The sequence below is a fragment of the Rhinolophus sinicus genome, linkage group LG05 (assembly GCF_036562045.2).
Source record: "Rhinolophus sinicus isolate RSC01 linkage group LG05, ASM3656204v1, whole genome shotgun sequence".
In the NCBI taxonomy this organism is placed as follows: Eukaryota; Metazoa; Chordata; class Mammalia; order Chiroptera; family Rhinolophidae; genus Rhinolophus; species Rhinolophus sinicus.
Window position 1 is genome coordinate 77987804 of NC_133755.1, and position 121111 is coordinate 78108914.

At 44.7% G+C, this 121111-nt stretch overlaps 6 protein-coding genes and 1 non-coding gene across 26 annotated transcripts; 5 read left to right on the plus strand and 2 right to left on the minus strand.

The window, feature by feature from the left end:
• Positions 1-7724: 7724 nt before the first annotated feature.
• MOG (myelin oligodendrocyte glycoprotein) lies at positions 7725-19297 on the plus strand. Of its 4 annotated transcripts, XM_019719435.2 has the most exons (8): positions 7732-8007; positions 9228-9575; positions 13237-13350; positions 15090-15110; positions 15459-15479; positions 16082-16198; positions 16488-16508; positions 16928-19297. In XM_019719435.2, the coding sequence occupies exons 1-8, from the start codon at positions 7920-7922 to the stop codon at positions 16939-16941; spliced, it is 744 nt and encodes a 247-aa protein (XP_019574994.1). In that variant the 5' UTR covers positions 7732-7919; the 3' UTR covers positions 16942-19297. The 4 variants fall into 4 exon arrangements, with proteins under 4 accessions (XP_019574996.1, XP_019574995.1, XP_074188696.1 ...); XM_019719437.2 differs by lacking the exon at positions 13237-13350 and having other exon boundaries at positions 7725-8007; XM_019719436.2 differs by lacking the exon at positions 15459-15479 and having other exon boundaries at positions 7727-8007.
• On the minus strand, positions 17835-44689 carry ZFP57 (ZFP57 zinc finger protein). Of its 15 annotated transcripts, XM_074332592.1 has the most exons (7): positions 44551-44689; positions 44183-44366; positions 38485-40578; positions 20933-21433; positions 20347-20473; positions 19841-19945; positions 17835-19070 (listed from the first exon to the last, which is right to left on the minus strand). In XM_074332592.1, exons 4-7 carry the CDS (start codon positions 21056-21058, stop codon positions 17875-17877), a joined length of 1554 nt encoding a protein of 517 aa, XP_074188693.1. In that variant the 5' UTR covers positions 21059-21433; positions 38485-40578; positions 44183-44366; positions 44551-44689; the 3' UTR covers positions 17835-17874. The 15 variants fall into 15 exon arrangements, 5 of the variants coding, with proteins under 5 accessions (XP_074188693.1, XP_074188695.1, XP_074188694.1 ...); XM_074332594.1 differs by having other exon boundaries at positions 19841-19921; positions 20347-21433; XM_074332593.1 differs by lacking the exons at positions 38485-40578; positions 44183-44366; positions 44551-44689 and adding an exon at positions 23463-24204 and having other exon boundaries at positions 19841-19921.
• A 51-nt stretch (positions 44690-44740) lies between these two features.
• On the plus strand, positions 44741-49438 carry POLR1H (RNA polymerase I subunit H). Of its 2 annotated transcripts, none has more exons than XM_019719443.2 (5): positions 44741-44931; positions 45028-45181; positions 45417-45517; positions 45725-45834; positions 49210-49438. In XM_019719443.2, the coding sequence occupies exons 2-5, from the start codon at positions 45046-45048 to the stop codon at positions 49232-49234; spliced, it is 372 nt and encodes a 123-aa protein (XP_019575002.1). In that variant the 5' UTR covers positions 44741-44931; positions 45028-45045; the 3' UTR covers positions 49235-49438. The 2 variants fall into 2 exon arrangements, with proteins under 2 accessions (XP_019575002.1, XP_019575000.1); XM_019719441.2 differs by having other exon boundaries at positions 44742-44941.
• A 2204-nt stretch (positions 49439-51642) lies between these two features.
• On the plus strand, positions 51643-54709 carry PPP1R11 (protein phosphatase 1 regulatory inhibitor subunit 11). The gene is made up of 3 exons (XM_019719438.2): positions 51643-51900; positions 52970-53078; positions 53515-54709. Exons 1-3 carry the CDS (start codon positions 51832-51834, stop codon positions 53715-53717), a joined length of 381 nt encoding a protein of 126 aa, XP_019574997.1. The 5' UTR covers positions 51643-51831; the 3' UTR covers positions 53718-54709.
• On the minus strand, positions 54649-60323 carry RNF39 (ring finger protein 39). The gene is made up of 4 exons (XM_019719434.2): positions 59510-60323; positions 57841-57863; positions 57544-57635; positions 54649-56122 (listed from the first exon to the last, which is right to left on the minus strand). The coding sequence occupies exons 1-4, from the start codon at positions 59870-59872 to the stop codon at positions 55542-55544; spliced, it is 1059 nt and encodes a 352-aa protein (XP_019574993.1). The 5' UTR covers positions 59873-60323; the 3' UTR covers positions 54649-55541.
• A 31189-nt stretch (positions 60324-91512) lies between these two features.
• On the plus strand, positions 91513-91619 carry LOC141572032 (U6 spliceosomal RNA). Its single transcript, XR_012497043.1, has one exon. It is a non-coding gene; the product is annotated as a U6 spliceosomal RNA (small nuclear RNA).
• Positions 91620-95141: 3522 nt separating this feature from the next.
• LOC109439186 (L-lactate dehydrogenase A chain) lies at positions 95142-96835 on the plus strand. Of its 2 annotated transcripts, XM_074332597.1 has the most exons (2): positions 95142-95950; positions 96220-96525. In XM_074332597.1, exons 1-2 carry the CDS (start codon positions 95264-95266, stop codon positions 96493-96495), a joined length of 963 nt encoding a protein of 320 aa, XP_074188698.1. In that variant the 5' UTR covers positions 95142-95263; the 3' UTR covers positions 96496-96525. The 2 variants fall into 2 exon arrangements, with proteins under 2 accessions (XP_074188698.1, XP_074188697.1); XM_074332596.1 differs by having other exon boundaries at positions 95143-96835.
• Positions 96836-121111: the final 24276 nt, after the last annotated feature.

The following is a 121111-nucleotide window of genomic DNA, read 5'->3' on the forward strand; positions in this document are numbered from 1 at the left end:
AGCTGTTCTCTGCTCACCCGACTGCCACGGGCGGCAAGCAACTTCTTAAGTCCTCTAACATACAGGTCCTTGCTGCTCGCGTGACCCATTTTTTCCCCTTTCCGGCCCTTCAATCAACAAAGAAAACAATCAGATGCCCGTCTGGCCGTGCCCCTCGCGGGACTAAATCTGTCTTGGCTAATGCGCTTCGGTATAAATCCCCGAACTGGTGGATTGAAATCCAGTTGCCGTTATGCCGTATGACAGAAACGGAACCGCAGATTAGGGCCCAATCAAGCTCCGTGACAAAAAGTCGTGGAACTATCACTCATTCACACATCCATTCGACCGAGGGGTAATATTAAAGTGTCTCACTCACTGCGCATCCACTGAAATAAGCTCCTCTACGAGCCGGGCCCTTGCCACGCGGTGTTCCTCACTGTTACCCCCGTATTCAGGTCCACGTCGGGCGCCAAGTGTGACGGGCCAGCCGCCACAAGTCGATCGGTTCCCGAATGGGGGAGTGGGAATGAATAAAAGACACTCACACAAATGATGATGGCGATCGCGGACTCCAGTGATGCTGAAGCCGTCCAGTTTATTTTACTGCACCCATATAAGCAGTTTGAGTACGTGCAACTTAGCAACGAAAATATGCATTACCTTAACAAATGTAAATTCTTTAACTTTCACATAGAGGATACAAAATTCACTGAAACTCTCAAAAGTAATTATCCTATCAATTGCCCTGATAGGCATCAGCCTTCTGTGTCCGGGAACTGGCCGCTCCCACCACATTCCTCAGCAGCTTAGGTTAAGCATAAACTGAGCCATTCTGTAAAGCTTAGAGTCACCTGTAACCATGGCTCCCCACAAAAAGGAAATCCCCTGTTTCTGGTAAGCCTGGAGGCAGTTTACTAGCCGTGATTTGAATACAAAAGTGTGTAACCCTGATTAACCTTAGATAGGCACAAAGCTGTGCTGGGATAGTTGAAATCACTATAATGTCTCCAGGCCGCGCTGGATATATAATCATACCAACAACAAGCCACTGGGTCCCTGCTACCCCACCCCACCCCTAGACAGACACATCTCCACGGTCAACTCCACTCTCACCAATTTTACCGCCACGGTCCCCTTTAGAGCTTACTGGCTCCTTACAAAGTCCTTGTCCTTCTCTGGGGGAAGAGCATTAACAGGCTAATTGAGCTGGTTGAGCTTTAGTGGTGTAAGTCAGTAACTGAATCAACAGTTTCAGAAAACATATTAAAAATCTTACAGTCAAATATATTCACATAATAGTTTTTCTCCATTCACAACATTTTTTCTGGGTTAAAACAGTAACTACATATGCTTCCTTTATCTGGTGACTTGGCTACACCAACCATTCCGAATGCTGCTGAGAACCAAGGGCAAATGGGAACGAAACACTCTGGTTGGTTAACATGGCTGTAATAAAGTTCACTCAACAAGAAAGACCAAGTTTGATTCAACTTGACTGGGCACAAGTTTTAAAATCTGGACCTCAGTTTCTTCATCTGGCGCTTGGAGGATCTTTGAGCCCTGGGGCTGGATGCTATAGGTCCAAAAGCACCAATGTTCTCTGGTACATACACAGAGACTGATTGCCAATAGTGGGAAAAACTTCCCTGCAGCAAGAGGGAAGAAGACACGACACAAAGAGAAGTACTTGGGTCCTGTGCTTGTGACAGTCTTGGAAGCTGTGAAAGTGGCCGTGGTGAACAACTAAGAGAAGTGAAAGGTGAGGGGAAAGGGAGAGAAGACACTGGCTCCAGGTACCTTTGTACCTGCCCTTTGGAAAGCAATCAATGCCAATCAAAGCCATTTTATCATGGGTCATCCCTGCCCCTCAAGATAGCTCCCTCCAGGCCACCAGACACCTGAAGTTTCTCATCAGGACACAAAGCCCTTAACACAGAATTTCAGATCGAAAGTAAAAAATTCTAACCTCGGAGTTAACAACTTGGTGTGATCAAGTGAAAGTGTAAATGTTAACCTAAAGGGATTAGAACGCAAGTAAATGTCTGAGGGGGGACCCCAGGGCCTGAAAGGGAGGAAAATGCAAAGGCTGGAGGTGGAAAGGTGGGGGTCCTACTTTGTCTCTCATTCTTTTAACGGAGTTATTCTATTATGTATCCCTCACTCTTCCACACTGAGGAGGATACTGGGAAAATAAGATAAATTCCTGTCCTTACTGCCTAATTTCCTATGCACAGACCCTGTACAGTAGGTGTTATTCCGGTTCTTGAGAGCCAGACACAGGCCTAAGCACTTTATGTACCTGTTTCATTTAGTCCTCATGCTAACCCCGTGAGGTGGGTGGTATAATTCCCATTTTACAGTTGAAGAAACTGAAGTTTCCTTAAGCTGTTTGTCCAAGGTCATAGGTCTCCCCACAGGACAGTAAACCTGAGTCTGACTCCTGCATCAATCAGCCAGAGGGGCCGGAATTTGTCTCTGAGCTTTCCAAGCTTCTATATATCCCATTATATGTGAAAGCGCAGGGTCTTCCATATTTTGGAATAGGGATATTAGGAGTCCTGAAAGAGCCTGAGGAATTCCGCATTACATAATTATCCCTCCATTTGGTTTTATCTGTTAGAAAAGGAGAAGGAGGAGGAGGACGGGATAGGGGTAGAAGGCGAGGAAGGGGAAGGGGAAGGAGAAGGAGAAGGAGAGGAAAATACTGTATTTGCCAGACTCCTAGATGATGGCCAAAATCGCAGCTGCCCGGTTCCAAAATGGCCACGCCGCGTTTTCCTACCGTTGGAGCAATTACGTAGTGACAGAAAGGCCATCACCAGGTGGGTGCTCCCAGGGACTGGGTCAGGTGCCACAGTCGCCACCTGGGTCTTCCTTCTGAGCTATGGTCCAAGCTGGACTAAAGCAGAGAAAGGAGGCGGACAGCGGAGGAAAGCAGGTAACCAAGGGCAGTGAGTCTGAAGCGGGAAGGGCTAGGAAGGATTCGTCCGTGGAGCCGGCCGTCACCGCCCCTATCTCAGGCTCCTCGCTTTTGCCTATCTGAAGTCACCGCCTTATTCTCCGCCCCCAAAGTCTCTTCGCAACCAATTCTCGGTGGGGAGGCCGTGGACGTCATCCGTTGCGGGGTAGATTGGGATCGCCTCCTGGGCCTTTAGCCGCAACATCCTGCGGGGATGTTGGCGAAAAGTGAAGGTGCCAGGGAAATGGAAAGCAGGCTAGGAAGAACGGGGAAAAGATGGGAAAGGAAAACTTATACTCTTGTACCGTCCTACAACTAGGAAAAATCCTTAGGGTTAGCTCGCCTGACGTCCGTTCCATGTTGGCTGGGATGTCCAAGACAGAGGAACTCGCTGCTGCAGGCCGGGTGGACCGATCTGATGGAGGGAAGGGTCTTCTTTGTATTGCACTGAAATCGGCCTTCGAGGACTCCCAGCTAACTGCTCTACCCTACGAGGACCTACAGAATAGCTCGATGCCTCTCCCACAGGGCAGCCCCTAACCTTTTGGCCAGAATCAGCACAAATGCATTCCCATTTCTGGAAGAAGGAAAAAAACCTAAGTGCCTGACTCACTCGATTCATAGAGAATGATTTTCTTTATGAAAGATAAAAAATATTGGTAAATTTTAGGATAAAATGGGGGGAAAATTACAGAAAATAATTTAAACCCTTGGCAGACCATCGCTGGCTTTATGCTCTCCATTTTTTTTTCTAGTTTTCTGTATTGTGTGTCACTTACATAAATACACCAGCGAGAAGGGGCAGCCTCTGGCTTTACTACATCACACCTGATCACTGCTGTAAGCCCTCACTGGCTGGGGCGCTGCATCAGACTGATTCAGAACCGTGTCCCGTTTCTCCTGCCAATCTATGAAACATCTGACTAAATAGGTGTAAATCAGAACATTTTTTCCTTCTATCAATCATCGAATCTCCATGGAATATCCAGACAAATTTAAACACATAAATACTATGGAAATAGGGCCACAGAAGTAGAAAAGAAAATGTCCAATTCCTCTTGACACTCATGTCATTAAAGGAAGTTCCAGAAGAAAAATCACTGCATGGCTAACGGCAGCATTTCCTGAGTGGTCACTGTGTACCATTCACACTCCACACAGACTCATTCATGTAATTCTCACCCAGGCCTCATGAGAGGCATGTTATTCCCCCACGTGCAGAGGAGAAAGTTGAGGTACAGTGTACTGAGGTGAGTAGTGTAGTCATTACAAGTGCCAACTCTGAGGCTAGAAAGCCTGGCTTCCAATCCTAGCTCTGTCACTGCCTAGTGGTGTGACCTTGAGCAAGTGACTTTGTACAAAGTGTACAACTTTGTACAGGGCAGTTCATCAATATTTATTGACGGCAGAGCGAACTTCATGGGCGTGTGGCCCCATTCTTACTTAGAAGGGGGCACTGTGTTTGAGTTTTGAATGCTCTTTGTCACCATCTTGAAATTCTTAATAATTTTATCTTTCAATTTTTGTTCTGTAAGTGAAATGCAATGGTATGATAGACCATGTGCTGGGGCTTGGGGCCTGGGCTCAAGCTCGGTCTTGCCTCTTACAGCGCTCAGCCTCCCCAGGGCTGGTTTTTGGCTGCCCTCCCCCCAGGAATCATTACCACTCTCTGTGCTGCCCCCTCCCAGGAGGGACCTGGATACAGGGAAGGGGACAGGATGGGTCAGGCATGCACACCTGTCTTGCCACGTTGAAGGGCAGGACCCCAGGCACTTGTGAAAGGGCTGCATTTTCTCCCAAAGTGTCACTGTGCTTGAAAAGTGCAACATTAAAAGCAAAACCAAAAAAGTCACCATTACATTTAGAAAGTGAAACTGCAAAGGAAAAGAAAGGAAGAAAAAAGAAAGAAAGAAAAAGATAGTGAAACTGCAGAAGACAGGAAAAGGCTTTTCTTCTGCATTTTGCACAAGGACTCCTATATTTTCATTTTGTCCTGGGCCCCTCAAATTATGTAGCTGGCCCTAGTAGACTGATATTCATTGCCAAATTCTCTGTAAGAGCAAAAAGGTTGAAAATGATGGCCTGACACTCATTGACTTGTGCCCTCAGGTAATACATAACTAGAACATAGCTGCAATAGAACTGGAAGATAACTTTCATGAAGGCAAGAACTTTGTTTCTGTCTCGCTGAAAGTTTTGTAATCGAGGTCTAAAATAGAGCTTGATACATGACATTTGCTGTTAAATATTTATTAATATAAATTAATTGAATACATTTTTATTTCAACCTAGTAAAATAGATATTTTAAAAATTAAAGCAACCTAAATATCCTGGGAAACTAAGTAAGTATGATACATTCATGCAATAAAATATTGTGTAGCTGTATAAAATTACAAGTATGTTCTTTGGGCGCTGATATGGAAAGATGTCCAACATGAATTGCTACTGTTTTTTTAAACAAAAAGTGACTTTTAAACAAAAAAGATCTGAGACTTGGGGGCATGGGGGTGAGTGAGGTGAGGTCTTCAAACTGAGTAGTGTAGTCATTACAAGTGCCGGTTCTGAGACTAGAAAGCCTGGCTTCAGATCCCAGTTCCGCCACTCCCGGTGGTGTGCCCTTCAGCAAGTGACTTAGCTTCTTTTGTGCCTCAATTTCCTCATCTGTATAATAAGAGTGATAGTAGTTCAACATTCGTTTTACTGTTGTGAGTGCTAAGTGAATTAATACATGTAAAATGCTTAGAACAGTGGCACATAGAAGCATTCTGTCAGGAGTTTTGGTGTTTGTTTGTTTGTTTGTTTGTTTTCAGAGATGCTGTGATTTCCCCAAAGTGGCTTTGATTATCTATCTCCTGACTCTCTTTCCCCCAACCCTTCACCCCACCCCACCCCACTCTCATCCAGCATTTGACAATCGGATGGTGCTGGACAATTCAAGCACCTATGACCCCAAACACTGCCCAGGAAAGCATCTTGTGCATAACCCTCCTACCCGAAACTGAACACGCACCATGGAGGAAGAGCATTGCAGGACATTGTAGGTTCTGGAAGGAGAGAATCCCCACTTCAGAGGAAGTCAGGAATGCACAGAGGCTCCTCTTCCCACCTGATTCATGCCTCCTGACCTTGATTTTCACCCTCACAGCTCCAGAGTATCTGCCCTGCTTGTGCCCAAATTCCAGATGCTTTGCAGGGAGGAAAAATAAGCAACTCCCAGACAGCTGATCAGAGTGTGTCCTTCTAGCCCCTGGTCCTCATCTCAGACAAAAACAGGAAATGTATGTCCCAGTCATGTTCCTAGCCCTGGAATGGTGCTGCCCAATGCAATTTTTTTTTTTTTTCGATGATGGAAATGATCTATATTTGTGCTGCATGATCTGGCAGCCACATGGTGCTGCTGAGCATCTGAAACACGGCTAGTGCAATCAAGGGTCTGAATTTCTATTTCATTTCATTTAATTCTAATGGCCACTGTGGCTAGTGGTTACTGTATTAGATAACATGGTTTAAATCGTCTGTCTGACCCTTTTATTATCATTTAATGAAACACCTTTGCTTTTGGATTGGGACATGTATTTGTGCTGATGCTGGTCTCACCCTTCAGCGATCAGCTGATCTTGGGAGGTAAGGAAAAAGATCGTATTTCCATTCTAGATCTCACTTCCAACCATGACACCGAGGCGATCAGAGCACGAGGCCATGGCTGCAGAGATGTGTTCTGGTCACTGGCTTTGTCTTCATTGGCTGTGTTGACTGACAGCTGCTGACTTTGCTAATTGTCCTTCCTCCAGGCTTGCCTCTCTGAGCACAGGTGTCCATCAACTCCCAATGTCTAACTTGTGTGTTGGGGGCGTCAACACAAGTCACCCCAAGATGTGTCTCTCTGTGGTATGTAGATTGTCTTGAGCTAAAGGCAACAAGACCCTGTGGGCTCAAGAGGAACTTCTGTCCACCTTAACTACCTAGAACTTGAATTAGGGGCCCTGTCCATAACAACAGATTATCAGAGATAACCTTTTTTACTTATCAATAGGGAAGCGAAAACTAATTACTAAACACCTGCTCTTCTCCTCATCCTGCAATGACCCTCTGAAGCCCCAAGGCACCTTACCTCATCCTTAGCACAGAATGCCATATATATCTCATTTTAACTTTTGGTCCCTGAACTTGTCCTGTATGTGGGGTCTCTCATGTATACAGGATTCCCATACAAATGTATGTAATTAAATTGGTCATTTTCTCATGTTAATCTGTTTCATACCTATTTGATTATTAGAACAACCAAAAGAACCTTGAGGGTAGAAGAAAGTTTCTTCCTCCCTCACAAACTCATGACTTTCCTAAATGTATTCTTTGGGAGCAAGATGCTAACTAATCCCAAATGACCTATCACACATCTGCACATAAGAAAGGGAGTTTGGATGTGCAGTAGGAGCGTAGGAAATTAGACATCAAGAAGAATGGCTTGGTAATGACAGTTATGAGATAGTAGAAATAGGAAGCCAAGTCTGAATGGTTTTTTCTTTTTTAAAAAGCCAACAATGATCCCTCTCCTTTGGCTAATACTGGGAAGACAGAAGTTGAAAGAACCTTACAGATTATATGGACAAGCCTCTTCCTGAGGTCCAATGAGTGAGAAGTCCTGGCCCTAACTTGTCAGATCCTAGAAGGCTGGGTCACTAGAAAGGAGTGGGGGAGGAAGGCCCAGTACCAGGCAGCCTCTGCTCCGTAGCTCTGAGGGGGTGGGGAAGGCAAACCCTGGCCATCCCTGGGTCTGTAGTCCTTTTGTGTAAGTGCCTGGCAAGGGTGACGTGGGCTGTTCCCCTGAGCACAGCTGCAGCGTGGCCGGGAGGAGGTAGGCCTATGAGCACTGCCCTCCAAGATCCCTCCTCAGGCTTTTTCAGTGGAGGGGACATGCACCCTGAGGGCCTCCACTTGGCCTGACCCTGCTGCAGGGGCTCTCTGTCCTCAGGGAGAATGGAGATGGCGGGTTTCTTTCGTTCCTCTCTGCCCAGCTGCCTCCCCAGCCTCCTCTTCCTCCTCCAGTTGTCTTCCAGCTATGCAGGTAAGGTTGATCTTTATTCCTGCCTTGGGGAGACCCTGAGAACAGAAAGGCTAGTTTCCCTGGGCTCACATCCTTCAATTCATCCTCCAGTTGCTATGTAAATTATCTTTGTGAAATGTAGATGTGCCAACATTGTCCTCTTCTCAGAAAACCTCAGCGGCTCCCTGCAGACTTCAGGATAGAGCCCTAACTCCATAATATGACCTTAACTCCAGGCTCTCCTTGAACTTATTCTTACCTTTCTGAGGTTTGGGTTTCTCACCTATCACATGGAGGTATAATAGTAACAGCCTCTTGGAGTTGCTGTCGGGGTTCAGTGAGATTAGGTCCAGAGCATGCTAGTGGTGCCTGCCCCACGGTGAGTCTCCCTCAGTGTCTGTTGGATTGTAGTGTCTTGTCATGCCTGAGTTCTGTTCCACATGATCAGGCACTGTAAAGTTTTGCAGAGGTGTCCTGTGCTCATGTGCTGGGGAGAAATGAAATAAATAGAAGACAGGATCCCACCTTCAAGGAGCCACCTACCGGAAGGCCCAGTCCTGCCCTCCCTCAGGAAACTGTGGCAGGTGTGATGGAGAAGCCAGCCTTATCTTCCAGTAGCTCCTAGTCTAACTGAGGAGACACATTCCACATCGGAAAGAGATGGGGAGTTTGTACAGGCAGGGTCCAGGAGGCACAGGAGACAGCAACCTCCAGGGTGCAAGGTCTCAGAAGAGTTTGGGAAGAGTATGGGAACAGGACAGAGGGCTGAGGAATGGTGGCGAGGCAGCAGTGGAGGAATAACAAAAGCAACACCCCTAAGGGGAGAGTAGGGACCAATTCAGCCAAGTCCAAACAGGAAGGTCCATGGGAGAACTGAGCTGATATATGCTAGAAGGTCCACATTCCAAGGTGGAGCCTTCAGGCGGGGCTGTAGGATCAGGGACGGACAGAAACAATGGCAGAAAGGTGATCAGCAACTGTCAAAATGACCACATGATAGAATATTCTGTCCAGAGCACTCACAATATCTCTATAACCAGAGACCTTTTATTGGTACAAATATTCAAGAAAAACTGAGCTCTTTCCTGGCTCTAGAATGCCATCTAAAACGTTTATTCAAAATTCCATTTAAAAAATTGAGTATCTTCTTCCTTTCCTGTTTTGAAGCAGCTGTTCCCATGGCTGGCTTGTTTGTCAAGGTTCCCTCTGATGCTGTTTCTTTTCTCTGGTGTCTTGGACAGGACAGTTCAGAGTAATAGGACCAGGGCACCCTATCCGGGCCCTGGTGGGGGATGAAGTGGAACTGCCATGTCGAATCTCTCCTGGAAGGAATGCTACAGGCATGGAGGTGGGATGGTACAGGCCACCCTTCTCTCGGGTGGTTCATCTCTACCGAAATGGCAAGGACCAGGATGGAGAGCAGGCGCCTGAGTATCGGGGCAGGACGGAGCTGCTGAAAGGGGCCATCGATGAGGGGAAGGTGACCCTCAGGATCAGGAATGTGAGGTTCTCAGATGAAGGAGGTTTCACCTGCTTCTTCCGCGATCATTCTTACCAAGAGGAGGCAGCAATGGAACTGAAAGTGGAAGGTGAGTCGTGCCATGTAATACTGGGTATCGTCCGTCGGGTGGCCAAGGCCTCCCTTTGAGACTTTAACCGTTCTCTTACTTAAATGAGATCCTCCAACCCAAACATCTCACTCCTGGGAATCCATTCCATAGAAGTACACACATCAGGACAGACGCATTTATGTATGCACCCACATGTGTGTGCTGCATCATTATTCAGAGTGGGAGAGGACTAGAATCAAGGCAATGCCCGTGAGGAGGGACATGACTGAATACATATTGTGTTCCCTGCCAGGAAAGTTATACAGCCATTAAAAAGGTTGTTTTAGGGTTATAGTGATGGCTTGGAGGCATTCCACAACGTATTGCTGAGTGATAAAAACAAGCTATACAATGTAGGGAGGGAAAAAAAAACCTATGTTTGTGAATATATATATATATATATATATATATATATATATATAAAATCTCAGAGAAAAGTATGAAAAGAGATCCATAAGAAAGTCAATATGGTTCTCTTTGGGGGAAGAGGGGAAAGGAAAGAGGATGGGGTATGATCCAATCAAAGAAGATAAAAGGTCTAATTATCCTTAGGATTTTGTTTATCCACTCATATAAGAGTATGTATAACATGTACGTGTGTGGGTACAGATAGAGAAAATTTAAAGAAAAATTTTTAAGAAATAAAATAGGAAAAATGATAAGTGGAGACAACAAAATCCAAAATAATCAGTTTCTGATAAGTTTGTGCTACTAGAGGGAATATGAATAACCTGCAAGTTAATCAAAGTATCTGCATGGGCTTTTTTCCAAGAGTCAAGCTGATCAAATCTGATACGTTTGTTTTATTAGATGAGACACATTATTGAGAAATATATTGCTGGTACACATGGCCCAAGTGAATAAATAAGTAAAACAAATGTCTGAATATAATCACAGAAATAAAGAGATGTCACCTGTAGATTTTACTTCCACCACTTCCTTTCTCCAGAATTTTGTTTTCAGTTTGTTTTGTGGGTGGTTGACTTTGGAATTTTTTTTGTTTTACCCCAGAATAGTTAAGATGTGGACAAGCTGAACTAGACAGAGGGGAGCTTAGAAAGTTAATTGCTGTTTAATTGAAGAACAAAACTGTTCTGAGGGCTTAAGCCTCAGGTCCTTTCCCTTTGCCACCTTCCCTTTCCCCATCTGCAGCAACACAGCAGACAATCCCTCAGACAGTCCATCACTTTTGTATCTCCAGGGAGACTGTTGTGGGCTGGGACCATAAGGTGGCATTGTATGCAGGATAACAAAGCACTGTTTCTAGACAGATTGCAGGGATGTGAAAATAGCTTTCTGTGTCACAGAATGTTCTTCATACAGCTGTTTTTATTGAGAGATGTTTACCTGCAAAGAAATCTGACAGTGAGGACCTTTCCAGTTTGCAGAGTTTCCTCTTTCCTGTTCCATAACTTCCTAGCTCAATAACTGCCTTCCCAGTACACAACACACACACACACACACACACACACACACACACACAGAAAAAAAGAAAAGAAAGAAAAAGTAACCTAAAAATTTTGCCTCACGGAAGAACGTATTTCTCTGGGTTGGTTCCCACATTCCAGCCCTTTCCCTCACGTCTCCAAGCCAGCATGCCTAAGAGTCTATACAAAGAGTGTTTTACAACTAAACAAGCGACTGCCTGGCCTGGAGAGCCAGGAAGCTGAGGCAAATTTAGGACTGAAATGCTATGACTGTATTATTGCAAGTTTCAGACGTCATTACCTCCCCTCATTCTCTAAAGAGTTTTGTTGTCGCCCAACTTTTTTTCTTGTCATTTTTGTGATTTTATTAGTAGTTAGTTGTCTCTAATCCTTTCTTTAAACTCTTCATTATGGAACTTTAAAACATATACAGAAGTAGAGAGAATAACAATGCCCATCACAACCTACAACAATTATCAACCAAAAGATAACCTGTTTCACCCGACCCCACTCATTACCACCCTCCCCAACTGAATTACTGAGGCCTAGGCAGCATTACCATGCCATCGCTAAATCCTCAAGAATGAACCACTCAAATATAAGACGCTTAAAAAAAATTATATCCACAATATTACTATCATAGCTTTAAAAGTTAGCAAAAGTTCCTTAATGTCAGCAATATCCAGTCTGTGTTTATATTTTCCTGGTTGTTTCATAGGTACATTTTTACAATTGGTTTGTTTGAATCGGATTCAAACAAGAGGCACACATCGGTGTTTGCCCTGTGCGTTTCCCACAGTCCAGATTTTGAGGATTTCATCCCCTGTATCTCTTGTAAACTGATCGAGTATAGATACACATTCAGATGCAGGTTTGATTTATTTTGCTAAGCATACTTCTCAGATAATGCTACACCCTTATTGCTTTACATCAGAAAACTCATAATGTCTCCTGCTTTCTTTTTGTGATTCTAATCCTTTGTTAAAGTACAAAAGTGAAAAGAAAAAAAAAACACCAAAAAACTGAAGTGTGTACTTGCTAAATCATGTTGCTACAGGTAACTTCCAGTAAGAACTTGAAAGTAGAGTTTGCTGCATTTTTCTGTGACTGTATTTAAACCTAAGAAACCCTCCTGGACCATTTAATGCCGCTTGCTGTGCCTTAATCCCTACCTTTGATGGCGTTGTGTTTATCTCCCCCCTAAAACAGAGAATGAGATGAAAAGGGCTTGACACGGGAACGGCACATTGAGATCAGACAGATCGAGTTTGGGAAGAACAGACCCCAAAATGGGAAATGGGTGGGCACCGGGAAGCTGAGTCCCGCCCTCATTACCCACCCCTCTCCACATGCACTGTTACCAAATTCTGGGGTCGTCCTTTCTCAAAAACTCCAGGAAAGGTGTTCTTAACCCTTTTGGGTGTCATGCACCCCTTTCGTGGACTGTTGAAGCTGAAAAACCCTTCTTAGAAAGATGTTTGAAATGCATAAAACACATTTGTGTTGAAATAGTTACCAAAATATTAAAATAACAAAATATGGGATGGCCCCAATAATTAGTGTAATTTCAAAATATTGATGAACATTAAGTGATATTTTGAGATTTCTGCAACAACTCAATGTGATATGAAAATATTTGTGGTTTTATTGACGACAAAGTCACAGGTTCTGTTCATATTGTTGTGGTGTGTTGCCTACAAACACAGTTGAAAGAAACACTAAATTTCAGTTTAAAGGTTATTGAAAATAAATATGTACCATTTCCTATTTAAGTTCACAGACTTCTTGACTTCTGCACCTCCACCATTGTCCTACTTCAAGCTCCTGTGGCTTTTTCCTTTCACTATCACCAAGGCCTCTTAACTGACTTCCCTCGGGGTCTCCTCTAGTCCTGCAGCCGGTAAATCAGATCTTCACTCCTCAGCTCGGAAACTGGCCGTGGACCCGTGGTCTTGGGGGTCAGGTCTAAGTCCCCGGGCTGGTTCTCAAAATTCTCCAAGATTACCCCAATATCCAACCTCGAATCCTGTTGTTCTAAACCTGTAGCCCTCTTAGAAACCCACTGTTCCCTCCAGGCTGAGCTCAGGGGTCAATTCTGTGTTACGTTCCTTGAATCTCGGTGATAGCCGCGCCTTTATTCAGCCTGAGGTACCGAGGCCCGGCGCCGCGCTCGTGGTGGACACAAGGGGGCAGCGGCCGGTTCTGCCTTTCAGATCCCTTCTACTGGGTCACCCCCGGGGTGCTGGCTGTCATCGCGGTCCTGCCTGTGCTGCTCCTGCAGGTGTCCTTGGGCCTCGTCTTCCTCTGCCTGCAGCACCGACTGAGAGGTACAGACTGAGGGGACAGCTGGGGGTCCTGCCCAAAATGAGCTGGCCTCTTAGGGAGTGGTCAGCGAACATTCATTTTTTTTTTTTTTTGAGTGACTTCTGGGCTCAGAATTCCACAATACCAACTTTTACATGGTACCAAATACTTTTTTCCCCCATGTTTATATGGTCATTTAATCTATGACAAAGGAAACAAGAATATATATTGGGGTAAAGATACATGGAATCTAATACAACAACAACAACAAAACTGAGCTCAGAGATACAGAGAACAGATTGGTTGTTTCCAGAGGGGGTGGGAGGTGGCAGTGGGTGAAATAGGTAAAGGTAATATCTTTGTACTATCTATGGTGCTAGGTGGGTGTCGTGCGGGGCAGCCTGCGGGGTCTCTGCTCCCACTCCCCACACAAGAACGCAGGACACGGGTGAGGCCAAAAAGGAACACCCACGGAGCCATAGCTAGGGGAGTCGTACCACTATATTCTCGCTGGCGGCGTGGCGAGACACACACAGTAGTATCCACAGGATCCGCAGTCCACCATTCACTTCTCTGCCTGCCAAATACTTTCATATGGATAATAGGACTTTGCAGCTCCCTATGAGGGAGGGTGGCATGTAACAGCCCCGTTTTACAGAGGGGGCAACTACCACCTGGAGTGGTTCTGTGATCTTAGCCTGACAACTCGTAAGTGGCAGGCTCAGGCCTAACCCGCCTCTTCCTGCCTCAGGACCCCGCCCAGCAGTGTCATGTAACTTTGTGAGAGCGGACTTCAGAGTCAGACAGGCCTAGGCTGTCAAGTTTAAATAAAAATACCGTAAGTAAAAGTCCCTACCACGTAACAGGTCTTGAAAAACTGTTTCCTCCTTCTTTCCATTCAACAGTAGGGACTCGGGTTCAGCTGTGGAGGAAGCTCCTCTTTTGTGCCCAGAGCGTTCATTCTGAGCCTTCTCCCCCAACCAGGTGTTCTCAAGGCCAAAAGCACTCAGGACCTTTCATTCTTCTCTTCCTCCTCACGCTCCTAAGAGGATAAAGCAGCAAGGAGGGCTTGGAGTACGTGAGGGGGGTATTGCTGGGATCAACAATGGGGTCTTTTTTCTCCCCTTGAATTCATCCCAGAAACAGTTATCTACTCCTCCCACAAGGAAAAGGCCTTCAGTCCACATGGCTGAGCAGAAAGAACCTGATCAGTGAGTTGGGCAGCCTAGGTTTGAATCCCAGCTCAGGCACTGACTGGAACTCTCCAAGCCTCAGTTGCCTCGCCTGTCAGGTAGACATGACATCCTCCCTCCTAAATTGTAAAGGATTAAATGGGGGAATGTTATGCAAAGTGCCAGGTACAGAGCTGGTCACAAAGTAGCTGCTCAACTAAACGTTTAGTTCCTCCCTTCCTCATTCAGATGGGAAGTGGCTTTACATTTGCAAAGTGACAACCAGCAGGGTGGAGTGGCAATGTGAACTGAGAATTACCCAAGAAAAGAAGCAAAGAGCAGTGGGAAGGTAATAAAATCTTGTGTTGGTTTGAGGCATTGCTGTCTACCCTGTTCTCCACATTCTTTATCTCCAGTATTTATCCCAGGCAATAGCCAGGGAAAGAGCCCCAACTCCTGGCTCCAAATCCAGTGCTCCTCCCACCCAGAGGAAGCTCCCAGGCCAGGCAGACACTTACACAAAGGCCCAGGGTGTGAAAAGGCCCATCTAATGCCAGAGCAGGAACTAAAACTTGCTTTTTCTATTTTAGGAAAACTTCGAGCAGAGATAGGTGAGTTCCAGGCACCTTCCCTCCTCAATCCCTCCCTTCTGGTCTTGGCAGAACTGAAGTGGTCATTTTCCCAGACCATGTTGGCGTCTGTCCCAATTCCCTATGCTCTCTTCGGGTGGGAAAATCACATATAAAACCCCCAAAGCAGCCAAGAACTGCAGAAAATCTCATTTCTCCTCCCTGCTATCTGCCACAGTAGACACAAAATCCTACAGCTTCCCTCCCTACATCACGTGTCACTGTGTCAGGGCTAGAAACAATTTTAAGTGATTACATGAGAAAGGCGCGGAGAAGGAAGTATGGCCTTGGGGTGCCTGCTAAGCCCCTGTCCATTTGTTCCTCTTGCAGAGAACCTCCACAGGACTTTCGGTAAGTGCTGAGCACAGGTCCTCTGAGTCATCTTGCTGCTGCTCTGGGGAGATAAAGGCCCCTGGCTCCTGCTGGCTTTTCTCCCTTCTTTTTCTTTCTTTGAATAAGTCACCTGCATCTAGAATTGGTAAGAGAATAGCAAATACATACACTACACTTTTGTGTCAGGCACTAAACTAACAGCTTTACCCTGTTAACTCATCACAATCACTGTAGGCACTTTATTTCTTTTCAGAAAATACAAAGGGAAGGTAAACAGACCCTTTGCACAAATACTTGATGTCTAGCTGGGGAGGTGATACATACATATGGATTAATTGGAGAACAAAGTACATATATATCAACTGAACTCACCTGGTGGCGTTTTCATGAGTAACTATACATGACTAATCAGGGAAGGCTTCTTGGAGGAAGAGTGAAGACACACCAAGCCCCACTAGAATGTCGTTCAGGTCTAACAACTTGTCATTTCAAAATACAGATAAACATAGGCAATATTTTCAGATTTCTGCAACACGTTAGGAAACACTATATGGAGAGGGCTGTGTGGGGCGTAAGGGGGAGCACCATTAATCTTGTTTGTTCTGTGCTGAACGGTTCAGATCCCCACTTTCTGAGGGTGCCCTGCTGGAAGATAACCCTGTTTGTAATTGTGCCTGTTCTCGGACCCCTGATTGCCTTGATCATCTGCTACAACTGGCTCCATCGAAGACTAGCAGGTACAGTGGCGAGGCAGCAAACAGGACCAGTAAGCAGTGGAGGCTGAGTCAGTCCTGAGTGGGAGACAGAAGGATGGCCCAGGCTTCCCAATTCGGGGAGCAGGGGGTTCCTTCCTCCTGTCCCTTTGGCCAACCCCAGGCTTCTCAGAGCCATGAAAAGAACCATTTACTGAGATCTGCGGGGTCCCTTAGCGAAAAGGGAAGGGTGACTCCTTGGAATCTGCCCAGGGAGGCAGTGGGGAGGGAGGCAGTCAACTTCCACCAATCACCTATTTCTCTTTGTTTTCAGGGCAATTTCTTGAAGAGCTAAGTAAGTTTTCTCCTCCTTCTTATAAGCTGAGAACAGAAAAACAGGGAAGCAGCAAGAGAAAGAGGGGGGCTATTGAGGGATGGAAGCCAGAGGAAAGGAGGGGGCTGGCCGCATGGGTGGAGGGAAAAATCCTGTGAGGCAGGAGCCCACGCACCTGATTTCCAGGTGGCAGGGAAGGGGAGGCACTCCCACCTGCTGCCTGATTTGTTCCACCTTCAGTGCCTGCACGGCAAAACCCCACCCAGGTGGACCTCCTCTCCCATTCCCTAAGGCAGCTTCCCATGCCTCACCTTCAAGACCATCCTGAGGCAGGCATGTAGACAGGAAGACCCTAGAGGGCTTTTCCGCTCTCTGGTTTAATGGTTTCATGACAGAAATTACTGACAGCTTTTTCAAGTTATTTTCTCCTCCTTTCCTAGGAAACCCCTTCTGAGTGATGCTACATCTTGGCAGAAGTAGAGAGCCTGGTTGGTCCAAGGACTGGTCCTTGGGGATGTTGCATTCATCAAGTTGCACACTCACTGGCCTCTGTGCTGTGGGGACGGTCCCATTTGCACTTCCAGGACCACTCGCTCTAAATTCCAAATAGGATGGATTTCTCTCCTTCTGTCATCTACCTTTCCCCAGCTCTTTCAGTTTTTGTTACCTACATCTTTCCAATTCCTCTGTCCGGAAACCCTCCCCCTTCTGCTCTTCACCAGGACCCCTGTGCTGGACAGTAATGCACAGGAGGGTCTGCCATGAGCTGAAGACCAGGAACCACCTCAGAGCAACCTGCAGCATGCCAACTTTGCAAATGGTTGTTTTTTCCAAGACCTCAGGCCCGATGGGCAGGGCTGAGGTGTGGAGGGTAGAAGGGAAAGAACAAGATGAGTCCAAGACATCAAAGACAGCGAGGTGAGCTGCAGAGTGAGGACCTGGGAGAAGCCCATAGGTTGCTGGCCAGACCTCCATCTTGCCCCGGCAGCCGACAGAGGAGCTAGGGAAGTAAAGGACGCAAACTCGGCCACACACCCGCTTTGGAACCTTCCCATTTACTTCTGTGACTTGTACAGCTGGGTCCCTCAAACTCCTTCCCTCGCCTTATCCTTTTCCTCCTGTTTTCATACCTATCACAATATCCACTGATTCATTCAGCAATTATACATGATGGTTTATGAGACACAAGCTAGGTGCTAATTAATAATACAAGTTTCCACGTGCCACTTCTTGTTCCTTTTCCTTTCTGTATTTCTTTCATTATCCCCTCATCTCTCTTCCTCTACCCCAGTCTCCTTACCCTGGAGGTCAGTCCTCAGGAAAACCAAACGCAAAGGAAGGCCTCAGTCAGAAAGACCATTTATTAATGTTCCAAGACCCTCATGCCTCATTTACTTTTTTCCCCCTGCATGCCTTCTCCCTTTCTCCCTCTCCTGGGCTTGGATCCTAGGAGATCCATCTCCTTTCCTGCCATAGAGGCGGCATCGTGAAAGAGGCCAAGCCACTGGCCCAGGATCGCCCAGCATTTCTGAGGACTGTCCCAGCACAGCCCCCTGCCTTTGTAGGCCCCCCAGTGACCCACAAGATCCTCCTTCTCCCCGAAGCAGAGGTCACAGACAGGACAACGGTAGGCCTTCTGCTTCCAATGAGCCTGCTGGTGCCTGACCAGCCCGGAGAATGAGCTAAAGGACTTGCCACAGCAGAAGCAGCTATTTGACTGCTCTGTGAGGTGGGCCTTCTGGTGCCGGGAGAGATGGGCCTTCTTACTAAAAGTCAAGGGACAATAAGGGCAAGAGAAGACCTTGAGTCTTGAAGGCTTTGGTAGGTAAGACTTGGGCCTGGAATCCAGGCAGCAGGCTCCAGGGTTGGCTGCCTGGGTCCTGGTCACAGGTCCTTGTGCCTGGTTCCTATCTGTCGATGGCTGTGTGGGAGCTCGAGGACCCTTGGTTCTAAATATGGGTTCTTGGGCCCTGGCCATCAGTGCGTGGCTCCCAGCTGCAAACCCCTGGCTCCTGACAGCAGGTTCCTGGGTTCCAGCAGTGGTGCCTGGAATCCTCACGATATGCTTCTGGTTTCCAGCCACTGGCTCCTGGTTTTGGTGTGTCTTCTGGTGGCGTTTGAGCTCAGACTGGTCCCGGAAGCTCTTCCCACAGAAGGGGCATGAATGGGGCCGGTAACCTAGATGGACACGGCGGTGACGACTCAGTCCAGAAGCATCACAGTAGGTCTTGTCACAGAGTGAGCAACAGAAGGGCCTCTCCCCCAGATGCATGCGTCTATGGTAGCTGAGGGCCTTGGGGTTCCGAAATGACTTCCCACACTGGCTGCAATTGTCAGTTCGCTTAGGATTATGAAGAAACTGGTGGCTATGAAGGTTGGAGCGCTTGCTGAAACACCTGCCACAGGTGTGGCAGGAAAAGAGGGGTCCAGCCCAAGATGCTGGGAACACTGGGGTCCTGCCCATGGACCCAGCTGGAGCAGAGGACAGGCCTGACCCTCTACAAGCAAGGAAGACCTTGTCATCGCTAGTCCCCTCATATCTCAAACTCTGACAGTGCCCTTGAAGTTCCTCCTTCTTGCCTCCTACAATGAATGAGGAAGAATAACACAAGATTCACCACGAGAACCCCAACCCTCCCTTCAGTCCAAGCTTCCCTCTTTCTGCCCTCATTCTCCCAGCCAACACATTCATCCTCACTCTTGGACCTCATAGACTGGAGTTAAGAATAAACTTTTGGGTTTTTCAAATTAAAAGCAAATAAAAATCTAACTGGAATCCTTCAACAATTAAAATTTTAACTTATAACCACCTTGTTTGAAATCCATTTCCTCTCATTTTCAGTATTGCTCACACTCCCTCCGATAGTCCACTGACACCCACAGGTGACCTCATAATAAATCATGCAAATTGGGACACTTGAGTGAAAGTGCTATTCACAATCAAGCTAGGCTGCGAAGCGTAAACCAGGACTGTCCTGGCCATCCAAGACGTGTGGTCAGCCTGGCCTTCCATTTCTCTCAAGTCCTTATTCTACTCTCAGCAACAAGTGTCCCCTACTCCATTCAGCATCAAGTTCATCCCCTTCTTTTCCTTTTTTCTCGGAAAAGACTTTTTCATCAAAGGAGGGCCACTGACATAAGCAATCTACAATGCTTAGAAACTGGAGATATTCCCTTGTCCTGAACAGCTTACATATTCGTCCTTTTAAGCCAAGGGCCTCAAGCAGATAGCTCAAGGTCTCTTCCAGCTCCAAGTCTGACCAGGTTGGGAGGGTATGTACTAGGAGACCATCTACAGAGCCCTGATTCCCTTAGGCAGTTTCTATCCTTCCTCTCTCCTTTGTAATTCTTACCTGAAGGGAGGCCTTCTCTGTCGGGGTGAAGGAGATCTGCTCTCCACTGTTTCTCTTCTTGTTTAAGCTTGGTGATCAGATCTGGATTAGACAGAAAGAGTCTAGCTGGAGAGTGGGAAGAAGAGAAGGAATTGAGGTCCCAGGCTTGGACCTTTCATAACAGATGGGGACAAACTTCTTTTGTATCCTTGGTTTAAGAACCATAACCTGGGATACATAGATGCAGGGAAGGGACATTCAAAAGGCCAGCTCCTAACTAAGTGCCTGATACATAATAAGAGAGACTCAGCAAATACTGATTGGGTGAGTAGGCAAATCTGCATATTTTGAGAACAGGCAGGCTTTCATTTCTTTTCCTTTTACCCTGAGCTTAGTGACCCAGATCTTTCACACCTGAAAACCAAGGGTCAGTGGAGCTACTTGTGAGCTGATCTACCTGCCCGGGGAAACCAGAGGTCCTAATGCCCTGGAACAAGGGGCTTGCTGAAGGAACCCCGGCCTCTTACCCACAGACACCAGATTTTTGAAGGTTTCTGACATAACATCCTGGTAGAAGACCCTCTGATTGGCATCTAGACATTCCCACTCTTCCTGGGTGAAATTCACTGCCACATCCTCAAAGGTGACTGGCTTCTGGAAGAGCAGGAGAGACTCAGGGAATCTGTACACATACAGAGACAGACATCCAGGCTCAAGGTTCAGAACACTAAGAGAAAAATCAAACCATGGAAGTCGGGGAGGAACATGAAAAGACAGGCACCAAGCCAACAACTGTGATGTATAGAAAGGTAAGGAAGGATGGAGAGGAGGGAAGAAAAATACAGGAGAAAAGGGAGAGGGATACACTGAATTTATATAGGAGGGGAAGCAAAAGAAACAAGGCTGCCAGTCTGATGAATTTCAGGAAGCAGTCCATGAAGGAGACAGGGTGGTGCAGGAGACTGAGGAAGGAAGGCCCTGCGGCCCCCCTTCCTGGGGGTCGTTTAGCTGGAAACAGTCTGAGATTCCATCTGACCTGCAGACAGGGGAACGGATGAAAGAGCTCCTGGAGCCGAGGACCTGGTCCCCCGCTCCCTAGCTTGGTCTCCTCACCTTCACCCAGGCCTTCCACCAGCACTCTTTGCTCGCAGCTTCCTGCCAGGCCTCCTGGTCCACACGAGGGAGCAGCTTCCGTACAGGCTCGATGGGCTTCAGCTGGCCAAACGCCTTCTCTTCCATGGCGTCTCTTTCTAGCTTTACCTGCTCCTGGCCTGGCCCCCAGGACTGACTGGATGCCTTCCTGGGGCGCTCCACCTCCCAGTAAATGAGCAGATGGGGAGGCTTTCCAAAGTCCCCAGGATTTGATGTGGCTTCCTGTGACAAATATATCTGCTCCAAGGAGCTATCTTCCTTTTTTGTTCCGCTGTCCAAATTCTCCTCTTTCACAACTGAGAACACCTTCGGTTCCCTAAAAGCCTAGGCTACAGAGTTCAGGGACCTGGTCGCCCCAGGCTCAGCTGCCATTGTCCAAGAATGCCAGGTTGGAGCTGTGAAGGCACCTGCCTTCAGTTTCACTCTGCGTGTAACCACTGACTGCTGCTCACCTCTAGGAACCTGAAGTCAAAGAGAAAAACACACACACACAGACACACAGACACACACACACACACACACACACACTCATCAGCAAGAGGTGGAGTGAGGAACAACAGCTTCCCTATTTGGTCAAGGAACTCCAATAGTTACTGACCTCCTGCTCTGTGTCATGTGATCCTCTCAGCACTGTCCTGCCAGGGAGCAGTTATGAGCTTTTTAACTAACCTAAAGTGCAGAGATGCTAAGTTTCTCAAGGATACTCTTGGTCCACAGCAGAACCAGTGTTCAAAGCCCAGACTGTACCACTGGGGACATGATTTCCACTGTCCCAAAGTACTTTCTAGAGCAGCAGTGCAGTATTCTGTAAAGAAAGCATGTGCCCGAGGTAACCAGCCCAAGAGCTGTCACAAACCACTTTACACAATTCTCTTCATTCTGATCTGGTTTTGTCGGAAAATGAGATTAAAGGAGACACTCTCTAAGATCCCATCTAGGAGTAACGCATATACAATTCTGTGGGTTTTTAATATATACAGATCCTTGTAAAATAAAAATAGTGATAACAACCCCACAGCAAACACTTATTCAGGCCTCACATGAGTCCAGCAGTGGGGTTGCCTGCCCACTGGAAAATGTCCTGCTGTGAAGCAAACGTGGCTGAACTCCTGCTCTTCCTGCTGACAGCCACTCACTCCACTGCTCCCTTTTGATATGGAATCAGAATAAAGACACAAAAGCCTCTTGACTTTTTTTCTTTCACTTTTTTGGACAGGTGATGAAATTGAAAATACCAGCAAGGAAAAGGGCATGACAAAGGAGTTAACGGGATAGCTAAAAAGAAAGTTGACACGAAAGGTGCATTCCTGGGATCTGAGGTTGAGTCCTTCCTTCCCTCTCTCCCTCCCTCCCTTTCCTTCCAGACGATTCACCATCATTCTGTGAGGTGTGCAGGTCTGGCTTATTCTCCTACTTTCCAGAACACATTAAAGGTAACATTTCCAAACAGCATCAATAATAGTATCCTCAAGACGCTGGCTTTCCTGCTCTCGGGCACGAAAGATCCACTTCTGTCGCTAGTCCACAAAACAACATTTCCCGGAGTTGGTAGCAAGACTCCCCTTGTCCAGACTCTAAACTAGCTCTGGTTTGGGGAGGGAGCATGACTGGGGGCACTTCTACCTCCCACAGTACTTTCTACATCCGCAAGTCCCCGAACTCTACCCGGCTGGCGGCAGGTGTCCCGAGGCTGGGTGTAAGTCCAGACGCCTTTGGCGCAGGGGGTCTTACCTGGTCGGGGGCCTGTCCCCGCCCTCCCAGAAAGTAAATCCCCCGAGGGAATGTGTGGCCCGCCATCTTCCACTCCTCTGAGTCCAACCCAATCTCTCTCTAACCCAAAACTGGTCAATGGTTTCCCGCAGCAATTCTGAGAACGAATGGGACCCGCCCTGGCCTCGCCCACCCGGGAGCTCCATCACTAGTTTTCTGCCCTTCAGCCAAGCAAAACAGCCCTCGTACTGTCGCCCCTCTCTGCTCAATCCCTCCGGGACCGCTTCCAGCAGCTGCCCGGCCCCGCCGCCCGACCTCGGCCCGGATGGGTGCTGCCGCGCGCCCGGCTCCGCACCCCGCCCTGGAGGCCTCCGCCCGCAGGAACCGTGACGGTTTCGCTCACCTTCGCGCAGTACGGCAGGCGCTCATAAACCCCCCACTGGATGGGGCGTCTGTGCTCAAAAAGGCCCCACTGACGGGGATGGTAATGCCCGATGCGGGTCTGCTCAGCGAAATCTCCTTTCTGAGATCCCGCCTCTCTCAACACGTGCCGGGGGCCCCTCCTCGGAGCCGAAAGCCCAACGTGGCCGGAGCGGTGGGAGCACCGGGCCACACCCCTGCCTAGCCAGGCAGCCCCGAGGGCCCCAAAGGTTGGGCGCTCCTCCAGGATCAGAAGCGCATCGCTCTCCTCACCCGCGAAGACCTAGGGCGGAGCAGTGCGGGACAGACACGCTCCATCAGCTCAGGTCACGCAAGCTCTACTCCCTTCCGTCCGACTCACCCGCAGCTAAGACTTCGGGGCGCAGGGCTTCCCGGGGGCCTGCGGCGAGCCCGCTCCACCCCAGGGCACTCGTTCCCGGGCCGCAAGCGAGGGGCTCCCACGATGCCGCCGGCCCCGCTCCCGCTTAGCTCTTCAGCCCCCCGCGTCCGCGGCCCGGTGACTCAGCTGAGACTGTGTCGGCCCGCGTCCAGTGTTGACAATCTAAGAAGCTTCAAGGGAAGAAACCCGCCCGCCGCCCAGCCCACGCCTCCTGCCAATTGTAATCGCTGGTGCCACCTAGCGCTAGGATCTTTCTTTATTCTCATTCTTCATTTACTCTTGGAAAAAGGATTAAATTTTATTGTTATTATTTTTTTAATTTTAATTGGGGAATACTGGGGAACAGTGTGTTTCTCCAGGGCCCATCAGCTCCAAGTCATTGTCCTTCAATCTAGTTGTAGGGGCGCAGCTCACCATCCCATACGGGAATCCAACCAGCAACCCTGTTGCTGAGAGCTCTGAGCTCTACCCAACTGAGCCATCGGGCCTTCCCAAAAAGGATTAAATTTTAAATTAAAACCTCCAACCACCTAGAGCCCAAAGGACAAAAATGAGACCCTCACAGAAAGCGACATGGAAGCACACAGACAGCATCTTAGAAAAGCAAGGGCAAAAGGGGGCTTACACGCAAGGGATGGTGGGCTCCGCCTCTGCAACTAAGATTGAACAGGGCACCTTGAGCTGAGCTGCCGCTGAGCTCCCGGATGGCTCAGTTGGTTGGAATACGTCCTCTCAACCACAAGGTTGCCAGTTCGACTCCTGCAAGGGATGGTGGGCTGTGCCCCCTGCAACTAGCAACGGCAACTGGAGCTGGAGCTGAGCTGCGCCCTCCACAACTAAGACTGAAAAGACAACAACTTGAAGCTGAACCGCACCCTCCACAATTAACATTGAAAGGACAACAACTTGACTTGGAAAAGAAGACCTGGAAGTGCACACTGTTCCCCCAATAAAGTCCTGTTCCCCTTCCCCAATAAAATCTAAAAAAAAAAAAAAAAAAGAGAAAATTTACTTTAAATAAAGGGGGGGCGTACACAACTGTGATTTAACTGGTGTGTGTGTGGGGGGGAGCAGACAGGTAGGGGAGCAGAGAGGACCGTGCCCAGGTAAAGTTCTACTTATCCTGGCCCTTTACCAGAACCCAATTCATCCTTTCATCGGCTTTTTATTTTTTTAATGAGCCCAACGGAAATATTTAACATCGCATGGGGTTTTACAATTTACAAAATACTTTTGTAAATAGAGCCTCATTAAATCCTCACAAACACCATGGGAGGTAGGAATTGTTATTCCATCTTCACAGTTAAGGAAACAGGCCCAGAGACTTTGAGCCTGGCCAAAGCCCACATCCTGCTGCATGGGGACCTGAACTAGACCCTCTGCTTTCAAGTCACCACATTGGTGTCTGGGATCCATGGTTGGTAGTGGAGGGCTGGCAGGTGCAGCTTTTCAACCTCTCAGTGTTCCTAAAGTACCTGACACAGTGCTCTGCCTTATGGACAATTCATATATAGGGACTAAGGAGTCTCCAGATAGTGGGCTAGTCGGGAAGGCAGCAGGAAAAGCATGAGGCTGAAGCAGTCATGTGCGTTACCACCATCTTCAGACCAACATGAAAATGGGCTGGGGGAGGGGTGGCAAATATGCTTCCCATTAACCATGAAGAAACTAAACCAGCCCTTCAGAAAAAGACAGGATCTGACCCTGCACTGGCATGAACCTGCCTCACTTGCTTGCCCTAATCCCAGCCCTGGTTCCCAACTACTTTATTTACAAAACCAGGCAACTGGCCCAGGGGCCGCAGTTTGCTGATTTGATTTGAACCTCAAATCTTGAGGATCAGCAACGAGCTATGGGATGATTAGAGCATTCATTTATTCATTCAATAAGAATCATTTTAGACCGTAGGTTTGGCAAGAAAGGGGTTGGGGTGGACCCAGTTTTATTCATCTCTGCATGTCTCAGCAGCACTCACCACAAGGCTTGCTTTGCAGTAGACACCCAGCTGGGTTATAACTCGGGTTTCTCATTGAGACAGGAGAGCAGTACCAAACCCACCATGCTGCAGTTTAAGTCTAAAACAGAGAAGCAACCAGGGAAGAGAAACGGATCCAACCCTGATGACAGAGGTTGAGGCGCATCCTGAAGTGTGAGGTGGGATGGTGACAAGGGGCTATGCTAAGGTGGAGCAAGATATGAGACAGATATTGAGGTTTGAGTGTGAAGACAATGAGCTGGAGGAAGAGAGCTGGAGAACTGGGTATTGTGGGAACTTCTATATATGGAGCCTGGGTTTGATAGAAGTGAGGGCTGACAAGAAGGTGAAAAGGGAGGAGCCTTCCTGCTTCTGATTGACATGGTTCCAAAAACTGACACAAACCCTTGCGCTAACCACCAGGTTAGTGACAAAGACCCTGATCTGAAGTTTAGCAACAGCCAGGGCACCATGTGGGCAGCTGTCTTTGAATCAACTTCCTGATTCTCGATCTATAATCATTGCCCCAATCCTTTCTCATTAATAGGATATAAATGGAAGACCTCCACCTCACTGTCACCATCTAATAAGCTGTGACAAGTTCTCTACCACTGAAGCTCCACACACCTTGTGAGCTACTGTGGGAAGAGATCATTGAGAGGACCCATCAGGGACCCGGGCAATGAGAGGCTGTTCACCCCCTCCTGTTTTCTTTTTTTTTAGATTTTATTGGGGAAGGGGAACGGGACTTTATTGGGGAACAGTGTGTACTTCCAGGGCTTTTTTCCAAGTCAAGTCGTTGTCCTTGCAATCTTAGTTGTGGAGGGTGCCCTTCAGCTTCAAGTTGTTGTCCTTTCAGTCTTAGTTGTGGAGGGCGCAGCTCAGCTCCAGGTCCAGTTGCCGTTGCTAGTTGCAGGGGGCGCTGCCCACCATCCCTTGCGGGAGTCGAACCGGCAACCTTGTGATTGAGAGGATGCGCTCCAACCGAGCCATCTGGGAGCTCAGGGGCAGCTCAGCTCAAGGTGCCGTGTTCAATCTTAGTTGCAGGGGGCAGAGCCCACCATCCCTTGCAGGACTCGAGGAATTGAACTGGCAACCTTGTGGTTGAGAGCCCACTGGCCCATGTGGGAATCGAACCGGCAGCCTTTCAAGTTAGGAGCATGGAGCTCCAACTGCCTGAACCACCCGGCCGGCCCCCCTCCTCTGTTTTTGGAATGTATGTTCCACCCACCATTCCCACACTAGGAGCTGTTTCAAGGACATAGCCTTGAGTTAGTTAAGATGTTAAGACCATCTGGACTGAATACGTGACTGAACCCAGTTAAGGCCTCTACATAAACTTTTAAGATTCTTGTGGATGTGTGCAGAGATCTACTTGTCTCACAGCCAGCCACAACAAAAGGGAATGTAAGTTCCCTTGCTTGTTGAACCTGCCACCTACCAATCTGGAGTGGCCTGCCTCTCTATCTCAGTGCCAGTTATGCACAACTGAAAATGAATGATGTCACTCTACTTGGTGGGCAGAACTCAAGGCCATTTTCATGGCTCTCATCAATACTCCCTCTGATCAGCCTTCCTATAATTTTACTGACTTTTGGGCTATTGCCAATGGCCCAGCTGTTTGGTCTGACACTTGAAAAACTAGACTCATTAGACATCTCTTTTTGGAGCTTCAAACTGAAAATAAACCATTAACTGTTGCTGTAACCATCTGGGTCACTCAGGTGAGTACACATAGGAAGAGCCTGTTCTCTGATGGAAGAACTGACTGGAATCCAGCTGCCGATGGAGCCTGTTTTGTGCAGATTGTCCTCAGTGCTGCCTGGACCCGTCAGCATACTGGTATGCGAGTCTCGGTTCTTCTTGCTGACCCAGTGAAGAATCCAAGGTCCGCAAGCTGATTACTAATGCAAGCAGGGTTTGTTAGTGACATGTTCTCATCCCTGATACGTTCTCAGGGAAGACAACAGGCCTAGCCAAGGTGAGAGAGAGGGACAGGATCCGGTATTAGTGGTACATTATCAGGGAAGAGAATGGGCCTAGCTGAGGTGAGGGGGAGGGGGAGAGGGGAAAGGGAGAGAGGGGAAAGGTGGAGAAGGAGAGAAATAGAGAAAGGGGAAGAGAGCAAGGGCCAAAGAGCTCGAGGGAGGAAGAGAGAGAGAGAGAGAGAGAGAGAGAGAGAGAGCCCTTGTCCCGGGTTTGCTGGGTGGGGTGAGGGAGTTACATATTGATTTGGTGGGAAAAGGTGGTGCATGCTCTTCCACGAGAGGGCGTGACCTCCTAAGATGCGTGGAGGTCTGATTCAGACCCTTGCTCCAGACCAACTCTTGTCATCTGTTGTTGTAAAAATAGATATGTGGCTGGAGGCAGTTAATCAAAGCTAGTTAAGACCTTTTTCTGTAGGTACTGTGGACCCCCTCCCACCCCTCCTCCTCCTCCATTTTCTAACGTCTACCTAACAATACCAGACATGGCAAGAAATTAACTATCATAGACAGCACAAAGTAAAGGATTCATTTTGATTTAGACCTGTGACTACTGCCAAAAATCGACCTGTGTGTCTTACAGTGAGGGAGCCCACAGAGCAAGGGGCATTGTCCACACTCCTGGAAGAGAAACTTCAGTGGATCTTTGACCCTCTCCACTGTTGACACTTTTTTAGGGCAGTGTTATTATTCTAGTCCAATCAGCTTACTCCAGCCATACCATTGTGGCCTTTGAAACTAATCTGTCATGTTTTCAGTTTTCCAGACTATTCTGAGTCTGACAATGGTGTGCCTTTATCATAAAGCCTCTGACGATGGACTGATAGTCATGCTTACCTTCATTCACAGGCTCAAACAGCCTTCTTAAAAGTTGACTAGAGAGTGGCCCAGTTGGTTGGAGTGCTGTGCTCCTAGTGTAAAGGTCACTGGTTTGATTCCCACATGGGCCAGTGAGCTGTGCCCTCTACAGCTAAGATTGCAGGCAGTGGCTCTCCCTGGAGCTGGGCTGCTGTGAGCAGTCGGAGGTTGGCGTGAGCTGCTGTGGGCTGCGCTGAGTGGCCGATGGCCAGGGTGAGTGGCTGGCAACCATGTGCTGCCATGAGCGGCTGGCAGCTGGCGAGAGCTGCAGGGAGTGGCTGACCGACGACCGACTGCCTCAGCAGAGGGAGCACAAGACTCATGGTGTCAGCATGGGCCAGGGAGCTGTGTCCTACACAACTAGCCTGAGAAACAACGGCTTGAACCGGAGTGGGGCGGGAGGCAAAAAAAAAGGGTTGACTAGAAAGGATCCTTCACTTTCTCTCTTACCTGTCCCAACTTCGTCACTGAATGCTGCTGTCCCCCAAAAGGATCAAAGGATCATCTCTTCATGGCCACTTTCTAAGTAATTACCAGATGAAAGGGATGGAGGTTATACAGACCTACAGGAAACTCCTGGACATGAGGCTCGTTTTCCCTAAAAGCCTAACAGCAACCCCAGACTGGCCAGGCTGGGAAATCCTTTGGGTGGCAGCCCACCCAAAAGGGGGTCCTAAGAGATTCAAACTTAATTCTGGCCCAGCTAATTGGATTCTCTTGTTGGATTTACTTGGTCCTAGATTATAAGGCTAATGACCACTTGATTGAGTACATTGCTCATGAAGTCCCAAATCCTACACAGACCAAAGTGGAGGGCACAATGGATCTCTGTATGGTTTATAAAAATGTTCTTGGTCCCTTCTGTTGAGATAAGGAAGGATTCTGATTGGTGCCACTTAGGTCACATGCCAGTCCTTATAGCCAACCACTGGCTACACTAATGTCAATCACCATTGTAGCCAAAAAAATAGGGTACAATGACTGGCTGGGAGTTGAGGGGGAAGCAGTTCTTTAAGAGGAGGAGAGTGGGATTTTGTTTACCAGAGAAAGGGACATAGGACAAGCAAAAACAGAAAAAAACCCACACTTAGAGAACACAACTTTATGTATATAAAATATAAAATACCTGGGTATGTCACATTCACATCCCACAAAATTTGAGAAACATACTGGCTACATTTCTTAATCCTTTCAATAGAATTTTCTGCCAATACGAGAGACTTTAGACAGTTTGTTCTCAACTAAGTCAGGATATATTAATTTCCCTGGAATCAAGATGTGATGATTAAATGAAAAAAATATACGATGTTGTGACACATGACAGACACTTAGTAAGTGTTCTGTCTCTATACCACTACCCTTTCTTCCTTCTGGGTTATCAATAAAAATACGAGTCATGATAGATGAGGTACAGTTTATTCACTATTTAAATTGACAGAAGAGAACAGGTGAATTTTAGAAAGCCTAGGCCATCATGGCATTGCTGACCTGCTACCATCCCTTCAGAGATAAATGAAATTTGTGATGCTAATCCCATATTATAATTAGATCTATTTAAAACAAAACATCGGTCTTGTCCACCTTACATCTTGAGGTTCAATTTTCAAGCACTTCAACTTCTATGTTTAGAGACAGTATCAGAAAGTGCTTTCATCAGTTCAGTCTTACCTCATGTACCTGATTTAGTATGAGGGTTATAGTAAGCTATCTCCTTTGTCGCCTGCCCTTGTAACCTGAGGTTTTGATTTTGGGCTTTCTTAACCCTCAACTGTTGGTTCAGCTCAGCCTAAGACTGAGACTTGTCCTATCCCTAGTGGAACCCAATTCAATAGTTCTACGGCCCTGTTTTGTCAGCTTTTCCACTCCTATTCTGTCTTTTATCCTGAGTCCTGTAACTGCTTGCTTATCTCGTTCCTTTGGCACCTCACTCCAGTTCCTTAAGTGGGTTCCATTTGTTCCCTACCTGATCTCCAGCTCCTCAGGACTACATTTCCTTGCCGTCTTTTCTCAGGACTGGATTCCTACCCTTGAACTGTTGATCCCTCTCCCATGCTGCCTTTGCTGCCAAATGCCTGTCAGGTCTTCTGCCTGTCCTCCTTTTTCCATGCCACCCTGTCCTTTGGATTTAGCTGCATGGAGCTCTTTGATGACTGAGTAAAGGGGGATTTAGTGGATTGGGGGGCACTGAAGCCAGAATGCAGCCATCTGAGACTTGGAATTGAAGGAATGCAAAGAAATAACATGGTAGCCTATTTCAATGGGAAAAGCTTCAGCATATTTATAGGTCAATAGAAATGATCCAGTTGAGAAGGAGCAGTTAAATATATATATATGTGCTGCCGAAGCGAGCACAGATATATACATAGAGAGAGAATAGCCAATAGCATGAGGTTATGAGAAAGCGAAGAGGCCCCCATCTTCTGCTATGAGAACAAAGAGACCGAGAAAACCAGTGAGCAGAAAAAGAGAATGAGCAGATGGAAGATGCAGAAACAAGAATTGGTAGGAATACTTACTGCCTGGGTTCCAGTCTTCTGTGAGTCCCAATAATGTGAAATATATTAAGATACTGTCTATTGATTTTTCCCTTTTCTTTATACTAGCCCAAGTAAATTTCTAAAGCTTGCAAACAAGAAATTTTGACCATGATGTTACTGTATTTCAATTCATCAAACTTTTCAATGTTACTTTTAAAAGGCAGGCTATTATAAGAAATTCCAGAGTCCTTAGTACATTTGGAAATGACTACTCAAGACTTGCTTTTCCTCTGTCTCTAAACAGATGATCTCACTTTCTGCTTCACGGACAAAATAAGAAGTCACATGAAGAAAACTCCTTCCCTCAAGAATATATATATATCTCCAAGATATATACCGTATCTCCTAGGAATTTTTGCTATATTCACATGGAAAAGATTTCTGAGAGAAATGATATTAGCTGGGTGTGCTCCTCAAATAACAAGTTTCCTGGTTTTCTTAATCTTTTTTTAATTTTGAAAAATTTTTCAATTACCATTGACATACTGTGGGGACAGAGCCCCAAAGAGCAGTTTCCAGACTCTCGGCCTCACATAGAAAGGTGCTGGCTCAGGTAGTAAATGGCCATCAACTGTGATTGCACAGCCATCAGCTATGGCTAGTTGGCCATCAGCTGTAACCAGTGAGCCATTGGCCACTAATATAACTGCCATGGCTACACTAGCAGAAAATGGGGGCTAGCAAGAAGATGGAGGCTGAGCTGGCAAGCGCGAATTGCAGTTAGCACGGCGGAGTGCGGGTTGCAGATTGCAGAGAAACGGACAGCAGGTTGCAGACAGTGTGGTTCCTGCCCAGCCGCCAGCGAGACTAGAGTGGTATGATTGCCCTGTCTATGGCTCCATGGGTGTTCCTTTTTGGCCTCGCCATGTCCTGCGTTCTTATGTGGGGAGCGGGAGCAGAGACCCCGCATGCCGCCCTGCACGACACATACAATATATTAGTTTCAAGCGTACAAATCAACATACTGATTAGACATTTATATACCTCACAAAGTAATAACTGGTAAGTCTGTTACCCATCTTACACTGTCCAGAGTTGTTACAATATTATTGCCTATATTTCCTGTGCTGTACTTTATATCCGTGCCTTTTTTTTCAATTATAGTTGACATTCAGTATTATTTTATATTAGTTTCACTTAATCTTTTTTTTTAAATTGGGGAATACTGGGGAACAGTACGTTTTTCCAGGACCCATCAGCTCCATGTCAAGTCGTTGTTTTTTTTCCATCTGGTTGTGGGGGGCACAGCTCAGCTCCAAGTCAAGTACTTGTTTTCAATCTAGTTGTGGAAGGCGTAGCTCACTGGCTCAGGTGGGACTAGAACCGGCGACCTTGGTGTTATGAGCACTGCGCTCTAACCAATGAGTCAACTGGCACCCCAGTTTCAGTTAATCTTTTTAATATATAACTTAACAATTCATTTGATAGTTTGTCAGGCATCTTTCATTTTGGATAGAACTTATCATGTAAAAACATATTCAAATGGAAAATCCCAATGGTTTGCAATTAAATTGTTTTTGTACACGACCACCAAATTTGCTGCTTGGGCTAAGGTTACTAAAATACCTGAAAATGCCAATACTCACAAATTAGTTAGGAGCTCTCCCTGCAATTGCTTATAAAATCAGAAACCATTTAAGCACATCTATCAAAGGCTGCCTCCTCAATATTTAAGTCTACCAGTCTTCCTTGTTCCCAGAACATAATATTTAATTGAAATCAAGTTCAAATGAACAGTAAAGTTATCTCTAAGAGAACACTTCAATGATAGCAGGGTGGGGCATATGTGGAAGGGACTGGGTCGGCTTCTAATCAGCTGCACTTTAGATCCAGGTGGGGCTGGTTATCCTGAGAGATGTTTTGGTATACGAGTTTATCCCTGTAGACTTTTGTGGGGGCCATTTTCATCTTTTAAAACCTCACTTTTGGGGCGGCCACATGGCTCAGTTGGTTAGAGCATGAGCTCTTAACAATAAGGTTGCCAGTTCGTATTCCACATGGGCCAGTGAGCTGCACTCTCCACAACTAGATTGAAAACAACCACTTGACTTGGAGCTGATGGGTCCTGGAAAAACACACTATTCCCCAATAAAAACAAAACAAAAAAACCTCAACATTTTAGAATTCAATTTCCAAACCTATTTTAATAAAGGGTTGATGCTAATGGTATGACTACCAACACTGAATTTTCACCCAAATGGAAGTTTCTTAATGCTGTTTTATTAATTCAGTAATTTTCATTTCCTTTTACCCACCGATCTTGTTCTGTCACCCTCAATTGTCTGAGTCAAACTGCTGCCACACAAGACCCTAAAGGCTCTGACCTGACAATTCTCCACAGCCCCACTGCTGCCATGCCCCAGCCCTCATGCTCACCAGTCACTTGCAGGTCCCTTGCACCTGCTGTTCCCTGAGCCCAGATTTCCTTTCTTTCTCACTTGCTTATCCATCCTTCAGTTAAAAAAGTATCCACCTCTTCTCCAAAAGGCTCTTTAGCTCTGTTCCAAAGGCCCCAGCAGTCTTTCTCCATTGTTTCTGTAGCATTTAGAATGTTTCTGTTAGCTTCCTCCTTCCCGTAATACAGTGATGCCTCGGTTTTCAAACGTAATCCGTTCCAGAAGACCGTTCGAGTTCTGAAACATTCGAAAACAGCCGACAGCTAGGCCTCAGGATCTTGCACTCAACCGAAGCTGCATGGCATGTTCAATTTCCGAGGCTTGTTGGAAAACTGAAGCATTTACTTCTGGTTTACGGCGTTCATAAACCAAAATGTTCATCAACAGAGATGTTCGAAAACCGAGGTACTACTGTATATGTATCCATCTCTATCTTTACTACCAGATTTTGCTCTTACAGTGCAGGGAACGCTGCCTTACCCATCCTTATATGCCTGGCAATCAGCAGAGTGCCTCACTAACAGGATTCTATACCTATGGAATGAATGCACACACGGGCTTTAGGTCTAAATAAAACGTCTTTGCCTCCTGGGTAATGGTCCCCGTTATGCCTACTCACCCCACATTACGCCTACTATGGTATCCTGTGCCCAGGTATTTCAAACAAGCTTACATAATAAACACTCAGCAAAACTTGCTTCATTATCAGCCTAAAGTTTCCACTCTGCTGTTTTTTCTTGTTTACTGACAGGCCTCTTTTCATTCATATCTTCCTTCTTATTATTTTATATTTATTGGGGTGACATTGGTTAATAAGATTATATGAGTTTCAAGTATATAACTTTGTGATACGTCATCTACATATTGCATTGTGACCTCCCAAAGTCAAGTCTCCTTCTGTCACCATATGTTTGACCTGAAACAACAAAACACATAGAAAAAAACATAGGTACTAAACTTATGGACCTTGATCTTAGAGAGGATTTTATAAATTTGACCCCAAAGGCAAGGGAAGGAAAGCCAAAAATAAATGAATGGGACTGTATCAAACTAAAAAGCCTCTGCACAGCAAAAGAAACAACCAATAAAACAAAAAGACAACCAACTGAATGGGAGAAGGTACTTGCAAACAAAACCTCCGATGAGAGGCTAATATCCAAAATACATAAAGAACTCATACAACTCAACAAAACAAACATTCATATCTTTCTTTAGCATTTTAAGCCTGAACTATGGAGTTTCCATGCTTCTGTTTGGGTATAACTTTATAGTACAGCATGCAAGTTGGGGAAGAAAACCAAAAGTAGGACAATAATTCATATTATGTGGCATTTTATGTTTACAAAGCACTTTATTTCTTATTTTATTGAAACAATTGTGTGAAGGTTTTATTACCCTGATAGTGGTTCCTGAGGGTAAGAATTTACTCATGTCAGAGTTGGGACCCAAAACAAATCTCCCAATTCCAACCTTAGTTCTCTATTGGGGCTAAGTAACAGAATGCTTGAGGGCATTTTGTTGAGGGCATGAGGGCATCCAAGAAACTTGGACTTTTCTCCAGCAGACAACAGGGAACTGTTAGAGTCCTTGACTGTCCAGGGACTTTAGTACCAGTCCCCTGGTATTAAAAGGGAGTCCATGCTTGGCCATTAAAAGGGAGTCTCTGGGAATGCTCTTGTTCGGACTTTAATGAAATTTTATTTTATGGTGCTGACAGGTGTCTTAAGAGGACATGTGGGTAACCTTGTCTAGAAGGCAGTGAAGAAAAAGTTCTGGGAAAGGGGACAAAGGGAGAAACAAATCCTGAATTTTAACGGAAGGGTATTAAAAAACAAATTAAGTATATAAACATACTTTACTACCTCAGCTGAAATATAAGAACACAAAAAGGTTGACTATGATTGTGCACGGACAGGATGTAAGAAGGTATAGTGGTATATTATCAGCTGTATTTTGGGCCTGGCTCTCTCAGACACAGCTGTTTCTAGCCGCTAACAAATGTCCTTTTTTCTTCAACAAACATTTATTTACTAAGTGTAGTATGTGCCAGACTCTACAGAACAGACCTATGGGTATAAAACCACAATGCAATAGAAATTTAACAAGCTCCAGGACTAAGCTTGTAATAATGGATGTACCACAACTTACATACCTTGGAGAAAATCTTGCAGATGTGTACCAGAAACATGTTAAAGGAATGTTTACAGAAGTATCACTTGTAACAGAAAACAAAAGCTGGAAACAACCCAAATGACATCAATAGAATAGGTAATTAAGTTGTGGCATAGAAATGAACTACACTAGAAATATACATTTGGATTGTTGGTGTATCAATGTACAGATAATGTTAAAACCATGAGACTCTGAGATTAATGAGAGAACAAATGTAGATAAGAGGTCTAAAGACCCAGCTCTGGAGAACTCCATCATTTAGAGACTGGGAAGAGGAGGATAAAACAAAAAAGAAAATGAACGACAGTGCCACACAGCAACATAAACAAATTCAAAAATATTAATGAGCAAAGGAAATCATATACAGTATATTTCCACTTATGTAAAGGCCATAGACAGGCAACTATGAACAATTATGTCACTTAGGAATACAGCTGACCCTTGAACAACATGGGTTTGAACTACGTGGGTCGATCGACTTATAATGCAGATTTTTTTCAATAAATAGAGTACTGTAAATGTATTTTCCTTATGATTTTCTTAATAACATCATTTCTCCAGCTTACTTTATTGTAAGAACACAGTACATAAGACATATCTAGAAAATGTGTGTTAACTATGTTATTGGTAAGGCTTCTTCCAGTCAACAGTAGACTATTTGTAGTTAAGTTTTGGGGAGTCAAGTTATATGCAGATTTTCGACAGTTTGGGGGGGTGTCAGTGCCCCTAACCCCAGTATTTTTCAAGGGTAGACTGTACATACAGTATTATAAAAACTATAAAAAGGTGACAATTACTACACAATTCAGCATAGCAACTACCTCTAGGGATGAGGGAGGGAGATGTGAACAGGGAGAGTACAGAGACTCCTGGCTGTGGTGATGTCCCATTTCTCTGCCTGAGCTGTGGATACCTGGACATCTTTTACTGTTCTTCCCAAGGTACATATACATTTTCATTTGTATATTACATTTCACATTGAAAAGAAAACAGAATATAGGACACACATAAAAAAGCATTAAGTGTGACTTACTATCATGGTATCATTCACACATAATACAAGGGAATGTGAAGTGGGGATAATGGGTTCAAATTTGGCCAAACTGAGCCCTTTAACCAGACTTCTACTCTGAGTCATGACATGTAAAATTGCCCTGAGATTACCAGTTGCTTTTATGCTAGTTTTGGAGGAAGAGAGGGCAGCTGAACTCATCAATTTATGTGTCCAGCACTGAAAATCCTCACGGTAAACAATTACTAACATAATGCATTAGGATACTTTTCACTCCCACTCAACTCAGCTTATTACCCTATGGCTGTAGATTTCTAAGTCTTCTGCCTCTTGCATTCTGATGATCCATATCTTTGAAAGGTATAGTAGAATCTAAAGCTGGAACATGGTGATGGAAGACCAAAGAACAGACCGGGCAAGAGTCTGTACAAGGCAAATCGGGGAGTGGGGAATGAGATTCTGGTTTGTGTCCTGGTGAAATTCCAGGATGAGCAAAGAGAGGGCCAGTTCCTGAACCCAATTTAAGCAACTTCAGCCATCTCATTTTCAAACAGAAATCATCTACAGTGCTTTCTGAATCTTTTCTTTTTTTTTAAGATTTTATTGGGAAAGGGGAACAGGACTTTATTGGGGAACAGTGTGTACTTCCGGGACTTTTCCAAGTCAAGTGTTGTCCCCTCAATCCTAGCCGTGGAGGGCGCAGCTCAGCTCCAGGTCCAGTTGCGGTTGTTAGTTGCAGGGGGCACAGCCCACCCTGTCTTGCGGGAGTTGAGGAGCCAAACCGACAAACTTGTGGTTGAGAGCCAGCGCTCCAACCAACTGAGCCATCTGGCCACCCGGGAGCTGAGCGGCAACTCATTGACTTTATTCTAGTTGCGGAGGGCGCAGCTCGCTGGCCCAAGTTGGAATCAAACCAGCAGCCCCGTTGCCCAGAGCTTGCACTCTAACCAACTGAGCCACCCATCCGCCCACTTTCTGAATCTCTTCAACGTATCAGGAAGCCTCTCAAATTAGGGAAACTAAACTGATACTAATGTAAGACGAGCAGTGATCTATCATACCTGCAAATATGGTCAAAGACAGAAAGTTGATTGTGGGATTGAAGTCTAGAACACAAGAATTGCATTTATCTAGTGCCACGCTCTACAGTATGGCAGTCACCTGCCACATGTGGCAATTTCAAATTAATCCAAATAAAATAAAATAAAAATTTCAGTTCTCAGTTGCACTAGCCACATTTCAAATGCTCAACAGCCACACATGGGGAGTAGCTACCATACTGAAAAACAAAAATGTAACTTATATCACACAGAAAGTTCTGCTGGACAGTGCTGATCTAGCAATATCTTGGGTAAAGGGTGTCCTGCCAGTAGAGAAGGGTGGGCATCAGGAATAGCACAGGTTAAGTATAAATATTCCTTAGGGCATCCAGTTTCCATTTCTCTGATTCTCTACACACCAACTCTGAACCTCTCCTTTCCCAGCTTTCTGGTATTTTGAAAAGAAATGAACTAAATGGAAAACAATAAATTTCATTCTGTGTGGCCATTAAAATTCTCACTAAATTCATAAATTTGCTTTCTGGTTTATCAATGAGTGTTGAGGACATCTGAGAGAGTGAGTTTGGTTACCCTCTGAGTAGATTCAAGCACTGGAAAGCTCTTGCTTAAGTGGGTGACAGAAAGTGACAAAATGTGGAGCTGGAAGAAACATAAGATTACACTCCCTTCTCTGACTTTCTTCCTCCTCACCTTGCTCACGGAGGCCACGTTAGGTGACCCTCTTCTGCACACACCTCTACAAACCTTGACCATAACCCTTACCACATTTTATTATCTGTTAGAGAGTGATCTGTGCCATTGGTTGTAACCTACTCAAAGGCAGGGACTTCTCTTACTCCCAGTAACTAACCATGCCTGGCACATAAGAGGTCCTCATAATTACATTTCTCATACAAATAAATTACATGGTGCAAGTTAGACTTTTAGGGTATGGTTAATAATTCCCTGATAAAGGTATAGATGGGAAATGAAAGACCTTAGACTTACCTATAGCAATCTCACCAACATAACCCTCCAGGGTTGGGAGCAAGGGAAATGGTAGAAGCAGATGAGAACAATTCCTTATTCGCCATCGTTGCCCAATCCAGGTCTTTCCAAGGAGGGAACTAACATTTATGAAACATCTAACATACGCTAACGCTTCACAGAAATCATTATCATCCCATAAATGCTATGTAACATATTATTATTAATCCCACTTTACAGACGAGGAAAGTGAACATCAGAGAGAATAAGCAACTTTAACAAACACAAGGCAACTAAAAACAGCTAAGCTAGTTGTCAAGTCCAGAACTAGGGTATCCGGGCGGGAATTCCTGCCCGTTCTCGTGAATTTTTTCGCTTTCCCATTCCCGAATCCCGAGAAAAGTTGGTCAGGAAATTGGGAAAATCAGCTCCTTGAACCCAGTAATACCCACAATGGGAAATACACGTACTACTCACAATATATGTCTTAGACATTTTTCCGATTTATCGCTAGGGTCTCCGTCCCACCCATTCTTGGGAATTTTTTTCGCTTTTCCATTCCTGATTCCCAAGAAAAGTTGTTCGGGAAATCGGGAAAATTGGCGCCTTGAACCCAGGTGGTTGGTAGTATTGGCCGTCACTTTGTGGAAACGATTCATCGATTCATCGTGGAGAACAGAAAACAGTTTATATCTCAGGATTTGGGAAGGGGAAAGCGAAAAAAATTCCTGAGATCAGGCAGGAATTCCCACCCGGAAACCCTATCCAGAACTATCTGATATTTCTGTATGATACAAATGGGACTATTCACTGAACTCTGCGGAGAGGTGAGAACTAGCATTAAAAAACAAAAGGTTCATTTAAGGGACATGATTTTATCATGAAAGCATTGAAACTTTACCAATCTTTTTCTTTTCCTATGACTTCTCAAACAGGGTGGCATAGTTAAGAATTTTCTTTGATATGGTTTTATAATTGTATTCTCTTCTCTATTCTGAGACTTTTCCATAAGGATGTTCACTTTAATCTGACTTCTACTGCAAGGCTGGAAACGTGGATATGCAATAATGCGTTCAAACTCTTCCATCTCTTTCTTTATCCTCTCATGCTTCTCCTGTGCAGATGGCTGCCTCTAGCTTTTTCTCAAGATTCTTTCCTTGAGTCTTTGCTCTGAGTTCCCTCCCTCCAGTCACACGTTCCTGGTGATCTTTAATTTGCATCTGTTCCCTCTTATTTACCTGTTTTCTTCTCTGTGCTTTCTGGACACCATGCTCTTCTGGCACAATTTTTGGGAATGTTGTTTCACTATGGGTCATAGTAATTGTCTAAATGTTTTCTTCTTAAATTCTCTCATCTGTCCTGCTCGATGTGCTTCTCTATGAGTTTAATTTCTCTCTCAGGTACCAAATAGCACCATTTTTGTCTCTATGCTTTGGGTTGTTTTCCCCTCCAATTTCTTCTTGATTTCATTGCCTGTCTATTGTTTTTTCATTATTTCCACTAATCTTTTATTATAGTAAGACTACACTTTGTCAAGCCCACAGTCAAGAGCAAGACGTTGCTCTTGCAAGAGCAAGAGCAAATACTCTTCTTGTATTTTCGAGTTATCTCTTGTCTTACTGCTTTTGTATGCACACCACCTAGATTCTGTCAGTGAGGTACAGAACTGTATAATGTGACCATCTTTTTACTTTGAACACATTTAAACAGGAGGTCATCCTGACTATTGGTATCAAGAAAACATGCGTTGTCTTTTATTTACTTTGATGTAAGAACTGTGATTTCATTCCCATCATTCCTAGGTGAGCCTGTGAGCTCTGAAAGTTGAAGTACCCACCACCAAAATCAATAACTAGTTTTTTAAAAATATAATGTTGGGAGTTTCAAAACAATACTTTGTTTTCCAAGTATGGATATAGCTAGAAAACATTTGCCAGTGTAGACACACTACTGGAGAGTCTCATTTTGGCAGAAGGACTTTAAACCTCAGGTTCCTTCTCTTAGTTCCAAACTGTATGATATGAAGATATTTTTTTTACCAGTATTTCTTCCTCCAGTAGGGACTGCTGAGCTGAAGCAATCCTAGGGTCTTCAGATGCTTTAGCCCAGGCCAGTCTGAAAGGTAAGAAAGCAAAGATAGATTAGAATGTGGGAAGTGTCAGAACATGTCTCATACACTGGCTACAATCAAAAATCCAATTGTCTTGGCCAAGGCCAAGGATATTTCTGCTTAGAAAATATCTGCCTAATAGGTAAAACTACAGCAGGACCATATCCCCCATGGGAAATCACTGCATTCCTCTGGTGGAGAATAATGAATGCTCTTTTAATAACAGCGTACCATCCTTTCATATAAATTAAAAGCATACTTCTCTTGTGGACTCAGTGCAAACCACTGTGAGTCTGGTATCAGGGACTGGGAAGAGATAGGTTTGTTGGTCAAGTGTTGCTCAAGCACATCTGTCAGATTGCTCAGTTCCCGGCCTCCTTTGAGTTCTGAGATAATTCTAGACTGCCGTGTTATCAGTTCTTCCTCTTTCTGCAGTTTCTTGATCTGTGCCCTCTGTGCCCCTATCAGCACACCTAGCGTCTCTGTCCTCTAATCTTGTTCTGAAATTCTATTCCTCCTTATATTGCCTATTCATCCTTCACCTTAAATCCATTATGAGACCATTCCCTGTTGAACCCTTTATGACCCACTTGTGCTTACTCTGGGTTTATTTACAGGACAGGCTGATTGCAACACAAGTGAAGATTACCAACTTTTTATGTCATCCTTGGTCTAATCTGAGTTTACTGTGGAGTCATATTTAAGTCACTAAAGATGCCTGGCATTTCATCTCTATGCCTTAAAAAAAAAAAAAAAAAAAACTATTTATGGTTAAAACCATGGGCTTTGAAGCCTGACAGGGCTATGTTTGAATCCTAATTCCACCACTTCCTAGGTGTGTGACTCAGGGCAAGCAACTTAATCTCCCTCTACATCAGTTTCCTCCTCTATAAAATGGATATGACAAAAATCTACTTCTCAGGGTAAATAAAAACAAATGTGAATTAGATTAAAGAGCTTGACACAATGCTTGATATATGGTAAGTTCTCAATAAATGCCAGTTGTCTATCCTCCATAGGTCAAGCCCCTAATTCTCTATAAAGTCTTTTTGGTTTACTCTATGTAATGGTGATTTTGCCTTCTTCTGAACACAACGTTTTTCACTTCTACAACTCATTTGAAAATCAGTCATGGTTTACACCGTGATATCTACATTCATATATCATTTAAAAATTTTAATGCTGAAATTTAGAATCTTAAAGGGTGGGGATTATAATTTATGTCTACAAATACAACAATGTATCTATATAATCAGAAAGGATCTGATAGTAAGTATTGGGTCTCACTGATCTCTTAGACACATTTTTATTTGCCTGATTATGTATAGCTATTTTGAGACTTAGAAAATTACCATCTTACTTTTCTTTCTCAGTACATAGCATCTAACACAGTATTTAACATTAGATTTTGTGATCCCAAGTTCTCATAATGATTTATTGATTGGTGATTATCCTTAGCACATAAAATCTGAGCATCTTTCTCTCTTATATTCCCTGTAACATTATATTTATTTTTATTAAAACTATTACAAGTCTTAAAATCCTCATTCCTGCCACACCCAGAGGGAGGTGCAGTTCCAACCTGTAGTTTTATTCCAACTTGTAGAATTCTCCCTGTATCATATGCCTTTAAATGGAATGAACTTTTAAAATTATATAGTAAAGACAAATATAAACTTTTTAAAACTGTGAAAAAATAGCAATGAAATTATTTTTTAAAAAAAGAGAATACATTCTGATGTGCAGAATATTATTTTTCATTTCCTTTTAGATTGTGAGTGTCTCGTACCCAGTTTCATGGGCACCTCTTGTCCCAAGCACACCCCACCTGCCTACCACCACGGCCCAGGTGTATTGTACTCACTCCCAGATGGAGAAGGAGTTAGGGAGAGCAGAGGCTGAGAGGATGGACCACCCAAGTGCTGTGGGCCATAGGCTCTGCGCCCTCCAGGGAGATGGGAGGCCTGGTCCAGACAATCTTAATGGGAAGCAAAAGCTAGACTTCGGCTTGTTTTTTGGGGGGAGTTGTTGTTTTCCTTTAAGTTTCTTTTGGAATTTTGTTAGTTGGTGAATTCTTTGTGATCTTTTTCATAAAAAGAAAAAGCTATAATTAGAAAAGTAAAAAGCAAAACAAAAGCATTTGCCAGTCTTCCCTGAAATATACAGGCATATTTGTTTTATATGCCTGTCCTGGGTTCTCACATTTTGTCCCACTAATGTACTTTCATTGTATTCTAATTATTCATTTGTGCTTTTTAAGGTCAGAGAACACAGTTTTCAACTTTGCAGCCCCAGCCTCAGCTCAAAGACTGGCAATAGGTGCTTAATAAATACTAACTGAACAGACTGTGAGCTTTTGTTGGAAAAGCACCATGCCTTCTAAAGCTGGTGGTGTTCCTTTACTGCATTAGAACAGTATTCAACTCATGGTGGGTCTTCAATGAAAAGGGAAAGTTGCTGAAAATTTCCATTTTCAAAGGAGACACACATATAGAAAAGTGAAAATAAAAATTGTCTATCATCATGGGCTCAGCAACTGACCTCCCTGTGTAAGACAGGGAACAAGACACCCAAGTAAGTAAAATTATGGGGCTTGTCACTCGCTGGTAGCTTGCTTAGAGTTCTAAACCTTCAACTATTGTTTCTTTCCATTATTGCAGAGAAAGGAAGACCACAGCCTTTCTCAAGGAGAGACCACAGCTTGTCTCTTTCAGAGGAGAAAATAGTGATGGCTCCAGAACTTGTATATGTAAGGAGCTTAGCACAGTTATCTGAGTGGGTGGGGATGGAAGGGCCGGGAAGTAACGAGGAAACTCAACCAGAAGCTGTCCCTTTAGGACAAGTTTCTACTTTAGATTGTATTTACAGATGATTGAAAATAGCAAGATTTTCTAAAGATATTTGTCCTCATGTTTTCCAAAAGGTTTGGGAAATGTCAACTGTCCACATAATGGAGGATGATGATGATTGAGAGTTCGTTGGCCAGGAGGTGAGGGACGAGGTGGAGGTCGGTCTGCAACTGAAAGCCAAACTCGACCTAAGTCTTAATGAAATCCTATCCAAGGCTGCTCCTTTGACTAATGGTAGTGTCTAAGGAGGGGTGGTCCCAACAACCTCTTCTGTTTTGCCACCTCCAATGTCCAGAGCCCCTTCTCAAGTGTCCCCTTTCATTGCGGCTTCCTGTCCTTCCCAGGGACTAACCATTTCTCCTCCACTTCCACCCTCACCACTTCCTGCCCCTTAAGAAGCCAACTGCGGCCTGCGGGGCAGTTCAGATGGTTGCAGTGCAGTGCTCCTAATTCTGAGGTCCCCGGTTCCACTCCCACATGGGCCACTGAGCTGCGCCCTCTTCAGCTAAGATTATAAACAAGGGCTCTCCTTGGAGCTGGGCTGCTGTGTGCTGCCATGGGCTACCATGAGCTGCTGTGAGTGGCCAACCAACGATCAGCGACCAACTGCCTCAGCCATGGGGAAGCGCAAGGCTCACAACACCAGCATGGGCCAGAGAGCTGTGTCCTACACAACTAGACTGAGAAACAGTGGCTTAAACCAGAGTGGTGGGGGGGAGGCGGAAGAAGGGGGATAAAAGGGAAAAAAGAGCTGACTTACCCCTTCCAAAGGCCCGGAAGAACACCCAAATCACGGGAGCCAGGTTGTGTTCTGCCTAAGACCCTCGTGTGGCCCGCGAGGTGCAAGGAACACTAGAACTTCCGAAATGCTCAGCTTTGTTTTTAGCCACTGCGCAGCCGCAAAAGGGAAATAAAGGCCCAAGAACGTCGGGAATTGTAGTTCTCTATTCCAAATTAATATTTGGTAAGGTTAGTACGATTTTTTTGGGGGGAATGCCTGCCCTCCCACCCCCATCCCCACCGCACTGGGTCCCTATAAGATGCGAGACCAAGAAAATAAACATCCCAGGTTTGGGTCCTGAGGGGAAAAGTAGAGGGAGGTGCAGCATCGATCAGCCGTTTTCTTACCCAAAGTCGCAGAACCAAGCTGAAGGTAGCCCTGCAACCTTCCTTCAGAGAGGCTCCTCTCCCTCTATTAAGATTCTCAGGCGAACGTTTGCGATTAATTATGACGTCACAGCCAAGTGGCCGGAACGCGTCGACGCTCTAGCCCGCCCGGCGCTCGCTGCCCCGCGGCCTGCGCAGAGTAGGCGCTCTAGCCCGCCCGGCGCTCGCTGCCCCGCGGCCTGCGCAGAGTAGGCGCTCTACCCGCGGAGTTAGCTGCCTCTTCTCGCCAGCCCGGGGGAAGACCCCCGGTTCGGTGGTACCAGACGCGGGCTGGGAATTCCGGATGCTCGGTTCCCTTGGTCACAGAGACACGAGACGTGCGTGGGAGGAGGGCTCGCGTTTGTATGCTTAGGTCCAGGAACCGAATAGGAATGACCCCTGAGTGGGGAGGAGGCTACTTTCTGTCTGTTGTTAATAACCTTCTCATCCCCTTCCCAGCCCTCGACCCCGTCTGTCATGGACGTCGCCGGCACCTGCTCCAGCTTTCAGTCGGACCTGGATTTCTGTCCTGATTGCGGCTCCGTCCTGCCTCTGCCAGGAACTCAGGATACAGTCACTTGTACTCGCTGTGGCTTCTCCGTCAACGTGCGAGGTGCGAGGCTTCTACGCAGGGGCCCGGGCTGAGGGCCCAGAATGGAGGGGTCGGAGGCTCGGAGACCTCCAGGTCGGTTGGATTGGAGGGGGACTCTAAAGCAGGAGATCAAGTACTTACACTTTTCGTCTGGGGACGAAACCTGAAGGGCACGATGTAGAGTAGGGCCACCTGGGAGTTGTGGGCGTCGGCTGCTTCAGCGTGTTTGTACAACTAGTTTTTACTGCCTGCGCAGACTTCGAAGGGAAGGTTGTGAAGACCTCAGTTGTGTTCCACAAACTGGGGACGGTCATGCCTATGTCGGTGGAGGAAGGACCTGAATACCAGGGGCCCGTGGTAAGTTAAGGACCTCAAGGACGGGCTCCATAGGGAGGGTGGGGGTGAAACGGAGGGCTGATCGCTGAGATCGGGAGAGCTTTGTATCCAACTCCAAGTGGGAAGAGGAGCGTTTAGAGCAGCAGTGTCCGAGGAGCGTTATAGCCTGCTTCCTTTGAGAAGGAGGGGGGATGACTAGGCCTCCTTAACCCACCAGTTGCTTCCCAGGTTGACAGGCGCTGCTCTCGATGTGGTCACGAGGGAATGGCATACCACACCAGACAAATGCGCTCAGCCGATGAAGGGCAGACTGTCTTCTACACCTGTACCAACTGCAAGTGGGTAACTTTACCTTGCTTCTCCACTTTCTAAGTCCGTTTGCTAACTAAACAAATCCAGGGGTTTATTTTTTGCACTGAATAAACAATTGTTTCTTTTGGTCCCAAGCATTTCTATACAGTTCAGGAAATAATAGGGAGATTTGTGGTCGTTTTTATTGTTCAAAATTACATGTATCCTTTTACTAGCCAGTGAACTAAACCTTTTAAGATACTTAAAAGGGAATGAAAAATACAGAAAGCCAGTATTGCTTAGGGGTCAGCATGTCATGTGGGAATCTTCCACTGCACTCAAGGAAGTTGTACTTGGGAATTAGTGGAGTATGATTTAAAGAACATGGGCTCTGATGATTTTAGGCACTCCTCTTTGCCTTTGGTGTTCTGCAGTTTCATTACAATTTATCAAGATGCGGTTTTCTTTTATTCATCCTGTTTGGGATTTGTTGAACTTTTTGAAACTGAGGATTGATTTTTCTTTTTTCCCCATCAACCTGGGAAAGTTATCAGCCATTATGTCATTGAATATTGCTTTTCCCCCATGACCTCAATTCTCACATTCTGGCATTCTAATTAAAGACCTGTTTATTAGACCATCTATCCTCCATTCCTCTGTCTTTCATATTTTCCATCTCTTTTTATGCTGCTTCTGGGTAATTTCTTCAGGTCTCTCTTCCAGGTCACTAATTCTGTCTTGAGTTTATTTCAATTATTATGTTAATTTGTTTTTAGTTCTACTTGATAGTTTTTCAAATCTCAGTCATCTTAAAGAATTCCTGATTCCTTCATCATCTTTTTTTTTTAATTTTAAAAAAAAATTTTTAATTCTTTATTGGGGAATGTTGGGCAACAGTGTGTTTTTCTAGGGCCCATCAGCTTCAAGTCAATTCATTGTCCTTCAATATAGTTGTGGAGGATGCATGCAGTTCACTGGCTCATGTGGGAATCGAACCGGCAGCTCTGTTGGTAAGACCTTGTGCTCTAACCAACTGAGCCATCTGGCCGCCCCTTAATCATCTTTTAATTGTACTTTTTATTCTTAAAATATTTATTACATGTAAATATATTAAGCATGGCTATTTATAGTCTGTCTCTGATAATTCCAGTACCCAGTGTTTTTTCTGGGTCTGATGCTGCTGTCTGTTATTTCTGCTGACTCTCATAGTGCTTTGTTTTGTGATTTTTGACTGTTCGGATTTTTTTTAGAATTTGAACTATGGGAATTCTTTGAGGCCTGGGTTGAATGCCATTGTCTCAGCATTTGTGTTTCCTGTTAAGGTGCCTTGAGGCACTACCAAGACAGAATCACTTTTAAATAAATTCTTGGCTTCAGGATTTTTTGGACTACATAGCTAGTATGAATCTGAGCTGCAAATCCATGTAAGGACCAGCTTATGGTTAGAAAATCTCAGAGGAGACTTTTTTCTTTCTCTGCCTAGTGAGACAAATTCCTTTTGTAGAGTTAAATTTGTTTTTTTCGTATTCACTTTTACAGAGGGGTAGCTCCTTGGAGGTCCCAAATTTATGCAGAATATCTATCAGACATTGTATTATAGGTTTTTCTTTTGTTCCTTCATATTGCTGTCAAAACAGCAAGGGCGCCATCGTAGCAGGGGCTTCAATTTTACCTGTTTAGGTTCCTGATTTTACATCATTTTACCAATGTGAAGATTGCCTTTACTTTCTTGCCATCTCATCAATGGATTAAAAAATATTTATTGTTAGATAAATCTTTTAAGAATATTTTCCCCAGTCTTACCTATTTATTTTCTTCTTTTTTTAAATGAGCAGAAGTTTTTGATTTTTATCAGGTTCAGTTTATCCTTTTTCCTTTATGGCTACTGCTTTTTGTGTCCCAAGAAATCTTTGCATACAAGGTCTGACAATTAAGTTCGTGAACTTGTCACCATGTGCTTACACTGACAGCACTGTACAAACAGCTCAGGAAGGTTTCATAACCTTGGTACATTAGTGTCTCACAGCAGTGTTTGTGTCGACACGTGGCAGTATCTTGCTGAGTGGCGTTCATTATTGTTGCATGTTTTTGTGTGCCATCGCGAAAATGTCTGAGCTTGAATTAGAGCAACGAACAAACATTAAATTTCTTGTTAAACTTGGCAAGAATGGAAGTGAAATCAGGGACATGTTAGTCCAAGTTTACGGGGATAATGCCATGAAGAAAACAGCAGTGTACAAATGGATTAAACATTTTTCTGAGGGCGAGAACACATCACTGATGGAGAGAGGTCAGGGCGGCCAGTAATGAGCAGAACTGAAGAAAACATTGCAAAAATTTGTCGAATTCTGCGTCTAAATCGTCGGCTGACTGTGAGAAGTATAGCAGACCTAGTAAACATCAATAAACAGGAAACTCTTAACTGAAAATCTTGGCCTGAGAAAGGTGTGTGCAAAAATGGTCCAGAAGCAGCTCACTGATGAACAAAAGCAAAGGAGAGTCGAAGTTTGCCAAGACCTTTTGAAGAGGCAAGACGATGTTTTGGGCCTTGTTATAACTGGTGATGAAACATGGGTGTACCAGTACGAACCTGAAACAAAGCGTCAAAGTGCACGATGGAAGTCAGCCAATTCTCCACCACCAAAAAAATTCCATCAGTCCAAATCAAGAGTCAAACCGGGCCGCAAAAAAAAAAAAAAAAAGTCAAAACGATGTTGCTAACCTTTTTTGATATCAGAGGGATTATTCATTATGAATTTGTACCATCTGGACAGACAGTTAACCAAGTCTACTACTTGGAAGTGCTGAAAAGGCTGTGTGAAAAAGTTAGATGAAAATGATATGAACTTTTCACCAACAGTTCATTGCTCTTGCGTCACGACACTGCACCACCTCACACAGCACTGTCTGTAAGGGAGTTTTTAGCCCAGTGAACAAATAACTATTGGAACACCCTCCCTACTCACCTGATATGGGCCCCAATGACCTCTTTCTTTACCCAAAGATAAAGGAAATATTGAAAGGAAGACATTTTGATGACATTCAGGACATCATGGGTAATACTACGACAGCTCTAATGGCCATTCCGGAAAGAGTTCCAAACCTGGCATTGGTGCATAGCTTCCCAAGGGGAGTACTTCGAAGGTGACCGTAGTGATATTCAGCAATGAGGTATGTAGCACTTTTTCTAGGATGAGTTCACGAACTTAACTGTCAGACCTCGTACTTCAAGGTCATAATTTGTTAGATATATTTTTAGTACCAGCAGTTTTAGTTGGCTTAAAGTTGAATTGTTTGGGGGAGCTAGACTTCCACAGTGTCATAAATAAAAGTCCTTCCTTGATTATTTGAGTGTATTTCATCTTACACTGCTAGAGCCTCTTTGGTCAAATACAACAAAGAAATCCTTTCTTTCTCCATAGGTTCCAGGAGAAAGAAGACTCTTGATTTTTATTTTGTTTTTCTGGGCGACTCAACAACGCTTCCCTCTTCCTTGGAAGGTGAAGCATATTGGATTCTTAGACCCCTTGTCCATCCCCTGGTTGTAATATTTGGCTCCCAGAAGAGAAGCAGATCATCATATGAGGACTACCATTGTGCTTATTCCTATTCCTAGTTGAATTTTCCTATTAAAGTTATATTTTTCTATAAGATTGAGACATATGTATGTTATTTATAATCTGTCTTGTTCCAAAATGAATTTAAATGAGCTTATAGATAAATTTTTCTTTCAACAAATATTAACTACAAAAACAAGTATAAATTAGTACATGACAAAAAAAAAAGGACAAAAAAAGGAGCCAGGAATGAGGCTAATATGAAAAGCGATTATAACTATTTCCTCACTATCTAAATCTATTAGTTCCTCAGTTTAGGGAAACAAAAATTGGGAGATTGGATAGTGAGATTCAACAGAAAATTTAACTAGATGTGTAAATTTGTTTTTTTACCAGACAAAATAGGCTATTTATTTATTGCTTTTTATAGTTGACATTCAATATTATTTTATATTAGTTTCAGGTGTATAGTGCAGTGGTTAGGCATATGTATAATTTATGGTGATCCCCGATTAGTGCTCACCTAGCACTATATTTGATGTGTAAGTTTGAACAACAAAAATCTGATACTAAGGGATACCAGTGTGTACTTACTACAGGTGGACATTTTGGAAATTTTTTTTATTGCTCTTGAGATAAGTAATATATATTTACTGTAATAGATTCATATAGAGAAAGAACAAAGTAAAAATTACAAAGAATCCCACTCTGCAGAGATATTTGTTGTTGTTGTTGTTTTTAATTTATTTTTTAAATTTATTGGGGTGACAATTGTTAGTAAAATTACATAGATTTCAGGTGTACAATTCTGTATTACATCATCTATAAATCCCATTGTGTGTTCACCACCCAGAGTCAGTTCTCCTTCCATCACCATATATTTGATCCCCCTTACCCTCATCTCCCACCCCCCACCCCCCGATATTTGTTTTTTTTATGAGCTGAGTTCTATATATGCTGAGTTCTAGCTTGCTTTTTTCCCTTTGAACCAAAACTTAAAAGAGAAACAAATATATAATCCAGGCACAATAAACATAATTCAAATTTTAGTCTGGGAATCAGTATTCCTGCATTCCTTGGCTTAAATGGTGATCAAAGGATGATATTAATAATAATTATCTTGTAACCGTGTGGCCCTTTATGTATTCAGCGCTCTCAAGCACACACACTCTTGTTTAATGCCTCAGCAACTTGGAGGGATGAGTAGGACAGTCTTCTGTATTGTACATTTGAACTGTTCTGGCAGTTGACTTCCTTGCCTCACTCCTGAAATCTGAAACAAATCTGTTCATGTTTCTACACTATAAGCCTTTTCTTGGCCCACAACACTGGCTGGATAAAGTCCAAGTTTCTCAGCAAAGCATACAGGGCTTCCCATATAACCACACCTACCTGTTAAGCCTCATCAGGCACTCCACTTGTATCCCAGTAGTACAAAACTTAAATTTCCTTCAGTCCATACACCTATGACTTTGTAAGTTCCTTTTACTTAAAAAACCCATTGGTCTGTCAAACTTTGGGTTCCCTTTTTACCCACTTTTTCTCCCTGAGAAACATACATTTTTATCATAGCAAAATTGTCCTATAATTTATGGCCACGTCTTTGCTTAATCTTACTCATCTCTACCCCAGAGTGTAGGCAGTATGCAACTAAATTGCATTTCACGGGTGAGATTTACATCTATGTTAATATCCCAATGTCTTATTTTTTTGTTAGTCCTAAGCATGCCAATCTTTCCCACTAGACTGGGAGCTAACAGGAAGGTTTCATGCGTGGCCATCTTAAAGGCCTAGTACAATGACAGGAAAAAATTCGAGTTGAACGTGCATTAAGTGCCCCACTCGAACACTTACAGGCACAGGACGAGTACTAGAACCCAGGTTCTTAATCCGGTGTATTTCCAACTGCACCTCGGTCCCCTTTCTGTAATTCCTATATGAAACAATAAGGAGACAACAATGGACCATTATAAGGTCATTATTATTGCTCCTCATTATTATTGCTCCCGCCATCACACCCTCCCAGGGGGTGGGGGGCATGGGCTCAGCTACAGGATTCCGCACAGTCTGCAACGCCTAACCTGGCTCTAGCCTTCGGGACCGCGCCCTCCTGCTCGCCTCGCGTGCGCGAGCTGCCCTTGATCGCCCTCCACCAAGGCAGTCACTCCGCCAACTCCTTGCGGCGCCTGCGCACTGTTACATTACGACGGCACCAATCTGGTGACGCCTGCGCTTTGACGCAGTGCAGGAGACAAGAAGAGGACTACAGACTGCGTCACACCCGGAAGCGGAGAGCCGGAAGTGGGGTTGGACAGGTTATCTCCCGGGGTAGAGAAGCGGAGGCCTAGGAGGAGGGGGAGAAAAGAAGGTGGAGGATCCTGGCTACTACTCTGAATTCGATACCGCTTCTCTTAGACCCCAGAGACACAGAACGAAGGAAGGGTGTCTCATCCCTTCCTCCCCTCCTCCCTTTCCTCAGCCTTAGCCATGGCCGAGGCAGGGGCCGGGCTGAGTGAGACCGTCACTGAGACAACGGTTACCGTGACAACCGAGCCCGTGAGAAAGGCGGGGGGCGGTGCTGTTTAGGATCTGGGAGATACCGGGAGGGAGGGGTTAGGGCTTCGTGGAGTTGCTGGAGGGGCTGGGCTTGGTGATACGCGAGGAGTGGGGTTGAATGTCGGGTTGAGAGAATCGCAACGTCTTGGGGATATTTGGAGTGGCAGAGGTGGTGCAAGGCTCGTCAAGCGATAAGTAATAGAGTTAGGATGTAGGTGGTGCTGCTTGGGGTGGTGTGTGTATAACTAATGAAAGAATGGGAACCTGGGGTTTAAGGAACTGAGGAGGTGCTGAAGGAGGATGAAAGCTGTGTAAGAAGGCATGGTTGGAGGCCAGCTGTAGAGGAATTTGACGGGAAGGATGCTTATTAAATATTTGTCGAAGGGATGAATGTGAAAGGAAGCAGAATGAGGGAACCAAAAAAAAAGAGATGAAGATAGTATTTTGAAAAATCAGAGATGTAAATAAAAGGTACCATATTTGCAAAAACTAGGCTGTTTTCAAAGGGAGGTTAAATTGGGCTTAATAACACCGGATTAAGGGAGTTTAGAATAATAGTTACCAGAGATTTCTAGGATGCTAGGGAATAGGTGCATAAGAGGTAAGAAGGGCTGGGCTTGAGGATGAGAGAGGTGAGAATGGAGTTCTATTTTTAATGGGTAAAAGAATAGGGAGTCTGGAAAAAATAAAGGGAAATCACAGATTAGGCATTGGGACTGAGAAAATAATTTTTGTGTATTAATACCACTAAGGATAATTTGGGGAGGAAGATGGAGAAACAGCAAGGTTATATTTTCCTTTGAAGATTTACTGGGACCTTCCCTAGGTTAGGGATTGTGTTTTCTCTGTATACTAGTAGTTATCAAGAACAGGAAATACTACTTTATGATTCCTCAAGGAGGTCAAAGACTTGTTCTAGTTCATCTTCTCCCAGCACTCAGCTCTTCTGGTGCTATGTCTATGACACTGATTGAGCTGAGACACGGCAGAGAGTAGGCCCCCAGGAGAGAGTGGGGATGGTCAGTATGAGGAAATTACATAGGTGTGCCCAACCCTGTTAACCTTCCAGGAGAACCGGAGCCTAACCATCAAACTCCGGAAACGGAAGCCAGAGAAAAAGGTGGAATGGACGAGTGACACTGTGGACAACGAACATATGGGGCGCCGCTCATCCAAATGTGAGTAATTGTTGCCCACAGTAACCCTGGAGTTCTGGCTCCCGTCTGCATACCTTCTACCTTTTCACCTCCACTTGTCCTCCTGAAGCCCCCAGATGCTCACAATCCTGTCGCTACCTGGGTGGTTCTGTGGCATCAGGGAGAGGAGGTTAAAGTTAGAGGGAAAAGACATAGGCAGGAGCTCAAATTGGGATGTGCCAAGGCTTGAAGGCAAGAAGTGTCAGAGGTGGAGAAGTGGAGCTTTGGATCCCTGGCTATCTGAAAGGACAGGGGGTGGGTGGCTGAGGCCCAGGGTGGACCTGGGGAAGCTGGATCCTGGAAGATAGAAGGAGACAATGGTGGAAGTAGCCATTTTTACTGAGATCCAATAGCAATGGAACTGAGTGTACATCTTACCCTTTCTCCTTTTTAACTGGGCTCCTCCTCCCAAATCCAGGCTGCTGTATTTATGAGAAACCTCGGGCCTTTGGCGAGAGCTCCACGGAGAGTGATGAGGAGGAAGAGGAGGGCTGTGGTCATACACACTGTGTACGGGGCCACCGCAAAGGACGGAGTCGTGCAATCCCCGGACCCAGCCCCACCACCCCTCCCCAGCCTCCTGACCCCTCCCAGCCCCCTCCAGGGCCAATGCAGCACTAAATTCCTCTCTCCCCATCATTCCTGTGTCTGTCTGGCCCTGAATGTTTTCATGTGGCTACTTGGGAACTCAACCCATGGTTCAATCCCTTCTCCCCCCCCCCGCCCCGGGTTGATAGAGGGAAGAAGAGGAGGGTGGACAGAGATCCTGGAATTCTGACTTGCTGCTATTCTAGAACCCAAGCTCCTGGGTTCCCCCAGCCCTCATTTTTCTTTCCATCCTCCTCTCTCCAGGGATCCAGGCATCTTGGTCCCAGTCTCTTCCCTTTGTTCTCACTGCCAAACTGCCTGTCCTGGGATCCAGTTGTCTTGGCCCCCTGCGCTCTCTACTTGAGTCCCAAACACTTAATTTGGGTTTCCAACAGCCCCAGCTTTCACTGCCAGGGTCCCAGTCAGATTCCAGGCAATGTTGCCCCAGCTATGCTTGTTAAGCCTGGCTTAGAGCTCATCCACTTATGTATTTATATAGTCCTAACTCTTAGTACTTGCCTGTGGTATGTGAGGTATTATGGGAGGGCTCCCAGCCCTTCCCCTCCCCTCCTTCCCACACCCCTCACCTTCAAGAGGAGTTAGGAGAGAGAGAGTTCTTTGTCATTCTCACCTTTAATGGAAAATGAAAAAAATAGTCGTGTCCTCTCTCTTAACCTTTCTTATGTAATCTAGGATTTCTGACAAAGCTGGCTTCAAGAGTAGTCTTCCAGCTTTGGAGACAGATCCAACCTAGTCCCAGGGGCCTGGGTTCCTGAAAGAGGAAGGAAAAGGGAGCAAAGAGATGGAGCTGTCTCCCCATCTCTTACCCCTTTCTTCTTAGGCTTTCGTGTTTTTGCCAGTCCAGATGTCTGACTCTCTTGGCCCTCCCCTTCTTACTGGGATCTGAATATCATTTCCCAGGCCTCTTGCCGTGCACAAGTGTAGAGATTGGTCAAATCCATACCACCGTAGAGATCTCATTTATTGCCAGAGATGCACAAAATAAATAACCCAACATCACAAAACGTGTTAAATACGGACCCATTTATACACATGGGGAACAATGTGAGGGTTATATACAAGGATGAATTGGGGTGTCTGGGCCACTCCCAGGTTGAGGAGAGGAGAGGTAGCACCATTGGTTCCTTACTGTGGGTATGTGCAGGGGGAGTTTAAAGACGGTTCTTAATGGGAATAAACTAGGAACATGGAAAGAAGTCATGGTGGGGTATGACCCCTTGCCCCCCAAAAAAACCCCCACAATTATTAACCTTCCTAGAGAGCCCTAAGTCCCAGACAGAGTCAAGCCTCTTGTTTTTTAGAAGGAGGGTCTCATTTCTCTTGAGAACCTGCGAGTGGACAGGGCAGGAAAGCCCAATCCTTAAAACTAGGGAAGGCGCTGGGCCCTTTGAGACTAGGAGAGGCACGAGTGGGAGGTAAAGATTTGACTAGGAAGGACTCTCTGTAGTAAACATGGGCCCTTTACCAGTTCTGATGAAGCAGGTGTGTTCCCTAACTCGGGCCCGGAACAGTGTAAGATAGCAGGGGAGTGACCACGTGGGGCGTACTGGTAGCTGTTGGGGAGAAGCATTCCAAGAGGTATCACAAGACGTGGGCGGGAGGGGCCGGGAAGGGCGAGAATGGATCCGGCTTTGGGAGTGGATGTGAAAACTGGAGGCCAGTTGAGGTCTTAGTATTTGGGAGAAGAGAGACGTTGTGGGTGGGTGGGGGTGTTTATCAACACTTGGGCGGCTGCGGGCGTGTGGACACGATCCCTGGAATGAGTAGGGATTTCCGAGCACAAAAGGAAGCAGCCTCGCTGTGGGCCAAACTAGAAGGAGGTTGTAGGCGAGTTTCTCAGCCTTCTGCTGGCACGATGCGCAGTGGGGTGCGGGGGTCTCGGGTGCAGAGCAGCGGGAAGACACGCTCCCCTAGGGGGCCAGGTGCCTGGAAGGCAAAGAGCAGGTCGAGCGAGCGGCCATCATAGAAGGCCACGCGGCCCCGCTCCCAGTCCAAGTCCACCCGAATCCGCCGGGGTGCGGGCCCAGCGCCGCCCAGCGGGGTGGGCTCCGGTGCCGTGAGTGCCCACAGGCGGCCGCCCCGGCCCTCCACGGCCCACACGGCGCCCGCGGGGCACAGCCCAACACGGCCCTTGCGTCGCACCGACTCTCCTGCCGCGCCCAAGGCATAGCGACTCTCCCCATCGTCCTCATCCTCCCCGGAAGAGCCTCCGCAGGAGGCAGCGTCCACGGTCTCCACCTCCCAGCAGTGGCGGCCAGCCTCGAAGCCCTGCGCGCCCAGCACCGCTGGGAGCTGATCGAAGCGCGCTGGGCTGTCAGGGGGCGCAGGTGTTCCTGGTGGGGCCAGTCTGACACTGCGGCAGTCCGCAGAGATGAACAGGCGGCGGTGTGCGGTGCCAGGATCCAAGGTCAGGTCGGCTGGGGAGCGCAAGACGGAAAGGACCAAGTGAGGGGGGTTTCGGAGTCAAAAGTAGGATAGGACAGAATACGTGGCAGAGGGCACTTCGGAGGCCCCGCAACAGCTGGAAACGTGCCTGTGGCACGAGACAGGGTAAAGGGACATGAAGGATAGGCCCAGGCAAGACCCAACTGATGCATGGATGGCCCACTTATGTAGAATTGGGCTTGGAGAAGGACCCATCTGGCCCACGGCAGGGGGCACAGCTCAAAAAGCAAAGGAAACATTGCCTGTTTTGTGGGGGTGGGGAAAGAGTGGGGCTGATCTGACATAGAGAGAGGAATGTCGGCTGATAACCTCAATCTGCAGTATCTGGGGTGCGGCCTGTGAGCTGGATCAGCAGGATGGGGAAGGTGGATCTAAAAAGATACAAACCCCAAGTGTCAGAGGGAGGGGCACAAGGAGAGATCCTGGGTATCCTGAGAAGCCAGACCACTTACCCACAGGGATAGGTGGGAGTTGACAGGCCTATTTCTAAAGGGAGAGTGGGGCAGAGTTGGAGAGAGAAGGTGGGGATAGGGACCAGAAAAAAACATCATTGGCTTTGTGTGGATGGGATGCCTTGAGAAAAGATTTCTGGATTAGGCGTGCTAGAAGCCGTCTGGGTTGGGTGGGATGGGGGGTGACCAAAAGAGTGAAGCATCTTCTCTAAGGTGGAGGACAGCCTTGGGAGTGATTGAGGAAGGAACTCCCCAGAAGCTGCAGAGAAGTTCCAGAGTCCCACGGACAAGGAGATGCAGGAGCCCTGGAATCCTGGAGAGGAGTGATGAGCTGTGGTGGGAGCAGAGGTTCCTGAGAGGCAACTGACCTCGGGTCTGTTGTGTGAGCATGTGAAAGGCAGGAGGGGAGTGGCTGGAATGTGTGTAGTTGAGGATGGACACAGTTATGTGCTGATTTGCTTCCTCCCAAAAGGACGAGTTAAATTCCCTCGGACCTCAGAATGTGATCTTATTTAGAAATAGTATTTATAGAGGTAATGAAGTTAAAATGAGGTCATTAGGGTGGGCCCTAGTCAAATATGACTGGTGTCCTTATAAAAAAGGGGAATTTGGATCTAGAGACAAATGCGTACAGAGGAATACAATGTAACAACACAGGGAGAATACCATCCACAAGCCAAGGAACATCGGAGGCTTCCAAAAACAAGAGAGTCAGGGACCAGATTCTCACAGCCCTCAGAAGGAACCAAACGGCCAATACTTTGACTCTACCTCCAGAACTGTGAGACAATACATTTCTGTTGTTTAAGCCATTCAGTGTGTGATGCTTTGTACAAAGCCTAGGAAACTAGGTAATACAGACATCAAGAAGGACTTGATTATTTTTGAGAGAGCAAGCCTAAAACAGACTCGCTCCATGCCCTCCCTTCTGCCCTTCTTACCAGTCAGTCTGTGAAGCATGTTTTTGACCACTGGGTAGTCTTCAGGGAGCTCGTCCTCTGAGTTAGGTGACTTGGGTGTTGGGGCATCAACTCTGGACAGATGAAGGAGAAGGGTCAGGAGATCAGTAGATATCCTCTGTGCTCTGATGCCCCCTCTCTTACCTCACTCACATCTCTGGAGCAGGAAGGGGTAAGGCCACACCCAGAAAACTGTGAGTGGGTGCTAAGATGTGGGCCCAGTGAGAAGGGATGTACATGGCAGTGGTAGTGCAAAGGAACAGTAAAAATGGAACTCACCTTGTCCACATCTTCCTCATATCCTGGGGTGGGCAGAAGAAAACGGATGTGAGCTCTGAGCTTCATACTGTGGGGAGCCCTCTCCCTCCTCCCCGCTGGAGTGACCTGGATTGGTGAGTGCCCTCCCCATCTCTCAGCTTGATCTCCTCTTTATCCCCTGTGCTCACTATTCCTCTCACTCCAGCACCACTTTCTTTTTGTTCTCCTAATTCCACTATTCTGTTCTCCCTTTCCCCATGGGTTGTCAGTGCCCAGCCTCATCCATGCTCTTTTCTTGCCCCCAGAGTCCTTACCTTTCCCTGCTGTCCCCACAACCCCATTCTCATCTTAGTGCCCCCTGTCCTTACCCACCTTCCTGATGGTGGATCCCAGATAAACGTCTCCTTCCCCTTCCATCTCACAGACCAACACATACTCAGAGCCCTTGGGCTAAGGGTTGGTATATAAAAGCCTTATAATAAAATTGCTTCACTTCTTGCCATAAAAGCTCAGTGGCGTTTGTTGAGCCCTTTGCTTTGTGGTCTCTACTCTGGCCAAGAAGGCTGCTGGACTTGGGTGTGTCCCTGGAGGCTCAGCAGATCTGCAGGGTACCATGGGAGCCAGCAGAGGGCGCTGTATGCTCACCTCCGTACAGAAGATTCCTTTTGCCCCTTCCCTGTCCACCGGGAATGACTGAAGCAGCTCAGTATGGTGGTGAAGGGGAGAGAGGAAAGGCAAATTGCCTAATTATGCCAATTACACCTAGATTAATTATGTCTATGTAGACTTCAAAGGGGGTAAGCAAGACCCGAGACGGCATGGCTGCTGGGGAGAAGCCAGTCGGGAATCCCCGACGCCTGGGGGTCGGGCAAGGGAATGGGTTTGGTTGATGGCCAAGGAGTTGGAGCCCGTGAAGGGCGCGGGGATGGGTGGGTGATAAGGCTGGGCAATAGGAGCCAAAGGCCCCTAAGGCTGTTCTCTCGGACTTCGCTTCCACCCCTCGCCGCCCCGGCCTGGGGCCCTACGAGGAGCCCAGGACAACAATAGCAAACAACACTCAGCTCCGCCAGGGCTGGAGTCCGGGACTCACCCCACGATGCTACAGGGGCTCTAGGTTCTGCTGCCTCTCCCTGCTTCCCCCCTTAGACAACTCCTCCTTCTGCGCCCCTCCACTGCAGCTTTTGCTCCGCCCTCCCTCGGCGTTCCCCTCCCCTATGTTGCTTCTGATCAGCCCACTATCCTCCCAGGCCACCAGCTCGCCCTCACCCCGTCAGCTTCTTCGTCCCCGCGCCGGCTCTCCTCCTCCCGGCGCCTGACGGCGTCCCTCCCCGCGCTCCCGCAGAGCCCGCGCCCTTCGCGGGGGCTCCAGGGGATCCTCGCGCTCCGCCCAGTGCTCCAACCTTCTCTGCTCCCAGTTCGCTCACAACTCAGGTATCCTCCAGCCCCTCCCCCTGGGCAAGGTGTCAACTCCTTCCCACAGTCCTTCCCGGCACCTCTCGCTTCGCTTTGAGGACAGGTGGTCAGCCCCCGCCCCCTCGTCCCATGCTTTTCTCTGCTCAGCTCCGTCCTTTGCCTCAGCTGTCATAAGGGTCCCGGGTCGGGAGTGACCGTTCCTCGCTTCCCCAGGGAACCCATGAGTCTTCCTGTTCCACCAACAGCTGGGGACCCGTGACGCGCACCGCGGCCTCACCTCTCCGTGCGGGTCCAGGCTGCCCATGGTGGGGATGCGGCCCCCTCGGCGTCTCCCCGCGCGGGCCCCGGGCTCGGCCAGCTTCTCCCGCAGCCCGCGGCTGATCCGCACCTCCACCGCCAGCCGCACATTAGACCTCAGGCTGCGGCGGGGACACGGCAGACCGCAGCAGGGGCAGGCAGTGGGGGACGCCTCGGTGCCGGCCGCGGGCGGGGTCCCCCAGTGGCGGGCCAGGCACGCCCGGCAGAAGCTGTGCTCGCACGCCAGGAGCACTGGGTCTTCGAAGGGGCCCCCGCACAGCGGGCACGTCGCCAGCTGCTCCAGACGCTCCACCAAACCCGGGCCCAGCTCGGGCGCCTCCATGGGAAGCCAGTGTCAGGGCGCCCTCCTTTCCGCGACCACCGCGACCGCCTTCGAGCGCGCAGATGGCGGACCGCCCCTGCTGCTTGCTGAGTCGATGCCCCTCTCTCCGTCTCCCGCATTAACCTTCTGACGCTGTTCTGCCCCTTTCCTGGGATGGCCTCTCTCTTCAACCAGTCTCAGTCTCCGCCAATCTCCCCACCACGTCAGGCTTTATAGGGAGGGCGGAGGCCCCTGCGGGAGGTAAACATCAGGCCTTGCGTAACACTTCATCTGGTTCTCCCGCGTCTGGAAGTGAGGTTTGGGGGAGGAAGGCGGGAGGACACCTAGGTCTTCGAGCCAGGAAGGTGGTCACTGGGGTCCCTCTGGGGGCAAGGTAGCCCCCCGAAGTACCCAAATCTCACCTCCACCCTCGGCCTGTGGTGTGCGGGTGGGCAAGGTGCCCAAGCTCGCTTTTGGCATGTGTGCCCACATCGTTAGGCTGTGAGTCAGCCCAGGTGGCTGGCACGCCTACCTTTGGGGGTTGGGGCCGGAAACTGGGATGCTGGTTTGTGTGGCTTTGGCAGGCCCCTGAGTGTCGGTGTGTGGCTGTCATTCCAGGTGCCTCTCTCTTTCCACCTTCCTGCCTTACCTATTAAGGGCTTAAGGACAGTTGAAGCTTTGGATGAAGGGGCGGGGAGCAGGAATCCACGCTCTTGCCTCAAGGATTCAGCCTAGGACTGTCTCCAGCTCTACCACTGGCTGGCTCTCAGGGCCTCTCTTGTTACTTTCTTCCTACGTCTCTCTTTCTAGTTACTTCTCTCTATTTTTGTCTGTGTATGTTTTCATTTCCAGTTTTTTCTCTCTCCTTTGGGATGTACCCAAGGGTTATATATTTCAACTCTTGGTAAACCCGGGCCCAGAGAGCTGGCATTGCCAAAGTCACACAGCAAGGGAATGACCAGAAGTGGAGCCATACCCAGATCGTCTAATGTGTGCCCTTCTGTGACCCCACCCTGCCTCTTTTTAAATTTCAGATCCCTAGAACTACCTTCTGCTTTCTGTTTTTCCCCCCGATTTTCCTTGTGCCCTCTTTCCTCACCTCCATCTCTCTGTCTCTTCCTTCCTTCCCCCTCCTCTTCCCTCGTCTCCTGTCTTCCCTCCCCCCCCACCCCTTCTTTCTAGCTTCTCCACCTCTTTCAAGCTAGGCCTTTCTGTCTGGGTACTCTTGGGGGAGGAGGGTATGAATAAGTAAACATCTAGATGTCTACACTTACAATCACACACATTGTTGTACAAACATACGTGTGCATCCGTCAGTGTTCAAATGCCAAAGTGCTCAGACTTATAGACAGGTACATTCACATAATGCAGACATCACAGAGACACCCAAGGAATCTCATACACACTAAATATCATAGAGATGAACACCCAGTATTATTTAGGGACAGATAGACATACTCAAAGAAAACATACAAAGAGACACTCTGTCATTAGTTTTATTGTCAATAAGAACAACAACACAACAGCAGTGTGTCTTTATGGAGCAGCAGTGCTATGTTAGGCATCCCCTCCAGGCCCTCTTCTCCCCCCATACTTATCAGGGAGATGTTCAATTATGACACTCTGATCAACAAACTAATACAAGTAAACACATGCACACTCATCTTGAAACAAACCTCCCAGATCAATGCTCATAAAACACAGTTACCTAAGTTAAAGACTACAGATACGACCAAAATCTATTTTGTAAAATATGGACTTCTGTGTTATGTTTTGCAGAATAATGGTCCCCCACAGTTGTCCACACCCTAAGTCCTGGGACACATGTAACCTTACACAGCAAAAGGGATTAAGTTTTGCAGATGAAATTCAGGATCACAATCAGTTGAGTTTAAAGTAGGGAGATTATTCAAAATTCTCCAAGTGGGCCTAATGTAATCACAGGGACCTTTAAAAGTGGAGGACAAAAGCTGAAATGGACCACCAGGTAAACAGAAACATAAGAAGTGCTTGGCCACACTGCTGGCTTTGAAGACTGAGGGAGGGGTGTGAGCCAAGGAAGTGGGTGGCCTCCAGAAGCTGCAAAAAGAAGGGAACGGATTCTCCACTAGAGCCTCCGGAAGGAACCCAGCCCTGCTGACACCTTGATTTTAGACCAGTAAGGCCCATTTCAGACTTCTAACCTCCAGAACTAAGAAAATAAATGTATGTTGTTTCACACACAGCAGTAAATAGGCAACTAATACACAGGTTTTCCTTTCTCCCTCAGTCTCTGGCACTTTGGGACCATCTGCACTTGTCTGTGTTTGTTCCTTCCAATGTGTCTGGATTTCTCTGAATTTCTTTGCCTCGCTTGGCCTTCTTGTTCGTCTTTTTTTATTTCTTTCCCTTTGTATTGCTTTATTTTCTTGGCTCCATCACCAGCCCAAGGCCTCTTAGACACTGGGTTCTTTCTGGACCTGGGCCTGGAGTGTTGGGGAAATGCCTTTTGATTTCTTCAGGAGCTTAGGACTGTCATCCATCCAGGGCCTTACCATGTGTGGCCCTCAGGTCTTGTCAGTGGTTCTCATCCTGGTTGCACATTAGAATCATCTGGGGAACCTTTAAACTCCCTGTGCCCAGGATACCTCAGATCAATTAAATAGAGTCTCTGGAGATGGGTCCCAGGTAACAGGAGTTTTCAAAGCTCTCCAGGTAATTCCAATGTTTACCCAAAGGGACCCCACTGTCTTATATGATAAGGTGTGCGTGGAACTGCCCCTCCCCATTTCACTCCTGTGCTTTAGTCATAGTGCTTTATATTTCATGTTCCTTGAACATGCCAAGGCTGATCTCACTGCAGGGCCTTTGTACTTGCTGTTCCTTCTGCTTGGCCCCTTCTCCTCCGGAGCTTTCCATGGCTGTCTCCATCTTCTCATTCAGGTCTCAGCTCAAAGGTAATATATTCAGAGAGGATTTCATTCACCATTATACCTCAGGTAGTTTCCTTTATCCAGATTTATTGTCTGATATTTATCGCTATCTGAAATAATCTTTTTCTGTCTTGATCTGTTTATATCCAATAAAAGAAAGCTCTGTAGGAACCTAGCCTTCATGTTCACTGCTGCTTTCCTTGAACCTGGAAGAGTGCCTAGTACACAGTAGGTATCAATGAATATGTGCCCCGTCATTAAATTGTCTATCACCAAATGGGCAAAGTGAAAGGGTCCTTTGACCTAAATGCCAGACAAAGATATTCTTATACTTCAATCAACAGTCTTTCCTCACTGGCAGGTGCCAGGTGCAGTGCTGGAAAATGCTCATGTGACACGAGACATGGCGATTAGTCTGGTTGAAGAAGTCCATTGTCTCGTTCTCATTTGCTTCTATAACTAGATGATGAGGATTCTTGCTAACAATGCTTCAGCTCAGCCTTTAAGCTGTGGTTAGCAGGGTTCACACCTCGTGGTCCTAGGACATACAGTACAGGGAAGAGGCATTGGAAACAGATGATGCCAGGAAGTGTCTCACTTCTCAAGACTTTCTTCCTCCCGCTCCAGAATCCCTAACAACACTATACTTGATCCCCTAATCTCCCTTTGGGTTCTTTCTATCACCAGAGAGCTGGATGGGTGAAGGTGGTTTTTGGTGTGTGTTGGCTTGGCTTGCTCCGGTTGACCGTGACTGGATCCTGCCTCTCTCTTAACACCACATCGTCTTAATGTAGGTGCCTCCCACATAACTGTTCCCACTCCTTTCCAGCTCCTTCCCAGATGTCTACTTGTGGTATTATGGAATGTTGTAGCTCCATACCCACTGCATGGCACTGGCAAATGCTAGTGGTAGGACAGGACTTAGTGCATGCTTTCATTTCTTTTCCTTCTCTTCCTTTTTTTTCCCTTCTCTCTTTTTGTTTATTCTTCAGTCTGTCTCTATATCAGTAACATCTCCACCCTTCTGAAGAGTCTACAAGTCTTTAGGAGCCTTCAAGGGGGAGAGGTTGTTACAAAGAGGTGATTGGGAGACTGATAAGGAGACAGTCATGGTTCCTGCCCTTAGGGAGTGCAGGTAAAGTATATCCATCATCAACCAAAATCTGTCATTACCAAATTAGGGAGTGTGATATGGCAAATAAGGCATATCCATCATTGTTGCAAATCTATCATTACCGAACTGTAAGGGTGCACTGAGGAGAGAAGAGTGAGTCGAGGATTCCATTGACAAATTGGAGAATGAGTGGGAATGATTTCAGGAAGTCTTCCTGGAAGAGATGACTTATAAATGAAGGGCAGGTTGGGTTGAGTAGGACAGAAATGAAAAAGCTTGAACAAAGAATGTGAAGCATCTTTGGGGACTGGAAGGGGGCGGAAAGGGCCAGGGTAAGACGGGTGAGAAGCACAAATGAAGGAGACCAAATCCCTTCTCAGTTCCCACTCATTATGCCCCTTCCTGAAGATTTTCTTCAATCTTGGTTACTTCTGTAATGGCTCATTTTTCACAAAGGCACTGTTGTTTACAATGTGCTTTAATGTGATTGGGAGTTCTATTAGAGCAGCTTTCCCAGAACTCTGGATGAAATGCCCCTGATGGAGATGGCAGCTTCAGGCCGGTGGGCTTGAGAGAGAGGATTCAACCAGATTAACCAAACAATCCTGATGCACATGCCGTGACCCAGCTCTGAGGAATGGCATCCTCACAGCCTGGACTCTTGTTTAACCATACCGCCATGGAGCCTAGAGTCCAGCCATTTGCAGTAAGGACTCTGGGACTCTAGCATGGTATGGGTTTGCCTAGGCTCAAACAGCAGGTTAGAGGCAGAGCCAGGGCTGAATTTCAGATTTACTGCCTCCAAATTTGGTGCCCTTTCCCTTCAACATGACTTCCTCCCTTCGGAGACTTTATTTTCTCTTTTCCGTTGACCCTCCTGGAAGCCTCCTTCTTCCCTCTCCCTTTAAAATCCTGCTTAGGGCTTACAGTTTCTCTGAGGTGTTGCCCCTCCTTCCAGTTTATCCTGGCTGCTCATTTGTTCTCTTTCCTTCTGACATCAATGTCACTGATTTGTCTTCATCCATCCTTTAAATCCCCCTTTAAACATTCACTAATCATTCTTCTCTTCTTAACGTTCCTCGGGACTTCTTATTCCCCACCCCCTTAGCAGTGTTCCTGTAGGAGCCATGCATTCGTTCATTTAACCACTCAACACCTACTACGTGTCAAGCACTGTTGTAGGAGTCAAGGTACAGTGGTGAAAAAGCCAGCCATGGTCCCTTATCCTCTGGCCATTTAGATTGTATTGGGAAAGACTAACAATAAGCAAGTAAACAAATTAACAAGATAATTATAGATGTGGCAAGTGCTTTGAAGAATATAAAGAGGATAATATAAGACGAATTAACTGGAGGAGGTGTGCACTGCTTTTAATAGGGTGTTCAGGAAAGCTTCTCTGGGGAGGTGACATTTGAGTTGAGCCCTGACTGTTGAGAGGGAGCCAGCAGTGAGAACAACTGGGAGAGAGCTTCCGAGGCAGTGGGAACAGCAGGTGCAAAGACCCTGAAGTGGGACAGGTTTTGTTAAAGCCTGCAGTGTGATGAGAATGGTTTGATATGAGATTGGAGCAGTACTAGGCGCCAGGCTGTGCAGGCCCTTGGGACCAGGATGAGGAATTGGGTTTGGGCAGTGGAATGCCGCTGAAGGGCTTCAGTGGGGAATTTACATGGTCCACTTCACATATTTAGACACTCACTTTGTGCTACTAGTCTTTTCTCTCCATTTCCTTTTCTAACTCTTGTCTTCCTTTGCATATTTTCATTCAAGACGAGTGTCCCATTTCCATGCCACTTCCCCATGGGGGAGAATGAGTCTTCTGAACAAATTATTTATTAACCTGAGCACCAAAGGTAGCTAATTTGATTCTGGCTCCCATCTCTATTCGAGAGTTCAAAGAATCATAGATTTGTAGAATATTAGAGTTGAAAGGGACATTATTGACACGTAATCTAACCCTTACATTATAGATAAGAAAATTGAGGCCCAGAGGAGTGACCTCGCTTGTGAAGCTAATTCGTATGTTAAGTGGGGAGACTTTCTGGTCTTTACCCCTCAGAAATGCAGGAACAGGTTGTTTCTGTCTCTTAGACACATATTTCAATTTAAACGGTACTAACTGACCACTCATTATATGTCCAGAGTCAGGGCCCAGCTTCACAGGAATAACAGGAGCAAGTGACAAGGTTCGTGCACAGCAACACTGGGGTATGATGGTGAGGTGACAGCCACTGTCCTCAGGCAGCTTCAAATGCATGGCCAAGAGAGATACTGCATAGTCACACAGTGTGCACACACTGTGACGTGAAGGAGCGTACAGGGTGGTGAGGACTGCATCAGGCAGGCCTTCGTGCAGGAAGCTGAAATCACTCCAGGGGTTTTAAGCAACAAGGGATTTAATACAGGGAACTAGGTGATAAGAAAGTCACTGAAAGGCCTGGAGGATGACAAGTCAAGTGCTCCTAACTGGACTCTGGGCTTCAAGGTCAATTGTCATAGGTCAGAAATGTTGCAGCTACTCCTAGCGTAGCAGCTACTGCCCCAACTGTCCCACTTGCATGGGCCTCTCATGTTCACAGGAACTTGTACCTCCTATCTGTCATAGGAAATGGATACCTCTGCCTTTACAATTTCAAATACATCTAATTAGAACTGAATTCATTTCCAGAACCTAGTTACAAAATTTTCTGAGAAATAGAATTTCTTTTCCTTTCCAGCCTCTCCAAATAGAAGAAGAATGAAATTAATCCATATTATCTAGAGTTGCCAGATAAAACACAGGATGCCCAGTTAAATTTGAATTTCAGATAAAGAATGTTTTTTTTAACCTTTATTTATTTAAGTGTATTTTTCCAGGACCCATCCATCAGCTCCAAGTCAAGCAGTCATCTCAATCCAGTTGTGGAGGGCGCAGCTCACAGCGTCCCAAGCAGGGACCAAACCAGCAACCCTGCTGTCAAGAGCACTGCGCTCTAACCAACTGAACTAACCGGCCACCCCCAAGAATGAATTTTTTAAAGTATAAGTTACCTCCCAAAAATTGTATGGAGCATACTTACACTAAAAAAATGATTCAAGATTTATCTGAAATTCTAATTTAAATATGTGTCTTATATTTTTATTTGCTAAATCTTGCAACCCTACAAAGATCCAACACAGAGACTGATAGCAGGGTGCCCTAATTTATATGGTGACATTTAAGGGGAAACCTGAGAGATGAATAAGAGTTCATCAGGCACAGAGAGGAGGAAGGGCATTCCAGGCAGAGGGAACAGCTTTGCAGAGACTCCAAGGCAAGAACAATTTGGGCTAATTAAACAAAGCTGTTGCGTGGTGAGCTAGTGGTAAAGGTGGTACAAGGTGAATGAAGACAGACAGAGACCAGATCATGCAGACTCTTAAGTGTTGGGTGGTGGAATAAAAACAGAATGGGACAGAGCCTGGGCCGTTGCGTGCTAGTGGCATTTCTCAGCTTTGTGCAAGGTGGTCATCCTAAGGAGAGAAAATGATTCCTGTAATTTAGGTGAGAGATGATGATGGCTTACGTTAGTGGGAGCCAGTGGAGGTGGAAATGAGGAGGCCAATTTGATTATATTTTGTAGACAAAACTGACAGAATATTGGAGTGGTCATTATGGGGTGAGGGAGAGGAAAATCAAGGATGAATTCGTAGTTCCTGGAATGGACAGCTGGGTCGATGCAAGTGCTATTACAAAAATGGGAAACTGCTCTTAAGGAGCTTGGGGTGTTGAGATGGGATCACAAGAGAGGTGAAGACAAGGTGATGAGATCTTGTTCCGTCTGACAATAGTGCACCACCACTGCATCTCTGCAGAACACTCCGACCTACCTACTGCTCTGTCTTTCCCTCCCTCCCTGCCTTCTTTCTCCGCCATCATTTTCACATTTTTATACCCTCTCCTTTTCCCCCACTCTAGTCAGACCATTTCCTGGACAGAATCAGAGGCTCAGCCAATGAGATGGATGGAGTGTAGGAAGCTAGAAATGGAATTGTTTCCCATCATTCTGTGGTCCACAGTTTCCCAGTAGTCCTGGTAAACCATTTAGCATCTCCTCCACAGACCCAGGAAGGGGAAACTGGGAGGAGGGAGAAGAACCTAGACAGAAGCAGCTGAGGAGGTGTCATCCTCTAGCAGATGGGAAACTGACTATTCCAAACCTCTCATTTTACAACTGAGAAAAATAAGGCCTTAGCCCATTCTGACTAAACTAGGCAAGAACCCACCTAGTATGAAGGAACATATACCCCACTTGGTGACAGTGGGGTTTTCAAAATTTGACTGAAGTCTTGTTAGTTTTGTGACTATAAAGTGGAAACAACTATACTTACATCAAAGAATTGTTCTAAGGATCAGAGAAAATAATTTGTATTTACTTACTCAACAAATGTTTTTAAAGCACCTACTATGTGCCAGATACTGTGTTGGGAGCTGGGGACTCAGCAGACAATAAAGCAGACAGGAATTTGTACTCATGGGAATTGCATGGGGAAAACAGATAATTAACAACTAAGTGAAATGTATGATAGGTACCATAAAGCAACATAAAGCTGGAAAGGAAGATAGGGGTGCTGGGTAGAGTGGGCAGGGTTACAATTTTAATAGATAATATTTAAGCAAGGATTTGAAGAAGGTGAAAGAATTGGCCAACTGTTTATCTGGAGGAAGAGTGGTGCAGATTGAGGGAAAGGCAGGGCAAAAACCCTGAGGCAGAAGCTGCTGGGCTGTGAGATCTACCGCGAAAGCCTGGGGCTGAAGCAGAGGGAGCAGTGGGCAGAGTGGTAGGAAGCTAGAGAGGGAGTGGGCTGACCAGGAAGGACCTGGAGGCCATTTTCAAGCTTCTTTCTGTACTGAGTGAGGTGAGCCTGGTAAAGGATGGAGATGGCAAGATAGTGCTGAGTTCTGGGTGGGAGTTCATGGAGAACTGAGGTTGTGCTGGTGGATTGGATGTGGAATGTGAGGGTAAATAAAAGAGCCAGCAGGAAGCTGCAAGAGGTATGGCCCCAGCACCTGGGAACATAGAGCATTCAGTGACTGAGTTGAGGAGGGTGCAGGGGTGGGTGTGGATGGGAGGTCAGGAGGTCGGTGGTGGACATGAAAAGCTGAGTGGCCTCTCAGATGGCCGTGGCTTTGTGACGCATGCAGCCCTGTGTAAGTGTGCAGCATTATGACTGGTGGCTGAGCCAAAAAGAACAAGTGAGGTTTATACAGCAGTTTATCATCTTCAAAGCTTCTTATTTTTATTTTTTTTTAATTTCACTAACTACTCCAGGAGAGTGTATAGCATCGTTACAGGGAAGTAACTGGGCCCACGTTTGCCCAAGGTCAAAGCCTGCAAGGGCAGTCAGTGCTGGGACTCAAGTGCTTCTTCCCCAAACACAGGTGTTAGAACCCTGACTCCTGACTCCCAGGGACACAGAGACACAAAGAGAGCCAGGGATATGGGCCATGAGTCAGAGAAACCAAGTCAGAAACATGAAAGGAAGTGGAAGGCAGGGCAGGGGGATACAGCCACACAGAGTGACCTAGAAAAGCTTAATGAGCTGGAGAGCAGGCTGAGAGGAGCCCTGAGTGCCTTTCCCACATGACAGATTCGCCCTCCCGTCCTTCCTCTTCCCAGGTGACCTGTCACCAAAACATCACCGGCATGCTGCTGGCATCCAGCCTGCCAATTAGTTCAGGAGCCCCTCCCTGTGACTTCCTCCGGAGTCTCTGAGGTACTCCCGGCAGCACCCCACCCCCAACCCTGTCCCACAGGCCCTGCGTCTCTGGGAGGAAAACTGGCCCCGAGACCTGCGGCTCCCTTCATCAAGACCCTCCCTGCGCAGAGCCTGGCATCTCGCGCCCTTTTATCTGCCATCTCTGAACATCTTTGCGAGCGTCCTTGAAACCAGCTGGGGAGAGGCATCCACGCCCACACCCGGCGCCCCACCGCCGCCGCCGCCCCGTGGCGTGTGTGACAGAAAGGGCAGGGAGGGGCTTCAAGGAAGTGGAGGGAAAGGACCCCAGAAAAGCTGGTGGGATGGCTCTGAGGAAGCTGTGAAGATGGATCCACACTGGGAGGAGAAAGCAGCGGGCTGTAGAGAAGTGGCCACAGGAGGAATTAGGGAGAACAGGGCCCACCAAATTAGATGAAGAGGAAGGGAGGGGGCAACACCACCAGAGACAGAGGTGGCAAGAGGAGGATGGTCTCCAGAAGTGTCTGTACTGGGGAGAAGGTTCTGTCAGAACTAAAGTTGGAAATGAGTATCACTAATTCATGGAGAAGAAGGAGTAATAATACTTTTTACATTTTCAGAGCATCTTCATGTATTTTAATTTGTCATCCTTCTGAAGTAGATCTCTTTACCTCCACTTTACAGGTCAAGCAAGCACAGTGTGTGGGAGCGCTCTGAGGAGAGGAGTGTGTTAAAAGAGAACACAAGAGGAATGTGAGGGGAACTGGATAGAGAACAGACATTTAATTCATGATCTATTCAAAACTATTGCATAGCTGTAGTGAGGGTTGAGGAGGGATCTTACAACTATAGTGTTCCTGGATTATGAGGGTGTTTCTCCATTCTGTTGGGGTAATAGGAACTTAAATGAAGTAAAGAGACATTCATTGAGCATTCCTGTGTGCCAGATAGCATGCAAAGTGTTTTCATATACATTATCCAAATGAAATTATGTAGCAGCTGGAAAAAAATGAGGAAGACCTATTTGGATTGACATGAGAAGGTCTCTAAGACCAATGGTCAAAAGAAAAACTAAGTGCAGAGTATTTTGTACTCCGAGTTATGACCCATAATAAAGAAACACCCAGAGAAGGGTTTGGTCGGAGGGAACAGGTAGTACAGACCCAAGCAAGCAGAGAGAATGAGGCATGTCTGAAGAATGGCAGGTAGATCACCTGGATGAGGACTACCTGTGTGGTGAGGATGGTGGGTTGTGCCTGGGGCTGGAGCTAACACGGATGTGCTGATTGCCATGCTGAGGGCTAATGTCGCCCCTGTTCTCCTAGGTGAGTCTCAGGGAATTTTGATGTGGGAAGAAACACACTTTGATTAAACATGTTACCAAGATGGTTCTGGCTGCAGGGCTGCAGAGGTCCTGGCCGGAGGGCTGCATGAGCCTGGGCCATGGAACAGGGAGGAGGAGGAAGACTGGGAAACTGGTCTGAGGGAGGGAGTGGGTAGCAGATCTCAGCATGTCTGAATGGAAAAAAAAGGAACACAGACATTATTTTTCAGGATTGTAATCGAAGTTATACGTACGTATGAAAAGTCAAATGATTAGGTGAGTTAGTGAGGAAAATTAGCAGCCCCACCCTCATGCCCATCACTTTCAACTCTCAGCTGATTTGCTTTTCTGTGTTTGTCTCCATATCTGTAGACACTGGGATTATATCATTCCTGCATACTCTTTTCATTTTAGGCATTATGTACTAATTTGTTTTTATGAAAGAAACAGCTTTTTTTTTTTCAACTATCACCCTCACTTGATCCACAAACAGACAGCCTTGTCATTCCCCACCATCCTCATTTTATAGCTGTTTCAAAACTACACGCACACACATCACATACATTTTCTTATATACTTAAATATGTATGTAAGTACACAGAAAAATGTCCTGAAGGACCACATCAAATTAGGGGACAGTGGCTGAAGGAGAATTTCATTCTACCTGTCTGGTTAAATTCTTTGCAAATGAATGTATACATTAATTACTTGTGCAGTAAAAACAAAACAAAGCAAAACTAATCCATGCAACAAGAGTACAAGGTAATTATCGTTGCCCATACTTTACAGATGGAAAAACTAAAGCCCAGAGACATAAGTAATTTGTTCGAGGTGTTACAGTAAGCAGGCACAACTGGTAAAACCCAGATTTAACCTGAAGGAAGGGCAGGGACAAGCACTGGGGTGGGACAAAGGAAGCAAAATGAAAAGCAGGTTTTGGGGGGTAGGGTGGGGGAACACGGAATCTTTAACTGGAGAGATGTCACCTTTGGCAGAAAGGGATAATGAAGCAGAAGGCAGCAGGCCGTGACATCAGAGCTGTTGATCTGAAGGAATTGTGAGGGCTCTGTGGGGGCAGGAGGCTCACGGATAGTCAGAAGCACTGGACTGGAGGAGGAAAGGTCACGGCCCCATCCTTAGAGAGCGTCCCCAGAGCGCTCAGAGGCCAGGCATCTGCAGTGAGTCACTGGGTCCCAGAAACTGATGGCAAGAGTGAGCTCATCACCCCAAAGGCAGGGAGCAGAGACAATAAGGCCCTTGGGGGCCACGGAGCTTCACCCATAATGGTCTGAAGCCACTGTCACTAAACCAGCCAGGTGTTCATATCTAATAGATTTTCCTCGGGGCTCAAATGAGTAGGTATGGGAGCCACTCGGAGGCTGTGATACCGGCAGGATGACTCACAAAAGCAGGCCGGCCAAGCAAACAAGCTGCAGAGTCTCTGCCCTGACAGAAGGAGGGCGCCTGGGGAGGACAAGGTCACAACCACAGCCACCCAGGGCAGATGGCGCCTCCCTAATCACAACTCAGCTGCATCAGTGCCCAGGGTCACCTGTCCCCTCCTATGGCCATGGGGGTGGTGACCATTAGAGCTGAAAGTGTCAGCCCTGTGACCTCGGATTATATGGCTAGGTTGAGGATTGGACACTGGAGATAAACTTGAGATTTTCTCTATTTGTAAAGTTTCTTGCATTGAACTGATTTCTATACAGATATACACACATGCCCCAACCCTACCAATAATTCATCCTTTCCCCAATTCACCACCTACACACTGAGAAAGAAAGAAAGAGGGGGGGGGGGGGAAAAAGCAGCCTCTGACGTTTGGAAGCTGGCCTGACACTCAACATCTAGACCATGTACGTCATTCTTCTGTTAGGCACAAACTACCTTGCAGAACACCAGCCTCAGACAAGTTTACTCTGAAACCATAATAAAATGGACCAAAGTTAAGTCTAGTTCATGAGTCTGTCTGAACGCAGACAAAAACACAAAAGCACCCACTAAAACACCAAATATCATGTCTCTTGGCCAAAAAGAATGACTGCTACTTTTATTTTTTTAATCAATTACAGCTTTATCCTCATTCTAGTTTTCCCTACGTATTGACTGAGATATCCAGTCATAGAATTTTCCCTGCTTTCTGACAGTACTCAATTCTGAGCCTTCCTTAGATCCTCCCCCCAAATCACCTAAGCAAAGTCCAAATCCTACAATAGGTTTTTTCCCCTCACACTCTCTTAATGAAATGTCCCACAGTTCCCTGTGCTATGCATCCTCTCCTGCAAAAAGGGTAATAAACCTAGCTTGTTTGACTGCAGGTATGTTTCTGGGGGCCTTTGGGTGGAGGACATTGATAACATTCAGTGTTTCTTTTTGTCACTTTTACCATCTGGGACCTACACTGTCTGGAGAGAGCCTGGAGCCAGACTATGTAGGAAAAGATGGTACGAAGACAAGAGGTGCTGTCAGAAGGGACAAAACCAGTCACATATTCACTCAACAGATATTTTATTGGGCACCCACATATGCCACAGACTGTCTAGGTGCCAAGGACAATAGGCAAATAAAGCAGGATCCATGATTTTTTCAGAAAGCTCTCAGTTCACAGCACGGGTGGAAAGACAGCTGAACAGATCATCCCAGGATCTGTGGAGATGAGTGCGGTGCCTGAGGTATGCTCTGGGACTGTCACAGGCTTGTAGAGAAGGTACCTGTAGACTAATGTGGTAACGGAGGTCAGGTACCAAGGAAGGCCTTCTGGGGAAGAGGTGCTTGAAGCTGAGGGCAATCTCATGAGAAGGGACAGCAAGAGAAGGCCAGGGATATGATAAACAGGATGGTGAGTGGAGAATTTTACATACAATGGATCCTATTAGAGTGAAAAATGGGAAGCAGGTTAGGGGAAGGGTTAGGCTGGAGGCACTTACAAATCTTGATATGAAGTTTGGGCTTTATCCTTTCGTGAAAGTGGGTATCATTGAAAGTCCATTGAAAGTTCTGGAAGTCCTGACATGATCACATTATGTTTTTAAAAATCATTTGAATGTCTGCAACTTACTTGAAAATGCATAACATTGTAAGATGACGGACTGGTCAATGGATAAAGGGAAGGCTATATGGAAACATTTGATAAAGCAATTACAGTAAAATGCTAATCTAGGTGTTAAGTATTTGGGTGGTCACTGTTAAATTCTTTCAACTCTTCAATCTGAAAATGGGTAAAACAAACTTTTGGGGAAAAAGTTTACTTTAGCCTCAGTTGTGGAGGATGGACTGGCCAGGATAAGTCTAGAGGCAGGGAGATGAGGGAGGCAGCTGTCATCATAACTGTCAACAAAACAAAAGACAGCCTGCTGAACAGGAGAAGACATTTGCTAATGATACATCTGATATGGGGTTAATATCCAAAATCTGTAAGGAACTCATACACCTAACTCCAAAAACACAATCAGATTAAAAAATGGGCAGAGAACCTGAAACGACATTTCTCCAAAAACGACATACAGGTGGCCAACAGACATATGAAAAGATGCTCAATGTCATTAATCATCAGAGAAATGCAAATAAAAACCACAGTGAGATACCACCTCACACCTGTCAGAATGTCTATCATCAATAAATCAACAAACAACAAGTGCTGGCGAGGATGTGGAGAAAAGGGAACCCTCATGCCCTGTTGGTGGGGCTGTAAATCGGTGCAGCCACTATAGAAAACAGCAGAGAGGTTCCTCAAAAAAATTAAAAATAAAACTACCACATGACCAACAATCCCACTTTTGGGTATTTATTTGAAAAAATTCAAAATACTAATTTGAAAAGACATATGCACCGCTATGTTCATTACAGTATTTTTTACAATAGCCAAGACATGGAAACAACCTAAGCATCCATCAATAGATGACTGGATAAAGAAGAAGTGCTGCATTTATACAATGGAGTATTACTCAGCTATAAAAAAGAGTGAAACCTTGCAATTTGCAACAACATGGATGGCCCTAGAATGTATTATGCCGAGTGAAATAAGTCAGACAGAGAAAGACAAATACTGTATGTTCTCACTTACATGTGGCATCTAAAAAACAAAATAAATAAACAAGCAAAATTGAAACGGAGAGCAAACTGTTGATTGCCATATGGGAGAGGGGTTAGGAAAATGGGTGAAAAGGGGGAAGAGATTAAGAAGTACAAATTTCCATTTATAAAAACAGTCATGGGGATGTAAAGTATAGCATAGGGAATATAGTCAATAATATTGTACTAACTGTTTTTGGTGTAGGTGGGTACTAGAGTTATTGGAGTGACCACTTCATAAGTTATATAAATGTCTAATCACTATGTTGTACACTAAAACTAATATAATATTGTATGTCTACTCCAATTGGAAATTTTTTGAAAAAAAAAAAAATGAGGGGTGGCCAGTTAGCTCAGTTGGTTAGCGTGCACTGCTAATAACACCAAATTTGTCAGTTTGATCCCCGCATGGGCCACTGTGAACTGCACCCTCCTTAAAAAGAAAAAGAAAGGAAGGAAGGAAGAAAGGAAGGAAGGAAGGAAGGAAGGAAGGAAGGAAGGAAGGAAGGAAGGAAGGAAGGAAGGAAAAAGAAAGAAAGAAAGAAAGAAAGAAAGAAAGAAAGAAAGAAAGAAAGAAAGAAAGAAAGAAAGAAAGAAAGAAAGAAAGAAAAAAGAGATAATTATAAAAAGGAAAAGAAAAATCCAGATGGCGGGATGGCCTGATCTAGGTCTCTGGGTGATGGAGCAAAGTGTGTGGAGTCCTGAGATAGGAGCTAACATCCCGAGGGCTGGGGCTTGAAGGACTGTGAGAGTGAGGAAGAAGAAGGAGTTAAGGATAACACCCAGGGGAGGGTGACTGGGTGGGGATGGTGGCAACAAATGAGTATAGAACAGCTGTGGGAACAGCTCTGGAAGGGGGACTAGATGACTTGATCTTGAAGTGTCTGCAGGAACGTGCTTTGGGACTCACAGACCCCTGGCCCCTCAAGGGGACCTTGCTGGTGGGGGAAGAGGGCTCAGCATGGTGGGTCTCCTTCTCTTGACACTTACCCAGTTTTCAGTGGACTCCCCGAGGTGACTGGTTCTTGCTCACTCCCCTTCTCTGGGGAACAGCTGTCCTGCTTTCCTAGTGCCTCCTCAACCCCCAAGGCACTGTTTCCTCTTCTGCCTTTTGAAGACCACCTCTCTCTTTCCTCCATCCCCTCAGCCCAGATGCTCACATCTGGCTGCCTGAAGAGTACTTCCTCCGTCTCTCACTGCCTTGTCCTCTTTCTCCTCAAATCTTGTCCTTGGCTCGCCTTTCTTTTCTTTTTTTTTTTAAACTTTTATTTATTTTAAGTGTGTTTTTCCAGGACCCATCAGCTCCAAGTCAAGTAGTTATTTCAATCTAGCTGTGGAGGGCGCAGCTCACAGTGGCCCATGTGGTAATCGAACCGGCAACCTTGGTGTTAGGAGCATCGCGCTCTAACCAACTGAGCCAACCAGCTGCCGGGCTCTCCTTCCCAATGTCATTATCTTTCTTTTTTTCATACCCATGCTTCCCAGTGGGTTATAGGTGGAGTTATAAGTTGAATTGTGTCTGCCCAAAAGATATGTTGAAGTCTTAACCCCTGGTACCTATTAATGTAGTTATTTGGAAATAGGGTCTTTTCAGATGAAATTAAGTTAAAATGAAGTCTTACTAGATTAGGCTGGACTGGATATCTAGTCCAATAAGACTGGTATCCTTTTGAGAATAGAGAAATTTGGACACAGAGACGGGGGAGAAGGGCATATGAAGATGAAGGAGAGACCGGACTGATGCGTCCACAGGCCAAGGAACACCAAGGATTGCCTGCAAACACGGGAAACTGGAAGAGGCCAGGAAGGGTTCTTCCCTAGAGCTTTCTGAGGGAGATGGCCCTGTGGACACCTTGATTGCAGACATCCAGAACTTATTCCAGAAAGAATAAGCTTTTCTTGTTTTAAGCTGCCAATTGTTATAGCAGTCCTAGGAAACTAATACAGTTAAGGGTGTTGAGGTGGGAGGCAATACTACGGGATTTTATTTGTTATAACCGTACGTCATATATTTTACATTTTCAAGATGGCTTTTGTATGTGTTTTGGGTTAAAAGACCTGAGTTTGAGCATCAATCAGTGTCATATCTGGAACGTGGGAATGTAATGATACCTAATTCAAGAAGTTGTGAGGAGTAAATGGAATCTTGTCTAAGAAACTGTTCAGTAAACTGTTAATGTCTGTAAACAAGTTGTTACTAGTGCTGTCATGACCTTGTGGAGGAGCAGTAAACACCCAGGACTAGAGATGGAAATCTAGGCCCTTGGTCTCAGTAACCACTTGATTTCCCAACCATATCACCATATGGATGGACAGAAGCCCCTTCAGGTACATCAGCTTCTGAAAAGTTAAGCCGGGCTCCCACTCCTCCCAGGGACAGAAGCGGGAGGGGTCACAGTTCAAAGTTAAGGGCCCGGTGGGAAGACCTCCTCAATACCTTGCCACAAAGTATCCCTCAGTCACTAAGAACTGCAAGGACGGTGGGAGAGTGGAAACCAAGATGAATAAGAAGCTGTTTCTGCCCTCAAGGAGTTCACAGTACACTGCATGCAGCACGGTCAGTGCTGCAGGGGCTGCAATGGCCTTGGCAGTGCACGCCTCCTACAGGAAGAGCCAGAAACCCCGCCCGCCCGGAGGAGGTGAGGTGAGGCTGGTCTGCCACAACTGAGTGGGAAAGAGGAATGAGGGGATGGTTTTAATTTAGTAAATATGTATCAATCAACTATTCCATTCTAGAGTCTGTGCTAAGTGTCAGGGGTTAGCAGAGGGAGAAAGAAAGTATGAAATCAACATAATTCAGTCTGGGAAGCTCTCCCTTTCTAGTAAGGAAGCTAAATCTGCACAGAGTTAAAGGAAACAACAATATAAATTGTATGACGGCAATGACTAGGGCTTTTAGGACCGGAAATAAGCAACTTGCACCAATGGCTATGATTCTGAGTGAACGTCTGGAGGGTTCTGGTCTGCGTGTCCCCAGCCCACAGTCGTCACCTAACAGGTGAGGGCTGCTTGTGTAATCTGCGGCGCCTCGCGGGCGACCGGGAAAACTGGATGGGGGAGCTGGGCCACGGCTGACTGCGCGCTCCTGGAATCCACGCTCAGGGAGGTGGCTCATCCCTGCGGACACCTGCGCCCGCCCTCCGGCTGCGGAGACACGCGGGGCAGCGGGGCGGTGGGTGGGCGAGACTCCCCACGCCTCCTGTAACCCTGCCATCTAGCAACTGGAACTGGGCGGCTGTAGATACGCGGGAAGTCCGCCCTCCACAGCCAATCCCGCCAACGCCCGGCTGTCGGGAGCCCAAGAGGAAGGAACACATACTAATCTTGAGCTCTGGAGCACATTCTGGGTCTTGATCTCCGTAGGTCGTCTTGTTCTACCGTTGGCTCCGGGTTTCCAAGCCCCTCACCCCAGGAGTTTAACTTCACCCGTCACATGGTAATACCATAAATGATTAAAATTTTTGTTGAGGGTGGGGGCTGTGAAGAGTCGAAGGGAGGATGCATCTGATCCTAAGATTAATTTTGGTTTCTGAGTATGAAGAAATAGAAAAGGCAGATGGATTTGTCTTTGAAAGAGAAACCACATCCACTCCCACGCCGGGCTAAAGCAATCTTTGGTGAGACTCAAAATCCAGAACCTTTGAAAGTATGTCTGGGTTCCGAATCAGATTCACTCGCAGATATTCACTGTGGCAGCCGATATTTAGAGGATGTCTTTTTTATTTTTTTAAAGTGTCCATTTTTTATTATGGAAAATTTCAAACATACATAAAGTACAGAAAGAATATGATCAACTCTTGTGCACCCACTACTCCCTTTAACAGTAACCAACTCATGACCAATTTTTTTTTAAAGATTTTATTGGGGAAGGCGAACAGGACTTTTTTGGGGAACAGTGTGTACTTCCAGGACTTTTTTTTCCAAGTCATGTTGTTGTCCTTTCAGTCTTGGTTGTGGAGGGCGCAGCTCATCTCTAGGTCCAGTTGCCCTTGCTAGTTGCAGGGGGCAGACCCCCCATCCCTTGCGGGACTGGAGGAGTTGAACTGGCAGCCTTGTGGTTGAGAGCCCACTGGCCCATGTGGGAACAGAACCAGCAGCCTTCGGAAACCACCTGATCCACTGGGCCGGCCCCCATGACCAATTTTGTTTTATCAATCATCTCCCACTCATCCTTCCCCCTTTCCCACTGTTATTTATTTATTTTTTAAAGCAAATTCGAGACATCAGATTTCATTAGTTAAAACATCAATATGTAAAAAAAAACTCCTTTTTTTTTTTTTTTTTTGGAGAAGTTTTACAAAAGTTTATTTGAGCCAAACTGACAATGTGTGCCGGGGAGCAAGATCTCAAATGCTCCGGAGAATAACCGTTTTGCAGCTTTTATGCATTTGAAATTTAGGAGGGAAAAAACTCCTTTTTAAAAAGTATAATTATCTAACTATTCTTTAATATAAATTTAGTCAATGTTTAAATTTCCGTTTCATACTTTAAAAGATTAGATTACAAAAAATTTATTCAACCCAGGATGCAAACAAGTCCACGAATGCATTTGGTTGATATATCCTGTAAGTCTCTTTTAATCTGTAGGTTCCCTTATTCCCCCACCCACCCCTCGCCCCAGCACTTTATTTCTTGAAGAAGCTGGCCTTTTGTCCTATGAACTTTCCTAAAGTGGGATTTCCTGACTGCATCTCTGAGGCGGTGTCAAAATGATTCTGATAGATCAAGAACCCTGATGGGTTTCAGGTTCATTATTCTTGGCAAGCATACAGGAGGTTGTTACTTCCTGTTGTATTACATTAGGAAGCACATAATGTTGGATCGTCTCTCTTTTTATGATGTTAGGATTGATCAGTGAGTTCAGGTGTTGTCAGCCTGAGCCAACATTACAAGATTCCCCATCAGCAGCTGTTGATTATTGCCAAGGTCCATTATTTCATTAGGTATAACAACAACAAAAAAGATATTCTTTCAACCTTTCTTCATTTATTAGCTAGAGTTTGTAATACAGACGTATTTCTCAACTGTTTGGTAACTTAGATATGTTTGTACAGGAATGATAGCACAAGTATTGAGTTTTTCTTTTTATTTACCAGTTTTCAGAAAGTCGAGCAGTTCCTAGCATCCTCCAAAAATGACGAATGAGTTTATTTTTTAGTTATTATCATGAACTGATGGAAGTATTTTTGTACATATTTGATGTGTTTCAATCAGTTGTAGTTATTATCCCTGTTGATGCTAAAGGTATTCTACCTTTGATCCTTCAAGTTGTCTCCTGAGTCGTTTTTGACATGACCACAGTAGCTTTCTCACAATCTGATGTGGCAAGGTGTTCCAGAGTCATCTTGTATATTTCTTCTCCCAGATCTAGAATTAGCCAGTTCTCCAAGGAGGCATTTTCCTTTCACTGGGAAATAATATTTGGAGATCACCAGCTAAGTGTAAGCAGCGTTCACTCTAGTTCATCTAGTTAGGCCATTATTATTAGGCCTTCTTTGTGAAGAGAGTCAAGAAATACATTTGATATTTTTAAGAGAAAGTACATCATGAGTTTATACTGCTTTTCCAGTTCAAATTTGGGATTACTATGTTTTTATTTCTTTTTTGTTTTGTTTTGATTTGTTTTTTTGTTATATTCATACAAGAAAACCTAATCTTTTCTTTTAGGTTGAAAATTTTGGTTCCTAGTAACATTAACATAGTTACTTATTTGCTTTTGCCTACCATACATATGTATAATGTATATGCACAAACATATACCATGTTTTCCTGAAAATAAGACCCAGTCTTATTTTGCTTTAATATAAGACCTGGTATAATACAATACAATATAATATAATACCAGGTCTTATATTAATTTTTGCTCTAAAAGACACATTAGAGCTGATTGTCCGGCTAGGTCTTTGTGGGGACAGAGCCAGGAGTGCGGTTTCCAGGCTCTGGGCCTCAACGTGGAAAGGTGCTGGCTCAGGTAGTAAATGGCCATCAACTGTGATTGGATGGCCATCAGCTGTGGCTAGTTGGCCGTCAGCTGTAACTAGTGAGCCATTGGTCACTAATATAACTGCCGTGGCTATGTTAGCAGAAAATGCGGGCTAGCAAGCGAATGGTGGCTGGCAAGTGCGGATTGCAGTTAGCAAGGGGTTGGTTGGCAGAGAAGTGGATGGCAGGTTGCGGATTGTGTGGCTCCTGCTTCCTGTGTCTCCAGCCCAGCCGCCAGAGAGACTATAGTGGTATGACTCCCCTATCTATGGCTCCGTGGGTGTTCCTTTTTGGCCTCACCATATCCTGCGTTCTTATGTGGGGAGCAGGACTAGAGACCCCGCATGACTCCCTGTGTGACAGTCTTATTTTAGGGGAAACATGGTAGTAGATTCAGAATAACAACAATAATATTATTACCAAAATAATAACTGAAAAATTTGTTTTATTTGCAACTCTTTATGTCATTAGGATACATCCAACTAAGGATATATAGTCAATTACTGCATTTTTTTTTAACGATTTTATTGGGGAAGGGGAACAGGACTTTATTGGGGAACAGTGTGTACTTCCAGGCCTTTTTTCCAAGTCAAGTTGTTGTCCTTTCAATCTTAGTTGTGGAGGGTGCAGCTCAGCTCCAGGTCCAGCAACCGTTTTTCTAGTTGCAGAGGGCACAGCCCACCATCCCTTGCGGGAGTTGAACTGGCAACCTTGTGGTTGAGAGGATGCATTCCAACCAACTGAGCCATCCGGGAGCTCAGCAGCAGCTCAGCTCAAGGTGCCCTGTTCAATTTTAGTTGAAGGGGGCGTTGCCCACCATCCCTTGCGGGACTCGAGTAGTTGAACTGGCAACCTTGTGGTTGAGAGCCCACTGGCCCATGTGGGAATCTAACTGGCAGCCTTCAGAGTTAGGAGCATGGAGCTCCAACCACCTGAGCCACCGGGCTGGCCCAATTACTGCATTTTTAAAATACATTATCAGAAATAACCTTTAAAAAATTTTTTTTATTGGGAAATATTGGGGAACAGTGTGTTTCTCCAGGGCCCGTCAGCTCCAAGTTGCTGTCCTTCAATCTAGTGGAAGGCGCAGCTCAGCTCCAAGTCCAGTTGCCATTATATATCTTTAGTTGCAGGGGGCGCAGCCCACCATCCCATGCAGGAATTGAACCAGCAACCTTGATTGTTGAGAACACAGGCTCAACCAACTGAGCCATCCGGCCAACCCCAATTACTGCATTTTAAAGTCACTTAGAATAACTCCTCTCTTCTTAAATAAATTTTGTTTTATAATGATGTAAAACATTTACATGGTTCCAAATGTACAAAACAAGGTATACTCGGAAAAGACTAGTTTCTATCCCTTCTACCTGTTTTTTCTTTGCCCCAATAGGTAATTGTTTTGTTAGGCTATGGTTTATAAATAAACATAATAAATATTTAACCAAAATAATAATTATAACCAAATATGTATATTTACATTCCCCTTTCCTTAGGTAAAATGTAGCATATTATGTGCACTGTTCCCCCTCTTTTTTTTTTTCACTTGACACTATATCTTGGAGGTCATCCTATAAGAACACATAGATAGTCCTTATTTGTAAAATGGACAGAAGGCACAGGGGCGAGCCTGACTGAATCTCCTGGAGATACAATGTCCAGCATTACGTTTTTTTCAGATCCCCAGAAAGGAAAATGTCCAGATGGGCTAAGGCCAGGTTCGGCGTCATGGAGCCTCAGGGAAATGAGGTGGAGGAGGAGAAGGGGGCAGCGCCGGGTCAGTTGTCCAGTTTCCTGTATCTGTGTCTTATCCAAGATACAGCTGGATGCTTCCTTTCTCATTGCGTCATTTTTAACCATCACCTGTTGATTCACATCTGCGTTGTTTCCAGTCTAGTCTTATTACAAACAGTGCTGCAATGAATAGCCCTGTGCGGAGTCTCTTCGTGTATTCGAGGCTTTCTTTTCGACCTAGGTGTATTGGGGGAGGGGGACTGAGAGAAAGAAGAAAAATTTAAAGCAGGGTCAGAGACATCAGGCCCAGCCTAGGAAGCCCAAAGAATGTAACCTTCCTAAAGGGCTCCTGGAAGCCTAGCTTCAACCCTGCCAGCTGCAGCACATCCCAAGTGAGGGGGTACTGGGGAGGAGACGGAGAGAAAGGCAAAGTAACAATTCTAGGAACTCAGGGTGGTCTGGGTGCCAGAAAACAGAAGCCGGGAAAAGGGGAAGGTCTGCCCGGGGAAGGAGGTGTGGAAAGGTAGATGCGGTTGCTCTAGACTTCGTGAGACTTCGTAGACTACGACCTCCCCGCATTCGTGACCCACGCGGACGCCCACTTTCCGTGGACGGACAGGAGACACTCCCGGGTGCGGGTCTTGGTGAGCGCTGGCACTCAGAACCCGCGATGCGCAGCACCCAGAAGGTGGTCGAAGGGTCTATTATCGGGATGCCTCTCCTGAGTACTACAGGTAGCTCTGAGACCACGCCCACCACGCAGGCTCCGCCCCCGGACTCTCAGAGCTCAGTCTCCCGGGCCTGGCGCCACAGAGGCCCAGCGAGCCCAGCACATAGCGGAAGCGGTAGAAGCGCCGTGGGTCAGCAGGCTCATGCGAGCCACCCTGAGAAATGAGGTCCGGCGTCATTGTCTTCAGATCCTGTAAAATGACGACGTCCGAGTGGGACGAGGCCGCATCCAGGGTCGCGGAGGCTGCCGACAGATGAGAGAGAAGGGTATCCCCGGGTCAGGTTGTCCAGCCTCCTACGTCTGAGCTCCGGCTGGATACAGCCCGAGGAAGCCTTTCTCTTCCCAGCCACGCCCTCGTTGCCCCTAGGGAAGTCCTAGCCCCCATCCTCCTCCTTGAAGTTAGTCCCTAAATGTCTTCGTGCTGCTCTATAAATGCAGAGGGGCAGCTCCCCACAGGTGGTAGTGGTGGTGTGTGGGGGGTGTAACTTCAATACCCAGAGCTTAGGCTGTCTCCTTTTCCTTCCCCGTTTCCTGTGGTCTCTGATTTTCATTTTTTAAAAGATCTGGGTCTAATATAAAAGATGTGGAGGCTCAGACTTTCTAAACGCGATTAATTTTCTAAAGAGAAGCCCCTCAAAGATAGGGATGAGTGGAGGGTTGCAGTACAGCGGGAGGAATGGTCATTGCCCGCCCCACCACCCGCGCACACTTTTACTTGGGTTTGGACGTTGTCATAGTTTATCAAGGCTGGAAGGGGTTGCACAGTGGTGGTTCCAATCTTTGCTAGAGATTTAGGAATATGGGCTTCATTCAATCTCCCAATGTTATCTAGTCTCACATTCTCTTACTGCAATATTCATTAATTTTCCCTTGCTGGATGTGGGGGTTTGGGACAGATGGCGGATGTGGGAATGTGGGGAAGGTTCATCAAGATCGGTTAGGCAGATTGTGACTCAGGCAGGCCTTACTCGTCTCTAGACTCATCTCTAGACCCCACGCCTGGCTGAAGTGCTGCGGTAGTAAATACTACTTTTTTTGGTTTTTTGTTTTTAAAGTGGAACAGAAAAGAGTCAGCTACAGAGACTTCCTTTATCCACCAGGGGGCACCATAGCCAACGCAATGAGAAGACAAAAGTGGGGCGGAAGCGCTGGACGTCCCGGGTGGTCTTTTCCTGGTTTTGCTCAAGAAACCCTCACCCCTTCTTCTAGACTTCACCACCATCACCCCTGTCGCCATTCTCAGTATCCCGGGCTTCTCCCGCGGGCTCCAATTCCTCAGCCCGACTCCACTCAGCCAGGGACCCTTGACAGCTTTCAGCCACTCACTGGACTCTACCTTGAACTCTTCAGACCACTCTGCGCCAAATCTTCCCGGGTTCTCAGAGCTGGGTTGGATCAGGGAAACCGCAACAAAAGAGGCCCTACTTCCCGCCAGGAGCAATCCTGGAGGAATGGTTTTCCCTGCGAAGGAGGCCCGGTGGGATGGAGTTGAGGGGTGGGGATTTGGTGACGCTGGTGTAGTTCAGTCACCTTTGAAAAAGAAGGAAAGGAGAAAAGAGATCAGTGGGAGCAATAGTCCTCCTTTGCCAGAAAACACTTCTGAGAGCTAGACACAGCAGGAGGGATGAAGGTTAGACTCAAGAAAGTACACAGGAACAAGTTAGGAGTGAGTTGATCAGGGAGTGTATTATTTCTTGGGGGAGGTATAATTTGAGAATCCACAGAGATGGATGAGATGCCCCATTGCCCCCCATCTACCCATGCCATCTTAGCACCTAAAATCTTTAAGAAGTGTAGATTTCACCATCTTTCCTCTCCCTCTCCCAACTCTCAGTCCCTCATATAATCTCTCTAAATCCCTGTCTGTTCTGCCTCTATTCCATTCCATTTCAGGCTGGAACTGAGAAAAGTCACTCCTTCCCACCTAACTCTGCTCAGGAAGGATGCTCTTGTATGTTAGGGGCTTCTTTCTGCAGCCTAGTCTCCTCCCTTCCGCTGCAGTGTCAGTTCACAGCATTCCCTGTTGTGCTTGGGGTGCACAGAGCTTTTGGGCCCCCTGTAGAGTTTGAGGCCCCTCACTATACCACTGAAGAAGCCTCCAGTGTTCAGAGGCAGGACTCCTGCCTGGAGAGGGTGACTCCAGCTCTGAGGTTCTGTTTGCCTTAGGGTTAGTTTCCTCTGATAGGCACCCTAGGGATTGGGAAGAGAAAACCAATTTTCTCTGCAAGTTAAAAACAGAAACAAACACCTTGCTACCATCAATAAAAACAACAGTCAGTGGTTCTTGGTGATCACTGCCCCCACCCATGGGGAAGTGTGGAAACTTTCAAGTTGGCTTAGTGACAGCAGGGGGTGGTTCTGGCCTGTGTGCTTTGGGGCCTGGGATGTGAAACATTCAGCAGGGCTCAAGGCAGGGACCGCAATTTACCCTCTGCAAAGTCTAATGACTCTTCATGGAGAGACGCTGGAATAGATTCCCTGCATCCTGCTCTCTGCCTTTGGAATACATTATGTTGTTTCTGGCTTCAGCAAAATGAGTTCTATCTCTTCTACGTCATAGTCGAATGACCTGGGAAACTTACCTCACCTCCTGGACTTGCAGGGACCTCACTCATCTGTAAATTAAAGATAATAACATCAACCTTGGGTTAGTTGTGGAGTTTTGAACTATCGAATGCAGGGAGCTTCGTACATAGTGGGTGTTTAAGAAATGGTACTTTTAGTGTTAACCTTCTCAAGTGGCAGAACCATCTCTTATGACTTTGGTATTGGCTGCTGTTACAGTGGGTCTGCATCCCCTGAGCTGTCTTGACCTCACACCCAGAGGCATTTGCCCAGAAAGCCAGCATGTGGCGGGGGTGTGTGGGGGGACAGCTAATGCTACCGACTGGACTGCCTCCGCAGTCTCCTTGTCCCGCTTTCTCCTCCCTTACTCTGAGGAATGAAGAAATTAATGTATAATTGTCTATTACTTTTGAATACTTTAAACTTTTAGGATTAGTCACTGTTTTGTGAGTTACCTGAGTTTCAAATCATAAAACCTGTGCATGTGCCTGTTCTTCTCAATTGGTCAAGGAATGAGTATTCCCTCACTTCTGGCCTGCCTGTGACCATAGAGACAGAATTCTTCCCATTTGCTTTCCTCACTTTCTCCCAATGGCAGAAACATTCTCCCATCGGTCCCCATTTATAGCTCTTTATATAGTTTGCATTCATGCCTTTGAAAAACAGCTTTTATTAGGTTGGTGCAAAAGTAATTGTGGGTTTTACAATTATTATTTTTTTTTAATTGGGGAAGGGGAACAGGACTTTTATTGGGGAACAGTGTGTACTTCCAGGACTTTTTTCCAAGTCATGTTGTCTTAGTTGTGGAGGGCGCAGCTCAACTCCAAGTCCAGTTGCTGTTGCTAGTTGCAGGGGACGCAGCCCACCATCCCTTGCGGGAGTCGAACCAGCAACTTTGTGGTTGAGAGCCCACTGGCCCATGTGGGAATCAAACTGGCAGCCTTCGGAGTTAGGAGCACAGAGCTCCAACTGCCTGAGCTACCGGGCCAGCCCCTACAATTATCTTTAAGCTTTTAAACCTCAATTACTTTTGCACCAACCTAATATAATTTTTTCTATCAGCCTGGAGGTTGTCTGTGGGCAGAGAATGGAATGAGATAGAGAGAGTCTGGGAGGTTGAGCTGGGGACCCAGGACTGCACAACAAGACACTGATTTGAAAGGCTTTGGAAGAATGGGAGTCAGATTTGTTTCTCATATCCTTAGTGGACCAAGACAGTATAAAACACTGAGAGATGCCCTTTTTGCTCCCTGAGGTGGCTATCCAGCCCAGCACTGTCCATAGAAATATAATCTGAGCTGCAAATGGCATTTAAAATTTTCTAGAAGTCACATTAACAAAAAGTCAAAAGAAACTGGTAAAATTAATTTTAATTATATAGTCTATTTAACTTGATATTTAAAAAATATTGTTAGTATCATGTAGTATAAGAAATTACTGCTATATTTTACATTCTATTTTTATACTAAGTCTTTGAAATCCAATGTGTGCTCTTTATTGACAGTGCACTTGCATTTGGACTAGTCACCTTTCAAGTGCCCGACCGGTACATGTGGCTAGAAGCCACCAAGCTGGGCAGTGCAGATCTAGTCCCTTCCTCACTATCTGACAACCGAGAAAGGGCAGAGGACAAAAGGTGCTTTTTTCATCTTCGCCCTTTAGCTGCAGAAGGCAGCCTGCTGCTTACCACCCAGGACTGGGTGTGGTAAGAGAATCCCACCACCCTCAAGCCTGGATGGCAATCCCACCCTACTCCTCCTACCTCCCAAAGGGGGCTTGAGAGAGGAAAGGAGACATTGCTGAAGTGGGGAGTTCAGTACCTTTTCTCTCCCACTGCAGACTTGGAGGGCTTTTGACTTGCTTGCACCCTGACAGAATTAGGGACAGGGGACAAAACATCCTGTGCTGTTTGCAGATGAGCGCAGAACCTGGGGACAAGAGCCTAGATATCCTGTAGGGGTTCTGGATGCAGCAAAGAGCTGTAGAGATAGTCCCCTAGATGGGGGACTTCCTCTGGGCCCCTGGACCCTTCTAGTGCCCTGCCATTCCAGGAGAGCAGAGAAGCACGCTATCTCCCCTGAGAGCCAGCAGCCAGGCCATGGGGAACACTCAATGACATTCTTATGGGGGGGTCCACGTAGCTAGAGCCCGAGCAGAGCAAACACTGGAAGCACTTTGCCTACAAGGTCTCTCAGGGTCTAGCCGACCCCACCCCTGGTTCCTAGACCCAGTTGTCCCCCAACAGGGAGCAATGGAAACCTGAACTAGTGGTAAGAGTTGACTCCCCAGTACCCTCCTACCCCTTGGGCTTTATTAGCTCTAGGTGGGAGTTGGAGTACTGTGTGTGTGTGTGTGTGTGTGTGTGTGTGTGTGTGTGTGTGTGTTGATATTTCTAGAAAGAATTCTCCATCCTGCAGTCCTTATTCCTGGCACAGATAAGCATAGCCTTCCCAGTGAAGGGAGTCTTTACAAATATTGAAACTTCTTCCTACTTGCAAACCCAGACAACTTTTTGGAAAATATTTGACCAAACATCTAAAGCCCAAGTCATCACTTCTGTTCTGGCTGATTTCTGTTTCCCTGTAAAGCTGGAAGAGGGATTTCCCCAGAATTGACTTTGAATCTACGTATTTTCTCTTCCTCTGTAGTCAGGAATAGACAGAGCTCCAGTGGGTATCAGAGAAGTAAAAGCCACTTGCCAGAGGTCACATGAAGCATAGATGCACAGAAACAATGGACAGGGCTTGCTTAAGGCAAAGATAAACCTCTTACTAAAGAAGTTATATGCCTGGGACGTGACTATCCTCCATGACCTGCCCTGTTAGGGTTTTGGTTACTTTCCATAGAACCCCTTTTTCTTCTGCAAAGGTTAACACATCACCTCACATAACTTACATTTCTGTTCTTGCTGTTGTTATGGTAAGAACATTAAAGATTTACTCTCATAGCAACTTTCAAGAATATAATACAATATTGTTATAACTATAGTCACCACACTGTACATTAGATCCTGGGAACTCATTCATCTTGTAACTCATAGTTTGTACCCTTTGACCAACATTTTCCTATTTCTCTCATCCCCCAGCCCCTGGTAACCATCATTCTACTCTCTGTTTCTATGAGTTCAATGTGTTTAGATTCTGCATATAAAATCATAAGTGAAAGCATTTGTTTTCCTCTAACATTTCACTTAGTTAGCATAATGCCCTCAAGGTCCATCCATGTTGTTGTAAGGGCAGGATTTTTATATATATATGTATATATATGGTTCTATGGAAAGTAGCCTCCCAGGGTGATCTGATCATGAATTCCTAACAGGGCAGGTCATGGTGGGTGATGACGTCCCAGGCATATAACTTCTTTAGTAAAAGGTTTATCTTTGCCTTAAACAAGCCCTGTCCATTGTTTCTGTGCATCTAGGTTAACACACCTTTGAAATAAGCTGTAACCACACTCAAGAAAGCATATAATCTTAACTGTCCTGTAATCCAATCCCTGCTTTGCTTTCTCCTACCTCTGTGTTGCATAAAAAAAGCTGCAAAACTGTTACTTTTGGGAGCATCTGAGATCTTTCTCCTGGCATATGTTGTCAGTTTGGCTCAAATAAACTCATAAAAATTCTGTATAGGTGTGGATATTTCTTATGCTGAAAAACATGTATGTATGTATATACATATATGTCTATATCTATATCTATATATTTATTATTATTTTTAAAATCCACTCACCCATAGATGGACACTTGTTGTTTCCATATCTTGACTACAGTAGTCCCCTCTTATCTGTGGTTTTCCTTTCTGTGTTTCAGTTACCCGAGGTCCAAAAATATTAAATTCCAGAAATAAACAATTCACAAGTTTTAATTGCATCCCATTCTGCGTAGTGTGATGAAATCCCTTGCTGTCCCACTCCATCCCACCCTGGACCGTGGGTCATTCCTTTGTCTATCACCTCCGCTCTGTATAGCTACCTGCCTGTTAGCCGCTTAGAGCCACCTCGGTGATCAGATTGACTGTCACAGTATCGCGGTGCTGGTGCTCAAATAACCCTTGTTCCACTTACTGATGACCCAGAAGTACCAAAGTAGTGAGGCTGGCAATTCAAATAGGCCAAAGAGAAGCCCGAAAGTGCTTCCTTTGTGTGAAAAGGTAAAGGTTTTCAAGTTCATAAGGAAAGAAAGAAAAATCCTATGCTGAGGTTGCTCAGATCTATGGTAAGAATGACTCTTCTATCCATGAAATTGTGAAGAAGGAAAAATAAGTTTGTGCTAGTTTTGATCCTCCTCCTGACCTATGATCAGAAGGTCAGTAGTAGCCTAAGGCTATGTAACCACGCCTACCTCATTCGTGAGTCCAGCACTGTCTCAGAGCTGTTTTAGTTCGTTATAGCTGTCTAATTATTAATCTTTGCTGGGGTCTCCTACTCTGCCATCTTGGTGCTGTCACCCACATTTGACCATATGACCCTTATTTAAGATTTATTTTGCATATATTACCTCATTTAAGTCTCATCTGTGAAAAACGCTATCTATTTGCAAAAAGGAAACTAAGTATGCTTCAGAATTACTGGGGGAGCTTGTTAAAGTACAGATTTCCTGGGCCTCAGTAGAGACTTTCTGTGTAAATCGGTCCACGGTGGAGTCTGGTAATTGCCAGTTTAAACAAATTTCCAGGTGCTGCTGGTGCTGCTGAAGGGCCCACACACTGAGAACCACTGGTTTGGAGACACGGCAAATTGCTCCAGCTCATCCAGCTAATAAATGACAGCTGAGATTCAATCCCAGGTTTTCCATTCCATATTAAGTGCTTGCACTTCTACACAGCAAACATAAAGAATAATCTTCAAAAACAATGAGCAAATCTGTTAAAGAACATTGGTATTTTTCAACAAAGTTGGGCAAGCCAACAGAGAGAAGGAAAATACACATATGAGAACCACTGGAGATTTTCAAACAACTATCACCAAATATACTGACAGCTTCATGTGGGAGAAAATTTAGACATAAAAAAAGGAGAATGTGTGGTGTTCCAAAGATGTTTTATCTCCTAGCATTATTATTGTTAGCTTGATGTTGAGTCATCCATCCACTGGACTGAATGGATATTTTAAAATCTTAGTTGGCTCAGTGGTCTAAAACAAAAATGCCTCCAGTTTGTTTGAGTCTTGAGAGAGAAATGGTATGGTGTTAGTTTCAAAGAGACTATTATCTCCAAGCATAGAATTCGTAACAACTGTCCATAAGGGAGGAAGTGAAGCAGAGCTTTTCCCCAGAGAGTCATCATGCACAAGAGGACAGACAAGGAGCCACACAGCCGTGGGTGCACAGATCTAGAAGGGGGGCTGCCAAGACTTAATGGGATGAGACACCTTGTCAGATATCAGTGAGGGCCAGAGGCAGCTCAGTGACTAGACACCCCCACCCCTGTCCCACAATGTAAGCGCATGATGGCAAGTTCATTAACTTCATTGTCAGACTCGTAAGCTTCCCCCGCATCAGGATTCCAACTTGGGGATGAAGGCACGAATGGGAGAACTGTGCTCACTTCGGCAGCACATAGACTAAAATTGGAACGATACAGAGAAGAGTAGCATGGCCCCTGTGCAAGGATGACACGCAAATATGTGAAGCGCTCCATATTTTTTATGACTTTATGAGGGGTTTAAATGTCTATTACGTTGCTTTGTACATCTGAAACTAATAAAAATAAATAAATTTTTAAAAAAAGAATGGGAGAATGATTGAAGTGACAGTCTGCATGCTGAACTGAGCAATTACCAGAAAAACTTTTTCATCCAGATGAGATTGTTTTACCTCAAAATGCAAGATTGTTTCCTGATACTGAGTGGAAGTGGGGTTTCATTCACAATTTGAGTTCAGTTTTAAAAAAATGAAATAGTCATATTTCTTCACATTTCAACTGTGACTGTATTATTTTAGTCCTCTACAGAAGTAAAAAACAGAAGTGATGTGACAGAACAGAATCACTCAACCCTAAATGTGCATGTACAAGAATAAAATACACATATGATAGCTAAAATACCCAAGAGAAATGGATATATCTGGAAAACAAGGTAATGAGACTTCTGAAAATTTGACTTCTCCTGAAAGCAGACACTGAGACAATAATTTGAGTTCGGGAAGTTCATTTGGGAGGGGATTCTTAGTAACACTTGTAGGAGCAGAGTGGGAACTTGAGGTAGAAAAGGGAAGGAAATCAGCAAAGACTGTCACTTAAGCAAGTTTCCACTGAGAGCATCTGGAGCTTAATCCTTCTGGAAAGCTCTAGGGTTAGCCCTAACCCTAACCCTAAGCCAGTTACCCCACCCAAGGGGAAAGGGGCCTGGGGTATTCCTACCTGCTCCCATTTGTCTTGGGCTGGTGGCTGCTTCTAGCTAGCATTAATTCCCTGGCACTTCCAGTCTGTCCCTCACGGGCAGAGCAGGCTCTGATCACAACAGGAAGCCCTCAGACAGAGTTGCAGGAGCTGGCAGTTGGATATCGGGCCAGTGTGCATGCAATGGTAAGTGTCAGGATGTGGTGACATACTGACAGTGTCTGCTACAGGGAAGTCATCCATAGAGATTAGATGCAGACACAGAATCAGGCATGACCAGCAGCATGAAAACCACAATCAAGGACACATGCACTTGGAAGTCCAATAAAGAGCAGTATGACTCCTTTTTTTTTTTTTTTTTTTTTTTTACAGCACCCTATTTGTCAAGTTATTTTTTTTCCAATTTTATTGAGAAATAATTGGCATACATCACTGTATAAGGTTTAAGGTATACATAATGATGGATGGTTTGGTTTACATATATTGTGAAATAATTACTACAATAGGTTTAAATTTTTGAAAAAATAAACTAATATCTTAAATAGTTTCCAGGAAAAATGTGGTATTTAAAGATGCCAGAAACAAAATAATTTTGAAGCTGTGCAGATTTCTAAGAGCACTTTGCAAAAAAAAAAAAAAGTGAACTTGCTATACCACAAAGCTACTTTCATCAAAACCATGTGGTATTGACATATGAACACATTAGTAAATCAAAAGAACAGCACAGAAATTCCAAAAGCAGATCCAAGTATGTATAGAAACTTAATATAAAATAAAAATAGCTTAATAGAAAGAGAATTGATTGATTTTACAAATGGTGCTGACATAATTGACTATCTAGAGAAAAAAAAAGAATAAAGTTAAACCCATACTGTACACTATAAACAAAAATTCTGGGGCCCGCCCGGTGGCTCAAGTGGTTGGGAAAACTTTTTCATCCAGATGAGATTGTTTTACCTCAAAATGCAAGATTGTTTCCTGATACTCGGGGCTCCTAACACCAAAGGCCAGCCAATTCAATTCCCACATGGGCCAGTGAGCTGCGCCCTCTACAGCTAAGATTGTGGACAACAGCTCTATCTGGAGCTGCGCTGCCCGTGAACAGCAGGGGGCTGCCGTGGGCGACTGTATGCCACCATGAGTGGCCGGTGGCCAGCGTGAGTGGCTGGCAGCCAGCATGAGCGGCCGGCAGCTGGTGAGAGCTGCCGTGAGCTGCTGTAAGCCAACGACTGCCTCAGTGGGGGTGAGGGGGGGTGAGGGGTGAGAGCAAGGCTCATACCAGCATAGACTAGGGAGCTGTGTCCTACACAACTAGACTGAGAAACAATGGCTTGAACTGGAAGTGGGATGGGGAGGCAGAAGAAAGGAGGGGGGAAAAAATTCTGGGTGGATAGACCAAATATGAAAATATAAAAATTTAGAATAATGTTTATCCTTTGTGTGTGAGAGACATTTTTGAACAAGATAAAAATTTCAGAAGATATAAGGTAAAAGACCAGTAGATTACCAAAAATATAACAAAACAAAAACTTTGATATGGGAAATAATGCCATAAAAAAAGTCAAAAGACAAATAATAGCAAGAAAAAATTTACTAGCAATACATATGATATCTCAAGGGTTAATATCAGTAATATAAAAAAGAAAAAAAAAAGATTTGGGGTCAAGATGGGAATGTAAATTCATGTGGTCACCACTACTCCCTCCTCTTCCAAAGACATAGCAATGACAAAGTAGTTTTTAAACATAAAAATCTATAGCCAGGCAATGAGAGAATTAGTGCATGGAAGATAGTGCTAGGCCAACATCCACTGAGAAGTTGACCAAAAACACAGCACAGAGACACACTAAGGGGTGGAAAACATGTAAGATAACATGTAGAGAATAAATCAAGAAGCGCCAACATATGTCCAGTAGGAGTTTCAGAAGTAGAGAACAGAGGAAATAGCAGAGGAGCAAAATATGAGGAGAAAAAGACTTTGTTTGTTTGTTTAGCATTTAAGAGTCCTCTGAAAATATTATGTACACCAAATATCAAACAGGACAAGTGAAAAATAATTCCACACTGAAAACCCTTTTCTCTTTCAGTGAAACTGAAGAGAATTAAAGATAAAGAAAATATCTTGAAACCTGTTGGAAAGAAATGGTTGAGTACCTACTAAGGAATAACAAGTAGATCTTCAGAACTGAGATTAATATTCTAAGTAGTTGGGTAAAACTGCCAAACTAAGAAGTCTATATTCAGTTAAATTATGATTCACAAATGAGAGCAAAATAAGGATATTTTTGGACATGAAAAGAGTGAAATAATGGGCCGGCCCGGTGGCTCAGGCGGTTAGAGCTCCATGTTCCTAACTCCGAAGGCTGCCGGTTCGACTCCCACATGGGCCAGTGGGCTCTCAACCACAAGGTTGCCTGTTCAATTCCTCGAGTCCCGTAAGGGATGGTGGGCTCTGCCCCCTGCAACTAAAATTGAACATGGCACTTTGAGCTGAGCTGCCACTGAGCTCCCGGATGGCTCAGTTGGTTGGAGCACATCCTCTCAACCACAAGGTTGCTGGTTCAATTCCCACAAGGGACGGTGGGCTGTGCCCCCTGCAACTAGAAAACGGCAACTGGAGCTGAGCTGCGCCCTCCACAACTAAGACTGAAAGGGCAACAACTTGACTAAGAAAAAAGGCCTGGAAGTACACACTGTTCCCCAATAAAGTCTTGTTCTCCTTCCCCAATTAAAAAAAAAAAAATCTTTTTTTTTAAAAAAAGAGTGAAATAATTTACCACCAAGAAATTCTTGTATTTTTGCTGAAAAACCTAAAAGCTATTCTTCATTTAGAAAAGGGGGAATGACCGGGGCTGCTGCCGCCAAGTCCGGATCCAACGCTGCGTGCCACAGACGCCCGCTCACCCGCCGCGCACTCCCTGTACTAGATTCCTTTTGGTTCTAAATTCAATATGGCAACTCTCAAGGATCAGCTGATTGTGAATCTTCTTAAGGAAGAACAAAGCCCCCAGAATAAGATTACAGTCGTTGGGGTTGGTGCCGTTGGCATGGCCTGTGCCATCAGTATCTTAACGAAGGACTTGGCAGATGAGCTTGCTCTTGTTGATGTCATGGAAGATAAATTGAAGGGAGAGATGATGGATCTCCAACACGGCAGCCTTTTCCTTAGAACACCAAAGATTGTCTCCAGCAAAGATTATAATGTGACTGCAAACTCCAAGCTGGTGATTATCACGGCTGGGGCACGTCAACAAGAGGGAGAAAGCCGTCTTAATTTGGTCCAGCGTAATGTGAACATCTTTAAATTCATCATTCCTAATGTTGTGAAATACAGCCCCAACTGTAAATTGCTTATTGTTTCCAATCCAGTGGATATCTTGACCTATGTGGCTTGGAAGATTAGCGGCTTTCTCAAAAACCGTGTTATTGGAAGTGGTTGCAATCTGGATTCAGCCCGGTTCCGTTATCTCATGGGGGAAAGGCTGGGAGTTCACCCATCAAGCTGTCATGCGTGGGTCCTTGGGGAGCATGGAGACTCGAGTGTGCCTGTATGGAGTGGAGTGAATGTTGCTGGTGTCTCCCTGAAGTCTCTGCACCCTAATTTAGGCACTGATGCTGATAAGGAACAGTGGAAAGAAGTTCACAAACAGGTGGTTGACAGTGCTTATGAGGTGATCAAACTGAAAGGCTACACATCCTGGGCCATTGGACTATCCGTGGCAGACTTGGCAGAAAGTATGATGAAGAATCTTAGGCGGGTGCATCCAATTTCCACCATGATTAAGGGTCTCTATGGAATAAAAGATGACGTCTTCCTTAGTGTTCCTTGCATCTTGGGACAGAATGGAATCTCAGATGTTGTGAAGGTGACTCTGACACCTGAGGAAGAGGCCCGTTTGAAGAAGAGTGCAGATACACTTTGGGGGATCCAAAAAGAGCTGCAGTTTTAAAGTCTTCTAATGTCGTGCCACTTCACTGTCTAGGGTACAACAGAATTTTAGTTGGAGGTTGTGCATATTGTCCTTTTTATCTGATTTGTACTAAACCAGTAATATTATTAAGACAGCCTAGGAAAAACATCAATTTCCTAAAGTTAGCAATAGGAATGGTTCATAAAACCCTGCGGCTATATCCTGATGCTGGATGGTACTTATCTCGTCCTAAACTGGTTAGTGTGGAATAGTTCCACCCCTCAGAGGCACCACCACTGCCATTGTTGCACACGATGCTACAGTTGCCCTTCAAACTAGATGTGTGTTTACAGTGTTACATAACTTGGGTTCCTTTACCCTGTGTGCCTAATCCGACTTTTTTTTCTCCAGTCCCACAGCTGGAGATCCAATGTATAAATCCAAAATTGCATGTTCTAAAGGATCTTATTTTATGTACTATATGTGTCAGTGTATACTGGAGACTAATGTAAAATGAAAAGTCTACATATTAATAATGCAGTCAACTATCCAAGTGTCGTACCAACAAAAACACCAAATAAACCTTGAACAGTGAAAAAAAAAAAAAAAAAAGGGGGGGGGGGAATGAGGGCCGGCCCGGTGGCTCAGGCGGTTAGAGCTCCATGCTCCTAACTCCGAAGGCTGCCAGTTCGATTCCCACATGAGCCAGTGGTCTCTCAACCACAAGGTTGCCAGTTTAATTCCTTGAGTCCCGCAAGGGATGGTGGGCTCTGCCCCCTGCAACTAAGATTGAACATGGCATCTTGAGCTGAGCTGCCTCCCAGATGGCTCAGTTGTTGGTTGGAGCGCAGGCTCTCAACCACAAGGTTGCCAGTTCAATTCCTTGACTCCCGCAAGGGATGGTGGGCTCTGTCCCCTGCAACTGAAATTGAACACAGCACCTTGAACTGAGCTCCCGGATGGCTCCGTTGGTTAGAGGGCATCCTCTCAACCACAAGGTTGCCGGTTCGACTCCCGCAAGGAATGGTGGGCTGTGCCCCCTGCAACTAGCAACGGCAACTGGACCTGGAGCTGAGCTGCGCCCTCCACAACTAAGACTGAAAGGACAACAACTTGAAGCTGAACAGCACCCTCCACAACTAAGATTGAAAGGACAACAAATTGGAAAAAAAAAAAAGGTCATATGTTTAAAAAAAAAGTGAATAAACTCAGAAAAAAAAATAAAAAAGGGGGAATGAGCCACGATGGAGGAAGTGTGATGCATGAAGCAAAAGAAAAATAGTTCAGTAATATTTGTTGGTAAATACAGCATACGTTTGATTATAAAACATAAGAAACAAAAGTTTTGTCTTAAAATAAGTAGAGCTAAAATTTTAGACAAGTATAATATGAGAATTGGAAGCGAGGGAAGTTTGGAGGATAGTTAAAGACCTAGCTAAGGGACCTAAGATTTTAGGAGTTTAGAGATACTTAACTTTAGCCTTTGTTACACAACTATAAAGTTAACAACATAAGATAAAAATTTAAGGATGATTACTAAAATAATAGAAATAGTATTTATAACTTCCAAAGCAGTGAAAGGGAAAAAAAAAAAGAAAGAAAGAAAATTTAACCAATAAAACAGAAGGCAAATAGTTGGAGGGGATCATCAATAATGTGTGGAAAATAGAAAAAAATAGGTAGTGGTAATAAGACCAATGTATATGTATTAATCCCCCAATAAGTCTTGTACCCATCTGGCACCACACATAGTTATTACAGTATTACTGACTATATTCCCTATGCTGTACTTTGTATCCCTGTGACTGTTTTGTAACTACTAATTTGTGCTTCTTGATCCCTTCAACTTTTTCACCCAGCCTCCCAAACCCCTCCCATCTGGCAACCATTAGTCTATTTTCTGTATCTATGAGTGTGCTTCAGTTTTATTTGTTTGTTTATTTTGTTCTTTATTCCACATGTAAGTGAAATCATGTGGTATTTGTCTTTCTCTGTCTGACTTATTGCACTTAGCATAATACCTCTAGGTCCATCCATGTTGTTGTAAATGGTAAGATTTCATTCTTTATTATGGCCAAGTAATACTTCATTGTATATATGTACCACATCTTCTTTATCCAATCATCTATTGATGGGCACTTAGGTTGCTTCTATATCTTGGTTATTGTAAATAACACTGCAATAAATATAGGAATGTATATATCTTTTAGAATGAGTGTTTTGGATTTCTTAGGTAAATATACAGAAGTGGAATAGCTCGGTCATATGATAGTTCTATTTTAGTTTTTTGGGGAACCTCCATACTGTTCTCCATAGTGGCTGCACCAATTTGCAATCCCACCAACAGGGCACGAGAATTCCCTTTTCTTCACATCCTCACCAACACCAACACTTGTTGTTTGTTGATTTATTGATGATAGCCATTCTGAAAGGAGTGAGGTGATATCTCGTGGGTTTTTATTTTTTATTTTTTTGTTTTTGTTTTTTCTTGGGGAAGGGGAACAGGACTTTATTGGGGAACAGTGTGTACTTCCAGGCCTTTTTTCCAAGTCAAGTTGTTGTCCTTTCAATCTTAGTTGTGGAGGGCGCAGCTCAGCTCCAGGTCCAGTTGCCGTTTTCTAGTTGCAGGGGGCACAGCCCACCATCCCTTGCGGGAGTCGAACCGGCAACCTTGTGGTTGAGAGGACATGCTCCAACCAACTGAGCCATCAGGGAGCTCAGCGGCAGCTCAGCTCAAAGTGCCATGTTCAATTTTAGTTGCAGGGGGCAGAGCCCACCATCCCTTGCGGGACTCGAGGAATTGAACAGGCAACCTTGTGGTTGAGAGCCCACTGGCCCATGTGGGAATTGAACCAGCAGCCTTCGGAGTTAGGAGCATGGAGCTCTAACTGCCTGAGCCACTGGGCCGGCCCCCTCATTGTGGTTTTTATTTGCATTTCCCTGATGATTAGTGATGTTGAGCATCTTTACATATGTCTACCATTTCTATGTTCTATTTGGAGAAAGGTCTATTCAGGTCCTCTGCCCATTTTTAAATTGGATTTATTTATTTATTTTGGTATTGAGTTGTATGAGTTCTTTACCAATTTTTGATATCAACCCCTTATCAAATCTATCATTGTCAAATATCTTCTTCTATTCAGTAGGTCGTCATTTCATTTTGTGGCTGATTTCCTTTGCTATGCAAAAGCATTTTAGTTTGATGTAGTCCCATTTGTTTATTTTTACTTTTGTTTCCCTTGCCTAAGGAGATACATTAGAAAAAAATAACTAACACCAATGCCAGCGAGTTTACTGCCTATGTTTCTAGGAGCTTTATGGTTTGGGGCCTTACATTTAAGTCTTTAATTCATTTTGAGTTTATTTTTGTATAGGATGTAAGAAGGTGATCTAGTTTCATTTTTTTTGCATGTGTCTGTCCAGTTTTCCCAATACCATTTACTGAATAGACTATTTTTAACCCATTGTATATTCTTGCCTCTTTTGTCACAGATTAGTTGACCATATTGGCATAGGTTAAATTCTGAGCTCTCTATTCTGTTCCATTGATCTATGTGTCTGTTTTTAATGCCAGTATCATGTTGTTTGATTACTATATAGCCTTGTAGTAAAGTTTGATATAAAGTATTGTGATACCTCCAACATTGTTCTCCTTTCTCAAGATTGCTGTGGCTATTTGCGGTCTTTTGTGGTTCCATATAAATTTTAGGATTACTTGTTTGTGGGGAAGATGTTAAGAAATTTTGCCTTCATTGGCTGATGTTAGGTTTTGTCTATTAGCTTTTTGTTACTTCACGTGTGAGACTGCATGTGAGGTGATGGTTAGCTTTTTGTTCCCTCAGATGAGAGACTGCACATGGGGTGATCGTTAGCTTAGGGTTAAGAGAATTTCTCCCTTCTCTCATTCCCGGCAGGAGAGATATGGGATGTTGTTTTCTGTCTGTTTGCCTGCATCAGCAGATGAGGTGGTGAAGTAACTAAGTTATATCAGAATTATGTGACAAGCATGTTGCCAGGCTTTGGAAGGCTTTGAGCCGATGGTCCCAGGCGAGAATGGTAAGTGTTGTTTGTTCACATGAACTGGCCCTTCAGCGAGATAAGCAATATTTTTATCACAGTAACTGCCGAACCCTCCCAGAACTGGCCATTCCCTGAGGGGGAGGCAGGAACAAGGAGCTTGGCTCTAAGGTACATCTGAAAGAAAGAAAAAAAAATAAGACAGACCTCAGTTTGCAGTGTACTTTTGTCATTTGTCATTGGTGATTCTTCATCATTCTAACATTTTGGGAACTTGTATGCAACATGCAGCTTACAACATCAGGAGAGGCCCTGACTTCCAGCTGCGGACCTGGTGAGGGCTGGCTGGTTTCTGATCTCTCCAGTGTTGTTCCCCACGGTTAGCCTTCTTGAGGACTTGTTAGCATTTTGGAAACTTACATACAGCTTGCAGCTTGCAGAATCAGAAGATGCTTCAGTTTCCCAGCCATGGACCTGGCAAGATTTTGATTCCTGACCTTTCCACTGTTGTTTCCCCACAGTTTGGTGAGCTTTTGGCATCTACTATAATAGTTGCTATCCCATAAAATTTATTACTGCTTTTAGATACTACTTATTGATGTTATTTGTGCATTTAGCGAAGTGGTTTTTGATCACTAGTAAACATATATTGGGATCTCTTAAACTTATATGTATGTATATTCCTTTGACATGACATTGTTATCAATGTATATAGTTTGGTCTTAACCACCTTTACTTTCTGTCATTAGCACATTGTTTTAATTGCCTCTATCTTTTGCTATTGCATATTGCTAAGTAAATTAATTAGTCCCTCTCCAGCATATCCTCTCCTTTCTTTTCCCCACTCGTCATTATATTGTTCCACTTCTTATTTTGATAGAGACTGCATTGACTGTATAGATTGCTTTGGTTTGTGTAGACATTTTAACGATGTTGATTCTTCCTATCTGTGAGCATGGTATATGCTTCCATTTATTTGTATCTTCTTCAATATCTTTCTTTAATGTCTTTGTGGGGACAGAGCCCCAGAGAGTAGTTTACAGGCTCTCGGCCTCACATGGTAAGGTGCTGGCTCGGCTGTGGCTGATTGGCCGGTGGCTGTGGCCGGTTAGCCAATTGGCCGCTGGTATAGCTGCTGCGACTACAGAGGACTGCCGAAGGATTGCCGAGGATTGCCGAGGAGCTGAGCACAGCCGAGCAGAGCCGAAGAGAGTGGAAGAGGAGAGCCGAGAGAGAGGAACAGAGGAGAGAGTAGAGAAGAGTCGTCGGACGGTCGGTTGGCGGAAAAGCGGACGGCAGGTCAGCGTCCAGTGGGCCCAGCCTCCAGTGAGACCATAGTGGTATGACTCCCCTACCTATGCCTCCGTGGGTGTTCCTTTTCGGCCTCACCATGTCCTGCGTTCTTGTGTGGGGAGCGGGAGCAGAGACCCCGCAGGCCGCCCCGCCTGAAAACTGGCGAGGCGAGAAGGCCTCCGCGCACGACAAATGGCGCAGCGAGCAGGGTCTCCCGCACGACAGTCTTATACTTTTCTAAGTACAGATCTTTTACTTCTATAGTTAAATTTATTCTTAGGTACTTCATTTTTTAATGCAATTGTAAATGGGGTTGTTTTCTTAATTTCTTCTTTTGATAGTTTGTTGTTGGTGTATAAAAAGCAACCAATTTCTGAATATTAATTTTGTATCCTCTTGCTTTACTGAATTGATTTATCAGTTCTAACAGCTTTGGGCGTTTTTGTTTTGTTTTGTTTTGGTTTGGTTTTTGGTTTTCTTATGTTTTCTTTCTCTTTTTTTGGTGGAATCTTTAGGGCTTTCTCTATATAGTATCATGTCATCTGCAAATAATGAAAATGTTACTTCTTTCATTCCAATTTGGATGCCTTTTATTTCTTTTCTTGTCTGATTGCTGTGACTAGGACTTCCAGTACTATGTTGAATAAAAGTGGTGAAAGTGGACATCCTTGTCTTGTTCCTAATTTTAAGAAAACACTTTTAGTCTTTCCCCATTGAGTGATGTTAGCTGTGTTTTTTTTCATATATAGTCTTTATTATTTTAAGGTATGTTTCCTCTATTTCCACTTGGCTGAGATTTGTTTTAAAAATTATAAATGGATGTTGCATTTTGTTAAACACTTCTTCTGCATCAATTGATATGATCATAAATTTTTTATCATTCATTTTGTTTATGTGGTGTATCACGTTAACTGATTTGTGGATATTCAATCAACCTTACATCCTAGGAATAAATCCCACTTGATCATGGTGTATGATTTTTTTTTTATTGTATTGCTGAATTGGTTTGTTAATATTGGTTTGTTAATACTTTGTTGAGGATTTTCCAATCTATGTTCATCAGTGATATTGGCCTACATTTTCTTTTCTTTTCTTTTTTTTTTTTTAATTTTATTTTATTAAATTTATTGGGGTGACAATTGTTAGTAAAATTACATAGATTTCAGGTGTACAATTCTGTATTACATCATCTATAAATCCCATTGTGTGTTCATCACCCAGAGTCAGTTCTCCTTCCATCACCATATATTCGATCCCCCTTACCCTCATCTCCCACCCCCCACCCCCCGCCCCCCTTACCCTCTGGCAACCACTAAACTATTGTCTGTGTCTATGAGTTTCTGTTTCTCATTTGTTTGTCTTGTTCTTTTGTTGTTTTTGGTTTATATACCACATATCAGTGAAATCACATGGTTCTCTGCTTTTTCTGTCTGACTTGTTTCGCTCAGCATTACTCTCTCAAGATCCATCCATGTTGTCACAAATGTTCCTATATCATCTTTTCTTACTGCGAATAGTATTCCATTGTGTATATATACCACAACTTCTTTATCCATTCATCTATCGAAGGACATTTTGGTTGTTTCCATGTCTTGGCCACCGTAAACAAAGCTGCAATGAACATTGGAGCACACGTGTCTTTATCTCTAAATGTTTTCAGATTTTTGGGTAGATACCCAGGAGAGGGATTGCTGGGTCATATGGCAATTCTATTCGTAATTCTTTGAGGAACCTCCACACTGCCTTCCATAACGGCTGCACCAGTCTGCATTCCCACCAACAGTGTATGAGGGTTCCTTTTCTCCACAGCCTCTCCAACATTTGTTATTATTTGTCTTGTTGATGATAGCCATTCTGACTGGGGTGAGGTGATATCTCATTGTGGTTTTGATTTGCATTTCTCTGATGATTAGTGATGTTGAGCATTTTTTCATATGTCTATTTGCCATTTGTATGTCCTCTTTGGAGAAATGTCTCTTCAAGTCCTCTGCCCATTTTTCAATTGGGTTGTTTGTTTTTTTGTTGTTGAGTTGCATGAGTTCCTTGTATATTCTGGATACTAGCCCCTTATCGGAGGCACTGTTTGCAAAAATCTTCTCCCATTCAGTTGGTGGCCTCTTTATTTTGTCAATGGTTTCTTTTGCTGTGCAGAAGCTTTTAAGTTTCATATAGTCCCATTCATTTATTTTAGCTTTTACTTCCATTGCCTTTGGAGTCAAGTTCATAAAATGCTCTTTGAACCCAAGGTCCATAAGTTTAGTACCTATGTTTTCTTCTATGCAGTTTATTGTGTCAGGTCTTATGCTTAAGTCTTTGATCCATTTTGAATTAACTTTGGTACATGGTGACAAATAGCAGTCCAGTTTCATTCTTTTGCACGTGGCTATCCAATTCTCCCAGCACCATTTATTGAAGAGGCTGTCTTTGCTCCATTGTATGTTTTAGCTTCTTTGTCAAAAATTATCTGTCCATATTTATGTGGTTTTATTTCTGGGTTCTCAATTCTATTCCATTGGTCTATGTGTCTGTTTTTCTGCCAATACCATGCTGTTTTGATTATTGTAGCCCTGTAGTACAAGCCAAAGTCAGGAAGTGTGATACCTCCATTATTGTTCTTTTTCTTAAGATTGCTTTGGCTATTCGGGGTCTTTTGTGGTTCCAAACAAATCTGATGATTTTTGTTCTATTTCTTTAAAATATGCCATTGGGATTTTGATGGGGATTGCATTGAATCTGTATATTGCTTTGGGTAATATGGCCATTTTAACTATGTTGATTCTTCCAATCCATGAGCACGGAATGTCTTTCCATTTCTTTGTGTCTTCTTCAATTTCTTTCAAAAATGTCTTATAGTTTTCAGCATATAGGTCTTTCACATCCTTGGTTAAGTTTATTCCTAGGTATTTTATTCTTTTGCTGCAATTGCAAAAGGAATTGTTTTTTGTATTTCTTTTCTGAGATTTCATTGTTAGTATATAGGAAGGCAATGGACTTTTGTGCATTGATTTTGTAGCCAGCAACTTTACTGTATTCGTTGATTGTTTCTAATAGCTTTTTGGTGGAGTCTTTAGGGTTTTCTATATATAGCATCATGTCATCTGCAAAGAGTGATAATTTAACTTCTTCATTCCCAATTTGGATGCCTTTTATTTCTTTCTCTTGCCTGATTGCTCTGGCAAGGACTTCCAACACTATGTTGAAAAGCAGAGGTGATAGGGGACATCCCTGTCGTGTTCCTGAACGTAGAGCAAAGGGCTTCAGTTTTTCTCCATTAATTATGAGATTAGCAGAGGGCTTGTCATATATGGCCTTTATTATGTTAAGGTATTTTCCTTCTATACCCATTTTATTAAGTGTTTTAATCATAAATGGATGTTGTATCTTGTCAAATGCTTTTTCTGCATCAATTGATATAATCATATGATTTTTGTCCTTTATTTTGTTTATGTGATGTATCACATTGATGGATTTGCGAATGTTGAACCATTCTTGTGCCCCGGGGATGAACCCCACTTGGTTGTGATGAATAATCTTTTTAATGCATTGTTGTATTTGATTTGCTAGAATTTTATTTAGGATTTTTGCATCGGTATTCATTAGAGATATTGATCTGTAGTTTTCTTTTTTTGGGCTGTCCTTACCAGGTTTTGGTATCAGGGTAATGTTGGCCTCATAAAAGGAGTTAGGGAGTACTGTCTCTTCCTCAATTTTTTGGAAGAGTTTGTGCAGAATTGGTATTAGATCCTCTTTGAAGGTTTGGTAGAATTCACTAGTGAAGCCATCTGGTCCCGGACTTTTGCTTTTGGGAAGGTTTTGGATGACTGATTCAACTTCGTTACTGGTGATCGGTCTGTTTAGATTATCCAGTTCTTCATGGTTCAGCCTTGGAAGGCTATATGTTTCTAAGAACTTGTCCATTTCTTCTAGGTTGTTGAATTTGGTGGCATATAGTCCTTCATAGTATTCTTGGATGATCCTTTGTATTTCTGTGGTGTCTGTGATAACTTCCCCTTTTACGTTTCTGATTTTGTTAATCAGTGTTTTCTCTCTTTTTATCTTAGTGAGTCTAGGCAAGGGTTTGTCAATTTTGTTAATCTTTTCAAAGAATCAGCTCTTTGTCACATTAATTTTTCTATTGTCTTTTTGTTCTCTATTTCATTTAGTTCTGCTCTAATTTTTGTTATTTCCTTTCTTCTGCTGACCTTGGGTTTTACTTGTTCTTCTTTTTCTAGTTCTTTAAGGTGTAACATGAGGTTATTTATTTGGGAGTTTTCTTGTTTCTTGAGATAGGCCTGTAATGAGATAAATTTCCCTCTTAAAACTGCTTTTGCTGCATCCCAAAAATTTTGGTAGGATGTATTTTCATTGTCATTTGTTTCTATGTATCTTTTGATCTCTCCTCTAATTTCTTCTTTGACCCAGTCCTTCTTTAAAAGTATGTTATTTAATCTCCATGTATTTGTGTTTTTTCCCGCTTTCTTTTTACAGTTGATATCCAATTTCAAAGCCTTGTGATCAGAGAATATGCATGGTATGATTTCAATCTCCTTAAATTTGTTGAGACTGATTTTATGTCCCAATATATGGTCTATCCTTGAGAATGTTCCATGTACACTAGAAAAGAATGTATAGTCTGATGTTTTAGGATGAAGTGCTCTATAAATGTCAATTATGTCCGTTTCATCTAATGTGTCATTTAGGGCGACTATTTCGTTATTTATTTTCTGTTTGGATGATCTATCCATAGCTGTCAATGATGTATTTAAGTCCCCTAGTATAACTGTGTTTTGGTCAATTTCTCCCTTTAGTTCTGTTAGTAGTTGCTTGGTGTATTTCGGTGCTCCCTGATTGGGGGCATAAATATTGATGACTGTTATGTCTTCTTGTTGTACAGTCCCCTTCACCATTATGAAATGTCCATCTTTGTCTCTTGTTATCTTTTTCACCTTGAAGTCTGTTTCATCTGATATCATTATGGCTACACCTGATTTTCGCTGGGTACCATTTGCTTGGAGTGTCAATTTCCACCCTTTCACTTTGAGTCTATGCTTGTCCTTGTAGCTGAGATGTGTCTCTTGGAGACAGCATATGGTTGGGTTTAGTTTTTTGATCCAATCTGCTACTCTGTGCCTTTTTATTGGTGAGTTCAGTCCATTTACATTTAGGGTGATTATTGATATGTGAGGATTTCCTGTCATTCTATCTTTAGTTTTCTGGTAAGGCTGTGTCTCCATTGTTTCTTTGCCTTTGGTTGTTGTCTATTATTTCTGTGTGGTGGTATTCTATGATGTTTCCCTCTGTTTCTTCTTTTATTTCAGTATATATTTCAGTTCTGGATTTATTTTGAGTGGTTACCCTTAAGTTTATGTAAAAGAAAGTTTGATATTTAGAGTATTCCATTTTCTTCAGCACGCTTACTTTCTCCATTCCCATATTCCGGTTCAGGCCTTTACTCTCCCCCTTTTTGAGTTGTGGTTGCCACAAATTGTCCCTGTTGATGGTGGTCGAATAGCCTCCTTTAGTATTTCTTGTAGTGCAGGTCGTGTATTAGAAAATTCCCTCAGCTTCTGTATGTCTGGAAAGGTCTTTATTCCTCCTTCATATCTAAAGGATATCTTTGCTGGATATATTATTCTTGGCTCATGGTTTCTCTCTTTCAATAGTTTGAATATTTGGTTCCACTCCGTCCTGGCTTGTAGAGTTTCTGCTGAAAAATCTGATGATAATCTAATGGGCTTTCCTTTGTAAGTTACCGTCTTCTTTTCCCTGGCTGCCTTGAGGATTCTTTCTTTGTCGTTGATTTTAGACAGCTTCAATACAATGTGCCTTGGAGAAGGTCTGTTGGGATTGAGGTAACTAGGTGTTCTATTTGCTTCTTGGATTCGAGGGTCCAGTTCTGTCCACAAATTTGGGAAGTTCTCATCGACAATTTGTTTGAATATATTCTCTGTTCCTTCTCTCTTTCTTCTCCTTCTGGTATGCCCATTATTCTTATATTGCTCTTTCTGATGGAGTCAGAAAGTTCTTGTAGAGTTCTTTCATTTCTTTTAAGTCTCAAGTCTCTTTCTTCTTCTATCTGTGTCATTTCCAGGTTTCTATCTTCGATGTCACTGATTCTTTGCTCCATCTGGTCAACTCTACTACCTAAGCTGGTTATTTCATTCTTAATTTCTTCTATTGAGTTCTTAATCTCCAGAAATTCTATTTGGTTCTTTTTAAGATTTCAATCTCTTTCGTAAAATGCTCATGCTGTTCTTTGATTGAGTTTCTGAGTTCATTTAACTGCCTATCTGTGTTTTCTTGTATCTCGTTGAGTTTCTTCAGAACTGCAATCTTGAATTCTCTGTCATTTAAGTCACATATTTCTGTATCTTTAAGTGCCTTCTCTGGAGATTTTTCACTTTCTTTCTGAGCTATCTTGTTGCCTTGGTTATTCATGGCGATTACTGGTTTACTATTTCTCTTCCTAGACATCTACAGGAGTGACTTCTGCAACAGGTTGATGGAAAGCGGTCTTTCTTTTGTTTGCCAGTACTTGTTGGTAGAATGTTTTATTATTTCTCCAACTGCAACTTATTTTTCTTCTCCCACACGGTAGTGCTATGTTTTCTCTGCACTATTCCAACTTCTCACACAATGGGGGGATTCCCTGGGAGACGGGCTTCTCCTCTGTTTATAGTTCGTCTAGGTCACAGGGCGCAGTGTCCCGGTGGGTATGCGGAGAGCTTTTGATGTTCCAAAGCTCTTCCAGCTCCAGATTCAGAGCCCGTATGTTTCAGCTGTTCTGTTTACTCCTGCAGGGATCCGCCCAGATAGGTGGGGTCAGGGGCGGGGTGAGTTGTGAGAGGTGGCCCAGAGCAATGGTGGTTACCACCACCACAGCCGGTCCTGCTTCCACAGCTCTCTCCCCTTTGCTGGAACTAGTTGGGCTGTGAATTTGTGTTTGCGGTCCACAATTCTCAAAACAGCAAATTTTCTGTTGTTTTGATCTGACACTACTACTGTTTCGCTTCTAGCACCGGGCAGGTGGGCGCGGGGCGAGCTCTGGGAGGGGAGGGAGGGGGCGGCTAGTCTCAGTGCCTAAGGCTCCATTCTCTGCTCAGCAGTGAGGGCTTAAACCACCGTTTTCAGCCTTTTTCCCTCAGTCTTTTCTCCGAGGTCTCTGCCGTGAGCGTTGGGTTCAGCCGTGTTATATGCTGCCCCCTCAGCCCTGTGGAGCCCTGGCGGAGCCCTAGCAGTCCGATCTCCCGCAGCTGCGGTGGTTCCGGGAAGCAGCGAGCTCGGAGCACTGAGCTACGTCTGCATCCTGCGCCCACGCGGCTCCGTCTCCGCGCACTTCTCCCTTTCGTCCTCCTCCCTCCACTAGCGCGAATCTCCCACCTGTAGGTGATTTCAGTCGGTCGTGGGCCTCTTCGTCTTGCCTGTCTGCTGTGCAGGGAGTCCTTTGTGGAGTTTTTGTTGTTCGATTCTTTGTAAATTCCAGGGGAGCTTTACAGAGGCTCACCTCACGCCGCCATTTTTCCGGAAGTCCCCACATTTTCTTTTCTTGTAATGTCTTGGTTTTGTTTTGGAATCAGGGTGATGGTGGCCTTGTAAAATGAGCTTGGGAGCCTCTCCTCCTTTTGAATTTTTTGGATAGTTTACAAAAGATAGGTCTTTTAATTCTTTTTTTAAATATTAGTTATTTTTATTTTTATTTTAATTGGGGACTATTGGGGACCCAGGACCCGTCAGCTCCAAGTCAAGTCATTGTTTCACTCTAGTTGTGGAGGGAGCAGCTAACTAGCCTATGTGGGAATCGAACCAGGAATATTGGTGTTATGAGCACTGAGCACTAACCAATTGAGCAAACCGGTCATCCCTAGGTGTTAATTCTTCTTTGAATGTTTGGTAAAATTCACCTATGAAGCCATCTGTCCAACACTTTTTTTTGTTGGGAGTTTTTGATTACAGATTCAATTTCACTAGTAGTAATTGATCAGTTCAGATTTTCTGTTTCTTCTTGATTCAGCTTTGGAAGACTGTATGCTTCTAGGAATTTATCAATTTCTTCCATATGTTCATAGTATTTTCTTATAATCCTTTGTATTTCTGTGGTGTCAGTTATCACTCCTGCTTCATTTCTAATTTTATTTATTTATTTATTTATTTATTTATTTATTTATTTATTAAAGATTTTGTTGGGGAAGAGGAACAGGACTTTATTTGGGGAACAGTGTGTACTTCCAGAACTTTTTCCAAGTCAAGTTGTTGTCCTTTCAATCTTAGTTGTGGAGGGCGCAGCTTAGCTCCAGGTCCAGTTGCCATTGTTAGTTGCAGGGGGCGCACCAATCATCCCTTGCAGGAGTCAAATCGGCAACCTTGTGGTTGAGAGGACGCGCTTCAACTAACTGAGCCATCCAGGAGCTCAGTGGCAGCTCAGCTCAAGGTGCTGTGTTCAATCTAATTTGCAGGGGGTGCAGCCCACCATCCCTTGTGGGAGTCAAGGAATCAAACCGACAACCTTATGGTTGAGAGTCCACTGGCCCATGTGGGAATCGAACTGGCAGCCTTCAGCATTAGGAGCACGGAGCTCCAACCGCCTGAGCCAGCGGGCCAGCCCTCTAATTTTATTTATTTGGGTCTTCTCTTTTTTTTCTTGATGACTCTTGTTAAAGGTTTATCAATTTTGTTTATTTTTTTAAAGAACCATCTCTTGGTCTCATTGATATTTTGTAGTTTTATTAGCCTCTATTTCATTTATTTCCACACTTATCTTTTTTATTTCTTTCCTTCTACTTACTTTGGGCTTTATTTGCTGTTCTTTTTCTAGTTACTTTAGGTGTCAGGTTAGATTTTTTTATGCGATTTTTCTTATTTCTTGAGGTAGGCCTGCATTGCTATGAATTTCCCTCTTAAGACTGCTTTCATCGTGTCCTATAGATTTTGGTTCATTGTGTGTTTTCATTTTCGTTTCAAGGTATTTTTTTCATTTCTTCATTTATCTCATTGTTAATCCATTCATTGTTCAGCAGCATGTTATTTAGCCTCCACATATTTGAGGGTTTTTCAGTTTTTTTGTTGTAATTGATTTCTGGTTTCATGCCATTGTGGTCAGAAAAGATGCTTGATATGATTTCAACCTTCATAAATTTACTGAAACTGGTTTTGTGGCCTAACGTGTCTATCTTGTAAAATGTTGCATGTGCACTTGAAAAGAGTGTATATTCTGCGGCTTTGGGTGAAATGCTCTAAAAGTATCAATTAGCATATCTTGTAAGACTGGTTTGGTGGTGATGAACTCCTTTAGCCTTTTCTTGTCTGGGAAGCTCTTTATCTGTTCTTCAATTTCTTTTTCTTCAATTTTAAATGATAGCCTTGCTGGGTAGACTTGTCTTTATTATAAGCCCTTGTTTTTCATTACTTTGAATATTTCCTGCCATTCCTTTCTGGCCTGCCAAGTTTCTGTTGAAAAATCCACTGACAGTCTTATGGGAGCTACCTTGTAGGTAAATAACTGCTTTTCTCTTGCTGATTTTAAGATTCTTTCTTTGTCTTTAACCTTTGGTATTTTAATTATGATGTGTCTTGGTGTGGGCCCTTTGGATTCATCTTGTTTGGGGCTGTCTGAGTTTCCTGGACTTGTATGTATTTCCTTCACCAGGTTAGAAAAATTTTCAGTCATTATTTCTTCAAATAGGTTGTCAATCCCTTGCTCTCTCTCTTCTCCTTCTGGTACCCTTATGATGCAAATGTTGGTACACTTAATGTTGTCCCAGAGGTCCCTTAAACTATCCTTATGTTTTTGGATTCTTTTTTCTTTTTGCTGTTATGATTGGCTGTTTTCTGCTACCTTATCTTCCAAATTGCTGATTTGATCCTCTGCTTCATCTAATCTGCTGTTGATTCCTAGTATAGTCTTTATTTTAGTTTCTGTATTCTTTTTAAAAAAATTTTTACAATATTTATTGGAGAATATTAGGGAACAGTGTGTTTTTCCAGGACCCATTAACTCCAAGTCGTTGTCTTTCAATCTAGTCGTGGAAGGCGAAGCTCACTGGCCCATGTGGGAATCAAACCGGTGACGTTGATGTTATGAGCACTGCACTGTAACCAACTGAGCCACCCAGTCACCCCCTGTATTCTTCATTTTTGACTGGTTCCTTTTTATGGTTTCTATGTCCTTTTTTTATGCTTACCATCTCTTTGTCGATGTTCTCACTGAGTTCCTTGAGTATCCTGATAACCTGTTTTTTGAACTCTGTATCTGGTAGATTGGTTGCCTCCATTTTATTTAGTTCCTTTTCTGGAGTTTTTTCCTGTTCTTTCATCTGGAACGTGTTTCTTTATCGCTTCATTTTGGCTGCCTCTTTGTGTTTGTTTCTATGTATTAGGTAGATCTGCTATGTCTCCCAGTCTAGGCAGGGTGGCTTTATGTAGTAGGTGTCCTGTGGTGCCCAGTGGTACAGTCTCCCTGATCACCTGCCATTGTCCCTGTGTGAGATGCATGCTCCAGGAGTGTCCCTTGTGTGTGCTGTGTGTGCCCTTCTGTTGTTGATGAGCCTTGATTGTTGCTGGCACATCAATGTGTTGGATTGAACCTCAGACTGGCTGGCTGTGAGAACTGTCCATGACTTCAGCAGACAAGCTGCTGTGCAGGGGCCAACCCCATGGTATGAGATTTGCCCCATTGGGCTCTGGTGCATGCTGAGACCACACTTTGGGTGTTCCCTCTGTGGGGCTAATTGTGTGGTGTCGAAGCCAGCCACCAGTTGTGTTGGTTCTGGGGCCTGTTGGGATGGGCTCTATTGCAGGCCAAGGCTAGCCACTGTCTGTGACCAGCCCAGGACTACCTGGTAGGAGCTACACAGTGATCTGCAGTTAGTCACTGCCTGTGCTGGACCTGGAGGGACATGGGAGAGGCCATGCTGCAAATTGAGGCTGGCTGCCACCTGAAGCAGGATTGGGGCAGCTCATAAAAAGGCACAGGATATCCCAAGGCCTACCACTACCTGCTAGCTGCCCATAAAACTCAGCTGCTGAGTTTCTGGCAGTGAGTTGGGTGAGGCAGGGTCTCAGAAAGTCACCAGGGTGGGGCAAGTGGTGTTGACTATGTTAGTGCACATTTAGATTTGGTGCCAATACTGAGCCTGGGGCCATTCAGCAAAAGGCACAGGGCACAATGAAGCCAGCCACTGCCCTCCTGGGATTGGCAGATCTTTGAAAGTTTTCAAAGAAAGACTGCATCACAGGCCAAAGCCAGCTTCTTGCTGACAAAAGAGCCTCTGCCAGTGAACTAGTTGGGTGGGGCTGGGTCTCAGGGAGTCATACAGGTGGACTGAGTGGCATTCACCAGGCTAATGCAGATTCATATTTGGCCATGTGGAGGGAAGGTTCAACACAGGGACAATTGCAGCTGTCCTTCCATCCCTCACCCTGAGGCCACACAACTCAGTTTCTCTCTGTATGTCTCTGGAGTCTCCTGGAGCCACTGTTCCTCCATCAGAGCCCAGGGTGAATGCCTACAACTGGGTAAGTCTGTGTGCAGGCCTTTTAAGAGAATGCCCGGGTTTGCAGCAGTCTTCAGCCTCACTCAGGTGGTTAGAAGCCCAGCTGCTTTTCACAGCCAGATGTTGTGGGAACTCCTCTTCCTGGCACTGGTGCTCTGGGCTTGGGAGCTCAGTGTGGGGCTAGGACCCCTTTCTCATCAGAGTGGGACTTTGCAGCTAAGATATCCCTCCCAATTTCCAACCACCACACATGGGTGTGGAGCTATCCTACTTTGTGTCTCCACCCTTCCTACCTTTCTCGATGTGGCTTCTTTTTTATATCCTTAGTTATAAAACTTCTGTTCAGCTAGTCTTCAGATGCTTCTTCAGGTTGATTATTCTATAATTTAGTTATAATTTTTATGTGGCCATGAGAGGAGGTGAGCACAGTGTTTACCTACTCTGCTGTCTTTTTTTTTTTTTTTTTTTTTTTTTAGATTTTTTATTGGGGAAGGGGAACAGGACTTTATTGGGGAACAATGGTCAAATTGTTGTCCTTTCAATCTTAGTTGTGGAGGGTTCTGTTCGGCTTCAAGTTGTTGTTCTTTCAGTCTTAGTTGTGGAGGGCGCAGCTCAGCTCCAGGTCCAGTTGCCGTTGCTAGTTGCAGGGGGCACAGCCCACCCTCCCTTGCGGGAGTCGAACCGGCAACCTTGTGGTTGAGAGGACGCGCTCCAACCAACTGAGCCATCCGGGAGCTCAGCGGCAGCTCAGCTCAAGGTGCTGTGTTCAATCTTAGTTGCAGGGGGCAGAGCCCATCATCCTTGCGGGACTCGAGGAATTGAACTGGCAACTTTGTGGTTGAGAGCCCACTGGTCCATGTGGGAATTGAACCGGCAGCCTTCGGAGTTAGGAGCATGGAGCTCTAACCGCCTGAGCCACCGGGCCGGCCCTACTCTGCTGTCTTGACAGGAACTCCACCTCTCCCCAATCTTTTAAATGAAGAGTAGCTTTTAGGAGGTTTTTCAGTAAGAATCTCTTGGTGGGAAATTATATTAGTCTTAATAGTCTGAAACCATATTTGTATGTATGTTTGTGTGTATTATAACCAAATACTGTTTATTCAAGGAATACTAGAATGGTTTGGCAAAAATCTATTGAAAAAAATCCACCCAAACACTAAATGCCTCCCAAAAGTAAAATTCAACATTCTTCTTCCCCCCCCCCTTCTTCCACCTCCCCACCCCCAACTCCAGTTAAGCCATTGTTTATCAGTCTAGTTGTGTAGACTAGCCCCCTGGCCCATGCTGGTGTTATGAGCCTTGCGCTTCCCTTGGCTGAGGCAGTCAGTTGTCAGTCATCAGTCAGCTGCTCACAGCAGCTCACGGCAGCTCTCACCAGCTTCTGGCTGCTCACACTGGCTGCCGGCCACTCACGCTAGCTGCTGGCCTCTCATGGCAGCACACGTTAGCCCACGGCAGCCCAGCTCCAGGGAGAGCTGTTGTTTACAATCTTAGCTGTAGAGATGTGGGATTCCAACAGGTGACCTCAGGCGTTAGGAGCATGGCGCTCCAACCATCTGAGCCACCGGTCCAGCCCCCAACATTCTTCATGATAAAAACTTTCAGCAAAAATGAAGAAAATTACCTCAGTCTACTAAAGTTTTCTACAAAAAACCTACCACAAAAATCACACCTCATGGTGAAAGTTTAGAACTTAAATTCAGAAACAGTATAATAATGGCCACTAGTACCAGAGGTCTTAGCTAACACAATGAGAAAATGAAGAGCTTAGAGTTTAAAATGTAGAAGATCAATTTGTTACTATTTGCAAATATCATAGAATCAAAAGATTAGAATTAAAGAGACTTGCTTGATAAAGATGCATAATAAAAATCAATAGGATTTCTATTGATGTAGCAGAGATAACCAATTAGAAAATGTACTTACTGAAGGGGCTGGCGGGTGGCTCAGGTGGTTGGAACGCCGTGCTCCTAACACCGAGATGAGAAAGCTTGGATGGGGGTGGGAGGGTAGGGAGGCAGAAGAATGGGGGAGAAAGAAAATGTACTGAAAACATTTTTTTATACTCTCAAAAACAAAAACAAAAAAAACCGAACCCTAAAGAAACTAGCAATAATCTATCAAAAGATGGGGGGCGGGCAGAGAGACTGAAACAAAAGGCCTCAATTAAAAAAAACACGTTAGTGGACATGCAAATTTAATATAGTAACTATAATTATTCCCATTAATTTATAAATCCTATGTAATTCCCATTAGAATTCAGTTAAGCCTGTTTTGGGATATGTGTGTAAAACTAGAGATTCCAAAGTTCACATTAAAGTGCCAAGGTCCCAAAATAGCCAAGACAATTGTAAAAAAAGAATCAAGGAAGTGGAGAATTGTCCTACCAGCTAGCAGGACTTGTTACAAAGCTCTAATAATGAGGACTGTGGTATTGTCACAAAAATAACAGGATAGTTAGGTCAATGGAACTGAACAGAGAGTCCAGAGAGTGGATCAATTCTTACATGGAAAGTGGTCTATTGTGCCAGTGGTATCACAATCAGTGATGGGAAAGGATAAACTGACTAGTCAATTTTTAGTACCTGGTCCTATATAGGGCTTCCCCTATATAGGAGGGAGCTAGTATTTGATCCATATCTCACACCACATATGAAAGTAATTTCAGATGTTTAAAAACTTAAATTGGACAAAGATTTAAAAATTATAGACTAGATAGATGGGTAGATGGCTATTTATGTAGCCATCAAAGAAAGGGTCAGACAGAAAAAGTCGAGAACCATAGGATTTCACTGATATGTGGTACATAAAACTGAAAATAACAACAACAAAAAAGACAAACAAAAACTCACAGACACAGACAATAGTTTAGTGGTTATCAGAGTGTAAGGGGGAGGGGATTGGTAGATGAGGGTAAAAGGGATCAAATATATGGTGATGGAAGGAGAATAGATGACTCTGGGTGGTGAACACACAATGTGATATATAGATGATGTATTACAAAATTGTATACTGAAACCTATGCAACTTTGCAATTGTCACCCCAATAAACTTTAATTTAAAAAAAAAAGAAAGGGTTAAAATTCAGAATTTCTAGTGAACACCTATAAATCGATAAATCAAGTAATCTGTAAATTAATCCATAAATTTAATGTGACCCCAATAGAAATATGTAGAGGGTATTTTTAAGAATTGCAAAGGCAGTTTTTAAAGGTCATAGGGTAAAATAAATAAGAATAGCCAGGAAAAAGAGATATCATGATAAGGTACGTGTAGGGGAAAGCAACCTCATTATATTATTAATACATAAAGCCTCAATAGTGTGGCATGAACACAAGATACACAGGTGATAGAGCAGAGTAGAAAGTCCAGAAAGAGAGCCAAATACACATGGGAATTTAGCATTTAATAAAGATGTCATCTCCAATTGGTGATTGAATAAATGATGCTGGGACAAGACAGTCATTTAGAAAAATCAAATTCATTCCCTAGACCTTAAATTAGGGTGAATGCCAAACATAGCATACATTTAAAAGTAAAAAATGAAAATATAAAAACCCACAGAATTATTTTATAATTTTATTGATAAATTTACCTACAAAATAATGTTTCTGCATGACAAAATTCACAAAAACAAATTCAAAAGACAAAACTGGGGAAAATATTAGTAATTTATGTCACAGATTAGTCAAAAATTAAGAGCGAATTTCTTCAAGATACAAAGAGCTGCTAGAAATCAATAAGATTAACAATCTCAGAAAAATGGGCAATGGATATGAATAGGAAGAATGAGGAAGTTCTGCATTTACAGCTAGAAAATATTACCAACATATGAGGTCTGATATTTAAGTTTGCGAACTTCGTTGCAACAATGTTGCTAACCTTTTTTGATATCAGAAAGATTATTCACTTTGAATTTGTACCAACTGGACAAACAGTTAACCAAGTTTACTATTTGGAAATGCTGAAAAGGCTGCATGAAAATGTCAGACTACCTGAAGTTTTCACCAACAATTCATGGCTCTTGCATCACGACAATGCACCAGCTCCCATGACACTGTCTGTGAGGGAATTTTTAGCCAGAAAACAAATAGCTATATTGGAACACCCTCCCTACTCACCTGATCTGGCCCCCCAATGACTTCTTTCTTTACTAGAAGATAAAGGAAATATTGAAAGGCAGATATTTTGATGACATTCAGGACATCAAGGATAATATGATGACAGCTCTGATGGCCATTCCAGAAAAAGAGTTCCAAAACTGCTTTGACGGGTGGACTAGGCGCTGGCATCGGTGGATAGCTTCCCAAGGGGAGTACTTCGAATGTGACCATAGTGATATTCAGCAATGAGGTATGTAACACTTTTTCTAGGATGAGTTTGTGAACTTAACTATCAGACCTTTGTATGTTGTCATGTGGAAGAAAAAAAAATGAGGTAGAACAACGCATGTGGGACACTTAAGTTCGGGAACTCATCCTAGAAAAAATGCTGCACACCTCATTGCTGAATATCCTTATGGTGATATGGGGAAATGGAGTCTCCTACACCCTGCTGCTAAGAATATAAATTACTGAAATGTGTTAATATTTAATTAATAAAATGTGCAATTTCATTTCAAGGTTATATGATAGTGGGAATACTACTACTAATAATAATAAATAAAAGCTAACACTTATTGAATGCTTACCATGTACGAGTATATTTGACCCCCTTTACTCTCTTCTACTATCTCCCCTCTCCCGTTACCCTCTGGTAACAAATACAATTCTGAGATAAAATTTTGTATTCAGCAGATGAGCAATTTGAAAACAAAATGTCCAAAGCTGATGACATAGGAAAATGGGACCCTTCATGCATTGCTGGGAGGAGTGAGAATGGCCACTATCTTTTTGGAAAGCATCAAAGCAAATGATATAGGGCTGGCCCGGGGGCTCAGACGGTTAGAGCTCCATGCTCTTAACTCCAAAGGCTGCCGGTTTGATTCCCACATGGGCCAGTGGGCTCTCAACCACAAGGTTGCCAGTTCAATTCCTCAAGTCCCGCAAGGGATGGTGGGCAGCGGCCCCTGCAACTAAAATTGAACATGGCACCTTGAGCTGAGCTGCCTCCCGGATGGTTCAGTTGATTGGAGTGTGTCCTCTTGACCACAAGGTTGCCGGTTCAATTCCTCAACTCCCGCAAGGGATGGTGGGCTGTGCCCCCTGCAACTAGAAAAACGGCAACTGGACCTGGAGCTGAGCTGCGCCCTCCACAACTAAGACTGAAAAGACAACAACTTGACTTGGAAAAAAGTCCTGGAAGTACACGCTGTTCCCCAATAAAGTCCTGTTCCCCTTCCCCAAGAAAATCTTTTAAAAAAAAAAAAAAAAGCAAATGATATAGAATGCAATCAACTGGTTACTAGAAAACATATTATAAGAAACGTAAAATGTAAACAGGATTTCTAAGAAGTTTCCTGACTTCAAGGTAAGTCAGGGACTGTAGGGAAGTCAGGGACTGTGGGGTAAGGATGAGGTAAAGGGACAGCCCACACAGATGTCCAGCTCACTCAGAGAGAGAGAGAAACTTTGTTAAGGTGAAAATAGAAATTAGAAATTGAAATTAGAAATAAAAACAGTTGTTGTTATAAAATACCTTGATTCAAATGTTTGCTCAGTTGGTAGGTTGGATGAGGTTATTTTATAACCCCATTTAAAAGGAGTAAAGAGTTTAAAGTCCTCTACAGAAATTATATTGTGCAGACAGTAAAGGAAAACAATTATAAAAATAAGTGCATGGGGTAACAGAAGTCAGTTTATAAATACTAGTTCCAGCACTCAGTATGATATTGGACTGAATTGCTCAAAAAAGGGATCTGTCATGGGAATGAAAAAACCCAACAAAATGTAATGCTCCTTTTCGTCCTTAGAGAGACCCATGAAAAGACTCATAGGCATAAATCTGAAGATAGTTTAGGGCTGCTGTGCCAACGCAAAAACCCCATAGCAGGTTCACGTGTCTTCCTTTACCAGAGAATCTGCAGGCTTCCTAAATACCCCAATTCCAACTTAGGTACAAGCAAGGGCAAAGGAAGAAACAGAAAAGACCTGGTCTTCACTTGCCTCCATTACCTAGAGAGATTGTTTAAATCATTGGATTGGCTTGTGGGGTGGCTAATTTTACGTGTCAATTTAGCTAGGCTATGGTACCCAGATATTTGGTCAACACCAGTCTGGGTGTTGCTGTAAAGGTGTTTGTTAGATGAGATGACATTTAAATCAGTAGACCAAGTAAAGAAGGGTACCCTCCCTAATGGGGGTGGGCCTCATCAATAGGTTGAAGGCACTAAGATGAAAGGTTCCCCTGAGAAAGAGAGACTTCTGCCTCCAGGCGGCTTCCAGGGGCAACACCAGCTCTTCCCAGGGCCTTGCCAGCCCCACAGTCTCATGAGCCAGTTCCTTAAATCTCTTTCCATATACACATTCGATTGGTTCTGTTTCTCTGGAGAATCCCTAGTACATCCCGTCTACCCTCAATACATACCCTCAATAATTACACTACTTGTGCACCAAATGACATCAGAGAAAGTCGGCAAGAAAACAAATCTGGTTGCAGCTGAGGGCCTAAACACACCCCTACTAGAAGACATCCGACTATGTAATATTTTGTACCACAGGAGTGCTGAGCCTAGAGCTCCACAGAGAGCTCGTCTGAGAGCCACAGACTGGACCATCGCACAGGACACTAGGGTGGGAGCTGCTTTGGAACCCCACCGCAGGAGGCAGGGCTGAGAAGACCAGGTGTACAGGTGTGTGTTAGCTTGGTGGGTGCCTGCTGCTGCCATGGGACTGACACTTCTGTGCAGGCTGCTATGGGCTGAATGTATCCCCCAAAATTCACATGTTGAAGCCCTAACTCCCAGTACCTCAGAATGTGGCTGTATTTCGAGATAGGGTCTTTAAAAAATGACTAAGTCAATATAAGGCCATTAGGGTGGGACCTAATCTAATCTCACTGGTGTCCTTATGAGACTAGGACACGCAGAAAGATCTCAGAGATGCTCCCGCACAGAGAGAAGACCATGTGAGGACACAGCAGGAAGCCAGCCAAGGACGGACAGCTCGAAAGAAATAACCTCACCTTGGACTTTTAGCTTCCAGAACTGTGAGAAAATATCTGTTGCTTAAAGCACCCAGTCTGTGTGTTTTGTTATGGCCGCCCTAACAAGTTAACACACCGAGTGACTCCCATGCCGCTGGAGCGACCACCTTACATCTCCCCCAGTTCTGAGTTTCCAGCTCCTCACAAGGGGTCTCCCTACCCTACACCTCCCACTGGACACAGCAGTGCTCGCCGCTGCTTCTCCTCCATTCCAAACTCTTCAGGACAAGCACTCCACCCTCGAGGTGGGCTGTAAGCCGGCTCACTCTCCCTGGGCAATGCCTTGGCAATGTATGCCAACGTTCTTAAAAATGCACATAAGATCTTTGACCCAGCAATTTCATGTCTAAAAAATTGGCCTATGGAAACCATCAAGAACAGATATATATATATATATTTTTTTTTCAGAGAAAAAGGACAAGAATAACTTATTTGTCCATGACAACAGATATTTAGCATTTCTATGAGCTAGACACAGTTCTAGGCACTAGTGACATCACAATGAACAAAGCAGACAGAAACCCCACACTGAGGAGAGGCAATTTAGCTAACCAACTGAATTATACATTAGAAGGTAATAAATATTATGGAAAAAAATAAAGCAGGAAGGAGGCGTGGGGAGCAGGTGGTAAGGTTCCAGTTTTCAACAGGGTGGTCAAAATGGGGCTAAGGGTGGTCAAAACTGGACAAGAGCTCGAAGGCACTTAATAGCAAAGTGTCAACAACTGTCTTTGCTGGTTGGTTGGCGGAATTATGGTTAACTATTTTCTTTTATACTTTTCTGTACTTTCCAAATATATTTCAATTAACATACTTGCTTCTACACCATAGAAAACAACACAATAAATATTACTTTAAAAAAATCTTCAAGCAGCCCTTATTTTCTACAGGACAAAGTCTAAATTGCTGATGTCTAAAGTCTAAATGAAGGGCCTCCTCTCTTCCA

Coding starts and splice junctions, on each gene's coding strand:
- MOG (XM_019719435.2), top strand. CDS start 7,920: ATGGAGATGGCGGGTTTCTTTCGTTCCTCTCTGCCCAGCTGCCTCCCC. Junction 9,576..13,236: donor AATGGAACTGAAAGTGGAAG/GTGAGTCGTGCC, acceptor TCTGCCTTTCAG/ATCCCTTCTACTGGGTCACC. Junction 16,199..16,487: donor GCTCCATCGAAGACTAGCAG/GTACAGTGGCGA, acceptor CTTTGTTTTCAG/GGCAATTTCTTGAAGAGCTA.
- ZFP57 (XM_074332592.1), bottom strand. CDS start 21,058: ATGGAAGAGAAGGCGTTTGGCCAGCTGAAGCCCATCGAGCCTGTACGG. Junction 19,946..20,346: donor CAAAAATCTGGTGTCTGTGG/GTAAGAGGCCGG, acceptor CCCACTCTCCAG/CTAGACTCTTTCTGTCTAAT. Junction 19,071..19,840: donor CAGAGAAGGCCTCCCTTCAG/GTAAGAATTACA, acceptor CATTCATTGTAG/GAGGCAAGAAGGAGGAACTT.
- POLR1H (XM_019719443.2), top strand. CDS start 45,046: ATGGACGTCGCCGGCACCTGCTCCAGCTTTCAGTCGGACCTGGATTTC. Junction 45,518..45,724: donor CTGAATACCAGGGGCCCGTG/GTAAGTTAAGGA, acceptor GTTGCTTCCCAG/GTTGACAGGCGCTGCTCTCG. Junction 45,835..49,209: donor TACACCTGTACCAACTGCAA/GTGGGTAACTTT, acceptor CTTTCTCCATAG/GTTCCAGGAGAAAGAAGACT.
- PPP1R11 (XM_019719438.2), top strand. CDS start 51,832: ATGGCCGAGGCAGGGGCCGGGCTGAGTGAGACCGTCACTGAGACAACG. Junction 51,901..52,969: donor TTACCGTGACAACCGAGCCC/GTGAGAAAGGCG, acceptor TTAACCTTCCAG/GAGAACCGGAGCCTAACCAT. Junction 53,079..53,514: donor GGGGCGCCGCTCATCCAAAT/GTGAGTAATTGT, acceptor TCCCAAATCCAG/GCTGCTGTATTTATGAGAAA.
- RNF39 (XM_019719434.2), bottom strand. CDS start 59,872: ATGGAGGCGCCCGAGCTGGGCCCGGGTTTGGTGGAGCGTCTGGAGCAG. Junction 57,864..59,509: donor GCCTGGACCCGCACGGAGAG/GTGAGGCCGCGG, acceptor TGCCCACCCCAG/GATATGAGGAAGATGTGGAC. Junction 56,123..57,543: donor CATGCTTCACAGACTGACTG/GTAAGAAGGGCA, acceptor TGCGCTCCCCAG/CCGACCTGACCTTGGATCCT.
- LOC109439186 (XM_074332596.1), top strand. CDS start 95,264: ATGGCAACTCTCAAGGATCAGCTGATTGTGAATCTTCTTAAGGAAGAA.